The 124,942-nt window shown below is 32.1% G+C and overlaps 15 protein-coding genes, 1 long non-coding RNA gene and 1 pseudogene across 22 annotated transcripts; 12 read left to right on the top strand and 5 right to left on the bottom strand.

Moving 5' to 3' along the window:
• Positions 1-1,938: 1,938 nt before the first annotated feature.
• LOC129872826 (S-adenosylmethionine decarboxylase proenzyme-like) lies at positions 1,939-4,860 on the bottom strand. Of its 2 annotated transcripts, none has more exons than XM_055947730.1 (4): positions 4,721-4,860; positions 4,566-4,622; positions 3,520-3,669; positions 1,939-3,421 (listed from the first exon to the last, which is right to left on the bottom strand). In XM_055947730.1, the coding sequence occupies exon 4, from the start codon at positions 3,243-3,245 to the stop codon at positions 2,157-2,159; it is 1,089 nt and encodes a 362-aa protein (XP_055803705.1). In that variant the 5' UTR covers positions 3,246-3,421; positions 3,520-3,669; positions 4,566-4,622; positions 4,721-4,860; the 3' UTR covers positions 1,939-2,156. The 2 variants fall into 2 exon arrangements, with proteins under 2 accessions (XP_055803705.1, XP_055803706.1); XM_055947731.1 differs by having other exon boundaries at positions 3,520-3,665.
• Positions 4,861-13,417: 8,557 nt separating this feature from the next.
• Positions 13,418-15,833, bottom strand: LOC129873037 (proline dehydrogenase 2, mitochondrial-like). Its single transcript, XM_055948026.1, has 4 exons — positions 15,177-15,833; positions 14,299-14,944; positions 13,979-14,219; positions 13,418-13,904 (listed from the first exon to the last, which is right to left on the bottom strand). The coding sequence occupies exons 1-4, from the start codon at positions 15,747-15,749 to the stop codon at positions 13,865-13,867; spliced, it is 1,500 nt and encodes a 499-aa protein (XP_055804001.1). The 5' UTR covers positions 15,750-15,833; the 3' UTR covers positions 13,418-13,864.
• Positions 15,834-16,932: 1,099 nt separating this feature from the next.
• Positions 16,933-19,778, bottom strand: LOC129874687 (proline dehydrogenase 2, mitochondrial-like). 2 transcript variants are annotated; one of them, XM_055950011.1, is made up of 4 exons: positions 19,154-19,778; positions 17,826-18,474; positions 17,488-17,728; positions 16,933-17,393 (listed from the first exon to the last, which is right to left on the bottom strand). In XM_055950011.1, exons 1-4 carry the CDS (start codon positions 19,709-19,711, stop codon positions 17,354-17,356), a joined length of 1,488 nt encoding a protein of 495 aa, XP_055805986.1. In that variant the 5' UTR covers positions 19,712-19,778; the 3' UTR covers positions 16,933-17,353. The 2 variants fall into 2 exon arrangements, with proteins under 2 accessions (XP_055805986.1, XP_055805987.1); XM_055950012.1 differs by having other exon boundaries at positions 17,826-18,471.
• Positions 19,779-33,375: 13,597 nt separating this feature from the next.
• Positions 33,376-36,641, bottom strand: LOC129873060 (xyloglucan glycosyltransferase 4). The gene is made up of 4 exons (XM_055948058.1): positions 35,646-36,641; positions 34,882-35,190; positions 34,386-34,790; positions 33,376-34,272 (listed from the first exon to the last, which is right to left on the bottom strand). Exons 1-4 carry the CDS (start codon positions 36,267-36,269, stop codon positions 33,631-33,633), a joined length of 1,980 nt encoding a protein of 659 aa, XP_055804033.1. The 5' UTR covers positions 36,270-36,641; the 3' UTR covers positions 33,376-33,630.
• A 13,717-nt stretch (positions 36,642-50,358) lies between these two features.
• Positions 50,359-52,393, top strand: LOC129873315 (uncharacterized). The gene is made up of 2 exons (XM_055948387.1): positions 50,359-50,813; positions 51,276-52,393. Exons 1-2 carry the CDS (start codon positions 50,494-50,496, stop codon positions 52,150-52,152), a joined length of 1,197 nt encoding a protein of 398 aa, XP_055804362.1. The 5' UTR covers positions 50,359-50,493; the 3' UTR covers positions 52,153-52,393.
• Positions 52,394-52,935: 542 nt separating this feature from the next.
• LOC129874990 (protein trichome birefringence-like 19) lies at positions 52,936-66,474 on the top strand. Of its 4 annotated transcripts, XR_008763039.1 has the most exons (6): positions 52,936-53,089; positions 55,512-55,813; positions 56,339-56,516; positions 56,732-56,791; positions 62,230-62,352; positions 65,532-65,613. XR_008763039.1 is itself a non-coding variant. In XM_055950406.1 (2 exons), exons 1-2 carry the CDS (start codon positions 64,157-64,159, stop codon positions 66,294-66,296), a joined length of 1,617 nt encoding a protein of 538 aa, XP_055806381.1. In that variant the 5' UTR covers positions 64,125-64,156; the 3' UTR covers positions 66,297-66,474. The 4 variants fall into 4 exon arrangements, 1 of the variants encoding a protein (XP_055806381.1); XR_008763038.1 differs by having other exon boundaries at positions 56,339-56,791; XR_008763040.1 differs by lacking the exons at positions 62,230-62,352; positions 65,532-65,613 and having other exon boundaries at positions 55,621-55,813; positions 56,339-57,184.
• LOC129874991 (uncharacterized) lies at positions 59,159-60,040 on the bottom strand. The gene is made up of 2 exons (XR_008763041.1): positions 59,564-60,040; positions 59,159-59,465 (listed from the first exon to the last, which is right to left on the bottom strand). It is a non-coding gene; the product is annotated as an uncharacterized LOC129874991 (long non-coding RNA).
• A 1,907-nt stretch (positions 66,475-68,381) lies between the features above and the next one.
• On the top strand, positions 68,382-71,533 carry LOC129872388 (protein trichome birefringence-like 19). Its single transcript, XM_055947379.1, has 2 exons — positions 68,382-68,969; positions 70,336-71,533. The coding sequence occupies exons 1-2, from the start codon at positions 68,481-68,483 to the stop codon at positions 71,128-71,130; spliced, it is 1,284 nt and encodes a 427-aa protein (XP_055803354.1). The 5' UTR covers positions 68,382-68,480; the 3' UTR covers positions 71,131-71,533.
• Positions 71,534-72,240: 707 nt separating this feature from the next.
• On the top strand, positions 72,241-75,377 carry LOC129872389 (protein trichome birefringence-like 19). Its single transcript, XM_055947380.1, has 2 exons — positions 72,241-72,896; positions 74,419-75,377. Exons 1-2 carry the CDS (start codon positions 72,408-72,410, stop codon positions 75,205-75,207), a joined length of 1,278 nt encoding a protein of 425 aa, XP_055803355.1. The 5' UTR covers positions 72,241-72,407; the 3' UTR covers positions 75,208-75,377.
• Positions 75,378-78,632: 3,255 nt separating this feature from the next.
• LOC129872068 (protein trichome birefringence-like 19) lies at positions 78,633-81,063 on the top strand. The gene is made up of 3 exons (XM_055946923.1): positions 78,633-78,769; positions 79,012-79,515; positions 80,069-81,063. Exons 2-3 carry the CDS (start codon positions 79,012-79,014, stop codon positions 80,852-80,854), a joined length of 1,290 nt encoding a protein of 429 aa, XP_055802898.1. The 5' UTR covers positions 78,633-78,769; the 3' UTR covers positions 80,855-81,063.
• Positions 81,064-83,288: 2,225 nt separating this feature from the next.
• LOC129872066 (protein trichome birefringence-like 19) lies at positions 83,289-86,440 on the top strand. The gene is made up of 2 exons (XM_055946920.1): positions 83,289-83,876; positions 85,243-86,440. The coding sequence occupies exons 1-2, from the start codon at positions 83,388-83,390 to the stop codon at positions 86,035-86,037; spliced, it is 1,284 nt and encodes a 427-aa protein (XP_055802895.1). The 5' UTR covers positions 83,289-83,387; the 3' UTR covers positions 86,038-86,440.
• Positions 86,441-87,147: 707 nt separating this feature from the next.
• Positions 87,148-90,284, top strand: LOC129872067 (protein trichome birefringence-like 19). The gene is made up of 2 exons (XM_055946921.1): positions 87,148-87,803; positions 89,326-90,284. The coding sequence occupies exons 1-2, from the start codon at positions 87,315-87,317 to the stop codon at positions 90,112-90,114; spliced, it is 1,278 nt and encodes a 425-aa protein (XP_055802896.1). The 5' UTR covers positions 87,148-87,314; the 3' UTR covers positions 90,115-90,284.
• A 3,253-nt stretch (positions 90,285-93,537) lies between these two features.
• LOC129873381 (protein trichome birefringence-like 19) lies at positions 93,538-95,968 on the top strand. The gene is made up of 3 exons (XM_055948464.1): positions 93,538-93,674; positions 93,917-94,420; positions 94,974-95,968. Exons 2-3 carry the CDS (start codon positions 93,917-93,919, stop codon positions 95,757-95,759), a joined length of 1,290 nt encoding a protein of 429 aa, XP_055804439.1. The 5' UTR covers positions 93,538-93,674; the 3' UTR covers positions 95,760-95,968.
• Positions 95,969-99,816: 3,848 nt separating this feature from the next.
• LOC129873043 (glucan endo-1,3-beta-D-glucosidase 1-like) lies at positions 99,817-102,533 on the top strand (annotated as a pseudogene).
• Positions 102,534-105,469: 2,936 nt separating this feature from the next.
• LOC129874594 (glucan endo-1,3-beta-D-glucosidase 1-like) lies at positions 105,470-107,900 on the top strand. The gene has a single exon (XM_055949898.1). The coding sequence runs from the start codon at positions 105,641-105,643 to the stop codon at positions 107,768-107,770; it is 2,130 nt and encodes a 709-aa protein (XP_055805873.1). The 5' UTR covers positions 105,470-105,640; the 3' UTR covers positions 107,771-107,900.
• Positions 107,901-110,378: 2,478 nt separating this feature from the next.
• On the top strand, positions 110,379-116,609 carry LOC129873285 (proline-rich receptor-like protein kinase PERK8). The gene is made up of 9 exons (XM_055948350.1): positions 110,379-110,810; positions 110,918-112,080; positions 112,656-113,069; positions 113,348-113,434; positions 113,844-113,914; positions 114,091-114,170; positions 114,688-114,835; positions 115,901-116,062; positions 116,162-116,609. The coding sequence occupies exons 2-9, from the start codon at positions 111,132-111,134 to the stop codon at positions 116,348-116,350; spliced, it is 2,100 nt and encodes a 699-aa protein (XP_055804325.1). The 5' UTR covers positions 110,379-110,810; positions 110,918-111,131; the 3' UTR covers positions 116,351-116,609.
• A 1,037-nt stretch (positions 116,610-117,646) lies between these two features.
• Positions 117,647-120,257, top strand: LOC129875065 (cinnamoyl-CoA reductase-like SNL6). Of its 2 annotated transcripts, none has more exons than XM_055950493.1 (5): positions 117,647-118,253; positions 118,378-118,547; positions 119,025-119,207; positions 119,447-119,600; positions 119,773-120,257. In XM_055950493.1, exons 1-5 carry the CDS (start codon positions 118,046-118,048, stop codon positions 120,078-120,080), a joined length of 1,023 nt encoding a protein of 340 aa, XP_055806468.1. In that variant the 5' UTR covers positions 117,647-118,045; the 3' UTR covers positions 120,081-120,257. The 2 variants fall into 2 exon arrangements, with proteins under 2 accessions (XP_055806468.1, XP_055806467.1); XM_055950492.1 differs by having other exon boundaries at positions 117,648-118,253; positions 119,767-120,257.
• Positions 120,258-124,942: the final 4,685 nt, after the last annotated feature.

Genomic DNA, 124,942 nt, shown 5'->3' with positions numbered 1-124,942 from the left:
CAAAAAGTTACTGACAATCACGGACATAGAGCCCGTTTGGAGGGGATTTAAGTTGGTTAAACCAACTTATAAACCCCTTTTTAGCTTTTGAATGTATTTGCCTAATGCTAACTTTAAGTCATAAAGTTCTTAAAGTCAGTCAAAAATGAAAAGTTAGGATTTCTAAATTTTTTTTCTAAGTGCTTAAAGGCATTTTGTTTGACCATGGAAATTACTTTTATATCCCTTATATTTTAACTAAATTCTCAAACTACCCTTTTTATTCTTTTAATCCTAAAATTCAAACACTTATTTTGAACATAAGCACTTTTATCCAAACACTCAACTGCTTATTTATAAAAATATCTTTCAGCACTTCAAAGTTCTAAAAGCACTTCATACATAAAAGTTATTTTTTTAAGTCCATCCAAACGGGCTCATAGTCTTTTAGTTTGCTTAGTTGTTTCTTGTTAATGTATCAGTTGCTTTTTAACCGTTCAAGGGTATTAGTTGTGTTAATTTCCTTTCAATTAGTTGTCGTAAGTTAACTTCAATCCAAGATACCAGCAATGCACGGCGTTTATTTTTCTCGTTGTTGTCCCTTTTGAACAGACTGTAGCTTGTGGGTACAACCATGTTCTATTGGATTTTTCTTGTGAAAATCAAGTGAACAAAAAGGATCAAATAACAGTGATGGTTTTTTTTCGATTTCCTGTCTAGTATTCGATAAATTATAGTGATTGATAACCAACTCAGATTAATACCCTGGCAAGAGAAAATTGCTCTCGAGTTAGAAAACCAATATTATACATGTTGGGAACACTAAGGAAAAAAAGAGAGTAAAGAACCAATAAACAGATGAATATTTTGAATGACAAAGCCTTTGTCAATACGGCAACAAACCTTCTATTTTTTTTAGCAAAAAGTATAGGAATCCAAATGTATTATGCTCTGTACAAAGCCAGAGCCAACAAACTCCACTGTATAAAGCCTTTTCACCTACTCTAGATTTAACTAATTTATCACTATTATCCAAGAGGCCCAGCTGCAAGAAAACTTGATCAGCTCACCATGTTTACAAAAGAATGGCTCAAATGCCATGGACATGTGCTCACAAGATAATACACTTTAACTGAGAAACCCCCACTCGTGAATCCATGCCTGCATATATTTACACAAAAAATTCTATTACAACATAAGTACTGTGTTAGGACAGGAGAATGCAATCGTTAATAGTATGATTTTACTAGTTATAGCAGAGTATATTTGCAAAACAATTCTGAACAAGAGTATCAAAATTAACCACGAATACGACATAAACAAGAGTATCAAAATTAACAACTGAAGCCAGCGCTTTAAGTGCAACTGAAGCTACGACTATAAAAGTGTAAGCTTGTTTACGTCTCATAATTCATGGCGAGGCAAGGTTGCTGCAAAGAAATTACATACCTCAAGAACAGACCAAGTTTTTGAACAATCCAAGCTTTTCGTGAATCTCTTCTTTCCAAGCTTGTCGTGAATCTCATTTCAACCCGGCAAAACTAGCGGCGAGAATTGGGAACAAAGTTGTGTCAATCTAATTTGAAGATTCCATAAGCTAAGGGTTTAGATCAATAGGGTAAAGGCAATGAAAACGACATCCTAGTGGGGATAAATAATATTGTTGGGCTAGATTACGTTTTAATGAGTAACCTATCTTTAACTAACGTTGTTAGTCCGTCACTTGTTAGATTCCGAATTTTTAAAGCAAAATATAATCTAATATTAATTCTGTAAAAAAAATTAAAAGTATATTATTATGGTAAATTGATTTAAATAATAGCCAAAAATTCAATAAAGAGTTGTAGTTCATAAGATCACCGGCATCTGGGACGGAAAGTTTTTTCAAGGTAACCAAACACGCAAGTGAATTTAGAACGAGTATATAACATAACAGAACATAAAGAGTACACACATATATATTCCACAATGACAATTATTTATATCGTCTCCCAGAAGGTTTATTACACACCAGACAACTGAATATTAAAATTCCAAACGGTATAAAGCGATGAGCTGCTGTGCATAGACTCAGCAGTTTATTTCATTCCAAGTGATACCACAGAACTGAATTAAAATACCAAAAACTGATGTTTACTACTATAGTATTGCATACTAATAAAAGGAGAATTTTCTCATTAATATATCTTCTCCGTTTCCTCATCCTCGTTCTCACTCCAGCAGTTATTAAGGATTGACCTGGGGGATCCGCAGCTACCACCGCTACTGAATGTGAGGTAAGTAAGCAATCCTCCCTTACCAAGCACTTCAGTAGTCTTTTCTCCAGAGACGTATCCGATAATGTCCAGGCCAGACTCGGTGTAAAGTTCCTTCCCACGAGTGTCACAGTGTAAAGCCACGGAAAACTCAGTAGGTCCAAAGCAGGACAACACCCTCTCGATCATTGAAGTTAAGTCGACCTCTCTAAAATCATAACCCACTGATTCAAAACTTGCATAGCTGAATCCATCCTCAGGCGTTATGTGAATTGTGGAGATTGCTGAGCCTTCAATAGCATTCATCGAGTAGCCACAAGGGTCAAAGTCAAAATCACATATGTTCGATTCTGGAAGAATCTTACGAATGCCTGAAACTTCAGTCATCTCAGCAGCAGTGCTAGATTGAGTCTTGAAAAATACGGATGCCTTCTTCTTGTCCAAGTTAGTCATGCACATCTCCAGTGTGTAAACTGGATTCACATTATTGGCATCGGCAGATTCAGCTGAAGCAGAATAGACATGCCAGTTCTGTTGTTTATCAGCATTGCCCATCACATATGCATTGCTGCCTGCACCAAGCTTGTCAAAATAGCTGTCAAGTACGGCCACTTCTTCGGAGAAGTGGCGATGTGGGTATGGTTGAGCGCCAGGAAAGATGAAGCAACCACGTGTGTACCTCACAGACTTCACTTTCAGGTTAAGTGCATCTGCCAACTCAAGAATGGGCGGGATCGAGAGCAGCAGTTTTGTGGTGCCACAAGTTTTGATTATGATCTTGTAAGAGTAGACAAAGAGGCTGGACTCTGAAAGGACATAAGAGTCGACTTCATCATTTGCCAATGAAGACACAATGGTGCATGCAGCAGGTGTCAGAATTTCATCCAATTGATCTTTGGAGAGAGATCGTAGGCCACATCCAGGGCCATAAGAGTTGCCTAACTCGAAAAAGCAAATCTCAAGTCGCTTTTCGTAACCTTCAAATCCGATGGCAGAAACCGGCAATTCCATCTTGCTTAAAAGAGAGTGCTCGGGAAGGACTACTTTTTGGAGAGTGTAACGAGGATGAGGGATGAAGAAAAAGAGTTGAGAAGAACAAAATTCTAAATTTAAACTACTTTTTACTGGAACCACCTCTGGTGGTTTATTCTAAATCACGGAAAATCTCAGGAGGGCTTGCGAGTGCACTGCATATGAAAAAAGACATAGTAGATCAAACAGTCAGTATATATACACGAAGATTCAAACAACTTGAATGCATAAGATAAAGGATAAATAAACTCACGTTGGAGTAAGCAGCTGATCTGAATTTCTTGATTCCACCGTTTGGTCGAACGTCTTCAATAGTGTAACCTAGGGGAGCTTCGTAGAATAAGGAACTACTACTAGACTTCTTCTTCCCACCTTCAGTCTCCATTAGTTCATGGATTCCTACCTGGTTAAAACATTCAAAAGAAATAAGAATTTTGGACTTGATAGTTCTGTGGATACCTATGCACAGTACCAAACCAATCATGTGCTTTTGGACCTTTGGTCCAAGCAAGTAGAAATTGTTGCTCTATCCCCTCAAAGGTAGAGGGATAAGGACTGCATACAGTGGGATTACACCCTCCCTGAACCACCACCCAAAAATGGTAACAACATTTGAGATGGTAAATTAAAAACAAACACTGTATCTATGGTATTACTACCCTTCTACATAAAATAAATCTATACCTCACAAAAGAAGTTACTATTTTTTCCAAGAAAAAGGACAATTAAATATGTATAATAGCAATACTAAAGGTTAAACAATTTTATTCTGTCAACTTCAACTACTACTACATACAAGTGTAACAACGCAAGTGGAGCCTGGGGAGGGTGGTATGTAGGCTGTCTTACACCTCCCCTTGAGAAGATGGAGAACTTGTTTACAATAAAAACTCCCGGCTCAAGTAATCCATATCTAAATTCAAGAATGTAAAGTAAATAAAATAGTTTCTGTCAATTTCATCCATACCATTTCACCCATATGAAATTAAACTCGAGTTTAAGAAAGACAAAACAAACACTAATCAAATCTAAAAAGTCATAACTACTTTCCTTAACAAAGATGGAGAAAAGGACTTTAAACAACAATCAAAGGATCACCCAAATTATTTAAGGGGACTTTGATGTGGTAGAACAACCCATAGAAAAATTATGAAAACCCTAAGTTAATAACATAAATTCAATTATATACACGATTATCAGGAAATTAAAACTTTAATCACAACAACGCCAAGCATTATCAAAATCAGAGCAAAACGATTCAAGAAGTGAATAATATAAAGCAACAGAATCTTTACGTACAAAAATTGGTGATATAAGAGACCTCCTTCGATGAATTAATGCTTCTTCAACCGAACCCTAGAAAACACAAATCAAAAATCAAAACCATATCAGAAAAACGCACAAAATTCAAAGAAACAAACAAAAATCAATAAAAATAAAAATAAAATTCTTACTGGTTAATTGGATCGACGATGCAAATAGAAAAAAGAGGATCTCAAAGAGCAAAGCTTTGAATTTGTAAATCAATAAATCGGCAAAAGTTGGAGAAGAGAGAATTTTATTTGTTGAAGGAACGAAGCACATTATATTATGAAGAGGTGTTGAACGTATTTATATACGGCTAGAGCTGTTGAGCCAAGGAAGCGCTTTTAATGAGATATTGACACGTGTGGTTTTTCTGTGACGTATGTGGACCACGAATATTTCTTGTGGTGAGTAAGAAGCGTCGTGACAACGCAGGACTCGGTACATACATAAAATACAGCTGTATGTTTCATTCGGACTCTACCACTCCCTTCAAACAACTTGATAATCGGTAGATATATTTTATATATATTAAATTAGTGAATATACTTATTTCTCATCACACGTGGCCAAAAGTATGAAAGCCCTATTTCTATTGGTAGAGTAAACTTCATTCTAAGTTAAATTATACTGTAGATATCACATTATCATTTAGAATTTTTGGAGGCTTACTTTATTTGGCAGATCATATAAAATTTAATGAAGTCTATATATTTGCCATATAAGCAACTAACAACCCTCAAATAATGGAGAAAAAAATTGTGTGAGAAGAATCTACATGAATTATACCAATTTTGGTTATTAATAAAAATATTCCTTTTTCTTCGTATTTTTGTTATACTTAGTTACAACACTTTATGAATCTCAATTGTCATATTGAACTTTTGATTTTTTTATAAAATTAATGTATTATTAATTCTTAAACAAGTTAATTATTGATGAATTTATGTTAAATTTATATTGTCGCTCCATATTTTGAGAATCATATAATTGAAAATGTGATTTAAATATAATGTAATTCATGTTTAATGGAACTGAATATATATTTTAATTAATTCAAAATTAAATATTCTTAATAAGTAGCACAAGAACTAAAATATATCCTCCTAAGCACCATATAGACGTCACAGAGGATAATAAGAGTGTGATGTGAAGCTTAACAGTCCAAAGACACATATATCAAAAAAATATAATTAGCTGAATATAACTTTTTTTAGAGTATAACGGTAAATATGACCCTTTTCTGTAGAATTTATCAATGACTAATAATTAGGTTTGTTCAAATTTGGATTTCAAGTGTCTTTAGTTTTTTTCTGGTTTCTAGTAGGCGTGTATCGACCTTTTGAAAATTCTTCTCCAATTGCCAATTTTCTGAGTTACGTTTGTCATAAGCATCTTCTACCACTTCCCTTTTTCTTCTGTACCTACCAACAATTCTTTTTACAAAAAAATAAATTGACGATGTTATTTTACTGATTTGCCTCCCCATATGCTTCTTCCAAAGGTACCCATTTTCTTTTCTTTTTGAAAAACTCTAAGAAATCAGAAATTGATATTTTTTATATGTGTATTGAGTAAATTTGTATGTATACAATAGCTTACAAATTAAACTGCACAGAAAATATAAATTGTATTAAGCGAGCTTAATGTAATCAGCTCAATTGAAATAGTGTTGGCATTGACAAGCGGAATCGATCATGAACTCTTTTATTGGATACCACTTATAGATAAAGCTATTAAAATTAGCTTGGCTGGTGAGACTAGCTCAATCCAATCTTTGAATTAAGTGGGTTAGGCTAAATCCATATGCTTCTTCCAAAGGTACCCATTTTCTTTTCTTTTTGGAAAACTCTAGAAATTAGAAATTGATATCTTTCATATATGTATTGAGTAAATTTGTTCCTATACAATAGCTTACAAATTAAACTACAATAAAATACAAATTAAAGCGAGCTCGATGTAATCAGCTCAATTGAAATGGTGTTGGCATTGGCAGGCGGAATCGATCATGAACTCTTTTATTGGATACCACTTATAAGTAAAACTATTAAAATGAACTTGGCTCGTGAGCCTTGCTCAATCCAATCTTTGAATTAAGTGGGGTTAGACTAGTTTTTTTCAGTCCATTTAAAAATGAAGCCTTTTAGCCTAGTTTCATTTAGCCCGCCGACCTCAGAGGGTTAACCCACGAGCCTCAGAGGCCAACCCATGGGTCTTGAATTTAAAAAAAAAAATAAAAAAAAAAAAAAATATATATATATATATATATATATATATATATATATATATATATATATATATATATTAAGTAGTGTTTTATTTTGTCAAATCTTCAATAACTAGGCAATTAAAGTTATTGTAAATATGAATCTTTGACCTATATTACTTTTGTATTTATTCTTAGTTTTTAGTTTCTCCTTTCTTGTCTAGTTTATTAAAAAATAATCATGTAATTATGTTGTTCAATATTGACTATTGTATCTTTGCTTATTCTGTTGTTTGATAAGTATTCCACTAAAGTGTGTGCAATTCATGAACATGTGAATTTTTGACGTATTGGTGTTGTGTTCATCAATGTTTGATAGTATTTCTAAGATGTCAATATTGTCCATCTTTTGATTGAGGGGTCAACCTGTTCTAACCCGTGGTCCGTTTAGTTTGGATTAGGCTGTTATTTTATGAGCCCTTTAGTTAAAAAGGTTATCTCGTCCTAGTCCATTAAACTCGCTAACCCTTTAAAGTTGGATTAGATTGGATTGGGTCGGCTCATTTCGACAACTTTACTTATGGGATACCATTTGATGTACTTATTCAATCACTTTTAGAGGAGGTACTCATTTTCTTTCTAATTAATGTTGACGAATTTCACGGTGGATAAAAAATTGAGACCATGTAATCATATTTCTTTTGAAGGAAAAGGATGATAATATTTTGTTTGCTTGTATTAGACTAGCTAAAGAAGGAAAATATAATGAGCGAGTGGAATAAAATTGAAAAAGAGATGGTGACAACTTTAGCGAGAGTGTATATCAGGTGATAGAGAATTGTACGTTTGAAATTTGTATAAAGATGCATTGTCTCTTTTCTGAAATTTGGCCGCAAATTTGGTGTTTACACATCCAAACGTGTCATACTAATTGATTAGATTACTTACTTGATCATCAAGAAGAAGAAAAAAATGTGAAGATAACAGCCATTATACTATTCGAATAATTTTAGGCTACTTTCTAAACTATATTTGTGATACCATCACTAATCTCTTATCTCTGAAGAATGGGATCTAATTTCTTAAAGCATTTGATTGGGCTTGGCAAGGGACAGCTGCTATTTAAATGTCATTTGGGTACTTGATCGATATTGCTATTACGGATGAGGCAGTGTGGGACGCTGGCTCCGCCCCTCATAGCATTTTATTTTATTTTGGAAAAAAATTACGCTGATAAATAAATATATACTAGTTAATTAGCTAACATAGTCATGATTTGAATTAATTATGGCTCACGGCAAATATCTAGTTGTAATTACAATTTAAGTTTTGTATAATTCGCGCGATTTATACAAATGTTATGCACGAATCGAATTGTACAGCGAAATATACGAAGACTACAAATTGTATAGCGAATTATACAAATGTTGTGCATAAATTGTATAGTGAAAAATACAAACGTTATAAAAAATGTGAATTGTATAGCGAATTATACAAATGTATACAAGTGCTGCGTGAATTATACAAACGCTACTATAACTATAGCTACAAATTGTAATTAGCAAACTATAGCTATGAAGCATAATTAAGATATTTTTGAGTGGCTATATGCGAAAATTCCCCTAAAAAGAAAAATTTTAGAAATGACAAACATATTAAGCTTAATAATTTTCTATGAGTCTAGTTTTCCTAATTACTCTCTATAGCTATATTTATGTTTGTTATGGTCATTAATGTTTGTATATCTCACTACATTATACAAATTGAATTTCCCCGTTTGTATATCTCGTTGCATTATCCAAATTGAGCTTTCAAAGAGATTGTATATATTTGCTTCCAAAATTTTATATTCCCTTCCAGATTTGAATATTCTTTTCCAGTTTTGATTTAGAAATTTGTGTATTCGCTTTCAAAGTTGTATATAAGCCCCCAAATTTATATAATAGCAAATTTTATTAAACTATAGCCAATTCGTATAATTAATTGAAACTATACCCTTATCACATAATTATAATATTAATGTTTGCCAATCTACATAATTTTTCCTAAATAAAATCATAGAAGATTTTACTGGCTAATTAACAAGTACAAATATCATGTTCTATTAAATGAAAAACCGATAAAATATAATTTTAGAAAGTAAAGTCATGAACAGATTTTGACTTTTTTTCTTTTAAGTTTTTACTATTAACAGAGGTTTAATTAATAATTGAAAATAAACTCAAACTAAAAATCTACTTGAATGGACTTATAAAAAATACTAATTTACAAGTCAAAAGTTAAAAGTCATAGGTAGATGATATCATACTTTTAACTTTTGATTTATCTTAAATTTTTTTGGCCTAAAAGTGAGAGCTTAAAATCACTTTTTAACCTTTTTAAATATCCCCGAAACTAAAAAAATGTTTAAAAGCCAAAAACACAAAAATAAAAGTTGGGAAATTTTTAGATATTGAAAACCTTTTAAGCATAATTACTCCATATAGTATAGTTTAAAATAATTATGGCTCACAAAAAATATATTTAAACAATATGACAAATCTTGCTGCGAGATATACAATATATCTGTATATCAGTTATCATTATATAATTTTTCCGATAAATAAAAGACAATATGATTATGAGTCAATCCACTGCCAAACTTTTTCATGCATGCTGGGGAGGGGGTGTAATTGTGTTGATAATATCTGCTGAGTTTGTGACACATCAGAAAGTGCTAGCTGTTCATGACTCATCTGTTTTATCTAACAAGATGTTTCTGGACCTATTGATGCTTCCCCTAAATATTTTGATAAAGAATTAAGCCTTTCTTTTCTTTTTGAAGGAAAACAAGAGGGATTACAAAGATGGGGGAATACCGTTTCCTTATCATTAAAGTAAAAGTTTAGATATTCAACCGATTGAATTATTAAATTTTAGTCCATAGAGTTGCATGGCACACAACTAACTTAGAAATCAAAAAAATCTATCCATTTATAATACTCTACTAATTGGATTAATGGATCTTCCGATTGGAAATGATAACAAAATGCTATGAAACGAGTCCCTCTTTCATTCACTAAAGAAGATACCGGCAAGACCCAGCCAGATGATGTCCGCTGGTTGGTAGTGATTAATTCATAATCTTCGTTTGATCGTTTTCAAGAAGTGGCCCTTCAATAATGCCTTCGCTTCACTTCAAGACGCTATTTACCAATCTTTCTTTTTCGAAATATTTATTCCAAGGCCAGTTCTTCAAGTTCTGAACTAACTACCTTTAAGTTTGCTTGTTCATCCAAATTCAAATCACAAACATAAATATGAATTATTTCCCTTATATGTTTGCTCATCTAATTAAAAATATATGAACTTTTCTCAATGTCCTAGAAATAAGGCCCTTCAACTCTATATTATTATAGCCTTCATGCCTTCGATTCGATGGTCCTCATTCTCTCACTTGGCATTCGCTTCACACCTACCTAGTGTCTCGAGTTATAATTCTTCCTGATGTACTTTATTTCTTGCAAATGAAAGTTTATATAAATTCTGAATATTATACCACCTTGAATATGAAATCGTTGAGCATTACTGTACGTGTACGTGAAAGATTTTATGGCTGAAGCAAATATCAAACTACTTACTAATGAATGAAAAATGTTTGGCAGGTGTTGAGAGAGAGAGAGAGAGATTTGTTTGGACATAATAATTTGCTGATTCTCTCTCTTTTTCTATCTTCTCACCGAGAGGAGTGTGTTAGGTGAGCGTTGGGTGTTGGGACATGGACAATAAATGAGCTGGAAGCTACTTACTCTTATCATCACAATTTTATCCTTGAAATTTTTTTCAAAAAAATGTTGAATGATTTTTTTTATAAATATTTTGATTAAATTATCATATTTCATATAAAAAAATTAAAAAGTTTTCTACTATTTTTAGTGAGTTTATTCTCGATTATATATTTTTTCAATAAACTGATTCGGTGAAAAATGAGGAGGAAGATCATGTTTTACATCACAAAATTCCCACTGATACACGAATAAATTTTTTTTAAAGGAGATTTCACAAATAGCTACTATAAATATTTTAATTTTGCTCTTTCTCTATAGTTTGTCTAATTACGCTCCATAGTTATAGTTTCGTTTAATATGAGTGTTTCCCTTTGTATATTAGATTGTCAATATACAAACATGGTAAGTATATAGAAATTATGTATTTATACGGTTATGAATTTTCAGAACTCCATTTGTATATTTCACTTACCAATATATATATATACAGAGAAAATATATATAAATTCTATATTTATACATTTAAAAGTTTTTTTAGAGCTCTGTTTATATATTTCGCTTGTTAATATACAAACATAATAAGTATATACAAATTCTGTATTCATACATTTAAGAATTTTTCAGAACTTATACAAATTAAATATAGCAACAAATCACATAGAAATAGAATAATTATATACAAATTGTGAATTTATACAATCATGATTTTTTCATAACGTATACAAATCAAAAGTATCAACAAATCGTATACAATTAACTAGAGTAAGCATATACAAGTTCTGAATGTACACAATTAGAAATTGAATTATACAAATTCTGCATTTATACAATTAGAAATTGAATTATACAAATTAAATAGCAAAATTAATTAAATTGTAGCTACGTTTAACAATTAATCGAAACTATAGCTTAAATACGTAATAAGCATTAAATTTCTGTACGTCATTCCGCATAATTTTACCAAAACATTATATTCTCTTAGTCCCATTTAATGTGACACCATTTCCTTTTTAGTCTGTTCAAGAAAAACTGTCACCTTTTTATAATTAGAAGTAATTTAATTTTAAAATTATCATTTTATTCTTAATGAAATGATTTACAACCACACAAATATTTAAATTGTTTAAGATCACAAATTTAAAAAATATTTTTCTTTTTCTTAAATAACTTACCAAGTCAAACAATGTCAAATAAAATGGAACGTAGGGAGCCTCTAATAGTAATATATTTTGTTGTTGTAATTAACTTGCAACTTCAAATTCAACTACCAAAGTTAATTTGTATACCACTTTTAGTGCATTTTTGACACTACTGCTAAAAATTGTTTATTTTTAGAAGCATTCTTTTAAAATAGCTTTTCAAAATCTTTTTTTAAAAAAAAAGTAATTTGTGTTTGGCTAATTCATTTGAAAAATACTTTTGATAAGTAGATTGTGTTTGACTAATCTTTCTTATAAAGTGTTTTTGAAAGTCAAATTACATAAAAGGACAAGTATCAGTACAATTTTAAAGTTAAATTTATTTTATAGAATGAAATTATTTTTAATATTTATAATAAAATTTTAATTAAATTAAAATGTACATATTCAAATCTTTAATCAATATTATACATAGATAATATAATAAATAAATCAAATATTGATATACTATTAATATGATGATTTAAATATGATTAAAAATATCAAGCAAAATAAATTTAAAATTATTCAATAAATTAAACACTAAACAATATCCACAAAAATAAATAAATATAAAAAATATATTGATAAATATGTAATATGGCATGGAAAAAGTACTTCTGCTTCTCTTTAAAAATAGTTTTACTAATTAATCAAATCCCTTAATTTATCAAAATAGATAATTATTTGTCTAAATAAATAAATATTTTTGATCCGACGATAACAATGTCAAAGTCGTTCATGCCACCTTTCAAGAGACTTCTGGATGTAGCCGCAGAGAATCTAGTGCCTCATTATGATATTTATGGCGTGCTAATATATATAAATTTACACAAAAGTAGGGTAGGTGTGAATTATGCAGCTGAGATAGCTTTGTTTAATCCATCTGTTATTATGTTAATAAAATAGAATCATGATATTTATGTGATGGAAACTTTGTTTAATTGATTGCATCTGACAGCTTGACTGTTAATTAGGTAGGGATAATAAAGATTACGACGTGGTTCGTAAAGATCTTGTTCAATCATTAATAATACTTATGGTCAGTGCAAGTTGTCTCCTTTTAGTACTATTCTAAAATTAAAATTTATGGGTCCAATTAATTTAAATTCTTCTCAAGTCCATTTGAGTGCTAGGGTTTTTATTTTTAAAAAAGGGCCTGAAAATGTTGTATTTGGATTAAAAAAAAAAGAATTGGACTGATAAATGTGAAAATGGATTAATATGCGTGGTTATTGGGAATTCATATATGGTACCGCAACTAATTTCTGTTGTTTTTTGTAGTGTTTGTTTTAAGACGGTTATGATATCTTAGTAATTACGGATAAAAGCTTTGAGTTTTTTTATAAATAAAATTTATATATTTAAAAAATATTTATCATGTTATATAATTTGAAATGGAAGAAATCCTTTTTTTTTTAATTATTAAGAGCTCGTACTATGAATCCCAAATTTTATATCAGCATGTCCTTTTCAGTATTGATGTTTCGAACTAACATGTTAAGTATATTTAGTGTGTTTTTACTTGTAGGTCCTCCAATTTCCCACTTTCCTGACCTTTTTCTGTACATAAAATTGCTTTATAATGATGGAAACCGATGCTCTTGTTTTTTCCATACATTTTGCGGCTCTCCTAATTTCACTGCCATTTTACTTGGTACTCTAATTTTTGCAACTTCAATCGTACAAAAATAATAATCAAGGCCAGTAAATCTGATTTATTTTATAATAATGTCTCGATACAGAGAGAGAGAGAAACAGACACAGTCTTTGTAATTTCAACATTTCGGCTCCACTATGGGAGTACCTTCTTCCATTTCTATTTCTAATAATAATAAGATGCCAAATATAACAACTTAAGGTGTTACTACATTATAATAATAGGATAGAACCTAAAATAGCACCACATGGAGAGAGATACAACAAGTGGGCCTAAAATAAATATGTACATTTTTATTTTTCAAAAACACAAGGAGATAAACTGACTTGCTCCTTGTGCATTTTTCCCGTCCATGGTTGCTTGATCTTCTTTATCATCATCATTTTTTGCCTTCACATCATTGAATTATTTACAATAGTTGGGGATGTTTCCTCGCTTATTATTCTTACTTACTAATATAGACTTCCATTCTCAATATGAATTCAAGAACTTGCAAATTCAAGCCTCCTGCTCAATTCCTTCCTGCAAACACATTATCAAAATCAAATTAAGAACACATTCTAGTATAAATAAGTAAATTTTCCGGCGATGTTTACCTCATGAGTTGCCTGTCGAAAGCCGATGTAGATAACATGCCTCTGTTTTCTTCAGCACGCCTCATAAGATAGTGCATAATCTGCTCTACAGGACCAAATGGCAAGTACTTGCTCACTTGAAATCCTGCATTTCTCAGCCCAAAAGAAAGACCATCTGCCATACCATATAGCTGAGCAAACTGGAGATTTTGCCTCTCATTTTTCATTCCCAAATCTATAGCTTTAGTTGCAGCAAGTTTTCCTATTTATTACAAAACACATTAGTAAAATATTTCATCAAACATAAACATACAAGATCAATTTTTTGTTCGGATTGTTACCTGACTCTATATTATGAGTAGCAAGAACAACTGCACCAGAGCCATTAGCAATCTCTTCAATCATAAACTCCGCACACGAATTGAAACAAGCATGTGTTTGCTCAATGCTATCGTGAATGGGAGACTTGAATCCTAAAGTAGAAGCCAATTCTTTTTCACTACACATATAAGCACCCCTCACAAGCTTAAATCCCATGGGAACACCCATTTTCTCTGCAGCCTTTTTCGCGATAACCATTCGTTCCTTAGCGTCTTTCAAATAAGCTTGAATTGTTCCGAATATCAAAGGGTGATCATTTTTGTGGTACTTAATTGCTGCAGAATACGCAAAGTAATCGATTGCGGGTTGAATAGTTGTATCTTCCGCATCAATTAGTAAAGGAACATCATGTTCCAAACATTTCTCGCAAATTTTCTTAAGTCTTTCATGAGCTAATTGGAGATCACGCTCTTCCTCTACCGTTAGAGGCTCTGGTTTTCTCCAAGTGTGATAAACAGGGCTCGATTCGGCGAAAAGTGGAAGCGTCTCTTGCTTCCATGGAAGATTGAATGATGGATCTTTCTGTTCCCATCTCAACAAATCACTCATTCTTTTGAGAAGCCTTGGTGTACAAATTGCTGTTATCTTAGCTACTACAAAGCTAGCCTGTTTCACAAAAATTAAACCTTTTTCAGAGATCCTCCAAATTTCATTGACAAAATATTGAAATTTATAATATAGAGATCCAAGAATTTTGGAAGAATTAGATAATACAAAACAGAATCTTTGAAAAAAAGGATTAAAAAAATATACAGAGCAAGATCATTCCTTTTCAGAAATAGAATATTATTATTAATTAATAAACATTAAATTAAATCATAAGAAGATTGATTCTTACAGAAGATTCCGGAAGTGAACTCGTTGATTCAATCGTTTGAATAAACGCCGTCGTACTCTGTTCACAAGATTCATTATCTGTGGCATGTTCCACCCCATAATCAAGCATGGATTTTAAACCAGAATCAGAGAGATTCGTAACGGTCCGTCGGACTTCCGTTAAGTCTTTACCAGCACAAAAATGTTCATAAAATGTATTTTTAACAAATCCAAGCATAATCTCCCTAAAAATAGGCATTTCCATAAGTTTAGAATTCATTATCCACATACCCAAATCAACCATTGGCTCAATCGCAGCCATTTGTAACGTCATCGATGATCTAATCAGTTTCGTGGTCGGAACGCCGTAGAAAAGCTCCTTAACATCATCGAAATTGATAATGTTGTTGTTATAATGGTGGTGGTGATTTGTGTTAATCTGTGATGCGGGTTCCACCAAATTTGGAACGGCGTTAAAATTGCCAGTGAAATTTAACGGGGGGACGGCGGAAAGGGGAGACGGAGCTGAGTTTAAACGGCGGACATGAAATCCGAGGTTCTTAAGGAGTTTCGGACAAAAAACTTTGTTGGCCATGCAACGGTGGGCGGCGGATGATGAATTTTTTTTTTGTGTTGTAATTTTCTTTTTTAATTCTCTCTCAAATGAATATGTAAAGTTTGTAGGAAATGCATGGTATTTATAGAGGAGGAGGGTTGTTTTATTTTGTTAAACTGATAACTTAAAATACGGCAATTTTAGAAAATATTTAAATCATGCTGAGTAGATGCTGTGTTGTTACTGACGATGTATCACTGTAGATGGTTAGTACCACCATGTGTATTTCACGGTTAACTTTCTGTATCTTAGCTGTCACGGTAATTTGTTGTTCCACTTGTCTTGGATACCGTCTTTTTTTGTACCTCAAATTGTTATAAATTATAATTAAATCCTCCCAATATGTCCTAGTTTCTTGGACACTTCGGTCTACAACTTGTCTTACCCTTTTTGACCCCACCAATTTGAATTAATTTCCAATTCTTTAGCCCACTTGTTTGAAAATATTCTTCTTCTTCTAGTGTGTTAAGTCCTCTTAATGGAATTTAAATACCACTTAATGCAATTTCAATAACCTACTTTTACTAGTCAACAAATATGATTTTAGCGTTTTGTATGCCTAAATTTTCAATTATTTTATTCAACAATTAGAGGTACACTCGGAAAGCATAAAAAAAAATGTGGGGTCAAGGAATCTGAATCTCCGCCTTCATAATCATGAGATTCGGTAGAAAGGACTTTTCGTATGGCGTATTACGGGTTGAGGAATCGTTATGTCATAATCATAATATTGGGCCAAGATTCTTGGCAAGTTGTAAAACAGACTTTTCAAATTCACGTGGCTGCAATTACTGACCCATTTGAAATTTTATTGTATAGGCAAATTTGATTTGTTAACCCTCATGACTAAAGTTGGTAGATTTTTTTATTTTTTATTTTAAAACCATTAAGGAAGACACTAGAAGTGAACTTATTTTGGTAGAGATGCAACAACCTAACTACCTTCTTGAAGTGGAATAATATTACGTAAATATCGGATCTTATTTGTGGATCGTAAAATTATATCAAGTGTATTATTATTGTAATATTAAAAAAATATTATTATTTTTTTCACGTTGTTAATAGTTGAAACTAAATCAACACTAACCGTTATAACTTCGAGTTAAGTTTATTTTTATTGACTAACGGCGACTTTGATTTATATTAAGAAAAACCAACCACAAAAGATGTAATAAACTTCCATACTAGTACTAGAAAAAGATAAAGAAAAATAGTAGTGGACAAGGCACTAGCTATAACAACTGGTAGCTCTTTGTTAACAGGGCTATCTATGCATTCCATTGCTTGCCCCACTTCACTTTTCTTGTTATTCGAAGTCAAAAACGTTGGCAAATATTTAGTGGCACGTCTCTCCTTGATAAGGTCTCGATTTAAAAAATTGATTCCAATTAAATTCATGTCTACCACATCATTGAATTATTTACAGTAATTGCTGACAGATTTTTAATCACGTTAACACAAAAAAATAATCATCAATTAAGGATTTTTGAGCGTCAATTGCTCTGTTACAAACTCATATACGCCTCCTTGCTTTATTCGTAGCACTAGTTATATGCATATACACTTCCATTAATTCTCAAAAATCATGAAGTCGCCACATCAAATCTCCTGATTAACTCCTTCCTGCAAACAATCATATAAACAAAATTAACAAAATATTTGAGTAAAAACATATCTATTATTTTGTTTTCCCGAATTTTTACTAATGTTTAATTACCTCATGAGTTGCCTGTCGAAGGCTGATGAAGACAACAGACCTCTATTTTCTTCGGCTCTTCTTATAAGGTAAGGCATAACTTGCTCTACTGGTCCAAATGGTAAATACTTACTCACTTGAAATCCTGCATTTCTCAGCCCAAATGAAAGCCCTTCTGCCATACCATATAGTTGAGCAAATTGGAGCTTTGGACTATCCTTTCTGATCCCTAAATCTATAGCCTTGGATGCAGCAAGTTTACCTATTTATCAAAAATTCAAAACATCTAATGCGTAAGTTGACATATTGAATACTACTATATAATTAAATAAATAAAAATATATTGTTGCAAAATTTACCTGACTCAATGTTATGAGTTGCTAGAACAACTGCTCCAGAGCCATTAGAAATTTCATCAAGCATAAACTCCGCGCAAGAATTGAAGCAATTATGTGTTTGTTGAATGTTATCGTGAATTGGAGACTTGAAACCTAAACTTGAAGCCAATTCATTTTCACTTGACATATAAGCACCTCTTACAAGTTTAAACCCCATAGGAACTCCCATTTTCCCTGCAGCCTTTTTCGCGATCATCATACGTTCCTTTGAGTCTTTCAGGTAAGCTTGAATTGTTCCAAATATCAAAGGGTGATCGTCTTTGTGGTACTTAATCGCTGCAGAGTATGCAAAGTAATCGATTGCAGGTTGAATTGCTGTATCTTCGGCATCAATTAGTAATTCAACATCAAGATCCAAGCATTTCTTGCAAATTTTCATTAGTCTATCATGAGCTAATTGTAGATCACGCTCTTCATCGACCATTAGAGGCTCTGGTTTATTCAAAGTGTGATAAAAAGGGCTCGATTCCGCGAAAAGTGGAAGTGTCTTTTCCTTCCATGGGAGATTGAATGAAGGATCTTTCTGTTCCCATCTCAGTAAATCACTCATTCTTTTGAGTAGCTTTGGTGTACAAATTGCAGTTACCTTTACTACAACAAAACTGACCTGCTTCATAACAATACACACTAATTAGTATAAAACAAATCTGTCTTTTGTTAAAGAGATACTTAAAAAAATTTAATCGTACATGTTAGAAATCAGGTTGTTCTAACAATATACAAAATTTTATGACAAAATAAAACAAGACACATTTAAAATTGTGATCATCAAGCAATGAACACACAAAAAATAATGTCTATTTTATGATCTTGATTTTTTCTGTCTGTTGTATTTATTTAGTTCCATCTATTTTCACCCTACCATTTTTTTTTTGGGAAATCTACGCACTCTTACTAGGATTTAATCTTCTTCTCTTTTTTTTTTCAAAAACATTTAAGCAATTTTTTTTTGTATAATAGTAAATCTGTATGCCTTTTGTTGAAAAGTCATGGAAAAAAACTTAGGGATATGGTTATTCAAACAGAAATATACGTAACTTGGAGGAAAAAGTTATTTTTTAAAATTTAAATTCCACGCAATAGACACGCTCTGTTGGATCAGACGTCAGCCATGATCTAATAAACTCTGTGGATTTGTCTTTGCAATTTGTTGAATTATCTTTTTCGTAGTGTTCTTCTTTCTAGCTTTTTCCAAAACGTCTATGACTTCAGAATTTTCACATAGAATTAGTCCGAATTAAAACTAGAAAAAATAATAATAACCAATATTAGTAGGAATTTGATCTTACAGATGAGGATGGAAGTGACTTGGTCATTTCGGCTGTCTGAAGAAAAACCTTCATACTTTGATCACAAGACTCATTATCAGTGGCATGTTCCACCCCATAATCAAGCATGCCTTTTAAACCAACTTTTGACAACTTACTAACCGTGCTTCGTACTTCTGTCAAGTCTTTTCCAGCACAAAAATGTTCATAAAATGTTCTTTTAACAAATCCTAGAATTAACTCCCTAAATATTGGAATGTGCATGAACTTAGAATTCATTACCCACACCCCTAGGTCAACCATAGACTCGATCGATGCCATTTGAAGTGTCAGCGATGATTTAATCAATTTTGAGGTGGACACACCCGTAAACAACTCCTTAACATCATCAAAATTGATCACTTTTTTCTCAGGATCGACTAATATTTTGTCTGTGGGTTGTAATGTCGGTGTTGTTAAATTCGTAGAACCATAGTTGCCGGTGAAATTCATCGGTGGGACAGTCGGAGCCGTGTTTAGACACCGAGCAATACAACGGAGGTCACGAAAAACCTTTGAACATACGACTTTGTTTGCCATGAAACTGAAATAAAATTGACAATATTTTTATTTGTTTTGTCTCTAAGAATATGTAACGTTTCAAAAGCTGTATGGATATTTATAGAGTTTCATTTGACGAAGTCAAGTTTGATTTAGGATACTTTTCCTTTTCCTTTTCCTTTTCCGAATGTAAATAGTAATGTAATTTCTTCTTTTACTTTTTTTTGTTCTTCCAACGTTTTATGAATTTTCCTTTTCTTAATAAAATTTTGATATCAAGATCCCTTCAAACACGTGATCCAGATTCTACCGCGATTGGATTTCCATAAGAGTGAATGTAGGGAAATACACTCGCGAATAGTAACTGTAATAAGAACCGTATGTGGGATTTACGCGCGGTTAGTGCAAGTGGAATTTAGTGTGCTGATGAATGGTTGGATACAGCCGTCACTACGTTCGGCGTGGCATTAGCGTCATTCCCCGTGTATCAAGAAAAGGATAAAATTTGTACAATCAGTAGTGTGTCGGATTGGTCCCTACGGCCACGTGGAATGTATTATTTTTTTTAATTATTTATAAGGAAGAGATACTTTTTTCTTTTTTCTTATTTACGTTTTGTTATTTATTTCCTTACGTGGACACACCTATGTGTAGGGCCTATGGGTTGGGTGAAATTTGAATCCCTCTAATTTTGTATATTGGTCTATGAGAAGGCCAATATTTAGCAAGAAATATACACTAATCAAAGAAAAGATTCTTCCTTTAAATAGTGCGATAATGATGTATTAAGTAAATTAATACCTAAGTAATTCCTAACTAGTACAACTTTATTTCAGGAAAAAATTGTTATTTCTTGGGAAATATGTTTTACTCTTTATATTCTTTAATCAATAATTTTTTAATTTATATATTCCAAGATGCAACGTCTTTATAAAGCCCTTTTATGTGTATTAGGGATGATTACTTAAATCCCATAGTGAAAAAAACTTAATTATAATTTATTTTGATTTTTTTGGTAAATACTTGAATTTTTTTTTCTAAATTTCTGATACATACGAATGACGCTGATACATCGCGATTTGATACATAAGTCTTTTTTATGATACATCGCTAGTTGATACAAATCAAACATTGTAATATCAATAAAAATTATGAATCAACTTATAACACCTAATATATGATGAACACAACAAAAATATGTTTTACTGATACAAATTGTGTGTTTGGTTTGTATGAACTAGCGATGTATAATAAAAAAAACTTATGTATCAAATCGCGATGTATCAGCGTCATTCGTATGTATCAGAAGACGGATTTTTGAAATTTTTACAAATTGTAGGGAATAATTGAAAATATAGAAATATAAGGTTTGTAATTCGGTAAGTTTTCCAAAAAATATTAGTTGAATTGTATAAATATGAATGCCTAACAAAATATAACAAATTTGACATCCATCATGCACTCAGTACCGACTTTATAAAACTGAAATAGCTAAGTAGATTTAAGTAACTGAACAATTTTTTACAAGTCCTAAAGTGGAGAGTGTTGCTTGCTAAAAATGTACCTAAACAATATATATCGTTTCATACAAAAAAAATCTTAACAAAGTTGCAGAGCTTTTTAATTGTTTTATCAATTCTTATAGTTAAAATTAATTATATTTACTGCATACATTGCATCGAATATACATTTTCTTTGTACAAACAGATCCTTTACGTCTCAAATGCATTTTTTGCTTTATGGGATCATATTTTCCTTATCTAGGTCAAACCGTAGAAAATGAAGTTGATAGTTTGTTTAACTTTGCATCTTATTATAATTTATACAGATCATTTGCCATTTTTTTGGGGGGAAAAACTGATGAGGGGAAAGACACTATTTTTTACGTATTTCCAGATTTGCTCTTTTTTTTCCCCCTTTCCTGGCCACAACTTTTGGTGAGATATGAATCCCTTAAATTGTACTACTATTGAAATTTGGACCACTAATCATGTGCGTAAAATAACCAAAACCAATCACTAATTAAAGAAATGGACCCTTTCTTAAAATAGTACGACAATGATTACTACGTAGTACATTGTACCTAATTAATAACCTAATTTATAGTATTTTAAAATTTAAATTTAACTATTAGTACTCTAATTAGTTTGAAAAATAATAATTTAGTGAAAATGACAAATTGAAAAAATAATAATTAATTCTCCCTCGATTTGCTAAAGTAAATACTTATAATGAAAAGTTGTACACTTGATAAATAAAAAGGAAACGGAGGGAAATAGGGAATACTAGAAATAGACCTATTACATACTTTCATATTTTTCCTATAACATTTCAAAACTTATGTTTCTTTTAATTTGTATATTAGAAGAATAGTGTTATTGGAAAGCAATAGATTATTGGTTAGAGAACTAATCCTTATGTTTATTAGCCATTCTTGTTGTCATAATATTCTTGTAGTAGAGTATTCACAAGTCCATAATTCTACCCCATCCTCCTTCTAAGCAAACATACACTACACAAAAATGAACTTAGCAATAATTAGTTAATTACAGTAGTTTAATTATCGATAAATATTTTTTCTAGAGATATTTACTGGTGACAATTATATTTTAGCACTCTTTGATTATGCTCTTAAAATCTATAACATATTAAATTCAATGACAATTAATTAATGTTGATAAAGATTTTAACACTCTTTATTAATGTGTATATTTATTACTGCTAAAAGTTATTTTTGTTATAGTGATATCTATTATTTTTTTAATTCTAGTCAATGAAAAGCATCTTGAACATGGAAGGAGAGAGACCATCTCCCAAGTTAAATCTCTTTTGAAAGGAGTATATGAAGCTCAGTTGCGAAGTCATCATTCAAAAGTTAAATATTTTTAGGGAATAATGTAATTATTATAAGTAAACAAGTGTTACGGGTAATTAATATTAAGTTGTATACACCTTTTTTACGAACATTGCGTTTATACAAAAGTAAGTACTTAAATTAGAACGTTAACTAAATTTATAGCAAAATGAATTTCTTTTTCTCTGTCGAGGCATATATATAAAATTGAAATACTTAGTTAATCTTCATCTGTTTCCTTAATCTGATAATTAATGTGATTCAACGTATAAGTTACAAACTTAGACGCTAAAACCAAAACTTCAATCTTACTTAACAACAAGACATGACATAAATTATTGTTGTCGGCGGCAAACAAATACACCGACTTTCTCAAAATTGTCTTCGTTCAATATAATTATCCAAAGATAAGATAACCTTGATTAAAATAATACAACAACTTGCACATTATTCTTACATTAAGAAAAAAAAACGTGGATACACGTCAGTAATTAGCAAAATAAATAAATAAGAAAAATAACATATGATATATATATATTGTTGGCAGAATATCCATATTTGAGGAGAAGCATATACCGATCAAGTTTCCTAGCTAAAGTTGTTTACTTGTCTTGGTTAAATTATTCAAAGTTAAGATTCTTTTTGATCAAAATATATACAACAAACATGCAAATTTAAACATTTATTGAAAAATAAGAAATAATTAATGAAAACGTCAGTAATTTAACAAAAAGAAGATATTTCGACTAGGAAATTAATTAAATGAAGATTTGTTTAAAAGGATTTAACTCTATAAATAGTAACGTATATACAATTCTTCATGTGAATCTCGTTCTCATCCAAATTATAATCGCTGTTTTAATTGAGAAATATAGAGAAAAATTAATCACCACTTTTAATTTCTTTGAAAAGTCGGTGAGAGTAATGCTTTCAACCGTTGAAATTAATTTTAGTCCATGATAAGATCGATCTAACAAAGAAAGTTATCGTGTAGGTGAGTCAAAGACAACGTTTGGTCGTAAGTACACATTGAAACCAAGTGTATAAGAAATTTGGGACAACATGACATGTTAAGTTGACTTGTATGTATTTAATTTATCATTTCCTCGGCTCACTTTTACTTATCACGTTTTTTTTTTATGAAAACTGCTAAATTTTCTCAATTTTTGTTATATTAATATGATAAAAAAAAATACATCACGCAATGTTGATCAAAATTTATATTGTTCAACTTTGTAGAAGCAAAATAACAACTTGAAGGGATATTTCAGGAGAAGATCAGTAATCATGTGATTTGACAAATTCACGAAGACCACTCTGTTAAGCAACAATTAATTGCTGGAGATATTTCTTGAGAACTTCTAATTTTCCTCAAAGGACCAGTGAGTTATGAAACCCAAAAATATTTAATTAATTATATTATATTGCATATAGTTAACTCTTTTAAAAGCTTCCAATTTATGGTGTTGAAAACGTGTACAGATAGAAGTATTGGTAGTTTGCTTTATTTCAACTAATACATAATTTTTTTTTGAATTAACAAAAAAAAAAGTACACATAAATCTCTACACCTACCAAAGGAAAAGAAAAAGGAAAGAAAACTATGGACAATGCTGTAGGATGTAAGATGTGAAATAATTAAGCATAATATATAATCAAAGAAGAGCTTAATTAATTAGCCACTAGCAAAACATAATTAGCAACTAGAAAGAAATGGAAATACATATCTTAATTTTGTCACAGTCTTTATAGGCGTCACATAATAGATTATGGTAGAAGAGCCTAATTAATCACTACTAAATAGCCAGTAGCAAGAAGTGGAATTACATATTTTAATCATGCCACCATTCACCGTCTAATAAAGACAGTGGCATCATAGACCACACCTTAAATTTATTTATTTATTTTGTTGCAAACTCAAATTTCTTGTGTACGAGAAACCTTTAATATTTATTGTTCATAATCCTTTTTCCTTAATATGTTCCAATGCAACCACATCCAAAGGAGTTCTTTTCCAATATATATAACAAAGTAAGTAGCATCATATCCAAAATGTTAGGGCACTTTTTCGGAATAAAAGAGGAGAGTGAAAATATGAATACTTGAGAATCGTTTGGGTAATAAGGAGGAAGGGCGAAAATTAATATTAGTGTTTGGACATTTTTTGGAACTAGTTCAGTGTATTATTAAGCTTATAACTCATATCATTGAGAACATAATTTTTTTTTAAAAAGTAATTTTATTCTTATCCGGTGAAGATAGAGAAGTTGTTTGAGTTAGACTTTCCACTCAAGTAAAGCATATCAAAAATAATAAGAAAATGAAATAAGTAGTAAAGAAATCCATAGAAAATAATACAAAAATAATAAGTAGTGGCACAAAATTTTTGCCCATGAACCGCTTTTGAATTTGGATTCTTCGAGAAAAATAAAAATAAAAATAATAAAAAATATATATATATATATATATATAAAGACAATTATATTTCAAATCACATGTAAAATTAAAATTCGATCTTTATAAGGAATATATATAGATTGTATCCCTTATTAGAATTTATTAAAAATTAGAATATCTCTTAGCGGAGGTGATTGATCATAATTTGAAATTTGGAATGGACAAAAGTGGTTAATTTGAAAGTTATTAGTTATTATCTTGCCAAAAATAGAAATCATTGTAGTGTTATGAATAAGATCGACACCTATATGATAGTGTTAGGACTCTTAATATTGTTTACTTTGTTAAAAATAATGGCATTAAGTGTTAGAATTCTATTGTTGTTTACTTTGTCAAAATAGTTAATTTTAAATTAGTAAGGATAGAATATATTTATTGACACCAAATACTCCCTAATTATCATGATTAGTGTTTAACTAAAATAAAAGTTGGGAATCAATTAAAAAAAGTGCAAATCACGTTATCTGATCTATTCAATACTTAATATTTTTCTCTTACCATATTTTTTTGATTATTGTTATCATATATTTTAGAATTTCTTAATTATTAATTCGTTTAATACTACTTACCATGTATTTTCTTCTTACCACATATATTAGGACTCCATAATTTTAAATATTATAAAGTTAAAATAATAATAATTTGGAAAGATAGGAAAATGCGATATTGTCTAAAGAATAGTCTTTCAATCAACATTTTAATGACATTCATGCTTTTAATATAGTATAGATAAATATGATCAAGACGCGTACCTCATTTGATAACAAACATTATAGAGAAAAATTAAGTTTGATTACGAACTTCATCGACAAATTACTCGTAAATTAAAAAGTTTACATCAAAATATAATAGTTATAATTCTCGTACAATTAAATTTTTCATATTAATTGAGATAAATAACTACTCCAACAGTAAAATAACTAATAATGTTGTAAATAAAGTTGTACTCATATTTGATAAAAAAAATTATTGTTTTAACTAATTATATGACACTCGATAGATTAATGTAAATAATCAATTAGTGATATTACCAATTAAACTTATGAACAAGTAGGTTGTAATATCATTTGAGAATTTACCTTCTATATCAACATAATTTCAGATCTTCATTGTCATATTCCTTCAAATCATCAATTTGTTTATGACAATGTTTTCTTTATGATCGATCACCAGCATGCAGTAGCGTAAATATTAATAGGTGTGCAATCCAACAATAATGGTGTCTCAAGTATAATTAGCTTCATTGACATGTGAGGCAACAACATATTCCTGTCTAATCAAATTAATAGCCATGAGAATACATATCTCTTCTTTCTTATATTGCATGATTTGGTATGCTCTGCACGATCATACTTTAGAGATTGGCAAAAAACAATCCTTGTTAACTCGAACAAGAAAAATACGCTTTTATGAATTTGGCTTGAGAGCATGTATGAAAACGCATGGTCATTCTTCCTTATCAAAAAAAGTAAAATCTAAGGGTTTAAAATGGGTGAGTACGAAAGTTACTTTTCCATCTAGAATTGTACAACTCTTGAACTTTAAATACAGGTAGAATACTGATACCAAAATTACAATAAGTTAATAAAATGATAATTGATTTTAAAGTCTTAAATATTAGGATTTTTAATAATTCGAATAAGAAAAGATTTAAGAAAGAAAAAATCTAGTTAATGTAATTCAAATAAGAAAAGATTAAAAAGAAAAAAATAGTAAATTTTAAAGTACTAAATATTAAAAGTTCTTATCTATTACAAATAGTGAAGGGGTAAAAATATGAAAAGTTTAGTACTAATAAGTTTCCTACTTATTCTCCTATTAAATTTTTTTCTTTATTGTTTTAACCAATATATAGAACTCCCTAAACGTAAAAGAAGTACAAAGCATCCAAAACATTCGTAATGTAAATTCTCAAAAGAATTAATATGTAAAAGTTTTATAAAAAATATAGACTCCTAAATTTAAATAGAATAACTTTAATTTCCTAATGAGAACTTGCAATATTTTGTTTTTAAAGCTTGTGGACTTCAAGTTCCAATTCCTTCTCTTATTAATTTTTTAAAATACACACGAGTCCTACTTATCTTGGAAGTTTTAAATTGTAACAATTTTACTAACAAAAAAATGAAAAAAGAAGAGACTATTAAACCTAACTAAAAGATGTTCGAAACAATAAAAACTTAATTTTTAAAGGCAATAGTGAAAAGAAGATTTTGTCTAAAGCGGAATCTTTTAATGAAGGGCAAAAAGTTCAATCAACATTTTAAGGGTCTTATTCTTTTAATATAGTGTAGATAGATAAAAAGAGATGAGTCGGATCGGATAATGAATCTATTTTTGTAACATCCCACAAAAATGCTCACAAGTGCCTTAAGAATGCCTTGAAATTAGGCCGCTCATGTAACGCATTATCCTTAATCTTTTTGAAAAATCTGAGTTCGGAATATCGATCAGGGGGTCAAAGCCTGCAGGAAAATAATTTCGATGAATTTTTAGAACCCGTAGATCGAAAGATAGATTTCTTAAGAAACTGCACAAAACAGAAAGGTCCGCGACAAGTCCGCGTCGCGGACCTGGTAAGGGCTTTCTGGCCGAGTTGGATTTAAGGGCGTTTTAGACTTTTTCCAAATTGTTAGCTAATGAACCTAGACGTTTTTAGGACCTAATTCAACTCTATAAATTAACTTAAACCTCTAATTTTATTCATTCTTCTACAACTCACCTACTCAAATATTTTTCTCTCTACAAAAGACTCTCAAGGACTCCATTGAAGACTTCAAGTAAATTCACTCAAGCTCTCCATCAAAACTCTCAAGTTCTTTCAAATTATTTGGTGTTCTCACTTAAGATATGTGGGTATTGATTCATGGATTCTTTCATCCATGAAGCCCAATCAATTTCTCAAGTTTTCTATCAAATTAAAGTATGGTATTTTATGGGTTTTATGATCTCTAGTCCAATTGCATTAATTATGATTCAAATTATAATTATGAGTTTATTTTGATATAAATTGATGGTTATTGCATTGAATTGAAGAGTTTTCCAAGAATTCTCCTATATTGATTTTTAGGGTTCATGATGTAAATTATGAGTATTTTCAATTATACTTCCAAATGATATTATCTATATGAATTATGTATGGGTTGATATAAAGTTCATGATCATGCATGTTTTCAAGTCAATTTCATGATTTTCAAGTAAATTGATCATGCATTCATGTCTTACTCTAATTTCAAGTATAAGCTATGATCATGAATTTCTAAGTATGAATTATGATTATGTATTTCAATTATGATCATGGACTATAAGTATGTTTCGAATGATGATTTTCATGCAAGTTATGAAATAAGGTGACTTAGGTCCTATGTGGTTACCTAAGGCCTAACTATATAAATTATGCAAGTATGATTGTAATGATGAAATGACAATTCTCACATTACAAGTATGTTATGAAAATGAGCTACTCCATAATTTCAAACCTATGATCATGACTATGATATATGAAATTATGATTCTATGCTATGTATGTATTCTGTGAGATTTGACTTAGCAGTGAATGTGGACTTGAGGTGGAACTCGAAATATGGGGTCCTTATATAAAGTCTCTTGTCGCATAACTACGTACCACCGTAGGAAAAAAGTGATTAGAGGCGAATACCCAAATCTCTAAGCGGTGAATATCCGAAATATTAAGGCTTAAAGTTGAGTACCCGAGTCTAAGAACTGAGGGTGAGTACCCGATTAACATTATCGCTTAGTGGATCCACTTAGGCATGTAGGATTCTACCTTGGCAAGTAGTCTCCCCCTTTCTCCGATGTAAGGGTAACATTGGTATTTCATAGTATAGCTCGCATAGTCTTATTGTCGGTTACAGTTCGTATCCCACATATGTATGGTCTTTTTATGTTTTAAATGACTAAACATATCTTTTACTTTATATGATACTCTTATGATTTATTATGCATTGATCCTTCTTAGAGACTACTTATGATTTTTACTACTTCTCCTATCATGCTAGTTAAAATGGTCATTTGTACAAACATGATTTTGTATGCGTTGCATTTCCTACATACTTAGTACATTACAGCGTACTAATGCATACTTTTTGCCTACATTGTCTCACAATATAGGGGTTGAGGTTGAAGATCATATTCGTCCACGTGGCTAGTAAAGCTTTTCTATCCGACGGTGTTTGTGGTGAGTCCTCATTTATCGGGGACTAGTCATCAAGTTGTTTATTGTTTAAAAGACTTTTTGTTATGTTTCATATTGAGGGTGAACTAGAGACATGTCTTAGCCCCCACCCATACTCATGTGTAGAGGCATCTAGTTGGACAAATGTTCGAGTCTATGTTATCTTGTGACATTCTTCATTTACTATTCATGGTTTAGACTCTCTTATGATGTTTCCGCTTTTACTTTACCTTATGTATGCTTATGATATGTACAAGAGGCTTGGTTGAAGCCCTTCCAAATTTCGATCGTCATGTTACGACTAGGCCCTAGATCGGGTCATTACAATTTTAGGGTGGATTGGATTTTATTTGTTCCAGGTTTTAAGTTAGTGTATTAAATATTTTCTTAAATTAATTAAACTAGTCACGTTATTAATTTTTTTGGGAAAAGATAACACCATATCATTGAAGTAAGCTAGGTAAAGTAAAATGACTTTCGAAAAAAGAAGAAGAAAGAATGACATGACTTTAATATAGACTTTATAATTGGTAATTAGAAAAATTAAATCTTACCCTTCATAAACCCAGTCTGGCCCATCACACTCACTTAATGGGTTGTGGTTTGTGACAGACCTTTCTACTTTAAAAAAGCCCATCGAATCAAAGTGGGCTCAAATTTATCTGGATTAGAACCAAACGGGCCCTAGGCTTAAGGTGCTGGATTGAGCCCAGCCCGGCACAACTGCCACTCTAGAAAGCATTGTCTAGTGTAGTAGGCTTTAACCCGTATTGAAATCAATTCAATGAGTTGAAAAATGAGCTCCAGATAATATTTAATTTTTATATGACTAAATGTGCTAACTGATTATGATGGACCAATCACAAAATATCAATCGACAAGTGAACCTTTCTTTCAAAATCAATGAAGGTCCTGAATAATTAGCACTATCTAGCCATACTTTTATTTTTATTAATGATCGTGTGAATTTATTAATACAGTCGTTTAATAATATTTGTCCATTTTTGATTTTGCATAATTCTTAAAAAATTATAAATAAACAGATAATTTTACCATATCATCATTTGAATATAATAAATATAATGTCTTGAAAAATATAATAGGAAAATGACTATAATTAATGATAAAGGTAAATAAGAAATTAAGTGTAAAATTATCTCTTAATTTCATAAATTGGACAAGTATTATTGGTCAGAGTATATATACTCGGTGTCAGCGGAGAGTGGCATGGATCATCGAAGTTTCGCCTCTAATTTAATGTCTGCTAAAAGTAATTAACAGTAGTATTAATATCTTAATACATAGCAGTAGTCGACTACTTAATTCTTTCGTTCATTTTTATTTGTTCATGCTGGGTTTTTCATGTATCGTAAGAAACAATAATTATTATAAAGTATTTTATTACAATATCTATATTTATTGAAAATGATTTGAAAAATACGTAATTAGTGCCGAGGATAACAAAAGAAAAAAATTACTATTATTTTTTTTATATTAAAAGTGACAATTAAAAATAAAAAAATTATTTTTAAAATAATGAACAAGAAAAGGAAGCATTTCACCAACCTAATGGTACAAGTGCAAGGAAAGACGAGGATCTTTTCCTGATGAGGGTATTCTGGATTTTCACATGAAGGAGTGCAAATGTGTTCATATTTGTTGATTGCTTACGTAGTAAGACAATCTTGAATAACAACTTGTTTGTTTATTAGAAGATTTTTTCAATTTGGACTCAGTTACACGAATTAATTATTTTTTTTTTGTGCAAGTCCATAGTTCACATATGTCACACCCCACGTTAACCCGTTTCCTTTCACTAGTACCTTCCATTATATTATTAGATGTGGTGACCATGCACCTAATATTTGATCAACCTGTCTAAAAGCTATCAAGTTTAAACCCTAATTATTTTTCTAATGCATCTTGCATCAGAAAACAAATTAAGTTGACTGCTAGACACCTTTAATCACACTTTAATTAATTTCAACACACTGAACTCTTATTATTTTTCATAGATCTATTGCGGATTTCTTAAGCACTTCATTAATTATGTAATTGCATCAGGTCCCAGAATTTGACTTCCTCACTAATTACACATTGATTAGTCATATGAGCAACAAGGCTAATTATAATACCCAAACAAGCTGTGGAATAAAATATTAAAAGCCATTGTAACATTTTGCCCTAGGAAAAATAGGTTAATAATATCACAAACAGAGTAAAGCTTGATGGTGACATCCATCACAGAAATCCTGACATTTATATGGAAGCATTGAGAAAATCATGAGCTGCTGTTTTTATTCAAACAACTGAATATCATAGCCTGACCCATCAATCGTTTGGGTGTATCTAATATTGCGCGCTTGTGCTGTCCTCGCTTTCAGTGCTGGACTCTCGTAGATGATGTTTACGTTCCATATGTCAAGTCCTATATAAGATTGGGTGTTAAACATCCCACATTCATTGAGGGACGATATCTCTTTATATTGTCTTGGGCAATTTACCTCTCGCAACAGCTAATTTTGGGCTAGATTGAGTTCGTCAAACTTATATTATGTCGATTGTGCTTCAGATGTCCAACACTGGGTATGATGGATGTTAAATGTCTCACATATAGTCACATTGGTTAAGCAAATTAATGTGTCTCTTTATACGATCTTAGAAAGTCTTTACCTCGTGAGGTAACTTTTGAAATTGAGATTGATCAAACATCTATTTCTTTTCAGATTATGTTGTCAACGTTTCAGATGTTCAACTCTGAACTCGCATTTATTAAACATATATATTTCTTTATACAATTTTTGCTAATTTTTCCTCGTGAACTAGCCTTTTGAATTGAATTTAACCAAATATCTAACATAATAGAGCCATGATTTTGAATGTTGAATTTATCTGAAAGTGAGTGAACAAAATAGGGGTAGACGGGGTCATGGAGATGCATCCTAGCAACCAAGCAAGTCATAGCCAAAGGATACGGCGCATCATATTCGTAAATCAACAAGTTTTAATATTTTGGCCTTTCGATAGGGCCACATGTGGCCTTTTATATCCCTATGTGAACCCCCCATGTGCCCAGCCACCTTTTGCATCGCTGTACCAAGCTCTTAATTTATTATTTTTATTATTTATTGTGCTTTTAGTATTGTAGACAATGATATTTAAAAATATGAGTTAATAGTACATCTACAATCATGGGAAAAAATAATAACTAAATCTCTGTAACATCTTTTTAACTTCCAAATGAAAAGAACTTATTAATCAATAAATGGATTCAAGTACAAAATGCTAACAGGAATAGGAAGATAAAGACTATAGTAGTATGTATTTATTAACTTTAGGTAAAAAAAATGTTGACAGAAAAAATTGCCAAGGAATTGCTACCATAAGTATGTGATCAACTTCAAGTGACTTCACATAACAAAACTGTACACATGAGAATATTATACTATAGCACTATTGTTAGACCTCTTTATAACAGTCATTTTACATTATAATGGTAAAGTTTTCTTTAGACCTCATTTTTCATATTATATTATATGTTTTCTATAACAATATTTTACTATATATGTCAAAAGTGTCTAGGCAAATGACGCCATTATAAAGATGTTTGATTGTACTAGTTGCTAAAAGTAAAGGAAGCTTCTATGGATATATACACTAAACAAAGAAGGCGGCAAATAGTTTCCTTAATTAACATGAATTGCTATAAAATTAGAGCTTTAATTGTAAACAATCACATGAAGGAAAACGTGAGTATGCTGGGATAAAATAGTAGGTGAAATGTCCTTCTCTTTGCACACATTGTGGCACCCATGACGGCTAACTTACCTGCAAGATTACATCAGATATTGGACCACTCAAATTTGGAATGATAGTGTAGTTAGCTTCCAATTCTTCAAATTTCTCCACTGTGTGACTAAATTTGTAACTTCTTTTTGATCTCTTGGGAGGAGAGGAGACAAGAGGAAAGGCGTTCGTTGTTAGAAATTTTGAACTGTGTTCTTACAGATTGTGGCATTCAAAAGGGCATCAATGATGTATTTCACCAGCTAATAAAACACGTATCACTAATAACCCATGTTTACCAAGCCTAAACACTTGTGTTTCCGAGCTGCTTATGCCACAGTATCATATAACTAAAAGAAGAAAGGCCATTGTATAAAGTGTAAACTCAGAAATCCATATCCAAGTTTACAGTAAGTCGAACAATATTTCCAATTCATTATTTTGCTTGAAATAGTAAAGGCAATTACAAATTTCACAAATGAAAAGAAAATAAAATAAAAGTATATATGAATGAATGTGAGTATGCTATTGTTTAAAATTCACCTGTAACTATTCTTATGGTGAATCCCAGTTAGCAGCCAAGCATTGATTGCTACTCAACTGGAAATTTTGGTCTCTAAACAGATGATCATGTGCCAAATAAAATATTAAAACTCTTTGCTTTTGTTAGCTGACTTGTTCTCCAATTAAATCCAAGCCAACTATAAGAAAAGTTAAACCTTGAAACAGCAAGTAGTAGAAATGTATGCCTTGTGCAGATAACAGGCTTCTTGCAGCTGCAGTCAGCAAAAGAAAAGCAAGTGCTAACTCCTTCCTGTAGATTTTGTTTGCCTTCTTTTTCTTCGGAACCTCTTCTTCGTGCTCTTTTAGTTTGCCGTATAGTTCTAGACCAGATTCAGATAGCCTTCTTGAAATTTTCTCTTCATTCATATTCTTTGATTCCCTCTCAGCAAATGCTAGCAAGTCTGATTCAGAAGATCTGCCTGTTTTCTTGGTGACCACCCATTCATAGGCACTTCCCAACTGAAATAACCCCGAGACCATGGCGTTGAATTTTGTCACGGACATTGTGTTCTCAAATAGGAGGTATGGCATTAGGAAAGGGAAGGACTTTGGTGCTGGAAGGATGTTCAAAATGGACATGACTATAGGGACATAACAGATCACCCAGGCGGGTAACTGGGCTTCTGGTATGAACATTGTTAGTGGAAGTATGATACAGAACAATGTGAATGAGTAAAAGGGTAATATCAGCTTCCTTAGAAGAAAGAAAAGGAATATCATGTTGGCCTTCTTCCAGACAGAGATCTGCAATGACAATGCAAAAAAGGGTTAAAACTTACTACTAGTCTGAAATATGAAGGTTCGGGTTTGGAAAGTAGAATTGAGAGTGCGGAAGATAATAGAATGCAAATACTCACCTTTGAAGTCAGGATTGTAGGAAGACATAGTCTGAAGAGCTGCATAGGACCAGAATGCCAACGGTGCTGCTGTTTTTTGTAAGCCTCATATGATTCTGGTAACTCACAAAGAGCCCTTACATCATTAACATAGATAAATTTCCAGCCATATAAGTGTGCTCTGACCGCGATATCCATGTCCTCAACAGTTGTCCGTTCCAACCATCCACCAGACTCCTCCAAAGCCTTAATTCTCCAAACACCAGCTGTTCCATTGAATCCAAAGAAATTGAGATAGTGACCATTCACTTGCTGTTCCACTTCAAAATGGAAGCACAAGTTAATGTTCTGAAGCCTAGTAAGTAAGTTCTCATCCTGATTAACAAAGGTCCAGCGTGCTTGAACAAGTCCAACATCCGGTTTTCCCTACATAACAGAAATCGAAAAGAACTATATAGCCTCGTAAAAAAGATTAGCAATTGGCTATTCAGATTGAGTAATTGAACTAGTTTGCTACCTTAAAATGAGGTACAGTCAGTTTAAGGAAATCAGGATTTGGTTGGAAATCCGCATCAAAAATTGCAACAAATTCATAGTCCTGAACATAGTCACAAGTCATTGCAGATTTAAGATTGCCAGCTTTGTAACCAGTTCGGATGAACCGATGTCTGTAGATAATGTTGACCCCTTTCTCTTTCCAGGATAAACATTCATTCTTGATCATTTGCTGCAGGACTTCATCATCTGAATCATCCAATACTTGTACCAAGAATCGGTCTTTTGGCCAATCCAGCTGACAAACAGCACCAATTGATTGCGCAAAAACCTATTGAGTTCAAGAAAATTAGACAGTCAGATTACATCATCATATGCACCAAGACCATTATTGGAGAAATGAAAAACAAAACAAGCTTAAACTCGTAGGCGGATGCAGAATGGATGCAAAAATCATATATATATGAAAAATCACTAAAGATTTCGACAAATACTACCCGTAATTGCAAAATTGCAATGGATTCAACTGTGAGAACATAAATATTTTGAACCCATCAAATTTAAATCTGTTCAAACTGATCAATCAACAAGAATGACCACAATATTAATTTGAATTTTTCAAAAAACCCCAAAATTGGTTTGGGCCAGTATTTGGGAAATTGAAAATATTTGAAGATCTGATCAAATTTCATGGCCGGATAGATACTTGAAGATAATTTTTCAAAATTTACTCCCAAAATCTTCTCAATCGCGAGCTAAGATAGGGATTATTTCAAGTTGTGTTACCTCTTTTTCATTGCACATGGGAATCTGTACAAGAACCATGGGGAAATAGGATCCATTTCCATCCTCAAGATCAGATGCATCTTCATTGATAATTGGCTTGATCTTCCTGAATTTCATCCAGAAACATCCAAGACAAAGAACAAGTCGATCTACTGATTGAATAAGGAAAAGCACAATACAAAATGTAGTGAGTTTGGAAAGGGATGGAGCAATGTAATCAGCTCTAAATGAAATCCAAGCCATATAAGTCCATTGCAATATGCTTTGCACCTCCCAAGGATTCACCAGATTTAATTCCCACTTATTGAAATAAGCAAAGATTTCAATAAACAAAGCCACCACTGATATAGCAAGAAAAGCTCTAATAAATCTGTACAACTTCCCCCTGTATTTTGGCTCTTCATCTCTCTCATCTGATAAAGCAATACGTTTCTTGACAGATGCAAAAGTTTTTGGGATGCAACCAAGTGTCCTTTGGGCTTTGAGTAAAAGTACTTTAGTAAATCTTTTGGGATTAGCAGCCTTGTTTTTATCCCTAAAGGCTGGTGAATCCAAATCATTAACTTCAACTAATGAAATGCTTTTTGTATTCTCCATTGTGACAACTACAGAGCTTGGTGCCATTATTAATAGTTTCTGATAAAGGCAACAAAACCCAGATGAGAAAGTTGAAGAGAATGGCAATAAATGAGTGCTGAAAACTCAATTATGTGCTATGTCATTTGGACAGTGACACAGAGATAGCACAATTTTTTATCTGGAAATTGTAGATCTTGAAACAGAAATTAGAAGTAGAAGAAGAAATAAAAAGAGGTGTCAGTGAAGACTGGTGTGGCACATGGAAGCTTTGGTTCTAATAAGTAATTAACAGGAGTAGTGTAGTAGTTGTTGTTCAAACAGGCGGGTCAAAAAGGGAAAGCGTGGAAAGAGATTAGTGAGTTCAAAGAAGGAAGACAATTTTGTGTTTATATAATAATTTCTTTGTCAACAATTTTTAATAGTGAAAAGAAGGAGAGCCTGTGGACAGTCCATCAACAAAAAAACAGAACCAGTTTGCAAACCATTAATGACAGCCAATTACAGACAATCTTAAATATTCAACTCATCAATCTCCCTCTACCCCCGCGGTTTCTCCATGACGTACAAAAATGATCAAGTTCTAAAATGGTCCTTCAAATATTTATTAGAGTAGATTTAGTCCTTAATGTTATCAAAATTGAACACATTTGATCCTAAAGTTGAAACTATTTTTGACAAACTTAGAGCCTGTTTGGATTGATTTATTTCAAGTGTTTTTAAGGTAAAATAACTTTTAAACACTCTTGAAGTGTTTGGATAAGTTAAGAAAAGTGTTTATAACAACTTACTGCCTAGTTTTAAGCTAAAATGCTAAAAATAAGTTAATAAAAAAAAATACAAATAGATTCTTAAATCGTGAGAAGTATATAAACTGTTTAAACTAAAGAAACCATTAGGAAGTTTTTTTTTCTTTTTCGAATTCATTTTTCTTAATTCTTACCTTAAGAAAAATATTTCAACTTTTTGATTTTGATGACAAATAATGTTATATGGGTTCGAAGGTAATATAATCATTGGTTCATTTGTTATTCCATACTTGTAAACGAATCGTGTATTCAACTGGCTTAAATATATTTTTCTTCTAGTATCCTAATGGTTTTTTTGAATTAAGGTGAGTCGCGTGCTTCTCACAAGCCAATTAAGTTAGAATGACTGATCGAATGATTAATGATCAGTTTTAGAAAAACTTAAAGGACTGAAAACTGCTCTACTAAATATTCCAAAGGACTGTTTTAGACGAATCCAAAACTTAAGGGACTATATTGTCGTTTTATACGTCACAGCATTTTTATGGAAAACAATGGTCTGATGATCTGTAAAATAGCGCGTCCTTTTCCGCAGATTAGGATCGTTAAACATAATTTTTTGGTGTTCTAATTCTTTTTTTCTTTTTAGTTGTTATAAAGAGTAAGAAACTGCGCCTCCGCCTCCTGAAGTCAATCTTTCCATGTTGCCATAGTTGTCATGCACTAGTCATTCCGTCTAAAATTATCTGATGTAACTTTTAAAAATAATTATTTTAATTATTTGAAATTTTAAAAAATTAGTAAAAATTAATTTCTTATTTTATTTTATCTTAAATGATAATTATAGTTAAAGACTATAAATATTTTGATAAAGTAAATATTTTATTAAAAAAATTATTTTAAAATATAAATGAGGATAAAAATAATTAAAAAATCATATTAATTGATATTTTTTAAAAAGAACATGTAAAGAAAACACTGACAAAATAATTTAAGACCGAGACAGTAAGCATGAACTAATCATATTCCCTTCTGAAGTCAATTTGTTTGGCGTATTTCACTTGGTCTATCTTTACACGACACTATTTTTCACTTGTAAGTAGTAATTAACATTATTTATTTAATTTGAAATGAATTTTTCTATATAATAGTTAAAGTCCAGGTAGGATTAAATGGTGCTCTATAAATCACAAGATAAAATATTTATCTGCATGGTGTATTTAAACGAAATGATAATTTGAGATGAAAATTACATGTAAAATTTACACTAAATAATTCTAAGAAAACCATGGTAGCCATATAAAATTACACGTAAAGAGATTTGTTTTGTATTCATTGATTTGGTGAAAATAAAAAATATGAATAAAGTCTTTTTTAGTTCAATGATCATCATATTTGATTTTTGCTTTTTGAAATTAGTTTTATAACTCACAAAGTAGATTGTTTTTTAGAATATTTACTATTCGAACAACTACGCCCCTCTTCCGTCTAAAATAGTGAACTTGTTAGAGTAAAAAATAGTTATACACGGTGGTTGACATTTTCTTGTTCTTCTTTTTTTTCAACTTATACACAAATACTACTTTTTATTATTACTAGTGGCTTATTTATTATGCTATTGAAGGGAAGCCTTGGAGTAACTGATAAAATTGCTGTCATGTCATGCTGCCCTTATTATTTATTATGCCATTATTAGTTCTCCATATTCAATAAAGCCATTAAAAAGGCACTTTATTTAATGTAATATAAATTACAAGTGTCAGTCTAGTTTCCCATGTTTTATTTCTGACATGCATGATGAAATTATTTACATTTTTTTTTAATCTTCTGGCCTTTCAAATCCGTACAATTCACAAATGATTGAAGAATAATTTAATGTAAAATTAACATGCGCTCACCAGTCACCATTTACCTGCATTAATAGGTTAAAAGTTAGTTAATCCCAAGTTAGACTTACAAAATAGGAGTACGTTAGAACAATTGCATGTTAGGTGAGTCAACAAAACTAAAATTAACTTAATGATCATTGAGCAATTCACACAAATCAAAAGGAGTCCATCTCTCTCTTGAAAAATTATTTTGGAAAATATCTGATTCGATTTACCCTTTTGTGAATTGTCACATGGTTTTTTGACATTTGGATGTCCTAAAAATGACATGACACCTCCTAGATAATATAATTGTCCCTACTAGGCCAACAATGTCAAATATTGTAGTATAACTCTACACATGTAACTTTCCCTGTACTTTTTCTCAATAAAATTCGAGCAATATTATGAGTTGGTCCACCACCCAAGGGAAAACTAAATACCAAGAGTTTAACTTTTACATATAAATGGTGAAGAAGAAATGCTCGCATTATCAAAAATAGAACCGTTTATATAAAGAATGCAACAGTAACTTGAAAAGTAAGACATATAATCAATGAGGATTCAGAATTTATTATTTATGAGTTCTGAATTCTAATTTAAATTATTAAAATTTTGAATTATACATATTCAATAGTTTTTTGGTTCGATTATTATATTATTTGTTGTTATTGCGGTTCTTTTCTCTTTTATTTTTATCATGACTTCTTCGGTATTGTGTTTTCGTTTCAAATTTGCTTTAATATATTTTATTTGAATTGAAGGTCTTTCGGAACTCTCTACCTTCATAAACTAAGATAAATGTAAGATTTGTATACATATCATATTCCCCAAAATTCACTTGTGGAATTTTACTGAGTTAATTTGTTGTTTTATTGTTATACATATACAATAAATTTGAACCAAAACTAGATTCGCCCCTTGTTATTGCAGGTTAAAGTCACTTATGATGTTAAAAGAATTACACTATCAATATATAAAAATTAAATCCAATAGATAATAGTGAGAGCCTTTTTATTTCATCAACTAACCAAAAAGGTGCAAGTGCAAGGAAAGACAAGCTAAGGATCTTTTCCTGATAAGTGAATTCTGGATTTTTCACATTAAGGAGTACAGATGTGTCTATATTTGCTGATTGCTTACGTAGAGAAGACAATCTTTAATAACGAGTTGTTTATTAGATTTCTTCTATTTGGACTCAATTATACGATTTATGATGTTACACCATATAATATGATTTATTTTTTCTTTTGTGTGTAGGTCCATAGTCCACACACCCCACGTTAATCCGTTTCCTTTGATTTCACTTGTATCCCTTCCATTATTAGATGTCGTAACTATGCACCCAATATTTGATCAACCTGTCCAGAAATAATCCAATTAAAACCCTAGCAAGTTTGTGATAAAATCCTTCTCATGCATCGAAAAACATATTGACTGTTGGACCTTTAATTTAATCACACGCTAATTAATTTCAACACACTGAACTAATCTATTTTTTTTTCTTAAACACTCCATTAATTATGTAATTGCACCAGATCCTAGATTTAGTCCAGGTCTGACTTCCACATTAATTGCACTGCCTTATGTAACATTTTTCCCTAGGACATTGGTTAATAGGTCACAAACACAGTAACAAACAGCTTGATGGTGACATCCATCACAGAAATCCTGGGATTTATATGGAAGCATTGAGAAAATCATGAGCTGTTTTTTTTTTTAATCCAAATAACTGAATATCGCAGCCTGACCCATCAATCGCTCTAATTTGATTTATCTAGTAGCTAGTACTATATATGTGTCATGTTATGGTGTCCATGCTTCTAAATGCTGGACCCTCATGCATGTTATCTACGTTTCCGATGTTCAATTATAGGCATGAAGCGTTGTTAACTAAATGTTAATGTATTACTCTATATTGGACAATCTTTACTTCTCGCATAAATTGTTCTCATATAAATTTTCGTGCTTCAAATGTCCAAGTAAGAGAGTGTCAAATGTCCCACATTAATTTTGGAGTTTGTTCCTTATACAGTCTTAAACAGTTTTCACCTCATAAAATTCAGCCAAATGTTTATTTCTCTACACTTTAGATGTTCAATCTTGAGCATAGGAGAATGTTAAATGGCCCACATTGGTTGAGCAAGTATGTCTCTTTATACGATTTTAGATAATTTTCGTCTTTTGAATTAATTTTTTAAAATGAGTTCGATCAAATTTCTACTATTATGGACCTATGATTCAAAATATTAAAATTATATATCTCAAAGTGAAAGAGCAAAATAGGGGTCGAAGGGGTTATGGGGATGCACCCTAGCAACCAAGCATTGGATTAGAAACCTCATCCAAGAAGCCCAAGTCATAATCGAAGGCTTACGGCAGGGCCACATGTGGCCTTTTTATGTCCCTATGTGAACCCCCCATGTGCCCAGCCATCCTGTGCATTGCTGTATCAATTTTTTTTGTTGTTGGGGCCTTTAATATTGTAGACAAGGATATTTAAAAGAATGAATAAATATTAGTACATTTACAATAAAGGAAAAAAATAAAGAGAAGGAGGACGGCATTAATTATTATATATTTAACCAGCTAATGAAAACATGTACCATTAATAACCCATGTTCCCACTGCATTTTGTCTAAACCTGAACACTTATATTCCAGATCTGCTAATGTTAAAGTAAAACTTTACTAATTTCATGTCTCCACTAATTCAATAAAACTCAAATGACTTTACTAATTAAATCATATGCTACACTACAAATACTGACAGTTACTTCTAACCTACCATCCAGAATATTGTAGCCACAGATTCTCTCAATCAATTTTTTGAACTAAACACTTCAAAATTTATATGTTTTTTAGGCATAAAACTTGAAAGTGAGATCTTATTTATAATTCCTTGAAAAAAATCATAAACATGAGAACGAATTAAATATCTGTTACATTTTTTTAAACTTCCAAATGGAAACAACTATCAATCAATCAATGGATATTCAAGTACAAAATGCTAACAGAAATAGGCAGATATATAGTGACTATAGTAGTATGTATTTATTAACTTTAGGTAAAAAAAATGTTGACAAAAATTCCACTATTAACAGTGAAGTTTTCTATGGACCCATTTTTCATACTATATACTACTACAGTCAGGCCTCTTTGTACGTCCTTTATAACAATATTTCTCTACATCGTTATAGAAAAGTTTGATTTTATCACACGCTAAAAGCAAAAGAAGCTTTTATATATGGATATACACTAAACAGATAAGATGTTTCTATCACGACACAAAAATCCAAACTACAAGTTGAAGAAGTATCAAGGGTAGACAGCAGAAGAAGGCAAATTGTTTCCTTAACATGAATTGCTGTAAAATTAGAGCTTCCATTGTAAACAAACAATCACATGAAAGAAAACGTGAGTATGCTGGGACAAACTAACAAAATTTCAATTCCATGCCTAGTAGATGAGATGTCCTTCTCTGTACTTACATTATGGCACCCATCGATCATGGCCAACTTACTTGCGTCTTGCAAGATTACATCAAATATCAAGATCAGGAGTTTCCCAAAAAAATAAATTGGACCACTAAAATTTGGAATGATAGTTTAGTTAGCTTGATCCAATTCTTCAAAGGTTTCCCATGCCTATGTTACTATGTGACTAAATTGGACCACTCAAATTTCCCATGCCTAGCTTGATCCAATTTTTTTCCTACTAGAATTTGGGCCTATGGAGTCTTATTGAGGATTTTAAGGAAGGACAGTACTGAGGCATTTTTAAAGGCTTCAAATTCCAAGGAACTGAAAGAGCAAAACATGCTGCATTGGACTTTTGTTTATGATGACCAAATGAGATCCAATTAGACAATTGTATGTAGTTTTGGAGCTCTGTTTTACTTTACAGATTGTGAGTTTCAAAAGGGTACCCTCTTAGTCACAATATATATATATATATACAAAAGTTATACTTCTGAAGAAGAGTATTTATTTTCCGAAGTCACTTCCAATAGTAAACCTCATCAATACAATGCAACTTGTGTTTAAAAGTCTCCAGATAGTGATCTTTTACATTGATACAGAAACTAGCTAATCAACAGAGCTAAAGGAGATAATTCTGAAACATGTAAGATACAATATTGGTAAAAGGAAAAAATATAACATATCCACTTTAAAAAAATAAAATATAAAGCATAGTACGTACTACACTAATTTTTCAAGTTGAATCTCCAAATGCTAATCATATATTATTAGTTTTGAGTGCAAATGTTTTCATGTTTTTCACGGAACTTAATTGGTAATCTCTTCAAATGTTGTCAGGAAGCTAGAGCGCACTATATATGATTCTCTACTATATCTAACGTCTCTCCGGTCTTCTTTCTTCTTCTTTTTTTTGGCTCGAAAGTGTGAGGAAAAGGAAACGTTCATTACACATTATATGGGAAACAAAGCAAATATAGTAACTTAATTAGCACTAGAAATAGATCAATAAGAGAATAATGAATTCTGCTTAAACGACTGATATGAAGAGGTTATAGTAAGTTTAAGTTTTGATATGAAACTGAAATTTTGTTTAGACGTTCAATTTGAATTTCTTAAAAAAGAAAATGTTCAAGTCAATGATTTGGGTATAAAAATGGGTGGATTTACTTTTAAAACAAAATAATATATGTGATCAATCACAATAAGCTTCTTGACTTTTTAAAGTTCAAAAAAAGTCTTACGATAGAGGATTGCTCGGATAGTAAGCATCTTCCACATTCAATTATGAGATTGTGGGTTCAAGTTCAGCCGTCACTAATGAAGCAAAATGGTGGAAGTTCTTAGGAAAAGATAAAAAAAAAAGGTTAATTTGAAAGACATTTTTGAACCAAAAAAATAGGTTCGAGATATTTTTCCACCAATAGTGGATGAAGAATACTGGTCAGCCATTTTTATACGATAGGGGAATTTTGGAGTTATTCCGATTTACATAATATAATTGTTTATGCTTGTGTTTTGACATGCAATATGAGTTATAAATTTCAAATCTCATTCCCAAAATCATGATTTCAATTTTTCTAAAATGTAAAATTTGACCCATAAATTTATATTTTGTAAAAAAAAAAAAGATTCATCATTTTAAAATTTATAAAAAAGGCTCGTACTCAGCGTAAAGAGATTGTTCGTACCATGAGAAAAAAATATATTAAAAAACAATTAATTACTACTTACTATTATTGGCTAGTGGATCTTTTATAGAATTATGTGTATTTTAATGTTTGTAAATGTAAATATTTATTTAAAAAAGAAACATAGAGATATATGATTTGTCAATGCGTCGCTTTAGGATAATTCCGATGTCTTGTTTATGAAAGATGATTTACTTATTTAGTAAGATTGTATAAAAACAGAGAAATTTCGATAGTTATCACAACTTTATGGATTTTTATGTTTATACAAAAAAAAATACAACTTGAGAAACCAAATTATATATTCCACAAAACTTCAATGTCATATCAATGTGATTTCATATGGGACATTTACTTAAATAATATAGTATATAACATTAATTAAGAATTTTAATACATATTTTAACTTTATCAAAAATAACAATATTTTTTTTACCCAAAATAAAAAAAAAAAAAATCTCTTTCTTCCCCCTCTCTCCTTTTTCTCTTTCTTCCCCTCTTGTCTCGTTTCTCTTTTTTCCCCCCCCTCCCCCCCTCTCTCCTTTTTTTTTTCTTCCATTTGTCCGTTCTCTCTCTCTTTCCCTTGCCCCCTCCCTCTCACCCAACTCTCCCTTTCTCTTTCTCTTTTTCACTATTTTAAAAATAATTATTATTAATTTTAAATTAAATATTATAAAAATAATAATTTTACTATTTTTAAAATTAGATAATTTTTTAAATATATAATACATTTCTAAACACAATAAAGAAAATAAACATAAACAATAATTATAATGCATTTCGAATTTAATATATTATACATATTATATACATGTTTCAATACACGTAGTGAATATATAACTAAAATATTTTTAATACAATAATATATTCCGTTAATAAGAGAAAAAAATAAAAAATAATGATAATAGATTTTGAATTCAATATATTATATTATACGCATGTTTCAATGCACGTGGTGAATATATAACTAAAATATTTTTAATACAATAATATATTTTAGCACCGTTAATAAGAGAAAAATTAAAAATAATTATAATAATTTTTTAATTTAATATTATATATATATATATATATATTATAGGCATGTTTCAATGCACGTAGTGAATATATAACTAAAATATTTTTAATACAAATGATTTATAAGTATTATGTGTGAATTTCAAACATTTCAATACTATTCAAATTAATTTACACTGTTAAAAATGTATTATTTTTGTTGAAATAACAACAATCGAATTCATAACAATGTATAATATTGAATTCTAATTGTAATACATTTTGAATCCAATATATTATACATATTATAGAGATGTTTTAATGCACGTAGTGAATATATAACTAAAATACTTTTAATACAATAATATATAACGTTAATAAGAGAGAAAAAATAAAAAATAATTATAATCGATTTTGAATTCAATAAATTATAGGCATGTTTCAATGCACATGGTGAATACATAACTAAAATATTTTTAATACAATAATATATTCCGTTAATAAGAGAAAAACTAAAAATATATTTATAATAAATTTTGAATTCAATATATTATAGGCATGTTTCAATGCACATGATGAATATATAACTAAAATATTTATAATACAATAATATATTTTAGCACCATTAATAAGAGAAAAAATAAACAATAATTATAATATATTTTGAAATCAATTTATGATACATATTATGGGCATCTTTTAATAAATGTGGTGAATATATAATTAAAATATTTTTAATATAAATATATTATAAATATTATATGTGAAGTTCAAATATTTTGGTACTATTTAAATTAGTTTTAAATTAAGATAATTAATTATTATTTTATTTTTTAAAAAAAGGAGAAAGAGAAAGAGAAAAAATAGATAGAAAAAAAGAAGTAGAAGCACAGAGGAAGGGGGGGGGGGGGAGAGAGACAGAGAGAGGGAGAGGGCTAATGGAGTGATTTTAGTTATTAATTAAAATAAATAGGCTATAGACCACAATAAAAAAAATGAGAAACTTACAAAAATAGCTGTAGTTGTAGGGTTATTGAATTTGAATAACTATAAGTATCCAATTTACCATAAATGACTATGATTTATATCATATTTTCGCTTGTATTATATTATAATTATTTTTATTTTTTAATTTATACAATAATATAGTCTTACTGCAGTAAATAAATAATGTTAAAATTTAGTACTATAACCGACATCCCTTTATTCACTCTCCAAAAACTCTCAACTTTTCATAATTAAATTGGTAACTATTAATTATCTATTAAATACATAATTCATAGCTAAAAAGATACAGGGATTCATTGTGTACATTATTTATGTAAGTATCTCATTTTTTCAATTGAACTTAAATTCCCTTGGAAAACTTTTACTCATCTTTATACTTGGATACTCATTATAACAAAATAAATCATGAATTTAATACTTAAGTATTCACTTTTTTTTTTGCTTGTATACAATGAGTAATTTTGAATATCAATAAAATATAATATAAAATAAAACATCAATAATTAACCATGCTTCAGATTAAAAAGGTGATGGCAGAATAAAAGTAACATATTCACCACTGAAGTGTACTTTCATAGTTTTAGATCAAAAAAGACTAGATGATTCTGACAACTTCACTGTTCCCTGTTGTTGTACATGGCCTCCTGATTAATTTTTGCGGTGCCTCGCTGTCGCTAACAACCCCGTCTTCAATCTTGTTTGCAGTCTACTCCCATAGTAGGGCACCGTATCTAATACGAAGTAGCTCTGCATCCAAACTTCCTACAGGGATACCTTCGCCCTTAAGAATATATTGTCTTTAAGAATACAACAATTTAGTGATACAGTGTGATTCAAATCCATTATCATTAAGAATACAATAATACAGTGTGCATATAAATGCTCATGTTATTAAAGAAGAAATTGATGCATTGGAAAAACCAGAAAAGGTGAGAAAAAATAGAAAATAACACAAAACAATATCAAAATGTATTCAAATATGTTAGCATAAGAATACTTATATTTCAAATGAATACAAGCATTTATATAGTCAATGTATTGTTATATCAAAGTATACTTGTAGCCCTTAATGTATTATCATATCAAAACAAGATAAAAGTATGGCATATTTCTCTGTAAAAAAAACGAAGAACTAGGGATAGTGAAAGAGAATACCTCGAAGATGGTAAAAAAAATTGGGAATCGTACAGGGGTGTCTTGGGTAATGTTTGATAGTTAATCAGGAGTGTGGTAATTAATTAGTTGTGCATTTATTGTTTTTGGATATTATGCATAACTAACTTTGCTATTTAATATTTAACTGTATCCAAATAATATAATAAATATAAACGGTAGCTATTTATATTAAATAAGCATTGATGTTTGCTATATTTTGTAGATTTTTCAAAAAAAATATCCTAAAAAAAGATAATTATTAATCTAAAAGAGTTCATTTATATAAAAATTTCATTTCATATCCCATGTCCAAATGGGCCTTAATAGAAACGTGATTTTGCCATTTTGGGCCGTACATATCAAGCTTCCCCCGGGCTTCATCAATACTCTCTACAAGCATAGTATTTGATGGGCCCAAAAAGCACCAGCAAATTCAGAAGTAGAAAGAGAGCCGCTCAAACATCATCTTGTTTTTATTTGTCTATTAAATGAGTATCTTCTATTAACTTACATAATAGGTAAAAGGGTCATGTTTTTCTAGCTACTATTAAAAGAATATTTAATATTATTTTTTGATATACTATCGATTCATATATATTCTTGATGCTATAAAAGTGGCTAAATTTTCCCTGACACCTTTTTCATTCTTTCTTCAATATGATACATTAAACGGTATGTAATAATCATCCAAACAAGTTGTTAAGGACCAAAAATAAAGAGCGTGGAAAAACCTAACAAAACAATAACTTCGTAGATGGTTCAACCACGCCCGGTGCCACGAAATGATTGAGAACTACGACCCGTGTAGCTGTTTACGAGGCTTAAGAAATAGGGCTGGCAAATTTAAATCCAAGAATAAATGGTCCAAGTGGGGTGTCATTAGCAATAAAGGTAAACATGATATGAAAGTGTAACATCGATAGTATTTTTTTTTATTTCCCAATTTCAAATGTGGATAAAATAAAGTCGATCAGGATAAATTTGAAGCTTTATTTTTTTTATACTGAGAGAGTGTAATAACTGTAAATAATGTATATGCGTCTTTACTAGTTCCTTTAATTATGAGTGGGGGGGGGGGGGGGGGGCACATATTACACGTAGATACTATGTGAATACGATAACTCATCGCTTACTTTTATATCAGCAATTTTTCTGGATTAAGTTATAACTTTACTGAATGGCTGGATGGAGGTAGTAGCCCGCATGCGGATTTGATTGAGCCTAATAAATTTTGCTTAAATAGTGTATTATTTATATTAATAAACTAATCATATATATATATATATATATATATATATATATATATATATATATATATATATATAATTAATTATTATCACTTAAAATTATCATTATCAAATTCATAGCTTATAAAATTGAAATTTTTGTTCCGCTTTTGTGTTGATGGTTCATAAAGATGGCTAGCTATTATTATTAGTATTCAGTTTGAGCTAAAACTGGTGCCCACTGGCCACCCCACTTCATCGGTTCCAGTGTAATTACTTGCTTTACTTGTCCGCACAAAAACTAAAAATACCAAAGTTTGCTTTATCCATTGTTTGTACAAATTTGAACAAATGGCCACTGCCCACACCCTAAAGAAGCTGCCCGTTATGGCACTAGCTATCTTTATATTTATGCATACATCATCAGCAAATTATAACAATATCATGTAAAAGTAAGTGGAAATTGAGTTGCCAATCATTGTTTTTGTTTGCTTTATTCTTTTTTTTTTGTGCTTGCTTAGGGGATATCCTAGCACCAAATTTGGTGTAAATCAACTCTAATTCACTGGATCAAATTTTATATCAAAAAAAAAACTTTTTCTCTATCTTTATTATTATAATTATTATATTATTTCTTATTTCATTTATTATTTCTTATTTCATAAAACAAAATTATTTCTAAAAAATATTCACTATATATAATTTTCATATTGTTTCAAATTATAGTCGTTTATTATGAAATTATTTTATATCATAATTTTTAAAATAATATAAAGTGCTAGCAAATATTACATATTATACACAATAATGGATAGCACAAATAAAAGTGAAATCATTAACAAAATATAATTAAATAAACATTACACAATTGAAAATTTTATTTTAAATTCTACATAAATATTCAACTTTCAAGATCACTACGGTGCTCCCATAAATGCTATATTAATGCATTACGTAGTTCATAATGAGTTTCTTTGTCCTTAATTTTTTTATGTCTAGCAGGAAATTGTTGAAATCGACAATTCATCTAATTTCAACAAATTGTTAACATAAATTTAATTTCAAAAAAAATCAAGTAAAGGAAAATGATATATAAAAAAATAAAATTTTAATCTAAAATTAATATTATAAAAATATTACGTAAAACTAATAGAATATTTTAATTAAAACATACCAATTTATATAATATTTAATTAAAAATATTGTATAATAAAATAATAGTAAAGGACAATTGGTGTGATGAATAGTGTAGCACTAAATTTCATGCTACACTATTCACACACCAAATTTGGGCAAAATTTTGGTATAGATTGGAGCAACTTTGCATCAAATTTTACACCAAATATAGCATTTGGCGTAAAATTTGACATGGGTTGGAGATAGCCTTAGCTTCACTTACTTTTTTTAAAGCTTAATACAACCATCAAAGTTCCTTAAATTCATCAATAAATTTTATCTAGACACTCAAATTACAATATGCTGTAACTAAATATTCGAACACATGACAAATTAAGTATCTATATTAGACACATCATTAATGAGTGTTTGGAAAATCGTACAAAAACTTTTTCAAAAGTTAAATCGAAAATGTCTGATAAAAATATTTTATTATAATGTATTCAGGTCGAAGATCAAGCTTGGACAAGGTGAGGGAGAAATTGCTGTATGAGGTCCGGTGACATCAAAATTTGGACAGACGGGAGACGATGTCGCTTAATTAAAATAGACCATAATTTCAGTATCTAAATAAAAGTTACTCCCAAGTTAAAGGGATGATCAATTATTAAGTCTTTTTTTAAAGAAAAAACTCTACAAGTGCGTCTTTTTGTTAGTACATGTTGTCACTTTAAATTACATCATTTTCTTTATCCTTCTTTGGCTGAATCTTTATTAACTTGCAGTATTATAATCCCAAACCTTTTCAATAGATTATCGTGACTGAACTTTATATCTCATCAGTATGTAAAAGTCACTAAGAAATAGAAGCATTCTGTATATTCCTTCTCTCATAAGAAAACATTATAAAATATCATAGTATAAATAACGTACTCCCAAGCCTAAATTAAACAAAACATCAAACACACTCACAAAATTAGCAAAGATGTTTGCTACAGCACCACGTTCTCTGTACAGGAACTTCTCAAAAGCACTTACAAAATTTCCTACAAATCCACCAACAATTACAGGGTATTTAGTACTAACTGATGAAGAATCAGAAGAAATGGACACTTTTTGCTGGGGCATTTGTAAGCATAGCAGTATCACTAAGCTCCCATTTCCTCAAGACAGAGTGTTGAAAGTAGTTCATAATCCAGAGTTTGGTGAACCTAGTGTTCATAAAGTTTGGTTCTTACCTGTTCTTGATCAACCAATGGCATCTAGCCGCTATTATGTTATCAAAGCCAAAGGCAGATATAAAGGGTACGTACCTTATTTTTGTGTATCATACACGAAGATCTTCGGATTTAATTAAGTTATATGCACTTATCGTGTAAAAAAATTCTGACTATATAGAAGTTGTTGAATCTCCATGGCATAAGATCTTTTTTTTTTAAATCCCCTTACTTGAATTCCTGCCTATGCTACTAGCTGTTGTTGAGTGAGTGAAGCTGGAAGGTGCAAAGGTCCAGGTGGGCATGCTAAGTCCATACTTAAAATCTAAGTCGTAAGGTTAATTTCATGTAATCGTGAGGTTATGGTTAGGCCGACTTCTAGTAATTCAACATGTAATAACTAATTAGTTACTCCATTTAAATCAGATTATCAACTAGTAATGCTTAGTAGCGTAGAATTTTTTCTGTAATTATCTTATAAATGACTTGATCGTATGAGTATTATATTACTCTTTGTATATTAACTGTTCATTTCGATCAATTCATGTAGGAGGGCCTATACTTCTTGGAAAGAAGCAGATATGGATAGTTGTTGCTTTGACAATTCTATGAACGATTTAAACCCACAGCCTTTTAATCACAAAGATCCATATCAACAATTCGAGATTTGTCCATATGACCTTGGTGGTTTCTATGCTAAATCTGTAGCCTACGATGGCGTTCCTCCGAAATTCCTCAGAAAAAAAGGATGGCACGTTAACAGTGTCCATTCACTTAAAGTCAATTTGAAAGAAGCTCAAGGCCTCCAATTATCCTCTCAACCATCAGATTCAGATACCCCTGAATTAAACATCCAAGCATCTTCTAAACGTTCAGTTCCAGTAATTCTTGGCAAATGGTATATTCCATGTGTGTTAGTAAAAGAGGGGAAAATTAGAACTAAAGAACAGATGAAGAAATCATTGTTCAATGAAGTGACACTTAAGTGTTGGTGGGAGCAAATATTTTCTTGTGAGAATGTAACAAGAAGAAACAGAGCACACGTAGAGGTGGACGCGCGTGTGAGGAAATTGTTAACTTTAATCAGTGGGACGGAAGCTGTAAAAGATGAAGAAGGGAGTGGAGGGTTTGTTTGGTTTAGAGTGAAAGAGGAATATAGAAATAAATGTACAGTGGAGAAAGTTGGTTTGCATAGTGCTGTTATTGAGAAAATGAGATGGATACAAGAAAGAAGGGGATGGTTTGATGGAGAAGAGAGTGATGTAAGAGTGGAAGGTGTAGAAGAAATAGAAAGTGACAATGGGTATTGGAGAAAGTTTAGTTGTTATGTTTTGGTGGAGAGCTTTGTGTTTAGGAGAATGGATGGGAGTTTGTTAATCAACTTCAATTTCAAGAATACTCAGAAAATTGTGTGCCAATGGGAATGAGAATAGCTAAAACACGACAGCCTGATGTACTAAGCTTTCATTACGTGTGGATTCAGAGAAAGATTGCTGGACCACAAGAGGATTATCTGCAGGGAATAAAAATGTTGAATTAGTACATGTTAATGTGTAGCTGGCTTCTACTTTTCTGTGTATAGACTTCTGTTTGTAATCTTCTTCACACTATTGTCTCTGCTTAAGATGAACTAATAACAACTACAAAATCTAATCTCTCCTCTTTTAAGTTATAATTCAGTCTTTTTTGTTTCTTTTAAAATAATAATTGTGTTGTTGCTTGTACACAAAATATACTTGTAATAACAAGTTAACAATTAAGGATTATCCGAGATCATACACATTCATTTTCTTAATGAATGTGGAACACCTTATCTGAATATCTAGACCATCATCAACATAATATGGACGCAAGAGTGGAGTTAGCATTTCGATTACGAGTTCAGCCAGAATTCAGTAGCTTTGGTGCAAATTATGTATTTGTTTTAAAAATCTACCTAATATGTATAAATAATTTATTATAGAATTTCTTCATCTTTCTTTTTCCTAAAATCTAAAACTCATAAACTCAAAATTCTAATTCGACTAAGGTCCAATATTGAATAATTAAAGATCTAACATATAATATATTTTAGTATTAAAATTAAATAGAAAAAAATTATAAATAAATAAATTAAATGAGAAGGTATGCCTAATATTGAAATTTTTGGGAAGTTAGTGTTACGAAATAAAACCTAGTTCGAAATTTCTATACCCTGTAAAACTACAGAAGTGGGATCAGACCCGAAAGTTCTTTCAGGCTACAATAAAAAGGAATAAAAAAACCGCGTGGGAATTCAAAATTTCCCCTTTCCCGGCAAAGGAATTACAGCATTCAGCAGAGCTTCCATGGAAGAAGACGACGCAAATCCACAGCATACCAAAGGTAAGGACCTTTAGGTTTGCCCTAGCTGCTTGTAAGATTGCATCCAATTGCTTTAATATAGACTTTTATTTCAGAATATTCATCGTTTTTTCCCAGTTCTATTAGTGGATATCATGATTCCGAGAGGTTTCATCTCGTTGAATTGTAGCTAAAGCTGGAGAAACATGCCGATTCTATGAAGCATTCCACTCATTTAGTACACTTTTTACTTCCGGGACTCAGTCATTCACCAGAATCCTAGCCATTTTTTTTCCTTACAATTGTTTGCCTGCCTCCTTCTGCGCCAACTTCTAGAATGCGGATAAAGAGGAATATCAAGGTAGGTTGAGGAGCGATTTAAAAGAGTCTAATTATGATAACGGAATTGAATAGAGCGGAATTGGTACAGAGAATTCATGTAGCCGACCTAATTTATTTGGATTGAGGCGTAGTTAATTTACTTAAAGTTTTCTCCTTAGATATTGATCTCTGCTGAACCTCTCGCTAGTCGCTGTGGTGGATCATCTGAAATCCTTTAGCCAGAAAAAACCCTCTTTTCTTTGCTTCAAAGCCCTAATGCCAGTCAGATATGCCATGATTCTGCTGCCCAACTTTCAATATTAATAATTCCACTACTTAGAGAAACTAATCCACTCAATCACCCCAAAGAACCAGCAGTTTATTATAAAGTGGAAGAAAAGGATTATGTCCCTTGGACAGATTCAACTTTATTAAAAGAGATTTACTCATTTTTCTTAAACATCTTTCTTTCTCTTCATAATATTTGTATTATACTTCCTCTGAATGTAAATGAAGCATTGATGCTTGGCCGTTGAAATTTATTTCACTTGATATTTACCTCTCAAAATCCTTGTGATATGCATCAACCAGAAAGGTTCTCATTTCCCTTTTGTGCTAGGCTATTTTCATTTCCATTACAAAGGTGGTCCACCTTATGTGGATGATGATTTCCCTATTTATAAAAAGACATACTCTCAAACTATTCCAAAAAGAATCGTCAAGGAAAGAACATACATGTACTTGCTCGTTGGATAATCATCATAATGTAGTTATGTAAGTTTATTGAGCAGATGTGCTTCATAATGTAACGTAGATACTAATAGAAGTACCTCTGATAGCCAACTTTCTGATGGGAGAATCATCAAGGTTCCCTTCTTATGTAAGTTTACTGATAGCCAATTATATTTTGCATTCTAAGGTTCCTCTGCTCACACTGTTTAACATAGTTAGTAGTAGAAGTACCTCTGATAGCCAACTTTAGGCTACTGATCTTGCATAGGACATTTTACAAGTACCAAAATTGGAGATGGTACAATATTTATCGGCAAAAACTTTTATATCAGCTATTGTACATAAAGAGCAGTCTCATCCCTGTTTCATTTCCCTTTTCCTTCGTGGTAAGGAGGCTGGATGGGATGTGGCATAGGCCGAAGGATCAGGTTAAAACATTTCACTTAATATGTCAATGTTCTCCCTGAATGCCAATGTTCATGTTGGGTTTAAGTGGAGTGTGAATGGGAAAGAATGGAAAAGAAGAATTGAGAAATGTGGGGAACCAAATAAAGGTAAGTTGAAGAGTCATTTCTCCCTAATTGGTAGAAGAAAGGAAAAGTCTTGTCCTTATATTATGAAAGACTTCCTTTTAACTCATAAAGGGTTAAGTAGAGGTTGCCCATCGTCGTCGCCGCTCGGCTTCGGCTTCGACAAATGATGTGATTGATTGTTATTAAATTTGCGAAATTAACTAAAATAACAAAAAACGAGATTTATTTTAAATTTCGCGGAAATGTTTTGGAAGGACATGTTCCTTCCGAAAAGACACTTTCTTCCCAAAAGGCACCGTGCCTATTCTGAACAGATGAAACTGTTCTGAACATGCATATTCTAACCTATTGTTGGCTATAAATAGAGAAACCTCATCTCAGTTTTAGACATCAAAAAATTTCTTCTCTTTTGCATGTATTTTTTTACAAACAAAGTTGTGGCTTTGTGTGATTACGTTGCTGTTTTTTCTGAGTTTGCTGATATTATCGAAGTTTGAGGTACCACTACTTTTTTAATGTTCTATCCGTTTTATCCTGGGAGGAAATAATCCATAACCTTGGGTACAGTGAGGGGATTAAATTCTTTAAGGATACACAGTGAATTCTGTGAATTCGGATACTGTTTTATTTTTCATATTTAGTGTTTCTAATTTATTAACCTTATTGAACTGCCTCACGTAAAAATGAGAACTGGAGAAGTACATCTAATGTGCTTTTTGTGGATTGAGAATGGGTTGTATTTAGCAAAGCGTCTTTTGAATTCACTCCCATATTCAACAACAAACGAGGAAGATCATATATTAATTTGTGCCTCTGCCTCATTTGTTTTCATATGCTGTTCAGAATATTTCTCTCATTTGCTAAAGTTTTCTAAACAGGAGCTTGTGTACTTCCTAAGCATCCCTGATTTAGAAGAAAGAAGGTGCTTCAGTCTGTCTTAGACTTGTGTATTATTGAGCTCTACATTTGATTTTTTGGGTTGTGTAGCCATCAATAGCACCAGTTTGCTGTCAATATTCTTGCCGGGAACAGGGGAATTACTAGTCACATGCAATCTCTGCCAGACTCTTTATGTTCATTCCTATTGTCTAGATCCTCCTTTGCTTCCATGGACGTGCATTCGATGCAGGAGTCTACCATCCTAGCTGTGATTAGCATGCTTGGAGTACTAATTGATCAGGTAATGTGGTTATTACCTTATTGTCATGTCTTTCATCATGCATCTGCACAATAAATGCACACCCTGGGGCATGTAATATAGGACTTATGGGCATGTTATCAAGTAGTCTTTGCTTCTTTGGTACGAAGCTTGCAACAAGGGTAATAATGGCTACAATAGATGCGTCATATTGTTCCGACATGTTCTCACTTTGTTTGATAGTAATATAAAGCTACGCGGAGGGAAGTAAATTGTTTTTCCTCTCCATTTCGCATCTTTGTTAATTTATCTGTTGTAATCTTCATCCCTAGAAAAATGAAAAACTTATGTCTTAATTTTATGTGTTAATGACCAGAATTTTTTCCCCTCAAAAGGCTCTTTAGTGGTTGAGCACTGATAATGAGGAGCAATTGATGTTACAAACAAAATGGTTTCATAATCGACAAGTTTAAGACTTCATGTTGATAATGATAGCTCTACCAGCTAATTCTTTGAAGACTTTATCCTTTTTAAACTTTTCTTCTTTACTTGGCTAATAATTTGCAGTTAGGTTGCTCTAATGTTTCAATATACTGTTTCTATGGAAATCAATAAAAGCCGTTGGAGAGATCCAAAAATCTGAACTTGCTTGCTGTTGATGACGATTCAATGTGAGACATGAATCTGCATTAACAGTGGAAAATGACATGACTTAGTTCATCTAACCAAATTTCAGAACTACACGGTAAGTTAATATATTATTTGTCTATATTAGGCTGTTAGCTGTTTCACTTTCTATGTTATGGTTTTATTCACTGTATTTTTGTCAACTCCGTTGTGAGTGAATAACAAATCAACTTTCAATCAAAGGAACTGATTAAGACTTCAATATTGGTTTTACCGTTTTCTGACAATGGTAGTACTGTTTGGAATTTGAGTGCACTTCAACTATTTCATCAGGTCTTGCTATTTCACTAATACAAATAAGAAGCAACTCTGTTTGCCAAGGCTTTAAGAGAGGTAAGAAATCACCTTTTTTTTGCTCTGTGTACTGAGATATGAACCTTAATTTTTGATAATTTACCCCCATTTTATTTATTGCTAAATCACCCTTAGGTAAGGTACCTCAAACACTTATCTTTTTATTTTAGCCCGTAAATATAATATTGGTCTGCAGAAGTGATCACTCTTCTCTCTGACTCTTACGTGGATAATGATGCAATTAAGGACCAAAGAGATTTAATTTAGCTTTGTCTAGGACAAGAAAAATAAGGCAGAAAAAGACAAGCAGAATATAACCATTTCTGCACGACAGTAGTAACTAGTAAGCATATGTGGGCGGCCTCCTTGAAGGTGCCTTTTTTAGTCAGACACAATTCTACGAATATGCATTGCATCAAACCAAGCTTGGTATTGAAAATGATCGTTTGTAATGCAGTATATGTCCTATAATAGGTCTCATTTTTCTATTCTTTCTCAAAAGTCGATGACTATTCATAGCTATTACATTGAGTTTAATCAAATATTTTATTTTTGTCTTAATTAATTCTGATTCGGCATTAGAAGTATATTTATTTATTTTCAATCACTGAAACTAGTGCATAATTGATTCCATCCATAAATCTATTTTCAACAAGAATGCTAATTCTTACCATTCATATTGAAGGGTCCCATTGACCTTTCTTTTTAATGCTGAAAAGAGAACTTTAAATCATTTCCAATCACAAATAGTTGGCTAACTTAACTATCTTTCTCCAATTCGATGTATTCATAAGCAGCAAGGATAAATTTCAGCTACATAGTAACTAACTGTTGGCTTATACTCTTTATGATTGAGTAAAAAAAATGGGTGCTGTTCGCTGTTTTGTATTTAGTACTCTTTTACATACGCCTGACGAAATGTCATTATGATTTATGGGGAAAAGAATTACTATGATTTTAATTTTTTAATTTGTGGTGGATTACATCTTGAAAAAAGAAACATATCTCATGCCAAGAGGGGAAAAATAAAAATGTAAAAAACAGATCCAGCAGTGTTCACATCTCCATAGAGACATGTAGTATTTTTTGTTTTGTTTTTCTAACACGTAGTGCTTTGATCTCTCACTTTCTTCATTACCGTACTCTGCTTACTATCTTTTTGCCTAAAGAATTAGCTGTGCTGAGTACCGTCAAAAGTAGGTTCAGAGCCAAACTTGCATGGCTTTAATTTATTTGTATCTTTGTTTTTATTGCTTTTTCTGTGAATGACTCATCATTTGTCTTATTGCTTGCTAATCACATCTCAGTCTATGCAATAGTTCACCAATAAAGACACAGCATAAGACACTAATTATTTTCCTCCCATGTTTTGTTTTCTCTTTTCTTGGTTCATTCGCACTAAACAATATTTAGTTATTCTGTAGTGGATCCTACGTAAGAGTGATAGTTGAGTAGATCTGGTAAGAAGCATGACAATAACCAGAGATTCATATACATTTAGAAATTACAAAGGTTGAGAAGGGTTTTTTTCCGCAAGCACAAAGATTGAGGTGGTTAGTAAAAAGCCTGAATGAGACTTCACCTGGGTTCCGCCTTCTCGTTGTCAAATTTTGCTTCTGATCTCTCTCTGAGTCTCTAGTTCGTTACCTTCTACTACCGATCTTCTCCTTTTTTATTTATTGTATAGAAATGGGGAATTCTACAGATTTAGTAAATATAATGGAACTTAACTATTAAGTATCAACATTCAATCATTCAATTAGTCAATTACTTCTATCTCAAATTAGTTGTTGACTAAATAAATCTTCTAAATCTATTCTCAAGTGACAAGCTTTCTAGTCTAAAAAAATCACCAGCAATCTAATTTCCAACAAATTCAAAGAAAAACACAAATGTTCACTTAACTTCTCAATTCTACCGGAGAATATTCCGGCAAGTGAAAGAAGGTGAAAAAATTAGTGTCTACAAATGCAAGATTTCAGGCTAAACAGGCCAGAAAAAACCAAATAACTAAAACGTGCTCTGCTTTTATATATTGAGAGAGGGAGATGCAATGATGTTAGTTAGCTAATCTGTGAATTGTCACTATCTTCTAAACTAACACAACTTGACATAAAACACCCGTAATCAAAGGTTTCAAGTAATCAAAGATTTCAAGTTCTAGCAGAATGAAGAACTTCTTAGTGCTTTTCCTTTTTATTTCGCATGAAATCATATTAAATCAGTGAGTTTCGAATACTAAATGCCTTAAATGGAAAAGCAAACGGATGTAAACAGAGAATCCGTATTGAGTAACTATCGAATCATGTGCCTCCACAATTACTTCTACTTCTTCGTGTGTGTGCGTTTTGCACTTGAAAGATTTGTGTGTGTGTGTACGAAAATTAGAAGAGAAGAGGATAGAGATTCCACTAAACTTCTGCATATAATTTGATTTTCTTATCAAAGTTGGGACGAAACTTGTCATTCATTACAAGGTTCTAAACATATTACTAGAAAGGATAGCTTCTGGATTTGGGGGAATCAGCAATTTTAAGAGTCTGTTCAATAAGCTTACGAGCCTTCTTGCTCCTAATCTCCACTCTCATGCTTTCACTTTTCTCAATCTTGTCGTATGATTCCTTCATTTTCAGGGACCTCCTCAATTTCGTCTTCAAATTCACCATTAATCTCTCAAACCCCATCATTTCCTTCTCGATTAATTAATAGCACCCTGCAAAACAAATACTGTAACCTATAAGTACCACCAATCCCAGAAAGATTATACACAGGAAGTAAAGACAAGAAAAAACAGAGAGAAACAAAGTATACCAAGAAAGTAGAGCAAAAATCATACAAGGGTGACAAAGGCTAAAAAGGAATTTGAGTGATGTTTGTAAGCACTGAATATAAAACAAGAGGCTGCTTTTATAGTAGTGGTACTACCAAAATAATTGCTGTAATCCTTGTATTTTTTACAGATAAAAAGAAAGTAAGGAGATTTATTTTTTATTTTTTTTTGGGAGGGGGGGGGGAGGGGGGTTGTTAATTTGGTTTTAGGTGACGTTTGGAGGAAAGCAAAGTGAGGGAGATAATGTGAATGAATAACGGTTGGATATCATGCAATGAAGGCATTTTAACAGTTTTTAAAGTGGACCACGCATATTTCAGTTATACATGGAGTAAGAAAAAGACGTTGACTCCCCTTTGATGAATTCCATAACCATTTTTATTTCATCAGAAAAACTTACTCCTGTTACATTTGGGCAGGATTACACTAGGGAAGGGTATATGAGAATTGAATTCACACTTTATAACTAGGTGAAGAAGAAGAATGAAAAAAGAGAGGAGAAAACGGTATAGTTGTTGGAATTTAAACTTACAATTGCAATGTACAGTAAAACTTGTTAGAGCTTGTTTGGATGGACTTTAAGTTGGTTAAACTAACTTATAAGCCTCTTTTTAGCTTTTGGACGTGTTTGCCTAATGTTAACTTTAAGCCATAAAGTTCTTAAAGTCAGTCAAAAATGAAAAGTTAGGATTTCTAACTTTTTTTTGCTTAAAGCTATTTTATTTGATCATGAAAATTACTTTTATATCCCTTATATTTTAACTAAATTCCCAAACTATCCTTTTTATTCTTTTAACCCTAAAACAAGCACTTATTTTCAACATAAGCACTTTTATTCAAACACTCAACTGCTTATTTATAAAAATAACTTTCAGCACTTCAAAGTTCTAAAAACACTTCATACATAAAAGTTATTTTTTTTTAAATCCATCCAAACGGGCTCTTAGATAGTTTGTAAGTAATATATTGAGGTCTTAAATGAACGGACACAACTGTTCACTAAAGAATACGACAATTCCAAAGCCATTTCTTAAATTTTCTAAATAAAAAGATTTTTTTGGATTTTGGTTTGTTTGACTCTATTCCTTTTTATTTTTTATAATTTTCTTTTTGAAAGTCTAACGATATGAATTTTGACTAACATTTTAAAATATTTTTTAATCATATTGATATGAAGAAAATTGTAATTTACAGTACTTTTTGGATAATTTTTGAATAATTTAATTTTTAATTTAAAAAATCAAATTAATTAATTTAATTTAGCTAAAAATTAATTAAATTAACTCTTAAAAAAAGGAACCTTACAATTAAAAAGAAACGAAAAGAATTTATCATGATAAATAAAAAAGCAAATGACAAATATTTTTTGAGTCAACGAGTTGAATTATTAATTAGTCATTATTTCGTCAAAATTGACTCATGCATTTATCCAAATAAACACAGGAGAGGTTATACCCCAACTTAATTTATTCTAATTTAATGTATATAATCCAATCTATCCATTTAATACCCTCACGGAGGATAAAAACTATATCCCTGTCGAATATTTACCTCGAATTAATATAACTTACCAAACCTTACATGGGGCTTAGAACTTGGGCATGGTTTACGATTGCCTATACAGTTTCTTTTGAAGTTTCTTTATCTTCTTTTTTTCTTTCTTTTTTGCTGGAAAAGTATTACAGTCTTGACGTTCAATGATATTGTAGAGTAACCGTTTGTTATTTTGTGTATAAAATATGACAACTTCTAGAAATACTACGCACATAATGTTGTTTCCTGAAATATTCTACTGCTATACGTCAGCCTATCACAATCACCTAAAGGCGGATACAGATTGATATTGGTTTCATTTGAATACAATATTTTTGACACGGTATAAATTTATGTAAAAATTCACTAAAATTATAACAAATAGTATATATGTACTTATAATCATAAAGATATATAATAATTCAATGCTAAAATCTTAAATGTTAAACTGGTAAAATATAAATCCTGATTTCGCTTAAGTGGCCTAATCACACTTTTTTTTCTTCTTTTATATTCAGATTTTTTGAGTCTTTACCCTCGTCATTCTTAAATATTTGGTTTCATGTGGTTATAAAAATTGTGTTCTTATTTTGATAGCGAGAGTTGATTAATTTCTCAAAAAAAGGTGTTGTTTTAATATTAGAATATGACACTAGAATTCATGACAAGTACAGATGAGATTCCATATGACATGAAGATAAATACAAATAGGAGAAGAAAAAAAAATGATAAACAAAAGAAGGTGAAGGTACTTATCATTGATGGAGGAGGCAAACAACTTCCTCACCATAACTTTGTGTATATGTGGTGTCCTCTTTTCGATAATTGATTGATTGAGCAGCCTAATTAATACAGAGACATATATTCTGCATTTCTGCTCTGCAAGAAAAGTGGATCAGACTAGGCCACAACCCACTTCAATAAAACAAACTCATATAACATATAGATTCACAAATTTAATAATTCTTACTGAGATTCTATACATGTATTAAATTTTTTTACTGTGGGCTTGTTAGTTATTATTATAAATTAACTTGGGATATTCGTAGAATTCATAAATTTTAAATTTTAGATTGGCCTTGCCGTTCATTTCTTTTCATGATTATTCCTTCAGTTATTCACTTATTATTTAAAGAGCTGTCATGGGATGGAGAGAGTTCAGTATTGTCTCGGCTATGATACACTATTGCTTATGGAGCTATGGAATTGATTGTTTAGACGCAAATGATAGAAAAAGGTACAAATATTAGTTATATATACTGCAATTTTAATACGTAATTTGTATATTATTCTGTAGTTTTAATTGATCGAAACACGTTACTTATTTGACTTCTTTGCTTGGTAATCAACAACTTGTAGACAGTAGTTATCTTTGATAACCAAATTAATAGGACTAAAAAATGACACTGTAAAAAACTTTTACTCGATCAGTATGTTTCAAAACAGGTTATATTTAGTTTAATCAATTTATGCTAATCATATGAAATTCCTTAATTGTAAACTGAGAATAGGGCGAAGGAAGTCTTGATCCTTCATATATTCTTTCTTGATCTTAGAGGGCCAACCTCATAATTTAAGGGAAAAACTATCTAATTACACAAATATTTCTACCATAAATATTAATTTACTCTATAGTTTAAAATAATTATATATTATTGTCGAAATAATTAATAATTTCGTACTAGATTTTAAGTTAGATATACCACTCCTTCAGATATCAAGTTAGATGCATGTTCAAAGTTACTAAATAAATGTATCTTTGATACTAAATACATTCAAAAATACAGATACATACTGAGAGAAGCGAGCAAGAGAGGGAGAGAGGCGAGCTAGAGAGGAGAGTAATGTACTCCAGATACATGCAAATCATGCTTGGATACAGTGTATCTTGATCAAATTACACCTAATTTGACCTGCATGTATTCGAAATATATGTATTTGAATGCGTTTGATACATGTATAACTGGCGAAGTAAATGTGATACGAAATATAATTTCAAAAACTAAAGTGAAAGCACATAATTAGGCACTAAATTGATGGAATTTGTTTGTTCTAATTTAAGGGTACTGTTTACTGTTTAGGATCCTCGGAAGATTCATTTTACAATTGATGGTCTCCTAACAGTAGGTCCAATTCATTCATTCATTCTGAATGTTTCGAGTACGGCCCAATGTTTTCCTCGTATGTTGCTGACCCATCTAATAAAAGTTTACAAAGTTGTATTCATCTATCCCAAAATGCTTCTCTAACTCTTTTTTTTTTTAGATTGTCTGAAAATGTTAAGCAAAGTTCTGTATAAATTGCTTGCAATGAAAAGTTTTACAAGAACCAGTTTTCCTCTTGTATAGCAATTCTGTCCACTAGTTTTCTTTTTTGAAACACAGAAACAGAAACCTTAATTTTTTTCTTACTAATAAACATGAGTAATGCTCATATTCTCAAGTCTTCTCTTATAAAACATGCCAAATTAAAAGCACAAAATAAGTTGGTCAATATAATTATTAGGAATACAAATTACTTGCATATATACCCATATTTCCTTTTTCTTGCCTTCATTCTTTTCTTTCGAATCTGAAATTTATATGTACCTGAGAGATAAGTATTTCACAAACTATGAGACACAAAAGAAAAGCTAGGTATAATAATTTCTCTTTAATTATCTATGCTTTGATAAGCATCGTTATTCATGCCTATACTGATGGGAGATACCTAATAGAATCTAAGGCATATGGAATTAAGCTAGTACAGACACAACGGATATAAAAAAAGAAAAAGAAAAATAAGTATCCCATAAAAAATGTGTACTAGATTCAATGCTATATATCATAATATCAACACTAATTTTTTGTTGGTAAAGAGATGATCATCACTTTGTTAATGAATTTAGCGCAACATGCGTATATTCCATAAGCTCTCTTTCTTTAATACCTTCTTTAATCATTACCTCTCTTTTTTTTCTTTTTTTTCCTTCATCCCTTTTACTTTATAATTTTCTCCTCATAATTTTTTTTTTTGCTTAATGTCCATACAAAGCTTTCTCCATGAAGTTCCAATCCTCTGAATTTCCAATAGGGAAACCTCAAACACGAAGAAAGACCGCACCAAAACTTGCTCCTCTTATTGTCATTACCATCCTATTCACAATTATTCCTATTTACTATCCTTCTATACGTTATTCTTCTCAAAAGAAAATTTCAGAAGTTATTTCTTCTAATTCAGAAGATACAATTCAGGTTGTTGATCATTTGGATAATGATTTGCAAGTTAACCATCCATGTCCCGTGGAGGACGTGCCCACGCAACCTTGTAATGTGCCCATAAAGGAAGAACAAAAACAAGAACATGAACAAGAACAAGAACAAGAAAAACACGAGAAATTACCTGAAAAAGATGAGAAAAGTACGAAATTTGTGACCAAAAGTGATTTAATCGATAAAAAAGTACTACCTAAACCTAGAAAAAAACTCGAGAGACATAATCAACATGCTAGAAAAAAATCCGGACATCATCAACGTAACTTCACGGTCCCTAAAGTCGTGCCAGAAAAAATAGACCAAAAGAAACCACTTAGCAATGACGATGTTAGAAGTTTGTCGTCTGAAGTATCACATAGTGAATCTTGCGACTTATTTTCGGGGGAATGGGTGAAAAATCCCGAAGGGCCTTATTATACAAATGATACATGTTATGCTATTCAGCAACATCAAAATTGCTTAAAGTTTGAAAGGCCTGATACTGACTTCTTGAAGTGGAGATGGAAACCTGATGATTGTGAGTTGCCAATATTTGACCCCATTCAATTCTTGGAATTTGTTAGAGGCAAGTCTCTTGCATTTGTTGGTGATTCTGTTGCTAGAAATCATATGCAGTCATTGATATGTCTCTTGTCCAGGGTAAGTTCTCATCACGTAACGTTCGTTTTCGCTAAATAACCCTTAATTCTAACTCATTCATTTTGTCTGTTTGAATTTCTGTTGACCTTCAACACAAGTACCCTTACGAAGTAGTGATGAACTTCACGCGCTCTAACACCTCTAAGCTCAGCCCACACACAGTTAGGAAGATTAATAGCAATCTGAGTCATACCACCCACCCTACCTTATTCATATAGACGACCCTCCTATAACCTCCCAGACAGGAACTGCAATAATCTTGAATAAGAATTCCATGATAAATAAATAGAATCCTCATAAAAACACTGCCAAAATTTAAGATTTGATCTTTGGGGGTTGGGGATGGGAAAATAGAGAGGGAAATTCTCACCAACAAGGTGAAAGTTCAGGTACCCAACCAACTGAGTTTTAAGATTACCATAATTTCTGTGTAAACTAAGAGAAAATATTCTTTTATTAATCAATGAAGCAGACGTTGGTTCATATGTTGAAACTTCTATATTTTCAAATGATTTTCTTTCAGGTTGTATATCCGGAGGATGTTTCAGAAACACAAGACGAAAACAGACGTTGGATATACAAAGACTACGACTTCAACATTTCCATGTTTTGGGCACCCTATTTAGTAAAAACTGAAAAAACCGACCCGAATGATGTCACACAACCCTTCAATTTGTATCTTGACGAATTCGATGAATTCTGGACGAACCAAATCCAAGGTTTCGATTATGTGATTATTTCAGCTGGCCATTGGTTTTTCCGTCCAACAATGTTTTACTTAAATCGTCGCCTCGTAGGTTGCCTCTACTGTCCGCAATCCAACGTTAGCCATGTAACATCGTATTTCAGTTACCGACGGGCTTTCCGTACGGCAATTCGGGCCATTAATAGCCTCGAAAACTATAAAGGTGTAACGTTTTTGAGAACCTTTGCGCCGTCGCATTTTGAGAACGGGCCTTGGGATAAAGGAGGAGATTGTGCAAGGACTAGACCGTTTAAGAGGAATGAAAAGGTACTTGAAGGTTATAATTTGGAGTTTTATAAGATTCAATTGGATGAACTAAAGATTGCACAAAGAGCAGGAAGAAGAACAGGGTTGAGATTTAGGTTGTTTGATGCAACACAACCTATGTTGTTGAGACCAGATGGTCATCCTAGTAAATATGGTCGATGGGCTAATTCAAATGTTACGGTGCCTAATGATTGTGTTCATTGGTGTTTGCCTGGACCAATTGATGCTTGGAATGATTTCTTATTAGAATTGTTGAAAAGAGAAGTGGGAAATTAATCATTTGTGTGAAAAAAAAAATCTCATCTCTTAGGATTTTCTGAAAAAAAGAGTTCATTTTTTCTTGTGATATGTTACTTATTAGTGTATTCTTGTTTCTTGTTTCTTCTTCTTTTTGGTTAGAAGGGGGAAATTGCTCCACAAAATTAGGAAAAGATAAAGAAAGTACATTTGCAAATGCCACTTTTGTAAATTTTATTTTTTGGAATTATTCCATTTTACTCGAGCAATATATCTATAATAGTACGACTTATAATAGTTTATATATTTTTAATATATCTATAAGAGTTTTAGTGTATTAGTTTTTCCATACTATAATAAAATGTATTAGATGAAGTCTTATCTCGTTATACGGTATTCCTCTCATTTGGAAATTAGTACTTAGTCCGTTTCAATTTGTTGATTTCATTTAAAAAGAATGTTTTTTTAATAGTTTTTTAATATCATAAGATTAAAGAATATTTTAATATATTTATATTTTTAGTTTAATATCACAAAATTCAAAAAAAATTTACCTATTTTTTAAAATTTTATATTAAATTAAAATAAGATAAATAAATTAAAATGAAGAAAGTATTTGTTATTCATTAAGTAATTTTGTTCCTGAAAATTTTACATATTACTTAATCAATCCATAAATAAAAAATTGAAAACGTGTCCTTAGTTACCTCTCTATACTGGAGACAACTAATGATCCATCAGTCCACCACACGTTATGCCAAATAAATAAATTTAGAACACTAGTGATTGATACATATGAGCCACCTAACCAACCGACACTAGTACCAACACCATTGCACATTGTACCACCAATCTTTTTTTCCTCTTAAGTTTCACATAACCGCAAGAAGCTTCGGGACATAGCTAAAAAGTCATTTTTAAAAACCAAATAAGTGTTTAGTTTAGGGACTGAGTATCGGTTTTGTACGATTCAATTTTAAAATTTATCGATTTGACTTATTGATTATCGGTTTATAGACATGTTAAAGTGTTATAAAATTATTAAGATATTGACTTATTGGTTATCGGTTTAATCATTAAAATTTGATTTAGAAACCCATTAAAAATCACTTAGAAATAAGGTGACAAACCAAATGAACAATACACATGAATTGATAAATTGCGTCTTGCTCAAACGCAAATGTAAAACATTGTATAATAATCAAAAGTTTGAGACGGCAAGAAATAAAAGTATGAAAACTAAATTCTAAATGAAAAACTATATATAGCGAACAGTAATAAATATAAATTATTAAGTGACTATCGTGTTATCGATTAACCAATTAAGAAAAAACCTTAAACCATTAAAAATTGACAACCCGATAATAAAATAAATTAAAATCATTATCGAAATCGTTAAGCCTATAACCCATTACAGACAGTGACGGAGCCAAAATTTTAATTAAGGGGTGTCAAAATATAAAGTAAAAAAATATATGTTGTTATCAGGGATAGAACATATATTCTCGAGCAATTTTTGCAGCTTCTTAACCACTAAACTAAAATTTCAACTTGTGTTAAGAGATGTTAACACTTGTATATATATCCATTAAATTAAATTTTAGTCATGTATACAATGTAATTTTTCTGACGAGACACCTGGATGGCTCCGCCCCTGATTACGGTTAAACCTTTGCATTAGTATAGTTGGATATATGACTAATAAAAAAAAACATTCTTTTTCACACAACTAATCAGAGTATGTACCCAAACTGTGCAAATTGCTCTACTAAAGTTCCATAACATGATTCACTATTTACAAATACTAATAATTACATAACGAGTGAATATTTACTCAAATTATTACCAATTATTTTCTCAAGTCTGCTTCTTATTGCTTAACGAATTATTAACCACCTTTCAGGTAGAAGTAAAAGTCTACATGTACGTGTGTATGCTATAATTAGATTGTTCTTACTGGTTTTAAATCATGGATCTGTAGTGATTAGGATCCAAATTATACCTCCTAATTGAAGAGGAATTAGTACTTTTAGTACCAAGAAAAAAACTAAAGCTAAAAATATGTGATTAGCACGTTCATAGAGTCAACATACGTGCAAACTGGCCCCCTTTTCCTTACATCCACTATGTATTTTTAACAGCTTAGCTCTACTTTCTTTTTACTCTTTTCTCCCATCTCTACTTTCCTTTACAACTCTCCATTGAAGAAATTCCCAAAGAAAAATGGAGCTTCCCTTTGGGAAATACTCCACTTCACCGCAAAGAACCCCAAGAATATTCTTACTTTTAGTTTTAGCAGTTGTCGTTTTGGGTATTATCCCTCTTTATCACCCATTTAATTGGTACCCAGCAGATATAGCAACCCAACATCCCTCTGAAATTTCACCCAATTACCATGCTGCTGAGGAGCAAAAGATAAAGATTAAAGAGCCGGAGACCTGCGATATCTTCACCGGCGAATGGGTCTGGAATCCGGATGCTCCATATTACACGAATACGACCTGTTATGCGATCCATGAACACCAAAATTGTATGAAGTATGGAAGACCCGATATGGATTATTTGAAGTGGAGATGGAAGCCTAATGGGTGTGAACTACCCATTTTTAACCCGTTTCAGTTTCTGGATTTGGTTAGGAACAAATCGTTGGCACTTGTCGGTGATTCAGTTGGAAGAAATCAAATGCAGTCGTTGATATGCCTATTGGCTCGGGTACCATTTTCTTCTCTGCAATTACTGTTAATTTTACTTCAATTTGAACAGAGTACTTGCTGATCTATGGCTAATTACTGTTTCTACAATATTATGCTATAGCTTATCTTAGTTTCGTTAAACTCTAGCTTGGATTAGCTGCATAAATTAGGATTAATTGAAGATTTGGTCTACCTAAGGCTAGAACTTTTCAAGATTTAGTTGAAATTTCATGGAAGACGCCATTAATAGGTCAACGCGTAATGTTTTCCGGCATGAAGCTGTGAAAGCTAGTGCAATGTGGAGGAATAATGGGAAAGGTTTGATCCTGAACAGTAAAATGAAGGACTTGAAAGGTAAAGTTTTTAGCTGAGAAGGGACCTGGATGGTCGTGGAATAATCTTAACCTGAAATGCGATAGGGCATGGTACGACGACGTTTAATCTCATCTAACTGTTCAAAGTATTACATGCAAGTCTAATCATAAACTATTATCAAATTAAAATATATTAACTACAAATTTTTGAAACCAATAAGCTTAATTTTCTCTTCCCTTCCTTTTGTTTTGGGGTAAAAATGAAACTTATAATAGTAACATATTCATTCTCATTTTGGATGTCCAACAAAGTTATTTCTCATTTCAATTTGTTTGTCCGTTTGACTTGATAAAGAGTTAAAAGAAAGATTTTTGAATCTTGTAATCTAAAAATTAAAGATATGTGAAATGTATTAAAATGACCTTTTAATCTTGTGATCTTAAACATGTCAATGTGAAAAGTTGAAACTTGAAATTAAAGAGTTGCCAAAAAGAAAAAGAAACATTCTTTTTTAAACGTATTGAAAAGGAAAAAAATAAATTGAAACTAAGGGAGTATTAAGCATCTCTCAAAAGATTAAATAGTACAAGAAAAGATAAGCAGAGACTTACGACAATAGGGGAACATTGGAGGCCAGCGTGAAAATTGTCATATTGCATTTTAATCTTCAGAAAGTCTCCTTTGTTCCCAATATTATAATATGACTATATAGCTAGATCCAAAGAGATTTTCCTGTTCAAATATAGCTTAGAATAATGCATCATTGTATTGTGCCAAATTATTAGAGAACCCAAGCCTGGTAACGCGGGTTCGTAATTTGTAAAAAGTTAATGGTGTCCTTCTGGAGATTTATTTGACTAAATCATTAACAAACATGACCAATGGTTATTATGTTAGTCAATTAATACAACATTTTATATTAAGCCCGAGAATCACTTAGGGGAATAACCCGGATTCTTGCTAAACACTGCATGTACCTGAATTAGTGTTATACTAATCTAAAACAAATTGAAGTGACAATCAAAGAAGAGTAATACAATTTTTTGATCTTCTTTTCTGTTTTTCTTCAGGTGGAATATCCTGTTGATATATCTGATAATCCAGATGAAGCTTTCAAAAAGTACAAATACACAACTTACAACTTTACATTAGCAACATACTGGTCGCCATTTTTGGTGTCAACGAAAGAAGCAGATGCAGATGGTCCAAGCCATACTGGAGTCTACAACCTTCACCTTGACGAAGCAGATGAGAAATGGACCGCCGAAATTGAAGGATACGACTATGTCATCTTAAATGCCGGCCACTGGTTTGCCCGGATCAGTGTCTACTTTGAGAACAGCCAACGAGTTGGCTGTAGGTACTGCGGAATACCAAATGTTTCCGAACTCCCACTTACCTATGCCTACCAAAGGGCATTCAGAACTGCTCTTAAAGCGATCAACAACTTAGAAAATTTTAAGGGGGTGGCGATTCTTCGCACTTTTGCACCTTCTCATTTTGAAGGTGGGGAATGGAATAAGGGAGGTGATTGTGCAAGAACAAGGCCGTATAGAAGTAACGAGACCGCGTTGGAGGGTCAAAGCTTAGAGCAATACAGGATCCAACTTGAAGAGTTCAAGGTTGCGGAGAAAGAAGGGAAGATGAAGGGGAAGAAATTCAGAATGATGGACACAACACAAGCCATGTTGTTGAGACCAGATGGTCACCCAAGTAAATATGGGCATTGGCCAAATGCCAATGTGGTATTGTATAATGACTGTGTTCATTGGTGCTTGCCGGGTCCTATTGATTCTTGGGCTGATATCTTGTTTCATATGTTCAAGATGGAGGGCACCATTTCCCTAGAGGAAAAGCTTCAATGAGAGCCAAATCATACAATGTACTCTGATTTTTTAGTTGCTTCATTTATTTTTAGAATGATTGTGAATTACAGAGGAACTCTGTTACCTGGATCATTATGGTTGGGGCACCGTTAGAAAAGTTGGGGCAAAAAAAGCCTTGTTGAATTTTTATAGAACAGATGTTATTTCTCAATTCTCCCCATACACCAAAGGGAACATATGGTTCAAGTTTACCAAAGCCAGCCCATTACTTGCAGGAATGGAATATTTCTGTTAAGAGAGGACTCATATTGACGGCACTACAAGATATGGTTAAATTATGTTACTGACTTGAGTTGTTTTTTCTATGGTGGAAGAAGGGTGTTTGCATGGTACGTATGGTATTGAAAACTTCAATTTCATAATTAGTTTTTGTTTTTGAAAATTGCTATATTATTATCACTCCAAACTTTTTTTTTCTATAAAAGATTCATAGGCTTGCGCCCCAAGACTTGGGGCTTACGGGACCCTGTCCCGTGCTACCGATCAAAACTGAACATGACATAAATTAGAAAAGGAGTCATTGTAGAAATTGCAATCAAACTAAGCAGCCGAAATTCCTATAGCTTAGCTTTTCTGTTTTAGTGAGGTAAGTAGAAGTAAGGAAAGGGTTTAAAAAAAAAAGAAGAGAAAAGGTTGGAATGGTAAGGTGAAGACAACTAATCTGCCACCACACGTTATGCCTAATAAATTTTCCAAAAACCTAGCGTGGTATAAATGAGCCACCCAACCCAGTGACAAGTTTCATACCCTGTCAATGTTGTAGTACCACCACCATTGCATATTGTACCACCACTTTTTCTCCTTCGACCCATTCGCTGCCTAGATATCACAAATCCGCACAAGCTTCGTGACACAGAGATCAAAGTCATTTATAACAAATGAATATTTTGGATTAAATAAGTTCAGTTATTTTAAGGAGGGTCGAAATGACCAATCTTGTAAAGGGAGAATAGTAAGTAGTACCAAGAAAAATTAGTATTATCATTAGTCCAGTGAATTTTGAACCTCTTAACATCCACTGAGTCAAAATATATAAACTTTAAAAAGGCACCTTATATATACCGTTCAATCCCCCCCCCCCCTCCCCTCCCCCCTCTAAATCCGCCACTGATTATCACAAGTCTCAACATACACGTACAAAGTGGCACCTCTTAATTACATGCACTATGTATCTTTAACAACTTATTTTTCTCCGTAATTTCTCCCATCTCTACTTTCCTTTTCAACCTTCCATTGAAGAAAATTAACTATCAGAAATGGAGCTTTTCTTTGGGAAATACTCCACTTCCGCTCAAAGAACCCCAAGTATATTTATACTTTTAGTTTTAGCAGTTGTGGTTCTGGGTCTTATCCCTCTTTATCACCCATTTTATTGGTACCCAGGAGGTTTAATAATCCGAAATCCATCTGAAATTTCACCCAAAAATCATGCTAATGAGAAGCAGAAGATAGAGATTAAAGAAGCAGAGACGTGTGATATTTTCAGTGGAAAATGGATTTGGAATCCGGATGCTCCATACTATACGAATTCGACCTGTACTGAAATCCATGACCACCAAAACTGTATGAAGCATGGAAGACCCGATAGTGATTACTTAAAGTGGAGGTGGAAGCCTAATGGGTGTGAGCTCCCCATTTTCAACCCGTTTCAATTTCTGGATTTGGTCAGAAACAAGTCATTGGCAGTTGTCGGTGATTCTGTTGGAAGAAACCAAATGCAGTCTCTGATATGTCTCTTGTCCCGGGTACCTTTCTCTTCTCTACTATTGATCTAGGGTGAATTACTCGCCTCCCTCACATATTACTTGTCCATCTTCCTAACATTATTTGTTGTTGATTTACAAAATTAAGATAATTTTTTTTTAAAGTATAAATATTGTAAATTTTCAAAAAAGTTTATCTGTTCATCTTTTTGAAACAACCTCGAAATCGAAATGATAAACTCTGCATATATTTTATCCTTATCGTACCTCACTCACTTGTAGGATTTCAGCATTAAAGAATATTTATAGGGTTATGAATTATAAAACTGAAATGAAGTTATATTATCTTTAAATAAGAAGTGTAAGATTCTTCTTACGATAATTTTTTTACAAAAATATTAAAGGTTAATTTACCTTTCAAGAAATGCAATGTAGATAATTTATCAAAACACTTACACCAATGATTCCTTTCACACGACTTGAAATGATAATTTATAAATTGAGGCAAAAGAAATATCGGATTGAATGGAAAATATGGCCATTAACAGTAAAATGACAGAATGATTTTTCGATGGGAAGGGAGCATTGGGGCCTTTGGAGGAATCAAAGTCTAGTCATAAAACACTATCAAATTAAAATAGGCAGCCCATTAAAATATATTAAGCATTTAACTACAAATTATTGAAAATAATTACAAGCTTTTGGATTTTTCTTCCCTTCTTATTTCTCGGCGAAACTTTTAATTATATAGTCATTGTCATGCTGGAAATGGTGCCCTCTTGGTCCAGAAACGTATTTTCTCATTTCATTAGTACTATTATTCATCCCTAAAAAAAATTAAAATAAACAAAAGTACTTCTACAAGAAAAGAACAACAGAGACATACGACAATAGGAGGAACATTGGGGGCCAGCGTCAAATTTGTCATATTGCTTTTTAATTCTCAGAAAATCTCTTCGGGTCCCCAATATTATAAAGAGCTTTTCTCCTTTAAATATATATATCTTTAAAAGAATCTATCGTGAAAAATTGCTAATGGTGTCACAATTTGCTTCTTAGATCAATAATGGTCGTGGTAGAGTAATAAGTATTTTCTTCTTAATTAGAGGTCTCAGATTTGAGTCGTCTTTATTAGAAAGTGTTTTACTCTTATGTGGAATTTTTTGATACGAATATAATTTTAATCGGGTTCCAATATAAATATCAAACATCGGTGGTGAAAAAAAAATTGCTTCTTAGAAATGCCAAGACGGAAAAAAACCATAATTGGGCCCTTCTAGAGATTTGTTTGACTAAATCATTAATTAATAACCATGAGAATGGTCCTTAATCCTTATATTAAGCAATTATTTCAGGGAATTGCTTGGGACAAGCCGACGCTTTGCTAAACACTTTGGGTAGTAATCACGGACTAATACCTCTAACCAAATCAAATTCAGTATAAAATAATCTTATTTATTTCGAAGTTATTATCATTTATCCCTCCTACCAAACAAATCTAATTTCTAAACAAAAATCAAAGAAGTAAATAAAAAAAATTGATCTTCTTTTTTTGTGTTTTTAGGTTGAATATCCTGTTGATATTTCTGACAATCCAGATCAATCTTTCAAAAAGTACAAATACACAACGTATAACTTCACCCTATCAATGTATTGGTCGCCATTTTTGGTTTCAACGAAAGAAGCTGATGCAGATGGTCCATGCCATACTGGACTCTACAACCTTTACCTAGATGAAGCAGATGAGAAATGGACCACCAAAATTGAGGGATATGACTACATCATCTTAAACGCCGGCCATTGGTTTGCCCGGTGCAGCGTCTACTACGCAAACAACCAACGAGTCGGGTGCAGGTACTGTGGATTGCCAAATGTTACTGAACTCCCATCAACCTATGCCTACCAAAGGGCATTCAGAACTACTCTTAAAGCCATCAACAACTTAGAAAATTTTAAGGGTGTGGCGATTCTTAGGACTTTTGCACCTTCTCATTATGAAGGCGGGAACTGGAATGAGGGAGGTGATTGTGTTAGGACAAGGCCATATGGAGGTAATGAGACCGCGTTGGAGGATCAAAGCATGGAGCAATATAGGATCCAAGTTGAAGAGTTTAAGGTCGCGGAGAAAGAAGGGAAGATGAAGGGGAGGAGATTCAGATTGATGGATACAACGCGAGCCATGTTGTTGAGACCAGATGGTCACCCAAGTAAATATGGGCATTGGCCAAATGAAAATGTGGCAAATGACTGTGTTCATTGGTGCTTGCCTGGTCCTATTGATTCTTGGTCTGATTTCTTGTTTCATATGATCAAGATGGAGGGCATCAGATCCCTTGAGGAAAAGCTTCAATGATAGACCAAAATTAAACAATGTATTCTGATCTTTGATTTGCTTCATTTTATTTTTAGGACTCATGATGTTGTCTTCTAAAGAGAAACTCTGTTCTTGGATAGTTATGTTGCCGTGAATATGTAACCATAGCTCTGTTAAAAAAAGGTTGGAAAAAGATGTCCCTTCTTAAATTTTATAGGACTGCTGATATTTTACCAAAGCCATATATAAGCACATTAGCTTATAGGAAAAGAATTACTGAAAAGAGTGGTTACAAGGGTTGACATTTGACGGCAGTATAATATACAACAACATACCCAGTACTGTACTCACACTTGTAGCGTCTGGGGATGGTAGAATGTATTATAGACCTTATCCCTATCTTGTCGGGTAAAAAGATTGTTTTTGAGAGACCCTTTGTTCAAGAGAAAGCAAATGAAAGCATTTAAGAGGATATGAATAAATTTTGTAATCGGTTTAGGCTGCTTTTGGTATGTTTTTTCTTGATGAAATCAAAGTTCCAATGTTTGGTTCACCTCAACTGTGGAAAATGTTGTTTTCCCACCAAATAAGAAAGATGACTTTCATAAGTTAAAAGCGGAAGTTTCATTACAAACATTTCAAGTAATCTTATTCCATAATACTTGTTTCAATCAACACAAACATTACTGCCAACTTTTGAATGTAAAAGATTTCAAGAAAACATGCATTATACTCATACACGATGTCACTATTTGTTATGAGAGAACGACCAATGAAAGCAATAATAACAAAAAGAAATAACACACAATTTGACGCGGGAAATCCTCGTGGGGAAGAAAACCCACCATCAATCACCAACTCGTATTATTTCTCAACAAAAGATGAAACAAATACACCAATAAAACTATGTTTATATAGGTTATGAAAAATCTTAATCCAAGAATATTTAAACTGTGTTTCAAGCTACTTCCCAAATAGTATTCGGACTAATTTAGAAAATTTCGCGCAACACTAATTGGCGATATTCGCCAGCCTGCAGTCCCCCTTGTTTCGTCCATTGCAGGGGCAGCCAGGTACTCAAACATAACACTACTCACCAATCATCACACGTTTGTTATTCCTTTGGGGCATACTTTAATACTCAAAACACTATACATTTATACTCATACCCGATGTCACTAATCATGACATGATTGCTATTCCTTTGCCCTACTTTAATACTCAATCAGACACTAATAATTCTGCAAACTGTTTTAATATTAAAACAATAGTGATAAGTTTTTCATGAAAAAATGATTTCCTTTCAATCCTCCAAAATGCACCAAGTTTGAAGGTGCGATTACATTTAGTATAAAAATTCTATACGGCATATCATTAGATTGTGTATTAAATTTTGATTTGTAAATCTTAACAAATGATATTTTAAAATTGCTCAAACTATGATACCAAATGAAATTTTAAAAGAGTTGCAAGAAAAATTGACTAATTTCTGTATTTTCCCTTTCTAAGGATCATTATTCATTCGGTTGAGACATGTCTTTCATTTCGTTCAAAATGCACTTAAAATATGATTATTTGAGAAAGAATCTAAAACTCGATAAGTGACAAGTTAGATTGTATAAATGCAACCACCATAAAGTGGCAGTACAGTGCACTAAGGTTCGGCAGTTTGCGAAGTTTGAAAAAAGTCTATCATACACAATTTTATTTTATATTTCTACAAGAGATTATTTTTTTAGCTTGAATTTGTGACCTCCTTATTAGATTTTATTAGATGAAACAGTTTTACGAAAAGATTCCCTACATATGCGACCGCCATGTACTCTTGCGAACTGTAGCCCACAAAGCCACAATATAGGGTCAAATTAGTTAATTGAATTTCATATCTTAATATAGAAAGTTGGAAAACATAATTTATCTAATGATTCATGAAGTATACAATACTTTGATGAAAATTGGCAGAAAGAACAATAATTTGACAGCTAAAACTGACGATTACCAATAATAACTCAATAAGATTTGTCCTCTTTTGAATAAATAAAAGGGAGTGCCAGCTGCTAAATCCACTCTTATTGGGTATGTTTGTCCTGCAAGAGAAAAATCAAGGTTGTTCATACATCAAATCAAAAGTTTTTTTCAATTGAAATAAATTAATATTCCAATTTCCAACTCTTATGATACGTACTCTTCTGAGTTAATTTCTGAAATTATTGGTGTTCTTGTTGCTTTTTTCTCGTTTTATTATCTTTATCAGTTATCACATAAAAGTAGGACAAGTTAGAGACTTACAGATTTTTCAACTATCTTCTTTTCAAGTGGTTGATCAATGTATGGTGTGTGTGGGGTGGGGGATCGGTCACTATTCATTCAAAAATTACACTATATATTTATAAAATCAAAATTATATATATATATATATATATATATATATATATATATTAGATATAAAAATTCCATGATTTCTTAATAGTTTATTCGCTTGGTGAAAAATCTCACTTCACCAGAATAACCTTAAGTTTGAAATTTGGAATCCTAAGCCCTAAGGGAACTATTTTTATCAATGGCGGATAACACGTGAAAACTTTGCATTTTATAAAAAGGCAAAAATAGTGATAAGAAGGAGCTAAAAAGCAATGCTAAGTCCTCACGATATATCATCATTCAGCTAATTGCCACCAAGCTACGCAATGTTTAAGTCTCCAACAACCTATGACCTTTTTCCTTTGCAAGTTATTGAAATTGGAGAATATAATCATTATCCATTTACTTTCTCCGTCTCAAAATATGTGTTGTTTTATCCCATTTCATGCTCATTAAGAAAAACAGTAAATGTAATCTATAATTTACTAATTTACCCTAGATTATTTCATTTGAGAAGTAAATCTTTAATATAGTTGGAAACAATTACTTCCTCCATTCCATATTAAATGAATTTGTGTGACAATGCACACATATTAAGAAAAACATTCAAAAACATAATTTGAACCATACTTTCCACTATTATCCTTTGTAAAATCATAAACATAACTTTGCAAGTAGTGTGATTTATTTCCTAGAAAATAAAACTTCAATAAATGAAAGAGAAAATATGGAAAGAGTTTCAAACATCTATCTTGAACTTTAAACAATTCAATTATTTTGAACAATAAAAAATCTCTCAAAAATTCACTTAATATGGAATGGAAGGAGTACTATTTTTGTCTTGAATTCTTAAAGTAACATTTATTTTGGGGCAATTTTTTTTTTTGTTGCTTAGCCGCACTTATTTTGGAACAGAAGTAATAAGTTAAGGTTTTAAGGTCGATATCAGTAAGTTATATGAATAAGTTCTATTAATGATAGTAAGACATCTCATGTGAACCTAGGTCGATCGATAGCTTAGTCAAATATGGTTTAAAAAAGGAAGGACAATTAAATGTTACTATGTATACCTATTAAACATACAAGTAGGTCGTGTTAAAACATTCAGATTAACTTGTAGCAGAAATATATGTAGCTTGAAGTGTTGGTTCTCAATATATTATATTTTACATGTTTCATTAATTTTGCTCTATAACTCTGAAGAATTTAGTGATTTTCACTATCTATTGAAGTATAACAGGTAATGTTTCACTTTAATGACAAATCATATACAACTCACCATGTACATATAATATGCTACTAATTATTATATTGTAGAGCCAGAGTATTAGTTCAATTTTGAATGAGTCCATCAAGATAATAATCATTTATTCCATAATACCAAACATATATACAGTTAAAGTAGCTTCTTTTTGTTTATCAGTGATTGTCTTACTATATAAATTGCTCACAAAAATTTGATCTTTGAAACATCACTTGCAGATGAAGGGTGGTGTAGCAGAGTTCTTTGATAGCTTTAGAAAAGTTGTTCTACCAATCGCGACGTTACTGCTCTTACTCAAAATTACCTTCTCTTCATTTGATACTACCACTGATTCTTTGTTGCGAAATCTTGAATCAAGTCTGAATGGATCACTCCCTCTTGATCAGCCAGAGCAACTATCTCCAGGAATTACTAACAATTCAGTGAAAACAGGGATAAGGCAGCAAACATGTAACATCTTTGTGGGGAAATGGATACCATATCCAAAGGGACCATACTATACAAATGAGACAAACTGTGTGATCGATGATCGACAGAATTGTATGAAATTTGGAAGACCGGATAGTGATTTCTTACACTGGAGATGGAAGCCAAATGATTGTGAGCTTCCACTTTTTGATGCTACTCAATTTCTGCAACTTGTTCGTGGAAAGACTATGGCTTTTGTTGGAGACTCTCTAGCAAGAAATCAAATGCAGTCACTGGTGTGCGTTCTAGCTAATGTAAGCATTGAATTTTTTGTGCTTCAAGATATCTATGTTCTCTTCTTACTCCTAGATTTCATCATTCTATGCACAGATAGTTATATAAAAATAAGTTTTTTACACAATCAGATCACTTATAAAGTAATAACATGTAAATCTCACGTTCAGACATGATACGGTGAAGGAAGTGTGATCTAGGAATTCTATCCTAATGCAAGCATCAATAACTAATTCCATCACTCCAACCAGTGACTTATAGCTGGTTTTTGGAATGATGTTAGGATGTTTATGCAAGTCACATGGTGTGAGGGAACTTTTGACTAGTGTTTCAGCGAATAACAAGGATGAGGGTGGAAGACACCCTGTAGATTTTTTATCTTATTGGTTTGATTCAGTCAACTATGATTATAGAAGAACTAATCTTTAGTCCAATTTAGAAATGCTAAAGGCTTAAAACATGCTAAATGCCATAATTCAGATAAGAGAATAGGCAAAATCATAGATGTAATATCCAGCTTCTTTTATTTTTTCCTACATTCTTGCTAATCAAAATATCATGTTTATATCTCAGGCATCTATTCCTGTAGACGTATCGGTGACTACGGACACAAGATTCAGGCGATGGTTGTATAAAGATTACGATTTCACAATCATGGCCTTGTGGTCTCCACAGTTGATCAAATCCTATGAAACTGATCCTAATGGAGATCCCTATTACAGTCTCATGAACCTGTATCTGGACAAGGCCGATGATGTCTGGGCAACTCAGGTTGACAAAGCTCATATTGTCATAATCTCTGGAGGCCAATGGTTCTTTAGGCCATTTTTGTACTACGAAAATGATCAGCTCATTGGATGTCACAAGTGCAATGAAAAAAATGTTACTAAACATAGTCATTATTATGGATACAGAATGGCATTTCGTACAGCTTTCAAGACTCTTTTAAGCTTGAAGAAATTAAAGGGTCGATTGGTAATGCTAAGGCCATTTTCCCCTGCACATTTTGAGAATGGGGATTGGAATAATGGAGGAAATTGCAATAGAACAAGACCCTTCAAGAATCAAGAAATGAAGTTGGATGGATATGAATTGAAGATGTATTTGACTCAATTGGAGGAATTTAAGGCAGCAGAAAAGGAAGGTAGAAAAAGGGGTAGTGTAAAGTTCAAATTGCTAGATACAACTGAAGCTATGGTAATGAGACCAGATGGACATCCAAATCATTATGGACATTGGCCACATGAAAAGAAACTGCCTGATTGTGTGCATTGGTGTATGCCAGGCCCTGTTGATACTTGGAATGAGCTTTTGTTAGCCACTTTGAAGATGGAAGGAGATGGATTTATTCAGACATAGAAACAGTATTATGCTTAGAATTTGGTAACAAGTGTATAATAACTTTTCAAATGTTTGTGTAATTTGTTTTAGGAAAGGGTTTCTGTGTAAAGAAGTATAAATAGGTAAATGTGACCTAATAATATCAAACTTCTTTACACAGAAACTTTTGGAAGAAAATAGTGGTTTGGGGACTAACAAAAATTGTGTTTCAGAAACAAAAAAGTAGTTTAAATTATTTTTTTTTGAAAAGCATTTTTGAGAAAATACACTTAAAATTTCTTTTTAAAAGCTTGATTAAATACTAATTATTATTCATAAGTGTTTTTAAAATTAATCAATCAAACAGAAACTACTTTTCACCAAAAATAGTTTTTTGAAAAAATCATTTTTCAAAATAAGTTTATTTAAGAAGTTTCCCCCTTCATTTTTTCTTGTGATATGTTACTTATTAGTGTATTCTTGTTTCTTGTTTCTTCTTCTTTTTGGTTAGAAGGGGGAAATTGCTCCACAAAATTAGGAAAAGATAAAGAAAGTACATTTGCAAATGCCACTTTTGTAAATTTTATTTTTTGGAATTATTCCATTTTACTCGAGCAATATATCTATAATAGTACGACTTATAATAGTTTATATATTTTTAATATATCTATAAGAGTTTTAGTGTATTAGTTTTTCCATACTATAATAAAATGTATTAGATGAAGTCTTATCTCGTTATACGGTATTCCTCTCATTTGGAAATTAGTACTTAGTCCGTTTCAATTTGTTGATTTCATTTAAAAAGAATGTTTTTTTAATAGTTTTTTAATATCATAAGATTAAAGAATATTTTAATATATTTATATTTTTAGTTTAATATCACAAAATTCAAAAAAAATTTACCTATTTTTTAAAATTTTATATTAAATTAAAATAAGATAAATAAATTAAAATGAAGAAAGTATTTGTTATTCATTAAGTAATTTTGTTCCTGAAAATTTTACATATTACTTAATCAATCCATAAATAAAAAATTGAAAACGTGTCCTTAGTTACCTCTCTATACTGGAGACAACTAATGATCCATCAGTCCACCACACGTTATGCCAAATAAATAAATTTAGAACACTAGTGATTGATACATATGAGCCACCTAACCAACCGACACTAGTACCAACACCATTGCACATTGTACCACCAATCTTTTTTTCCTCTTAAGTTTCACATAACCGCAAGAAGCTTCGGGACATAGCTAAAAAGTCATTTTTAAAAACCAAATAAGTGTTTAGTTTAGGGACTGAGTATCGGTTTTGTACGATTCAATTTTAAAATTTATCGATTTGACTTATTGATTATCGGTTTATAGACATGTTAAAGTGTTATAAAATTATTAAGATATTGACTTATTGGTTATCGGTTTAATCATTAAAATTTGATTTAGAAACCCATTAAAAATCACTTAGAAATAAGGTGACAAACCAAATGAACAATACACATGAATTGATAAATTGCGTCTTGCTCAAACGCAAATGTAAAACATTGTATAATAATCAAAAGTTTGAGACGGCAAGAAATAAAAGTATGAAAACTAAATTCTAAATGAAAAACTATATATAGCGAACAGTAATAAATATAAATTATTAAGTGACTATCGTGTTATCGATTAACCAATTAAGAAAAAACCTTAAACCATTAAAAATTGACAACCCGATAATAAAATAAATTAAAATCATTATCGAAATCGTTAAGCCTATAACCCATTACAGACAGTGACGGAGCCAAAATTTTAATTAAGGGGTGTCAAAATATAAAGTAAAAAAATATATGTTGTTATCAGGGATAGAACATATATTCTCGAGCAATTTTTGCAGCTTCTTAACCACTAAACTAAAATTTCAACTTGTGTTAAGAGATGTTAACACTTGTATATATATCCATTAAATTAAATTTTAGTCATGTATACAATGTAATTTTTCTGACGAGACACCTGGATGGCTCCGCCCCTGATTACGGTTAAACCTTTGCATTAGTATAGTTGGATATATGACTAATAAAAAAAAACATTCTTTTTCACACAACTAATCAGAGTATGTACCCAAACTGTGCAAATTGCTCTACTAAAGTTCCATAACATGATTCACTATTTACAAATACTAATAATTACATAACGAGTGAATATTTACTCAAATTATTACCAATTATTTTCTCAAGTCTGCTTCTTATTGCTTAACGAATTATTAACCACCTTTCAGGTAGAAGTAAAAGTCTACATGTACGTGTGTATGCTATAATTAGATTGTTCTTACTGGTTTTAAATCATGGATCTGTAGTGATTAGGATCCAAATTATACCTCCTAATTGAAGAGGAATTAGTACTTTTAGTACCAAGAAAAAAACTAAAGCTAAAAATATGTGATTAGCACGTTCATAGAGTCAACATACGTGCAAACTGGCCCCCTTTTCCTTACATCCACTATGTATTTTTAACAGCTTAGCTCTACTTTCTTTTTACTCTTTTCTCCCATCTCTACTTTCCTTTACAACTCTCCATTGAAGAAATTCCCAAAGAAAAATGGAGCTTCCCTTTGGGAAATACTCCACTTCACCGCAAAGAACCCCAAGAATATTCTTACTTTTAGTTTTAGCAGTTGTCGTTTTGGGTATTATCCCTCTTTATCACCCATTTAATTGGTACCCAGCAGATATAGCAACCCAACATCCCTCTGAAATTTCACCCAATTACCATGCTGCTGAGGAGCAAAAGATAAAGATTAAAGAGCCGGAGACCTGCGATATCTTCACCGGCGAATGGGTCTGGAATCCGGATGCTCCATATTACACGAATACGACCTGTTATGCGATCCATGAACACCAAAATTGTATGAAGTATGGAAGACCCGATATGGATTATTTGAAGTGGAGATGGAAGCCTAATGGGTGTGAACTACCCATTTTTAACCCGTTTCAGTTTCTGGATTTGGTTAGGAACAAATCGTTGGCACTTGTCGGTGATTCAGTTGGAAGAAATCAAATGCAGTCGTTGATATGCCTATTGGCTCGGGTACCATTTTCTTCTCTGCAATTACTGTTAATTTTACTTCAATTTGAACAGAGTACTTGCTGATCTATGGCTAATTACTGTTTCTACAATATTATGCTATAGCTTATCTTAGTTTCGTTAAACTCTAGCTTGGATTAGCTGCATAAATTAGGATTAATTGAAGATTTGGTCTACCTAAGGCTAGAACTTTTCAAGATTTAGTTGAAATTTCATGGAAGACGCCATTAATAGGTCAACGCGTAATGTTTTCCGGCATGAAGCTGTGAAAGCTAGTGCAATGTGGAGGAATAATGGGAAAGGTTTGATCCTGAACAGTAAAATGAAGGACTTGAAAGGTAAAGTTTTTAGCTGAGAAGGGACCTGGATGGTCGTGGAATAATCTTAACCTGAAATGCGATAGGGCATGGTACGACGACGTTTAATCTCATCTAACTGTTCAAAGTATTACATGCAAGTCTAATCATAAACTATTATCAAATTAAAATATATTAACTACAAATTTTTGAAACCAATAAGCTTAATTTTCTCTTCCCTTCCTTTTGTTTTGGGGTAAAAATGAAACTTATAATAGTAACATATTCATTCTCATTTTGGATGTCCAACAAAGTTATTTCTCATTTCAATTTGTTTGTCCGTTTGACTTGATAAAGAGTTAAAAGAAAGATTTTTGAATCTTGTAATCTAAAAATTAAAGATATGTGAAATGTATTAAAATGACCTTTTAATCTTGTGATCTTAAACATGTCAATGTGAAAAGTTGAAACTTGAAATTAAAGAGTTGCCAAAAAGAAAAAGAAACATTCTTTTTTAAACGTATTGAAAAGGAAAAAAATAAATTGAAACTAAGGGAGTATTAAGCATCTCTCAAAAGATTAAATAGTACAAGAAAAGATAAGCAGAGACTTACGACAATAGGGGAACATTGGAGGCCAGCGTGAAAATTGTCATATTGCATTTTAATCTTCAGAAAGTCTCCTTTGTTCCCAATATTATAATATGACTATATAGCTAGATCCAAAGAGATTTTCCTGTTCAAATATAGCTTAGAATAATGCATCATTGTATTGTGCCAAATTATTAGAGAACCCAAGCCTGGTAACGCGGGTTCGTAATTTGTAAAAAGTTAATGGTGTCCTTCTGGAGATTTATTTGACTAAATCATTAACAAACATGACCAATGGTTATTATGTTAGTCAATTAATACAACATTTTATATTAAGCCCGAGAATCACTTAGGGGAATAACCCGGATTCTTGCTAAACACTGCATGTACCTGAATTAGTGTTATACTAATCTAAAACAAATTGAAGTGACAATCAAAGAAGAGTAATACAATTTTTTGATCTTCTTTTCTGTTTTTCTTCAGGTGGAATATCCTGTTGATATATCTGATAATCCAGATGAAGCTTTCAAAAAGTACAAATACACAACTTACAACTTTACATTAGCAACATACTGGTCGCCATTTTTGGTGTCAACGAAAGAAGCAGATGCAGATGGTCCAAGCCATACTGGAGTCTACAACCTTCACCTTGACGAAGCAGATGAGAAATGGACCGCCGAAATTGAAGGATACGACTATGTCATCTTAAATGCCGGCCACTGGTTTGCCCGGATCAGTGTCTACTTTGAGAACAGCCAACGAGTTGGCTGTAGGTACTGCGGAATACCAAATGTTTCCGAACTCCCACTTACCTATGCCTACCAAAGGGCATTCAGAACTGCTCTTAAAGCGATCAACAACTTAGAAAATTTTAAGGGGGTGGCGATTCTTCGCACTTTTGCACCTTCTCATTTTGAAGGTGGGGAATGGAATAAGGGAGGTGATTGTGCAAGAACAAGGCCGTATAGAAGTAACGAGACCGCGTTGGAGGGTCAAAGCTTAGAGCAATACAGGATCCAACTTGAAGAGTTCAAGGTTGCGGAGAAAGAAGGGAAGATGAAGGGGAAGAAATTCAGAATGATGGACACAACACAAGCCATGTTGTTGAGACCAGATGGTCACCCAAGTAAATATGGGCATTGGCCAAATGCCAATGTGGTATTGTATAATGACTGTGTTCATTGGTGCTTGCCGGGTCCTATTGATTCTTGGGCTGATATCTTGTTTCATATGTTCAAGATGGAGGGCACCATTTCCCTAGAGGAAAAGCTTCAATGAGAGCCAAATCATACAATGTACTCTGATTTTTTAGTTGCTTCATTTATTTTTAGAATGATTGTGAATTACAGAGGAACTCTGTTACCTGGATCATTATGGTTGGGGCACCGTTAGAAAAGTTGGGGCAAAAAAAGCCTTGTTGAATTTTTATAGAACAGATGTTATTTCTCAATTCTCCCCATACACCAAAGGGAACATATGGTTCAAGTTTACCAAAGCCAGCCCATTACTTGCAGGAATGGAATATTTCTGTTAAGAGAGGACTCATATTGACGGCACTACAAGATATGGTTAAATTATGTTACTGACTTGAGTTGTTTTTTCTATGGTGGAAGAAGGGTGTTTGCATGGTACGTATGGTATTGAAAACTTCAATTTCATAATTAGTTTTTGTTTTTGAAAATTGCTATATTATTATCACTCCAAACTTTTTTTTTCTATAAAAGATTCATAGGCTTGCGCCCCAAGACTTGGGGCTTACGGGACCCTGTCCCGTGCTACCGATCAAAACTGAACATGACATAAATTAGAAAAGGAGTCATTGTAGAAATTGCAATCAAACTAAGCAGCCGAAATTCCTATAGCTTAGCTTTTCTGTTTTAGTGAGGTAAGTAGAAGTAAGGAAAGGGTTTAAAAAAAAAAGAAGAGAAAAGGTTGGAATGGTAAGGTGAAGACAACTAATCTGCCACCACACGTTATGCCTAATAAATTTTCCAAAAACCTAGCGTGGTATAAATGAGCCACCCAACCCAGTGACAAGTTTCATACCCTGTCAATGTTGTAGTACCACCACCATTGCATATTGTACCACCACTTTTTCTCCTTCGACCCATTCGCTGCCTAGATATCACAAATCCGCACAAGCTTCGTGACACAGAGATCAAAGTCATTTATAACAAATGAATATTTTGGATTAAATAAGTTCAGTTATTTTAAGGAGGGTCGAAATGACCAATCTTGTAAAGGGAGAATAGTAAGTAGTACCAAGAAAAATTAGTATTATCATTAGTCCAGTGAATTTTGAACCTCTTAACATCCACTGAGTCAAAATATATAAACTTTAAAAAGGCACCTTATATATACCGTTCAATCCCCCCCCCCCCTCCCCTCCCCCCTCTAAATCCGCCACTGATTATCACAAGTCTCAACATACACGTACAAAGTGGCACCTCTTAATTACATGCACTATGTATCTTTAACAACTTATTTTTCTCCGTAATTTCTCCCATCTCTACTTTCCTTTTCAACCTTCCATTGAAGAAAATTAACTATCAGAAATGGAGCTTTTCTTTGGGAAATACTCCACTTCCGCTCAAAGAACCCCAAGTATATTTATACTTTTAGTTTTAGCAGTTGTGGTTCTGGGTCTTATCCCTCTTTATCACCCATTTTATTGGTACCCAGGAGGTTTAATAATCCGAAATCCATCTGAAATTTCACCCAAAAATCATGCTAATGAGAAGCAGAAGATAGAGATTAAAGAAGCAGAGACGTGTGATATTTTCAGTGGAAAATGGATTTGGAATCCGGATGCTCCATACTATACGAATTCGACCTGTACTGAAATCCATGACCACCAAAACTGTATGAAGCATGGAAGACCCGATAGTGATTACTTAAAGTGGAGGTGGAAGCCTAATGGGTGTGAGCTCCCCATTTTCAACCCGTTTCAATTTCTGGATTTGGTCAGAAACAAGTCATTGGCAGTTGTCGGTGATTCTGTTGGAAGAAACCAAATGCAGTCTCTGATATGTCTCTTGTCCCGGGTACCTTTCTCTTCTCTACTATTGATCTAGGGTGAATTACTCGCCTCCCTCACATATTACTTGTCCATCTTCCTAACATTATTTGTTGTTGATTTACAAAATTAAGATAATTTTTTTTTAAAGTATAAATATTGTAAATTTTCAAAAAAGTTTATCTGTTCATCTTTTTGAAACAACCTCGAAATCGAAATGATAAACTCTGCATATATTTTATCCTTATCGTACCTCACTCACTTGTAGGATTTCAGCATTAAAGAATATTTATAGGGTTATGAATTATAAAACTGAAATGAAGTTATATTATCTTTAAATAAGAAGTGTAAGATTCTTCTTACGATAATTTTTTTACAAAAATATTAAAGGTTAATTTACCTTTCAAGAAATGCAATGTAGATAATTTATCAAAACACTTACACCAATGATTCCTTTCACACGACTTGAAATGATAATTTATAAATTGAGGCAAAAGAAATATCGGATTGAATGGAAAATATGGCCATTAACAGTAAAATGACAGAATGATTTTTCGATGGGAAGGGAGCATTGGGGCCTTTGGAGGAATCAAAGTCTAGTCATAAAACACTATCAAATTAAAATAGGCAGCCCATTAAAATATATTAAGCATTTAACTACAAATTATTGAAAATAATTACAAGCTTTTGGATTTTTCTTCCCTTCTTATTTCTCGGCGAAACTTTTAATTATATAGTCATTGTCATGCTGGAAATGGTGCCCTCTTGGTCCAGAAACGTATTTTCTCATTTCATTAGTACTATTATTCATCCCTAAAAAAAATTAAAATAAACAAAAGTACTTCTACAAGAAAAGAACAACAGAGACATACGACAATAGGAGGAACATTGGGGGCCAGCGTCAAATTTGTCATATTGCTTTTTAATTCTCAGAAAATCTCTTCGGGTCCCCAATATTATAAAGAGCTTTTCTCCTTTAAATATATATATCTTTAAAAGAATCTATCGTGAAAAATTGCTAATGGTGTCACAATTTGCTTCTTAGATCAATAATGGTCGTGGTAGAGTAATAAGTATTTTCTTCTTAATTAGAGGTCTCAGATTTGAGTCGTCTTTATTAGAAAGTGTTTTACTCTTATGTGGAATTTTTTGATACGAATATAATTTTAATCGGGTTCCAATATAAATATCAAACATCGGTGGTGAAAAAAAAATTGCTTCTTAGAAATGCCAAGACGGAAAAAAACCATAATTGGGCCCTTCTAGAGATTTGTTTGACTAAATCATTAATTAATAACCATGAGAATGGTCCTTAATCCTTATATTAAGCAATTATTTCAGGGAATTGCTTGGGACAAGCCGACGCTTTGCTAAACACTTTGGGTAGTAATCACGGACTAATACCTCTAACCAAATCAAATTCAGTATAAAATAATCTTATTTATTTCGAAGTTATTATCATTTATCCCTCCTACCAAACAAATCTAATTTCTAAACAAAAATCAAAGAAGTAAATAAAAAAAATTGATCTTCTTTTTTTGTGTTTTTAGGTTGAATATCCTGTTGATATTTCTGACAATCCAGATCAATCTTTCAAAAAGTACAAATACACAACGTATAACTTCACCCTATCAATATATTGGTCGCCATTTTTGGTTTCAACGAAAGAAGCTGATGCAGATGGTCCATGCCATACTGGACTCTACAACCTTTACCTAGATGAAGCAGATGAGAAATGGACCACCAAAATTGAGGGATATGACTACATCATCTTAAACGCCGGCCATTGGTTTGCCCGGTGCAGCGTCTACTACGCAAACAACCAACGAGTCGGGTGCAGGTACTGTGGATTGCCAAATGTTACTGAACTCCCATCAACCTATGCCTACCAAAGGGCATTCAGAACTACTCTTAAAGCCATCAACAACTTAGAAAATTTTAAGGGTGTGGCGATTCTTAGGACTTTTGCACCTTCTCATTATGAAGGCGGGAACTGGAATGAGGGAGGTGATTGTGTTAGGACAAGGCCATATGGAGGTAATGAGACCGCGTTGGAGGATCAAAGCATGGAGCAATATAGGATCCAAGTTGAAGAGTTTAAGGTCGCGGAGAAAGAAGGGAAGATGAAGGGGAGGAGATTCAGATTGATGGATACAACGCGAGCCATGTTGTTGAGACCAGATGGTCACCCAAGTAAATATGGGCATTGGCCAAATGAAAATGTGGCAAATGACTGTGTTCATTGGTGCTTGCCTGGTCCTATTGATTCTTGGTCTGATTTCTTGTTTCATATGATCAAGATGGAGGGCATCAGATCCCTTGAGGAAAAGCTTCAATGATAGACCAAAATTAAACAATGTATTCTGATCTTTGATTTGCTTCATTTTATTTTTAGGACTCATGATGTTGTCTTCTAAAGAGAAACTCTGTTCTTGGATAGTTATGTTGCCGTGAATATGTAACCATAGCTCTGTTAAAAAAAGGTTGGAAAAAGATGTCCCTTCTTAAATTTTATAGGACTGCTGATATTTTACCAAAGCCATATATAAGCACATTAGCTTATAGGAAAAGAATTACTGAAAAGAGTGGTTACAAGGGTTGACATTTGACGGCAGTATAATATACAACAACATACCCAGTACTGTACTCACACTTGTAGCGTCTGGGGATGGTAGAATGTATTATAGACCTTATCCCTATCTTGTCGGGTAAAAAGATTGTTTTTGAGAGACCCTTTGTTCAAGAGAAAGCAAATGAAAGCATTTAAGAGGATATGAATAAATTTTGTAATCGGTTTAGGCTGCTTTTGGTATGTTTTTTCTTGATGAAATCAAAGTTCCAATGTTTGGTTCACCTCAACTGTGGAAAATGTTGTTTTCCCACCAAATAAGAAAGATGACTTTCATAAGTTAAAAGCGGAAGTTTCATTACAAACATTTCAAGTAATCTTATTCCATAATACTTGTTTCAATCAACACAAACATTACTGCCAACTTTTGAATGTAAAAGATTTCAAGAAAACATGCATTATACTCATACACGATGTCACTATTTGTTATGAGAGAACGACCAATGAAAGCAATAATAACAAAAAGAAATAACACACAATTTGACGCGGGAAATCCTCGTGGGGAAGAAAACCCACCATCAATCACCAACTCGTATTATTTCTTAACAAAAGATGAAACAAATACACCAATAAAACTATGTTTATATAGGTTATGAAAAATCTTAATCCAAGAATATTTAAACTGTGTTTCAAGCTACTTCCCAAATAGTATTCGGACTAATTTAGAAAATTTCGCGCAACACTAATTGGCGATATTCGCCAGCCTGCAGTCCCCCTTGTTTCGTCCATTGCAGGGGCAGCCAGGTACTCAAACATAACACTACTCACCAATCATCACACGTTTGTTATTCCTTTGGGGCATACTTTAATACTCAAAACACTATACATTTATACTCATACCCGATGTCACTAATCATGACATGATTGCTATTCCTTTGCCCTACTTTAATACTCAATCAGACACTAATAATTCTGCAAACTGTTTTAATATTAAAACAATAGTGATAAGTTTTTCATGAAAAAATGATTTCCTTTCAATCCTCCAAAATGCACCAAGTTTGAAGGTGCGATTACATTTAGTATAAAAATTCTATACGGCATATCATTAGATTGTGTATTAAATTTTGATTTGTAAATCTTAACAAATGATATTTTAAAATTGCTCAAACTATGATACCAAATGAAATTTTAAAAGAGTTGCAAGAAAAATTGACTAATTTCTGTATTTTCCCTTTCTAAGGATCATTATTCATTCGGTTGAGACATGTCTTTCATTTCGTTCAAAATGCACTTAAAATATGATTATTTGAGAAAGAATCTAAAACTCGATAAGTGACAAGTTAGATTGTATAAATGCAACCACCATAAAGTGGCAGTACAGTGCACTAAGGTTCGGCAGTTTGCGAAGTTTGAAAAAAGTCTATCATACACAATTTTATTTTATATTTCTACAAGAGATTATTTTTTTAGCTTGAATTTGTGACCTCCTTATTAGATTTTATTAGATGAAACAGTTTTACGAAAAGATTCCCTACATATGCGACCGCCATGTACTCTTGCGAACTGTAGCCCACAAAGCCACAATATAGGGTCAAATTAGTTAATTGAATTTCATATCTTAATATAGAAAGTTGGAAAACATAATTTATCTAATGATTCATGAAGTATACAATACTTTGATGAAAATTGGCAGAAAGAACAATAATTTGACAGCTAAAACTGACGATTACCAATAATAACTCAATAAGATTTGTCCTCTTTTGAATAAATAAAAGGGAGTGCCAGCTGCTAAATCCACTCTTATTGGGTATGTTTGTCCTGCAAGAGAAAAATCAAGGTTGTTCATACATCAAATCAAAAGTTTTTTTCAATTGAAATAAATTAATATTCCAATTTCCAACTCTTATGATACGTACTCTTCTGAGTTAATTTCTGAAATTATTGGTGTTCTTGTTGCTTTTTTCTCGTTTTATTATCTTTATCAGTTATCACATAAAAGTAGGACAAGTTAGAGACTTACAGATTTTTCAACTATCTTCTTTTCAAGTGGTTGATCAATGTATGGTGTGTGTGGGGTGGGGGATCGGTCACTATTCATTCAAAAATTACACTATATATTTATAAAATCAAAATTATATATATATATATATATATATATATATATATATTAGATATAAAAATTCCATGATTTCTTAATAGTTTATTCGCTTGGTGAAAAATCTCACTTCACCAGAATAACCTTAAGTTTGAAATTTGGAATCCTAAGCCCTAAGGGAACTATTTTTATCAATGGCGGATAACACGTGAAAACTTTGCATTTTATAAAAAGGCAAAAATAGTGATAAGAAGGAGCTAAAAAGCAATGCTAAGTCCTCACGATATATCATCATTCAGCTAATTGCCACCAAGCTACGCAATGTTTAAGTCTCCAACAACCTATGACCTTTTTCCTTTGCAAGTTATTGAAATTGGAGAATATAATCATTATCCATTTACTTTCTCCGTCTCAAAATATGTGTTGTTTTATCCCATTTCATGCTCATTAAGAAAAACAGTAAATGTAATCTATAATTTACTAATTTACCCTAGATTATTTCATTTGAGAAGTAAATCTTTAATATAGTTGGAAACAATTACTTCCTCCATTCCATATTAAATGAATTTGTGTGACAATGCACACATATTAAGAAAAACATTCAAAAACATAATTTGAACCATACTTTCCACTATTATCCTTTGTAAAATCATAAACATAACTTTGCAAGTAGTGTGATTTATTTCCTAGAAAATAAAACTTCAATAAATGAAAGAGAAAATATGGAAAGAGTTTCAAACATCTATCTTGAACTTTAAACAATTCAATTATTTTGAACAATAAAAAATCTCTCAAAAATTCACTTAATATGGAATGGAAGGAGTACTATTTTTGTCTTGAATTCTTAAAGTAACATTTATTTTGGGGCAATTTTTTTTTTTGTTGCTTAGCCGCACTTATTTTGGAACAGAAGTAATAAGTTAAGGTTTTAAGGTCGATATCAGTAAGTTATATGAATAAGTTCTATTAATGATAGTAAGACATCTCATGTGAACCTAGGTCGATCGATAGCTTAGTCAAATATGGTTTAAAAAAGGAAGGACAATTAAATGTTACTATGTATACCTATTAAACATACAAGTAGGTCGTGTTAAAACATTCAGATTAACTTGTAGCAGAAATATATGTAGCTTGAAGTGTTGGTTCTCAATATATTATATTTTACATGTTTCATTAATTTTGCTCTATAACTCTGAAGAATTTAGTGATTTTCACTATCTATTGAAGTATAACAGGTAATGTTTCACTTTAATGACAAATCATATACAACTCACCATGTACATATAATATGCTACTAATTATTATATTGTAGAGCCAGAGTATTAGTTCAATTTTGAATGAGTCCATCAAGATAATAATCATTTATTCCATAATACCAAACATATATACAGTTAAAGTAGCTTCTTTTTGTTTATCAGTGATTGTCTTACTATATAAATTGCTCACAAAAATTTGATCTTTGAAACATCACTTGCAGATGAAGGGTGGTGTAGCAGAGTTCTTTGATAGCTTTAGAAAAGTTGTTCTACCAATCGCGACGTTACTGCTCTTACTCAAAATTACCTTCTCTTCATTTGATACTACCACTGATTCTTTGTTGCGAAATCTTGAATCAAGTCTGAATGGATCACTCCCTCTTGATCAGCCAGAGCAACTATCTCCAGGAATTACTAACAATTCAGTGAAAACAGGGATAAGGCAGCAAACATGTAACATCTTTGTGGGGAAATGGATACCATATCCAAAGGGACCATACTATACAAATGAGACAAACTGTGTGATCGATGATCGACAGAATTGTATGAAATTTGGAAGACCGGATAGTGATTTCTTACACTGGAGATGGAAGCCAAATGATTGTGAGCTTCCACTTTTTGATGCTACTCAATTTCTGCAACTTGTTCGTGGAAAGACTATGGCTTTTGTTGGAGACTCTCTAGCAAGAAATCAAATGCAGTCACTGGTGTGCGTTCTAGCTAATGTAAGCATTGAATTTTTTGTGCTTCAAGATATCTATGTTCTCTTCTTACTCCTAGATTTCATCATTCTATGCACAGATAGTTATATAAAAATAAGTTTTTTACACAATCAGATCACTTATAAAGTAATAACATGTAAATCTCACGTTCAGACATGATACGGTGAAGGAAGTGTGATCTAGGAATTCTATCCTAATGCAAGCATCAATAACTAATTCCATCACTCCAACCAGTGACTTATAGCTGGTTTTTGGAATGATGTTAGGATGTTTATGCAAGTCACATGGTGTGAGGGAACTTTTGACTAGTGTTTCAGCGAATAACAAGGATGAGGGTGGAAGACACCCTGTAGATTTTTTATCTTATTGGTTTGATTCAGTCAACTATGATTATAGAAGAACTAATCTTTAGTCCAATTTAGAAATGCTAAAGGCTTAAAACATGCTAAATGCCATAATTCAGATAAGAGAATAGGCAAAATCATAGATGTAATATCCAGCTTCTTTTATTTTTTCCTACATTCTTGCTAATCAAAATATCATGTTTATATCTCAGGCATCTATTCCTGTAGACGTATCGGTGACTACGGACACAAGATTCAGGCGATGGTTGTATAAAGATTACGATTTCACAATCATGGCCTTGTGGTCTCCACAGTTGATCAAATCCTATGAAACTGATCCTAATGGAGATCCCTATTACAGTCTCATGAACCTGTATCTGGACAAGGCCGATGATGTCTGGGCAACTCAGGTTGACAAAGCTCATATTGTCATAATCTCTGGAGGCCAATGGTTCTTTAGGCCATTTTTGTACTACGAAAATGATCAGCTCATTGGATGTCACAAGTGCAATGAAAAAAATGTTACTAAACATAGTCATTATTATGGATACAGAATGGCATTTCGTACAGCTTTCAAGACTCTTTTAAGCTTGAAGAAATTAAAGGGTCGATTGGTAATGCTAAGGCCATTTTCCCCTGCACATTTTGAGAATGGGGATTGGAATAATGGAGGAAATTGCAATAGAACAAGACCCTTCAAGAATCAAGAAATGAAGTTGGATGGATATGAATTGAAGATGTATTTGACTCAATTGGAGGAATTTAAGGCAGCAGAAAAGGAAGGTAGAAAAAGGGGTAGTGTAAAGTTCAAATTGCTAGATACAACTGAAGCTATGGTAATGAGACCAGATGGACATCCAAATCATTATGGACATTGGCCACATGAAAAGAAACTGCCTGATTGTGTGCATTGGTGTATGCCAGGCCCTGTTGATACTTGGAATGAGCTTTTGTTAGCCACTTTGAAGATGGAAGGAGATGGATTTATTCAGACATAGAAACAGTATTATGCTTAGAATTTGGTAACAAGTGTATAATAACTTTTCAAATGTTTGTGTAATTTGTTTTAGGAAAGGGTTTCTGTGTAAAGAAGTATAAATAGGTAAATGTGACCTAATAATATCAAACTTCTTTACACAGAAACTTTTGGAAGAAAATAGTGGTTTGGGGACTAACAAAAATTGTGTTTCAGAAACAAAAAAGTAGTTTAAATTATTTTTTTTTGAAAAGCATTTTTGAGAAAATACACTTAAAATTTCTTTTTAAAAGCTTGATTAAATACTAATTATTATTCATAAGTGTTTTTAAAATTAATCAATCAAACAGAAACTACTTTTCACCAAAAATAGTTTTTTGAAAAAATCATTTTTCAAAATAAGTTTATTTAAGAAGTTTCGTCAAATTGGCTATTTATAAAGTAATATATCTTATATCAAAATTATAAATTTCAGTGTTCATTGAGGTTTTCTTCTAGATATCTTTTGTTGTGATTATTTACATCAATAATATATATAAGGGATAATGCATAAGTTTCTCTCTGAACTATGATCGAAATTTCAGTGACACACTTTAACTAAATTAGGGTCTTATTACCTTCACGAACTCATTTTTTTCACATTTTCGTGCACCTTTTGTACTGATGTGGCACCTTCAACCAAGTAAGTTGGTTGTGTTTGTACACACACGTCTGTCACATCAGCAAGTATGTATTTTTTATTTTTTTTATTTTTTTTAAAATATTTTTTTATAATAATTTTTTGAAGTTTTAATTTTTCAAAAATCTTCTTATTTTCTTTATCTTGTATTTAAATTTAATTAATACACTTAATTGTTTTTTTTAAAAAAAAATTCCTTTTATTTAAACTTTTTTTATATTCATTCATTGTCTTTTCTCTTTTATTTTTTTATTGACTTTATTTACTCTTTTTATTTTATTTTTCTTTCCTTTGGATTTGATTCCAAATTTAAATTCAAATGCCTTGTATTTAAAATAATTTAATTTCGAATGGATATCAAAATAAGTGAAAAATTAAATAAAACATAAAAAACTAAAATGTTAAAATTAAAGGACACTTTTTAATTATTTTTAAAAAAATCCACATAATTTTTAAAAATAATTAAAATTGAAAAGATTAAGAAATTATGAAAGAAAAAAATAAAATTTTAAGCTGAGGAAGAAATAAAAATAAATAATTTACATAGAAAGAAATAAAAATAATTAAATATATATAAGTTTTAATATTATTAATTATGTGTACTAACTAATTATAAAATTACCAATTAAAAAGAGCATATGTCAAATTTTTACACTCACCACTTTTCTTCAAGAGATTGCACTCTCTCTTTGCCACGTTATTTTTTAGGATGTATTTATTCCATTTCAAAATAGTTTAAAAAGAGATAAGATTCTAATTAAGTTAAAATATGTTGCTGAAATTTTAATTATAGTTTAGAAGATACTAATGCAAAAACTCTTGGGAAATCTACAGAAGTCTTTGTCGTCCAAGCTGATTTTCACCATGCACATTGCTATCAACAATTAATTCTAGGCTCTTAGGCCTTATCCCTTAATAATGAATATTAGTTAAATAATTTGAAAAAATAGTGGATATAAATTAAGTGGCACCGACCAAATAGGTGTTCCATGAAGGTTGTAGCATAAATAGCAAAAATATTTCATAATTTATAATTATTAACTAAATTACATAATCCATAATATATAATTTATATATACGTGGTATAATTTTTCATAAACAAACGGAATTTGATCCATTTGTTGTGGGCTGGATATTTTTGTTTTGGGAGAGGAAAAATAAATATTGCTCTGTTAGATATGAAAAAATAATGGGAAAAGTACATGTATGTCTAATAGGAGTAAACTATTTACAATTAAATGTCTCCTTACATTAAATATCCCTAGTTAATTACAGAAATGTTTCATTTCCTTATAGCTTTAGTTATTTAGCTCATTTTTAATTTTTTGTTTTCATATTTACCTACTTCTTTTTTCTTTCTTTTTTTATGTTTATTTTGTTTATTTAAATTTTTTCAATTTTTTTATTCTTTATTTTTTTTACTCCATAATTTAAGTTACACTCAATATTTATTTTATATACTTTCTTTCTTCTTTTTTTTTTCTCTTTTCTTATTTGTTTCTTTATTCGTTTATTTTTTTTTATTTCTTTTTTTCCTCGTTCCTTTTTGTATTCTTATGCGTTTTTATTCATTTATTTTTTCTGCCTATATTTTTCTCCCTTTCCCCCCTTTTTCTTCTTTATTGGTTCCTTTTATTTTTACATTTTTAATTTTATTTTTTCTTTGTTTTTCAATTCTTTATTTCTAGTTCCTTTCCTTTTCTTTTCCCCCTTTTTCTCGATTGTTTCTTTATTTTTTTATTATTTTTCTTTCTTTTCAGTTTATTTTTTTCTTAAATCATAATATTTTTATTTTTTCACCACAATTTAATTTCATATTTTTTTCATTCTATATTTTGTTTTGTTTTTATTTTTTGTTTCTTATTTTTGTTTTTTTCCATTAACCTCGACCTGCAATGATATTATCATGGTATATGTATATATCTTTTCATGGTATCATTGATATATGCTTCAATATTTTAATGAGACCTCCATAATACCGTAGTAGTATATCACAGTTTTTCTAAGTCATTTAATTATACATGAATGATACTATCAGAGTATATTTATATATTATCATGATATTTAAATGATATAATTGAGGAATAACCACTATTTCACAAAGTGAATCCCTAATCCTTAATGTGGAATTTCTGAATCATCAGTGATACTATAACAATATATGACATAGTATTATGATATCATTAAGGAACAACTGAGCATTTAGAAAAATTTACACAAATAATAAATAAAACCATTATAGTATATATATATATATAAATCATTCAATGGTACATAAATGATACTACCACAATATATTCATATATTATCATGATATTGAATTAATATATTTGAGGAACAACTATTGTTTCACCAAATCAATCTTCAATTCTTAACAAGACACTTTTAAAATCTTCGATGGTACCATAACAGACATTCAAAAAAAATTGTACAAATATTAAATGATATTATCATAATATATATATACACGGTAATAATATCAAATAGACTAAAGGTGAATTGGGCATAGACAAAGAAGAGGGCACGCTGGGTAATTATTTTGGGCCGTTCTCTGAGTTAATTAAGGATGGAATATGGATGGATAATTAATTTGCTTTTTGTCTCCAATAAACGTACTTTTTCCAAAAATAATTCCTTTTATATGCCCAGATTTACGGCTCACATTTTTTTGCTAATCTTGCTACATTTGATAAATTATTGCTATGTTATATATGAAAACATACTATATTTTGTACTCCTCCTCCATTTCGATGTTGTCTTGCTTTTTTCATTGTTTAAAAAATAATTATTTATTTTTTAATTTTAATATTCCACGTAACATATTTATAATCACAAACTTTAAGGTCATTTTAATACTATATTATACATATTTCACAAAATTCAATTTTTTTATTTTCTTAAATTTCCTACTCAAATCAACTAAAACAAATAAATTGAAATAAGATGAGGTATTAAAAATGCTTAAACAGTTATATGGTGTGATTATGTCGTCAATTATTTCTTGCCAAACAAATAGGGTGGATAAAAGACCAATTTGGTCAATTTGTTATGGGCTAAATTTTCAGCCCAACTAAGCCTGTCCTTAATTAACGTCTAACTATAGCCGTCAGCGAGACAGGTGTCTTCATCGGTGGAATTCCAATTCCTCCTCATTTTGCTACCATTGTGACAAACAAATTAACTAGAAAGGTGATATTTTACACTATTGAATGTTTGATTAAATAAGTTAATTACACTGATTTCTTGCTTTCTTTGCATCCTTAATCATCCAATTTAATTTTCATCCCATAAAATCTATTCTTTTTAAATCTCGCTTAGTGGATTTTACTAAATATGTGGTGTTGTTCCAAATGGTTAACTTACACCTAGAGTCTAGAGATATCTATAGCAAGCTCCCATTCATTATTTTCATGGAGTTGAATTCTTGAAATTTCGTTATAACTAAGTCAAATTTCCATTCTTTCCTCTTTGCTGGCGGCTATTCGAACAGCTATGTTTCTCAACTACTATACTCTGACGTATCAAAGTTGGCCAATTAATAATTTTGTATTTTGATATTATCAGATTAGATTAACGCGCTTAAGGTTTCGATGAAGAAAATCAAAAGGAGAGTTAAATCCATCATTGAAATACCTTTCAATAATCCTACCAAACCCTATAATACCCCCTCCACAGCCAACTTCATCTTCCTCACAATCCTTTGCCATGTCATCCTCACAGCCTTTTCTCTTCCCTGGAACACAATCAACTGTTCTCCCTGACCCATCTGCCTTTTTTGCTCCTCATCTCGTCTCAAACCCTTTGCCCACAAATTCTTTCTTTCAGAATTTCGTCCTCAAGAATGGCGACCAACCTGAATTCATACATCCATATCTCATCCAATCCTCACTTCAATGCCTAACGCTTTGTTACCCATCTCAGTTCCACAACCCTGCTTTCATTTACCTGAATTTTATTGCTGATCTGACCATCAGAGCGTTGAATAATCCCAATCCAAATACACCCCATGTAATTTCATCCTTTGATGATCTTAGCGTCACATTAGACCTTCCCTCTAGCAATCTTAGGTTCTTTCTTGTTAAAGGTTCCCCCTTTATTACGTGTAGTGTTATTGAAAATGTAGCGGTTTCGATTTCGACAATTCACGCCATTCTTGAATGTTCTTCAAACAGTAATCGTACTAAATATACTGTCAAGCTCAACAATGGACAAACTTGGCTTTTGTATGCTTCATCCCCAATTGATTTGAGTCATGATGTATCGTCTATCACGTCTGGTGTGTTTTCGGGTATTATTAGGATTGCTTGTTTGCCAAATTCTGATCAAAATAGTGAAGCAGTTCTTGATCGTTTCAGTTCTTGTTATCCTACAAGTGGTAATGCTACTTTCATTCAGCCATTTTGCTTGGAGTACAAGTGGGAAAAGAAGGGATGGGGTGACTTGCTTATGCTGGCTCATCCCCTCCATCTTCGGCTCCTTTCTGCTGCGGATAGCTCGGTAACTGTCTTGGAGGGATTTAAGTACAATAGTATTGATGGTGAGCTTGTTGGTGTTGTTGGAGACTCATGGATATTGAAGAGTGACCCTGTTTCTGTAACATGGCATTCCATTAAAGGTGTTAAGGAGGAGGCATGTTTAGAAATAATTGATGCTTTGAATAAGGATGTTGCTTCCTTGGATTCAAAGGGAGTATCTACAACATCATCTTATTTTTATGGAAAATTGATTGCAAGAGCAGCAAGGCTGGCATTGATAGCTGAAGAGGTTTGTCACCTTGATGTTATCCCGACAATCCACAAATTCTTGAAGGATACAGTTGAACCATGGTTGGAGGGGACTTTTCAAGCAAATGGTTTCTTTTATGAATCGAAATGGGGTGGAATTGTGACTAAACAAGGGGCGTTAGATTCGGGAGCTGACTTTGGTTTTGGGGTCTATAATGATCACCATTTTCATATTGGTCATTTCCTTTATGCAATTGCAGTGCTAGCCAAGATAGATCCCATCTGGGGGAGGAAGTATAGGCCACAAGCTTATGCACTTATGGCAGATTTTGTGAATTTAAGCAGGCGATCAAATTCAAAGTATGCCCGCTTGAGGTGTTTTGACTTGTGGAAGCTGCACTCTTGGGCTGGGGGATTGACAGAGTTTGCAGATGGACGAAACCAGGAGAGCACAAGTGAAGCAGTTAATGCATACTATTCGGCAGCTTTAATGGGTTTGGCCTATGGGGATACCCATCTTGTTGCCATTGGATCGACCCTTTCATCTTTAGAGATTCATTCTGCACAGACTTGGTGGCATGTGAAAGAGGGAAGCACTCTGTATGGGGAAGAATTCACAAAAGACAACAGGGTAGTGGGTGTTTTATGGTCTACCAAAAGGGATAGCAGCCTTTGGTTTGCTCCACCTGAATGGAAAGAGTGTAGACTTGGAATTCAGGTCTTACCAATATTGCCCATTACTGAACTTCTGTTTTCAGACGTTCAGTTTGTGAAGCAGTTGGTTGAATGGACACTGCCAGCTCTGGCAAGGGAAGGGGTTGGAGAAGGGTGGAAAGGGTTTGTGTATACTTTGGAAGCAATATATGATAAAGTGGGTGCTTTGAACAAAACTAGGAGCTTAACCGGGTTTGATGATGGAAATTCTCTTTCAAATCTTCTATGGTGGATTCATTCTAGAGATGATGAAGTGGGGGAATGTGATAGAGGAAGCAAGTTCTGCTGGTTCAGACACTACTCTCATTGATTCTTTTACGGTGTGTTACATTTGAGTATTCTCTATATGATCTGATGGGAACAAAAAAAAGGGTATTTTGTTTGGTGATTTGGTATTTGTCTTTTCTCTGTCTGTATATAAACGGGAGCGCTAGTCTGCAGCGCAATGCTCTGTGATATGATTGCTGTAATTTCCCACCAGATCTTGAGTTGTTATAAATAATAGTCCAACTTTGCCAATTCCTAAATTTTAGAGGGTTCTATAACCAAAATCTTGCTTCCTTAGAATTAAAAACAAAAATGTCGAGTGCAATGTACGAATAATTTGGTACGTTGATCATTGGTGTACCTGTAATTTCCAAATTGAAGAGGTAAGCCGTAATTGTTGTTACTGTATTGATCTTTATGTATCTGAGGTCGATTCCAGACGTTTCCAATATTAGATTTGAAATTATCAAATCACATCAGGTGACGGACACTAATGTTCGTAGACATAAATGCTTGATTTGGATTTCTGGTGAGATATACATTAAATAGGAAGTAGAGATATGCTTGTTATGAATAGAGATGTAATCTAATCAACCAAATCCCTTGTAGCCCTGAAAAATAAAAACACTTGTTTGCAAATGGAAACTGATTGATTTTTTGGTTATCTGAAAATTCCAAGCTGAAATCTTTCTGTGCGCTGCTGTTTGAAAAGCCTTGTCTTCAATCTCTGTTCTTGTTTTTGGACATCTATGCCTCCATGGTTGCTATATTCTTTGACCCCTTTTCAGATTTTCAACTAGCAGGTAGCTGTTACTCCAAATTTTTCTTGAAATCTGGGCATTGTTGGGGTTTTGTCTCCTCCTTTGTGTTTTCTTTTCTCTAGTTAACACAAAGTTTCTGTTGGTGGGAATTTTGAAAGTGAAAAAACACCACTTTCACTATACTGTTCTTTACATTTTAGGCAAGCAAGAGAGTAGAAGCAAAGGAACATTTCAGCATCGCTTAAAATGATGTTGTGAATATGGTGTCCAAAAACTTGAAAAGAAAAGAGTAGGCTGTGTTGAAGCCTTGCTTCCACGAGGATGTTTGTGGGAGCACTGACTGTATCTGGTCTTCGAGTTAGGTCTCGTCTGTTTTTGGAAGAGCAATAAGAGTATAGTAAGATGGGAAAATGCCATAAAATGGAATGAAGTTAACAGTCGTCAGTAAAGAGGGATACAGAGATGTGAAGGAGCTAGTTGAGTATATTCATGCACCAGATATCTGATAACTCGAGTGAAAAACTAGATCAACCATTCAGATTCAGGTACATATTTTGCTAAGGGCCTAAGGCTACATACTTTGTCATTGCTTAGAAATAGCGTTACTGTTGAATGTGTTTGAATTTAAACTGTCTATTATTGGATGCCTGCTAATAGCATCATCTCTTTTAGCACTTTTTACTAGTAGATGACACCTTATCCAGTTCTGAATGTGAGTGAATTATCTATGGTAGCATCTGGCTTTGACATCTTTATTTTAATTAGTAATCTGATTTGCCTCCTCATGGTAGACCTTAAGATTTGGTTTCGACAGCATGAAGTTTCTAACCACGTCGAATGATAATCTAGTACCACTGTGTTGATGGTGCAGCATACATTCAAAGCAAGCCTTCTCATCGGTTTTCTCAACACATTAGTGGGTAATTTCTCCTAATATCAACCATTGGATCTAGTAGAAGTGCTTCTGCCATCTAAAGTGCTGTCAAGTACTTCATTCAGATTGCAATTTTCTTCTTTCTAACCCATGTCATCGTTGTCTCATGATGGTCTTGATAGATATTTGATTGCACTGGGAAGAATGTAGTGGCTGAAGACCACACCTTCTTATTAGCTCCATCATTCCAATATCAATAGGCTTGTCAATATTGTGAATGTTTTTTGATCTTCAGTGTCACATGTAGACGTCTCACTTGAAACCTATATGATGCGATCTCTGATTATCCATGAGGTCTTATAGTTATTATAGCGTGATTACAATTTAAGCTAGCCTGCTTTTACCAGTAAGAAAGGTTATGATTTTGTAGCTTCACAAAAATTTGAAGTTGCAGGACGGTTTGATAATTTTTAGAAGTGCTGTTGGACCATCAACTAGAACCCTGTTAAAGAGAGCCATTTTGGATAAAGATCATTCGTGAATATTTTATGCAACTTAACAATTGAACACTTCCAAAAAATATTCTTCCTTTTTTTTGGTTTTCCTAGTGCCCAGTGTTCGGAGCCCGTAAAGCTCCGACTAAATTCTGATGGTGCATTGCAGTGCCCATTCGAGGATGGCACTCCTTATAATATATTTTTCATTCCCACGGCCAGGGCTCCCAAAAATATTCTTTCACTTTAATGCAATGTAAAATTTCTCCTCTTCCTTTTTTTTTCCCAAAGAAAAAGTTCATTTTGAGACTGGAAACGGTAATAGAAGTAGTAGCAACAGAAGTAATCCACAAAATAATTTTTAATTTTTCGTTATTTAGTCAGCTTATTCTATTAAGTTCTCAATCATTGATACCATTTTCACAAGTGTGAAAACATGTGATGCGATGAATCAAGCACGTTGACCGCAGCCTGCATGATGGTGATAAGACTGAAAGACAATGGATCCTCATATTCTTGTTCTAGAAGTTTACCAAAAAAAAAAAATATCTCGAGACTTAGATTTTATCAAAAACAATTTATCTATTCTCAAGTTAGAAGTTAGCTCTGGGTATATTTTGCTCTTTCCGAACTTCACTTTGTGAATTGCACTGAATATATTGTTATTTTTCTACGATAAAAAATAGGTTGCAAATTAAAGTTATTTGTAGATCCTTTAACCAAGACGCCCATTTTATCTTTTTTGATTTAGAGCAAACATTATATTTATTGACCTAGCGAAAGCACTAGTTTTCTGATTATGATATGCTAATCAAATATGACTCCTTTTGAATTATTGTACCATATGTAAATTACCGTTTCAACCAACTTCACTGTAATTGGAAATTGACTTCATCAGCACCCAACGGTCTACCAAATCTCTGTGCGTAACGTTCACTATAATTTGTTCTATTATATCTGACTCTCAGTTGAATTGGTCCTATTGAGTACTAGTTAATGCCAAGTACCAGAGAGTAGGTTAATATGTTTTGTCCTTCTGTAACGTTAATATTCAGGAATTAACTTTAATTACACAAGAAATTAAGCAATTAACGCGTTCCTTTCCCTTTTTCTCTCCCTCTCTCTCGCATCTTCACTTTTCAGCAACTAGGCCGTGCTAGCCAGCTATTCTTGACAACTTCAAACAAGGATATATATATATTTTTTTAAAGTATGAAACACGAAGATGCCACGTTCTGAATTTCTCATATACAAAGCTTGTTCAAAGTCAACTTAGACATAGAGAATCATTCGGTTTTCCATCCTTTCTTGATTCACCTTCTCTTTAAATTAAACCCAGTAGCCAAATATTAAAAGGGTCTTCCAAAACTTTCTTCTTTAATCATCTCAAATGGGAGCTGGTCCCCAAAATCCTCTGCACAGTAACTATTCTATCCTCAACAGCTTGAAAATGGTGCCACTTTTACTGTTTTATGCATTTTCCGTTTTAGTTCAGGGTTATAGTGCTGAATTAACCTTACACCCAAACATTATAGATGAAAAATCCAACAACAATCATTTTCTCTTCCCCGAAGGAAAATCTTTAGTCTTGCCTGATCCATCAGATTACTTTTCTAGCCAGCTTGTCTCCACCTCTTTGCCCACTAATTCATTTTTCCAAAATTTTGTGCTCAAGAATGGTGACCAGCCTGAGTATATTCAACCTTATCTCATTCGCTCTGCTAACTCCTCCATTTCTATTTCTTATCCATATCAGAACATTACCTCTGATTTCATAGAACAGATTTTTCGCCCCGATTTGACTATATACGCTTCCAAGAATCCTGAGACAAAGCAACGCCACATAATCTCTTCATATAGTGATCTTAGTGTTACTTTGGACTTACCATCAAGTAACCTTAGATTCTTTCTTGTAAGAGGTAGTCCTTACTTGACTTTTGCTGTCAATGGGAACACTTCAATGTCAATCTCAACTGTTGATCCAATTCGCAAGCTCTCGTGTGATAGTTCTTTTACTAAGTACACAATCAGACTCGGGAATCATCAAACGTGGATCCTATATGCATCTTCTCCGATTTATTTGTCTCATAATGTATTCACCATTAAGTCTGGTGGGTTCTCGGGTGTAATTCGTATTGCTCTCTTGGCTGATTCTGATTTCCAATTCGAGAAAATCCTTGATACGCATAGCTCGCGTTATCCTTTGTCGGGAAGTGCCATTCTGAGGTCTTTTGCTCTCAAGTATAATTGGGATGTGAAAGGTGAAGGGAAGTTGCTTATGCTTGCTCACCCTCTCCATCGTCGACTTCTTTCAAAAACAGATGCTTCTGTAACTGTACTGGAGGATGTCAAGTATAGAAGCATGGATGGTGAGCTTGTTGGTGTAATTGGAGATACATGGGATCTTGAAGCAGAGTCAATCCCAGTATCATGGCATTCGGTTAAAGGTTTGAATAAAAAATCAATCCCTGAAATTATTCGTGCGCTTGGTAAAGATGTTAAGACTTTGAATGCATCAAACATATCTACTACATCGTCTTACTTTTATGGGAAATTGATTGCTAGAGCAGCAAGATTGGCATTGATTGCAGAAGAGGTTTCTTATCCTAAGATAACGCCAGTAGTTGTTCAATTCTTGAAGGATATGATAGAGCCTTGGTTAAATGGAACATTTGGTTCCAATGGCTTCTTCTACGACAGGAAATGGGGTGGCCTTGTAACTAAACATGGGATAAATGACACAACAGGTGATTTTGGTTTTGGAATTTACAATGACCATCATTTTCATTTGGGATACTTTGTATATGGCATTTCAGTGCTTACAAGATTTGATCCTGCATGGGGAAAGCAGTACAAGAGTCGAGCCTATTCTTTAGTGGAAGATTACACCAACTTGGGACCGAAGGCGAACCAGCATTACACGCGTCTTAGGTGTTTTGACTTATGGAAGCTACATTCTTGGGCTGCAGGACTGACTGAATTTCCATTTGGGAGAAATCAAGAGAGTACAAGTGAAGCAATCAATGCATATTATTCAGCAGCATTGATGGGATCCGCATATGGAGATGCAGATCTTGTTGCGGTTGGCTCAACTCTTGCAGCCTTCGAAATTCAGTCAGCACAAACTTGGTGGCATGTAAAAGGAGACAACAAAATATATGCACCAAGATTTGTCAAGAATAATAAGGTTGTTGGTATTTTGTGGTCTAGAAAAAGAGACAGCATTCTATGGTTTGCTCCAGCTGAGAGGAAAGACATTAGGCTGGGGATTCAAGTTCTCCCAATATTGCCAATCACTGAGGTAGTGTTTTCTGATGTTGATTATGTGAAGGAGCTTGTGAAATGGGCACTCACTAGTGTACCCAAAAACAGAACTGAGGAAGGATGGAAAGGATTTGTTTATGCCTTGGAAGCAATTTATAAGCAGAAGCAAGCTCTAAACAAAGTTAGGGATCTAAGCAGTCATGATGATGGAAATTCACTCTCAAATCTTTTGTGGTGGATTCATAGCAGAAAATGATCAACACTAAACTTTTGAGAGGTTCATTAATTATGCTAGTCAGATTGTTGTTCTTGATGGGTTGAACATTTCCATTTGTTAACGTTATACCAATATGTTTAATAACAATGTCACAAAGTTCATGTTTTTACACTGGACCATTTCTTGAAGCTTTTTTTTTACATGAAATATGCATCATGATCAATAGAGTTCCCAAGTACAATTTTCATGCTGCTACATTCTGTTTCTGTTACATATCTTGAGCTCGAGATACTATGCAAATTGGCACTTATATCCACTAAGTGAAATGCCACTTGAACGACCACAACCTGAGTTACACCAGTTTGTTCGTGTATACAGTACTGGCATATATACTATTACTACTCAGTTTAGTGAATGTTCTTGGCAAAGTAATGCTGGATGACACCCTTTGTAGAAAGCTGTGTCATTGCGTGCAAATATGTTGCCTCCTATTGAAGAAGACGAGTACAAAACTCTCTTTATAGATTCTAACAATATAAGTTTGATTTTAACCTTTTGATGCAAGAAAAAGTAGGCCTTCAGGGAGCCAACCTTAAACATTAGCTGGAGCCTATGGGTGCCTAGTTGTAACTAGAAATATTATATACTACTACTAACAATATGGGTGAATTCTGGTGAAACTGCCAAGTTTGCTGCATCATTAGTATTTTTTCTATTTTTTTTGGGTGAGATCTTTTGAGATATTCATGTGCTTTGTAATTATATTGTTCTTTCAAGCGTTTGCATTTCAAATTCTTGTTTTATCATGGTTTGGTGGACAGCGCGTGATACCTCCAGCGAAGTGACAACAAATAAAAGGGAGGTGACATCTAAACTCTTTGCATTGACTCAAGCTATTTTTTAAAAAAATGAACCAAAGATTTTACTGATTAAATATTTGTGAATTTGCTTGATTCTTCTCTCTACATATTCTCCACATCATGGGAAAATAATTATCTATTGATTTTACAGTATTTTTTTTTGCCAAATGTTTGTTAGTCTCTCTACGCATTCTCCACGCTCATTACAAAGTTTTTTTTTCCTTATATATTTTCATATTGCATAGGAGATCTTGGAAGGGGGATAGTGAGAATTTTTCAATTATGCACTAACAATTTTTATTTTTTGGGGGGTAACTAGATTGAAATAATTGATGCCATGGATAACTCAACTATAAACAAGAAGACTATCTAGACAATTAATATGTACTTATTTTCATTGGCATAAACATATTTTTGCAACAACTTTTACTTGACGAGGAGTTCAATGATTTTCAGTTGCACAAACTACAAATTGATATTAGCTTTTGGAGAAAAGGATTTGATCAAAAACTTGTTTGAATTGTCCAAACTAGATTTGATATAAGTATTTCCCCAATTTCAATTTATATGTTGTGCTTTTCTTTTTATTTTGTTTAAAAAATAATGTTGTTTTTCATTTTTGACAACTCCTTAATTTTATTCCTCCATATTACATGTTTAAAATCACAAGTTTAAAGGACATTTTGATACATTCTACATATATTAAGCTTAAGATTATAAAATTTAAAATTTTACTTTATTTTTTTAAAATTCTATATCAAGTTAAAACGAGACAAATAAATTTAAACGAAGTGGGTATTTATATTTTCAGGAGAGGAGAAGGAAGAAGAAATATTTCTAAAGTCTAGTATGACAAAAGAGAGGTCACGAAAAAAAGGAAATCAACTTTGCTTTCAACATCGACGTGCAAAATTCACTCTTGCCTTTAATTTGTTCAAGTAAAAGCATCAATCTCTCTCGTTAGTTCAACAAATTTATGGTATTCTAACAAGTTAGTTTAGAATTCAAATTCAATATTCTATGTTGGTATTAATTTTTCATAAAATAATATGATCATATAAATATATATGATTTATTTAAAATTATATAATTATATATAATACTTTTTTTTTAATAATTTAAACTCATAACCTATAAATTAAAAATGGAGAGAGCTTATCGTCTAAGTAATGACTTTCGTTGATTTGGACTAAATATTAAAGCAGAAAAGGAAAAAGAAAGCCGAAAAGACCAAAAAAAAAAAAAAGAAAAAAGTGAAAGAAACTAAGCAGCAAGTGAAAAAGGAAACGTAGCGCAACAGAGCCAAAATTCAGGTAATTAGGGAATTAATATATAGAGCCCGTTTGAATTGGCTTTAAGTTGGTCAAAACCAACTTAAAGCCCCTTTTTAGCTTTTGGACGTGTTTGATTAATGCTGACTTTAAGCCATAAAGTTCTTAACAGAAATGAAAAGTTAGGATTTCTAACTTTTTTTTCCAAAGTGCTTAAAGTCATTTTCTTTGACCATGGAAATTACTTTTATATCATTTATATTTTAACTAAATTCTCAAACTACATTTTTTTATTCTTTTAACCCTAAAATTCACATCAGCACTTTTATCCAAACACTCAACTGCTTATTTATAAAAATAACTTTCAGCACTTCAAAGTTCTAAAAGCACTTTATACATAAAAGTTACTTTTTTTAAGTCTATCCAAACTGGCTCATAGTGAGTCATAAATTACTGTAAATAGCAACGTATATTTGTTGGAGTTTTTCGATAGATTGACAGTTATAAACTGACAAAGGAATGAGATCGGAGAAGACAACTACTACTACCTCTATTTTAATACTTGGGTCTATCACTAATGATTGTCTGTTTGCAATTGTGCGCAGAGACCACAAAGCCATATGCCTATTTTGAACATGGGCTTCATGATGTTTTCTTTGACTTAGCTTCTTGATAGCGTTCTTTTACACACACAAACATTAATTTATTTTGTTTGACGTAAATGCTGAGTTCATTAGTATGTACCTCTGAGGCCTCCCCATGTTGTCTCTCTCTTGTTCAAGATTCTGAATTTTACTCGCTCTCTTTGACAATACCAAATCAAGAAAAGAAAATACTATTACGAAGTGGCAACCACGTTCCCATTTGCCCACATTTCATGGCTTGTATAGTACAGCTTTACCATTCCTCATGTTCCAAGATTCCCACCTGTAACCTACAGTCGAAGAGGTAAGTTCTGTTTTGATCTATTAACATTGTATTCACCTTTCTATTTGAGGGATCTGGGTCTGTTTGCTGACTTTGGAATCTGGTTTGTTAATACTTTTGATTTTAAGGGTTAATTAAGACTAGTTTTGGCTGATTCTAAGCAAATATTGCGACTTTCAATTTGAGGCAGCAGTAGTGAAGGTTTAGTTTTTAGGAAGAAGGTTTTTGCGTTCTTGGATTACTGGCTATTTGTGTGCAAATGAGGTTTTTTTGAGAAATTCCAATGTGGATTTGGGAGGTTTACTGCATAATTCTTTATCAGAATTGAGATCTTTACTGAAAATGGCCTCTCCAGGTTCCCCCCCTTCTTTTTTTCCATTCCCAGTTTTCCCTTCAGCTTCACCTTCAAATGCTACTTCTGGTTCACCTCCTGCTCCTCCTCCTGACTCTTCAGCTCCTCCTCCTCCTCCTCCTCCTCCTCCCGACGCTTCAGCTTCAGCTCCACCTCCTCCTCCTGACGCTTCAGCTCCTCCTCCTCAATCCCCTTCTCCACCAGCTCCGGATTCTCCTCCTCCATCAGAGTCAAAATCACTTCCGCCGGCAGAATCTCCTCCACCCCCACCTCCTACAGAAGCGGCGCCACCGCCTTCAGCATCTCCTCCGCCAAAGCCATCAGTGTCACCGCCGCCACCACCACCTTCTCCTAAAGCTCCTCCACCAGCCAGTTCTCCACCCCCACCATCAAAAGATTCTCCTCCTCCTGCTCCTCCTCCTTCCCCACCTCCTCCGCCTCCAGCAGTTTCACCTTCTCCTCCACCACCAGTGAAACATCATTCACCACCCCCTGATTCTCCACCTCCTGCACCTGTTGCAAACCCACCACAAAACTCCCCTCCACCTCCTGCATTAGCGCCCCCTCCGGCCTCACTGCCATCTACCCCTCCACCTAACCCCTTAACATCTCCACCCCCTTCTATTTCTCCTCCTGCACCCCCAAATAATACTTCTCCAGCTGGAGCTCCCCCTCCATTACTTGTGCCTCGCCTTCCTACAGAGAAGCCCACTGCTAAATCAACTATCCCTAACCCTGCTATCACTGCAGATTCAAGTACCAGAAATGGTGGGGGGAATAAGACGGGAAGTGTGGTGGCAATTGGTGTTGTAGCTGGGTTTTTGGCCTTTAGCCTGGTGATTATTGCTGTCTGGTTTACACGTAGACGAAAGAAAAGAGAGAGATCATTTAATCTCAATTACCTGGGACCCTCTCCATTTGCTTCCTCACCAAATTCAGGTATTGCTTTGAAGGTTCTTGAATTTCCTTATTGATTTTGCTGTATGGAATTTGTTTATTGCTAGAACATTCCAATTTTCGAGAGTGATAAAATGTATTCATCCTTTCCCAAACTCTATCTTGCATGGATTACTGTACTGATGAAAAGGAACTATAGAACGTGAACCATAATGATCCTTTTGTAAAAGGGATTAGTGGTATAATAAGCTCTAATTTTTGAAGTTACAGATGAACAATCTATATTACTGAACATCAGAGGCATACTTTTGTTTCTTTTGCATGAAAATTCACTCCGTTTATTCCCCTTGCTCCAGAGTTGTGTGCACGCAACAAAATCACTTCTGGCCCAGAAAACTAGAATTCTGAACTTTTATGTAACTTAGGTATCCATATTATCTTTTTACCTTTCCACTTGTTGATCGGCTTTGAAATGTGAGGTACAGATGAGAAAAATTAAGTTCCACTTTGTCAATTGTGCAAACTTATCTCGGAGTATTGTTAATGTTTATTATAGAATTATAACAACATACCCCCTTCCAGCTTTTGGAGTCTTAATGAAATGCTTATTTTTCCAGATACATCATTCCTGAGATCAAGGTCTCAACATTCCACTTATCTAGCTCCAACTGGCTCGCAAAGCAATTTTATGTACTCTCCCGACCATGGTGGTATTGGAAATTCAAGATCATGTTTCACTTACGAAGAATTATCTGAGGCAACAAATGGATTTTCTCCTGATAGTGTTTTGGGTGAAGGTGGGTTTGGATGTGTTTACAAAGGTGTTCTTAATGACGGAAGAGAAGTCGCTGTCAAACAGCTGAAAAGTGGAAGTGGACAAGGGGAACGTGAGTTCAGAGCAGAAGTTGAGATTATCAGCCGTGTGCACCATCGCCATTTGGTTTCACTTGTTGGTTACTGTATCTCAGAGCAGCAAAGGTTACTTGTCTACGACTATGTGCCAAACAACACGCTTGACCATCACCTTCATGGTAAGACAGCTTTGAGAGAAATGAATTGAAGTACTTGGATTACTGTACTCCAGATTTTGTTCTTTTAATTTTCCAATTCCACAATTCCAAGATGAGTTACTTATTTTTCTTATCATGACTGGTAATGACCATGACATGAATAGCTGCTAACAATGGCTACGACCAATTGGCCTTATACTGTGCCACATTTCTATGAACATAGATGAAACTGAGAAGGATGTTCTCTAGTCTCAGATATGATGCTAACTTAACTCCTATCACTTGATTAAATGCTGCAGGTAAAGGCATGCCAACTATGGATTGGGCTACCCGAGTAAAAGTAGCTGCTGGTGCAGCACGTGGACTTGCTTATCTTCATGAAGACTGTAAGTTTCTTATTATGTTTATATTTACTCTTGTCCACATTAGTTAAACCTAGGGCTTCTGGAGACTTAATAAAGGGATAAATGGGGACAAAATGGCTTAAGGAGTGATTAGATTTCTCCAAAGAAGCTCAGATGCAATATCCAATGTTCTTCGCTTAGCATGTGTTATCCATCAAAATGCCTAATTTCGATCACCCTTCATTATAGAAGTGTAAAACCTTAACTAGTCAATGTAATTGGTAACTGCATTGTTTATTCATGAGAACTAATGCTAAAATAGACCGATCTTTTCAGTTGTAATGTCGCCAAGTTGAATGGACTTTCTTTGGGAATAGAGCATGTTTTTATGTTTTGAGATTTTCCTTTACTGATTTATCCTCTGAAACTTTGCTGATTATGTTGTCCTCAGGTCATCCCCGCATTATCCATAGGGATATCAAAACATCAAACATTCTCTTGGATATCAATTTTGAGGCACAGGTATGCCAGTTTATCCAACCTAAATTTGTGTTTGTGACTTGGTCTTTGTCATTGTTTGTTTAATTTAGGCATCCGATCAGAAAATCACTGTGTTCCATGCTGTAATGGTGTATAGGAAGTTGTATGCGTTATGGCTTATAGGTTATGCAATTTTACAATGCATTTCCTCCTTTCAGGTTGCAGATTTTGGACTTGCAAGGTTAGCGGGTGATGCCAGTAGTACACACGTGACAACTCGTGTGATGGGAACCTTTGGGTAGGTCATACATGTGTTAAGTATTAAATTTGAAGAAATCTTAGTTGGCCTCTTGCTGTTAGAATATCATATCATCTGACAACATCATCAACACCATTGTCAGTTGCACCATAAGTAATCTCCAAATTTTTTTTTCCTAAAGCTGCTTTTACTTTTAAAACTTTTATTACTTTTTGTCACTTCCATTTCACTTTGAACCTCAGGGGAGAGAGTAAATTGACCTTAATTTAACATATATTGATTCCTCATTTGTAAGAACAACCTACGTTTGGTATTAGCCTCGAGTTGGTAACTTTGTACTCTTGTATGGGGGCAGGATTTTGTCTTCAGTCAAACAGTTGCCTTTATGCAGCATCTCAAAACCATAATGTAAATGTCAACCACCTAGATTTTCCGATAGGCCCTGTCAATCCTACCCACAGAAGTGGGTTAAACTGATATTAATCAAAATGACTAATTTAGTAGTTGTATGGCATGCGTCCAGCTGATTACTTGACATTAACATAAATGATTTCAGATACTTGGCACCAGAGTATGCATCTAGTGGAAAATTAACAGAGAAGTCTGATGTTTATTCATATGGCGTTGTGCTTTTGGAGCTTATTACGGGACGGAAACCGGTTGACCAGTCTCAGCCCTTAGGTGATGAAAGCCTGGTTGAATGGGTAAGTTCAATTTTTTAGTAGTTTTTAATTTCCTGTAATAATTAATGTTGATGCTTAATCAGAGTTTGTGGCCAAGCATCCCTTGTATGCTGAATTAAAGAGAAACAAAATATCAAAACCTAGGCCATGCATGTTTCCTAATCTATAAGGGGGGAAATGGGGTTTCTAGGATGTTTATTTCTTTTGTGGAAGAAGAGAGATTGGTTTCCAAATTTGTCTGTAAAGGCTCTGGGCCTCATGGATCATTGGATGGTGGAAACACAATAAGGATGCTTATTGGCACAATAAATTCAATTGGAATCATGTAGCAACTTTGCATATGCACTTACCGGAGAATATACATATTTACTTGTAATTCATATAATTCTCTTAGCTGCTACATTATTTATAATATCACAATTCAACTAATTGTACCAAAAAATCAACTTTTCATATCAAGAACTTCCATAATTAGATGTTAGTTCTTTAGAATAACCAAAATATGATGATGCTTTTAAGGAAAATTGGCATTGATCTAAGAGTAAATAAATTTTGCATCCGGCTTGACTTAATTTGTTAGATGTGACCAAAATATCTCAAGTCTGCGTACATCTTATCTTCCCCAAACCCCACTTGTGGGAATATATTTTATGTTGTTGTTGGCCCAGACCCCATTTGTGGGAATACATTATATATTGTTGTTGGCCAAAATATCTACCACGGCCGGAGTATGTTAAATATTTGAGGAAGGAAAATGTGCTCACTTTTTGGCAAACTTAAGGTCTAAACTGCTTACAAGTATATTTTAAGGGACTATTTTAAACTTACCCCCAATGTAAAGGACCGTTTTTGTCATTTTCTGCGAAATGTAGTAACCGGAGCATTCTTATTCATGTACCCCTGAATACATTTAACAGAATGTCAGGAAGAGGTGGGAGATACTGCTCTTATCCTTAGTAGCATGGCTATTCACACTAGAGTGATGGAACTGTTTAGAGTTTCCCTGTTTGCTCATATGTAATTCTCAAGTCACCTAACTAGTGCTTCATTAAATGGAAGCTGAGAATGTTACCTTCTATCCTGTAGGCTCGACCTGTGCTTGCTCACGCACTTGAGACTGAAAATTTTGAAGATGTAGTAGATCCTAGGCTTGGAAACAACTTTGTTGCGAGTGAGATGTTCCGGATGATTGAAGCAGCTGCAGCTTGCGTGCGTCATTCAGGCTCTAAGAGGCCTCGGATGAGTCAGGTAATTAGAGTGCTATTGCAGGTGATGCAGTTCATTATTCATTTCGTTGCAATCCTGATTAGTATTTTTTCCGGTTGTCCATCTGTCTTCCCATTTCAGGTGGTTAGAGCTCTTGATTCAATGGATGAGCTGTCGGATCTGTCCAATGGAGTGAAACCTGGGCAAAGTGGAATTTTTGAGTCAAGGGAACAATCTGCACAGATAAGAATGTTTCAAAAGATGGCATTTGGAAGTCAAGAGTACAGTTCAGATTTCTTCAATTACTCCCAAGGCAGCTACAGAAGTTGAGTTCTCAATGACTCATTATCAAAAAATTGCCCTTGACAAGTGGTTTTTCACACAGAGATCTGACTTGTAATTAATTAACCTTGTGTAAATCACTGTGATATTCTTTCTTTTTTGGTTAGTGTTGAAATCTGCATTCTTTTTTATTCCTTTTTGTTGTCTTCACACGGCAAACAATTGGTTTTGTAGCATTCTGAAATTCAACATTCTGTTCATACAATGTAGATAATATTAATCAAGGGTCGTTTGACTGGGTACCAAATGCAGTTTTACTCCCTTATGGAAGCATATAAAATTTCTCAAGGACAAAAATTGTTTCATCTAGCTATTTAACCATCCAAAGTTTGTTCGTAGATCCATAATTATGTTAATTAATCATGTCATTAAATAATTGATAAGAGACAAATAATCACTTAACCTGAAACCTTAGTTCATCAAAGTTAAAAGTCTTTAATGGTTTCGAGTTGCAATCTAATGAAAAGTAGTGCTACGGGACAGTTTCAATAGATTATGATTTATAAGCAGAATTGGGATGTGTATGATTTAGAAGTCAAACAACTTAAAAGGTTTGTTTTATAGGATTTATTAAAGGAAATAATATTTTTAGCCTATCCTCAGGGGTGGCTCTATGCCTTACAAAATAAGGCACTTGTCTTAGGCTTCTAAATTTGAGGGCCTCATTGTTTAGCAATAATAAAATTATTATAGGCATTTTTTAAAAATAAAATATAATTGTATTGTCCGTTTCAATCTTTAGTTTATTATTCAAAAGTCTTTTTTATCTTTTCATTAAACTTCAACATTCATGTGAAGTTAAAATTAGACAAACAAATTGAAACGTGAAATACTATTTATAGAAAAAGTAAGTTTTTCATATAAAAAGAAAGAAACAATTTTACATCTCAAAATAGTTTTTATGAAATATACTAATAACTTTGCATCTTAAAAAAAATATACTTTCAATAAATAAATAAAAAGTAGGAAATATTATTTAAAAGTTTAAGGCCCAATTAATTTTTGTTTGTTTTAGGGAATTGGTTTGGGCGGCCTCTGCCTATCGTATTCAGTATTATAGGGTGTGTATAACTGATAAATAGCAAATCACAGTATTAGCGACACGAGTTATTAGCATTAATAATCAAGAATTGTTAATACACCTTTCATGGTTTTTAGCATTAGAAGAGCGTGGAAGAAGCAGCATCAATTGCATGACTTTTCTTTTGGATGATTTTGCATTCTCCACGTAAGCTGCCTTCATGCCGCATAAATTTGTAAAATTGATAAAAAAAAAAATAAAAAAATGGTTGATTTAACATTTTCCATGAAATAATAAATGATCCAAGAGCCATACTTTTACTTAGTTTCTCCCTTTTACAGATCAACAAGTGAAAGTTTTTCACAGTCACAATGTGAAATAATATAGCCTTGCGTTTGATATAATTACCCAAGATTCCCTACTTTGATGAACGAATAATATGTGAGGTAGGTGTAGATGGGGAACCTGATTGGCTTACAGTTTAGTTAAATATACATCTGTTCTAATCTAAAATTTTGTCCGAGATCTAATGCCTATATAGAGACGTAGCGCTTAAGTGGTAATACCTAAATCGCAAAAATTGAGGTGCAAAGTGTAAGAAGGCAGGTACCTCAAGGCTCTGAACAGAAGACAATTTCATAGTCTGAGCTGCAGAGAGAGAGATGGAAGTCGCGATGTCCTTAGAATTTTTACCACCAATGCAGAGGAATGATCATGGAATGTTCTTTTCTAGTGATTTTAGCTGCAGTTTAAATGCAAGAGACAGGAAAATTGTTTGTGTTACTAGTGGAAACTCCTACTTTGGTTCACACTTGATCAAGAAGCTTTTGGCATGTGGTTACCTTGTTCGAGTTATTATTCAAAATCAAGGTACACTAGTCATCAACCGTTTTTCCTTAAATTAGTTTGTGTCTATGACAAAATTTGAAGTTTTCCCTTCTTTTGTCTTTGCTTGATGTTGCTAAATGTTACAAAGTTACTCCTGTATGAGCAGCTAATCTTGAGGACATGAAGGAGCTGATGAGGGAAGAAATGAAACAACTGGAGAGTGTTGTGGTGGCAAGAATGGATGATTTAGATAGCCTCTGCAATGCTTTTAGAGGTTGTCATGTTGTTTTCCACACATCATCTTTCATTGATCCGCGAGGGATCTCTGGATACACGGTTCGTCATATTCTTTCTCTTGAATTTAAGTTTATAAAGGATTACCTATAACTTTTGTTTGAGTAATATGATTATGTAAATATCTTCATTTTAATCACTACATAGAACTTGTATTCTTTCACTAAATACTACTACTATCACTCTATTTGGTAGTTGACTAACATGGAATGGTACAGTATATTATTCCTTGTCCACAACGACCACAACTTTAGGATTTGATTTTTCTCAACTCTAAGGTAGTTATCTTCTTTAATCTTGAGTCCTGGTTAACATCAGAATCATTAAAGCAGCAATTCTTCTTCAACCTCCTTTATACACATCACGTTACTGAGAAATATATATCAAAAATGAAGAGAAATTTCTTTAAATTCCTCCTAGTGTAGTTCTGTTTTGAGTAATGTTTTTCAAAATCTCTAATATACAAAATTCAACCTGCGTAAATCTCTCAAGATATGCTGACAAGCCGACATGATTCAGGAACGAATGGCATTTGTTGAAGCTGAAGCAGCAAAGAATGTCATAGAAGCTTGTGGCAGCGCAGCATATGTTAAAAGATGCATTTTCACCTCTTCTCTACTAGCATGCATCTGGAAAAATGATCTGCCAAACCTCATAGATGAAAGCTCTTGGAGTGATGAGACATTCTGCAGAGAAAACAAGGTATACTTGTTAACCTTCATTCTTCATTTTCGTCTGAAAGGCAAAGGAAATACTAAAGGGGCAAAAAGGGCAGCCCGGTGCACTAAAGCTCCCGCTATGCGCGGGATCCGGGGAAGGGCCTGACCACAATAGAATTAAAATGTATACATATCATTTACTCGCACTGAGTACTCTAGATTCTTGATTCACCTGTGCTATTAATCTTCTCTATTATTTAAAATCTCTTCACGGGAAAACAGCTTTGGCTAGCATTGGCCAAGACCAGGGCAGAAAAAGCTGCTTGGAGGAAAGCAAAGGAGATGAAGGTGAAACTTGTTACTTTATGTCCTGGACTTCTCATGGCACCATCTTTCCCAAACGCTCAACTTGAAACTTCTCTCCCGTACCTCAAAGGTATTTTTTTACTACATAATCACACAATCAATATGAGTCTATAACTTAACTTAATTGGGGATCGAAAAAGAGCATATATAGCAATTGCAACTCTATCTTGCATCACTTAGGTGTAACAATCCAATTTCACATTTGTTTACTAACTCGAAGAAATGTTAAATTGGAGGTGGAGATTTCATGCTACGACAAGGAATTCTAGCAAGTGAAGATGTTAGTAAAGTGGCAGAAGCACATATTTACGTCTATGAAGATATGGACTATGGAGCCTGTGGAAGATATATCTGCTTTGGAAAAATAGTTGGAACATTGGAAGAGGCCATACAAATTGAAAAGGGGTTGAATATGCCTGGCCACTTATCTGGGGATCAAAGTCCTCCTGCTGCAGCAATGGATGATGATAAAATTCCTCCAAGAATTACCAAGTCAAAGCTCAGTAGATTATTATTCCGTGCGTCACAACGCCTTTCCTGCAAACAGTGATTAGCAATATTACCAATGAAATAATTTTATGTACTAAAATTTGTATGGTACTTGAGAAAAGTGTAGTCAGCAATCTATCTCTCTATATATATATATAATAGGAGAAGCAAAAGCGTCACAATTTTTCTCACAATTTCATATTTTAAATAATAATAAATTAAAATTTTAATTAATAAATTTGAAAAAAAAGGACACATTTCATAATAGGAGAGGCATTAAAATCAATTATTTGTAATTATAATAAATTCAAAAACAAAAATTTCAAGAGTAAATCACGTTTTTTAATTCTTTTTTTAATAGCAACTAGAAGGTTAATTTTTGTCTCATATGGTTATCAAATTAATTAATTTATCTCCGATTATTGCTGCCGTTAATTTTTTAAAATTATTGAGGTTAGTTTTAAATTTGTATGCAGTTGTAGTTTTGTGGTGACTTCCTAAAATTGAGGTAAGTGATTAAGATCTATCTTTTTCAAAAAATATAAATCTATCTTCTATCTATATATAATAGGAGAGGTGAAAATCTTAGAACCACAAAAAATAAAATTTTAAATAATTAAAATTAATTACATATAATAGATTTAAATAATTACTATTTAATTTTTAAAATGATTTTAAAGTAATTTTTACAATTAAATAAAAGATAATGTTAAAACAATTCTAAACAATAGGGTGATTCCTTTTTTTGTGGGAAGTTACATTTTAACTATCTTTTCACAACTCCTCCTTATTTATAGCAAAACAAATGCAGATGAAAGAAAAAAACTGAAACTTCACAATAAAATAAAAATCGAATTTGTCCCACGTTGGCCTCTTTTTTAAAAAAATAATAATTTTCATATAAATAAATTTTTAAGAGCCTTTTAAATTAAAAATCACGAAAAAAACTGTAAATAATTTTTTTAAAAAAACTGTAAACAATTTTTTAAAAAAACTGTCAATAAACTTTAAAAAAACGAAAAGAAAAACTATCATTTCAAAAGTATTAAAACTTCCATCCACGTTTGCAGCCATATAGTATTTTTTATTTTTTTCCACAATTTCTCAAATCTTGATTTTACTGTTTTTGATTCTTTATTTCTGTAACATTTTGTAAAAAACTTATACACTACAATTTACAAAAAGGAGGATTATAGATGAATGAAGACCTTTTTTTTAATAAAAAAAAACAAAGAATAATGAAGATGTTTTACCAAAAAGGAAAAAAGAATGGAAATCATATATTTATTCTCAATTTCATATTTGTGGTATTACAAAATGAATTTGACTGTGTTTTCATCTGATCCATCCCCTTTTTAATCAAGCTATCGGTGTGTTGCAAATTGCAATGGTATGGCAGCATGAAGAAGCCATCAATATTCTTGCGGAGAGTAAGTAGCGTTTATTTGTTGCATCATATTATCTATTTTTGTCTCGAAATTATTCGAATATCTACTTAATTTGCTTATTGTTTATATATTTTGTATATCAGGAAATTAGATTAGAAAAAAATATATACAGAAGATGAGCGAAGATGCTAAATCTTGAAGTTTGTTGCATTTTAGAGTATGAGATGTTACAAAAAAAAAATTGTGACCTCACTTGATGGTCCTAGTGTAACTCAGATCAAGGTGAGTGTGATATTTTTCAATAATATAATCACTCTTAAATCTTTTGAATTAGTATATGAGTCGTCAATTGACGAATATCGAACCTAAACATCAATTCATTAAATAATATCATCCTGAAAATATTTATTTTCAGAAAGAGGGGAGGGATGTTTCTACATATTTTACGACATACAAATTGACATTCTTACTTTTTAAAATTCTTTATTATATTTCTTCTATTGTCATTCATAATACTCAAAATAATTTTTTTTCTTATGAAGCGACAAAGAAAAAAATAAAGCAAATAAGAAGAAGAGTAGAATAATGAATATATCAGTGATAATGGTTTTTAAAGTTCCACCACATCATCTACCTCGCCATTCATTAAGAAGGACCAATAGTGCTAAGAGGTCGAACATTAATTGAACAAATAGCAAGTATTATAATAATTCTTTGAAATATAGTCATTTTGTTAGTTTATTGTTCCATAAAAAAAATTATGAATATATTAATTAAAGAATAAATATTTTTAAGTTAACACTAAATGATGTACGTATTCATTATTAAGAATTTAAAATTTAAGAAAAGAAACCTATTATTTAGATAAAGCAAAATTTAAAAAGGCATTATTTTATACTTAAAATTTTCGCTCTTGAACATTTGAAGTTTTTTTTTGGAACATAAAACCTATTGTTATGTTTTAATTTTTATCTACATGAGAATTTTAAAACAAAAGAAAAAATTAATAAATTTTAAAATTAACTATTTGATTAGAAAATAATTTTAAAATCCCACAACAAAATAAAAAATAAAAAAAACAATTAAACTTAAACATCGTTAAAGTTTTTTTTGGAACATAAAACCTATCGCTATGTTTTAATTTTTATCTACTTGAGAATTTTAAAGCAAAAGAAAAAAATTACTATATTTTAAAATTAACTATTTGATCCGAAAATATTTAAAAAGTGTCATAAAAAAAAACAATTAACGAAAAAAGAAAAAGAAGAAAACCTTAATAAAGAGATAGTTAAAATGTTAAATGGAAGGAAAAATTGAACGGATAATGATATTAGTTGTTGTTGTTTTTTTTTTGAAAAAAAATAATAGATAATTGGATAGATTTAGAGGTTGTGTAGAAGTGGATGTGTATTGGATAGTTTTAAAATCGATAATTTAAATTTAAATTTAAACATTAATTAATAAAAAAAATATAGATCGGAAAGAAGAAAAACAAAACTACCCTAAATCATCCCTAAAATCCCTCACCCACTTACCCAACTACCCTAATCTTTTAAAACTCAAATATATATTTTAGTCTTTTACCTATATAATAGGAAAAACAAAAGTATCACGTATTATCAATAAAAAAAAAATTAAATTTGGAATTTTGAAATTTTTTTAAATATTTGAAATCTGTATTTTGTAAAAAAAAAAAAAAGTCATCAACATAAATGTTTTCGAATCATCATTTTATAAAAAGAAAAAAAATTAAAATATTATAAATCCGTAGTTTGTAAAATAGTGACATTTCATCATCAAAATAATTCTCGAATTTTCAATTTGATTAGTTTAAAAAATAATTATCTCTAATAAAGACATAATTTAATTTGATAAAATAATTATGTTAAAATCTGTTAAATGACAGTGTCAAAAACAAAAAACTGACAGAAGAATGTTTGAAAATTACCGCTACTCCCACTTTTCTCATTTTCTCTCATTATGGATGATTAAATTCTTACTCATAAAATTTTCTATCTCAACAAAAGTCACAATATTTACAAGGTCTCATATTATTAGTGCAATAGATTTAATTTGTTATTTGTTTTATTTTTATTTTTATCATATGCAGATTTTTTTGGTTCATAAAACATGCATTATGTTTATCTTATGTAAGTACTTGAATTTTGGGTATTGAAAGTGACAATAGCAATGAAAAAAAAATCGAATTAAAAAATGCCATGAAAAAACAATTAACAAAAAAAGAAGAAGAAGAAAACATTAATAAATGGATAGTTAAAAATACGTAGGTAAATTTTTTTAAAAAAAATTAACTAACCTAAATTATCTCTAAAATCCCCCACCCACTTACCTGACTATCCTAATCTATCAAAAACTCAATTTTATATTTTAATCTTCTACCTATATAATAGAAATGCAAAAGTGCCACATATCGGTATCACAAAAAAAATTAAATTTTGAGTTGTAAAAAAATAAGAATCATTCCCTATTATATTTTAAAATTTTAATATATATACAAACTTAGCATAAGAAGAATTCCCTATTATAGTTATTAATAATCATATAAATTAAATTGTCATAATATAAAATCATATTATTAGAGCTTTTTACCCCTTATAAATAATAAATAATATTATAGCTAACGATGAATGGTAGATACACCTAAAAGATATTTGAACAATTTCATAAATGTATATGGTTTATCTTATTATACTAGAGATCACATTTGAAGATGGAATAAAATGGATGAGTTTCACGTTGATAAAAGTTAGACTTTAAATTAGTGAGAACACATACAGTCAAACTTAATTTGTCGTGTAGTTTTTTTTTTTAAGCAACCTAACATGCTGAGAAGATTTTCATAAAAGGGATGATGACTTGCAAAGTGCTATTTTCAGATTTTCATTTTTATCAACTTTATTCTTATCATTTTTAGAATGAAATTTCTCTACATGTATTTAAGGCTAAGATAATAATTCATATTATTGCTTTCAAAATTTTAAATCAGAATTGATTTTAAATGACCATATATATTTTTACGTTATACTCATAATAGCATGTTGGTGGTGTTTATAATTTTTTAAAATAATATATTAATTATTTATATAAAATTAGCTTAAATATTTTAAGTCCAAATCCTAATATTACTGCCACTACTAAGTTATACATATTAATTTGATTATAATATTTTTTTTTTTATATTGATCACTGAAATTTATTTTTTTGTATATTTTTATTTTATGAAATTATATTTGATTATATGAAAATTGTCTTATTTTGCAGGATTGAACGAGAGAGGAGTGTGTTAAAGAGGTTGCAACATACTTTGTAAATTATATTTAGATTTTAGCTAAAATATTTTAGACACTAGGTTTTAGATTGATCTATGAATTTATAATTAAATTAATTATCGAAAATATCAATTCAACACACGTCACATATGCGATCAATCTCCTAAAGGAAGGAGAAGTTGTTAGAATAATATTTTGGTGTCTTTGAAGAACATATCCTCATTGCACATAGATTAGGGTAAAGT

Source organism: Solanum dulcamara, chromosome 11 (genome assembly GCF_947179165.1).
Source record: "Solanum dulcamara chromosome 11, daSolDulc1.2, whole genome shotgun sequence".
NCBI classification, from domain to species: domain Eukaryota; kingdom Viridiplantae; phylum Streptophyta; class Magnoliopsida; order Solanales; family Solanaceae; genus Solanum; species Solanum dulcamara.
Note: the sequence above shows the minus strand (reverse complement) of the source record. Positions and strands in the feature narration are given on the sequence as shown.

Bases quoted from the DNA above. Each gene is read 5' to 3' on its own strand.
- LOC129873037 (XM_055948026.1), bottom strand. From the start codon at position 15,749: ATGGCCAACAAAGTTTTTTGTCCGAAACTCCTTAAGAACCTCGGATTT. The intron at 14,945-15,176 runs GTAAGAATCAAT...TTTGTGAAACAG, and splicing joins GTTCACTTCCGGAATCTTCT to GCTAGCTTTGTAGTAGCTAA. The intron at 14,220-14,298 runs GTAACAATCCGA...TGTAATAAATAG, and splicing joins TACTCATAATATAGAGTCAG to GAAAACTTGCTGCAACTAAA.
- LOC129873381 (XM_055948464.1), top strand. From the start codon at position 93,917: ATGAAGGGTGGTGTAGCAGAGTTCTTTGATAGCTTTAGAAAAGTTGTT. The intron at 94,421-94,973 runs GTAAGCATTGAA...TTTATATCTCAG, and splicing joins TGGTGTGCGTTCTAGCTAAT to GCATCTATTCCTGTAGACGT.
- LOC129872388 (XM_055947379.1), top strand. From the start codon at position 68,481: ATGGAGCTTCCCTTTGGGAAATACTCCACTTCACCGCAAAGAACCCCA. The intron at 68,970-70,335 runs GTACCATTTTCT...GTTTTTCTTCAG, and splicing joins TGATATGCCTATTGGCTCGG to GTGGAATATCCTGTTGATAT.
- LOC129874687 (XM_055950011.1), bottom strand. From the start codon at position 19,711: ATGGCAAACAAAGTCGTATGTTCAAAGGTTTTTCGTGACCTCCGTTGT. The intron at 18,475-19,153 runs GTAAGATCAAAT...ATTGTTATGAAG, and splicing joins AGTCACTTCCATCCTCATCT to CAGGTCAGTTTTGTTGTAGT. The intron at 17,729-17,825 runs GTAAATTTTGCA...TTTGATAAATAG, and splicing joins AACTCATAACATTGAGTCAG to GTAAACTTGCTGCATCCAAG.
- LOC129872826 (XM_055947730.1), bottom strand. From the start codon at position 3,245: ATGGAATTGCCGGTTTCTGCCATCGGATTTGAAGGTTACGAAAAGCGA.
- LOC129873315 (XM_055948387.1), top strand. From the start codon at position 50,494: ATGTTTGCTACAGCACCACGTTCTCTGTACAGGAACTTCTCAAAAGCA. The intron at 50,814-51,275 runs GTACGTACCTTA...CAATTCATGTAG, and splicing joins GCCAAAGGCAGATATAAAGG to GAGGGCCTATACTTCTTGGA.
- LOC129872067 (XM_055946921.1), top strand. From the start codon at position 87,315: ATGGAGCTTTTCTTTGGGAAATACTCCACTTCCGCTCAAAGAACCCCA. The intron at 87,804-89,325 runs GTACCTTTCTCT...TTGTGTTTTTAG, and splicing joins TGATATGTCTCTTGTCCCGG to GTTGAATATCCTGTTGATAT.
- LOC129872389 (XM_055947380.1), top strand. From the start codon at position 72,408: ATGGAGCTTTTCTTTGGGAAATACTCCACTTCCGCTCAAAGAACCCCA. The intron at 72,897-74,418 runs GTACCTTTCTCT...TTGTGTTTTTAG, and splicing joins TGATATGTCTCTTGTCCCGG to GTTGAATATCCTGTTGATAT.
- LOC129872066 (XM_055946920.1), top strand. From the start codon at position 83,388: ATGGAGCTTCCCTTTGGGAAATACTCCACTTCACCGCAAAGAACCCCA. The intron at 83,877-85,242 runs GTACCATTTTCT...GTTTTTCTTCAG, and splicing joins TGATATGCCTATTGGCTCGG to GTGGAATATCCTGTTGATAT.
- LOC129873060 (XM_055948058.1), bottom strand. From the start codon at position 36,269: ATGGCACCAAGCTCTGTAGTTGTCACAATGGAGAATACAAAAAGCATT. The intron at 34,791-34,881 runs GTAGCAAACTAG...TCTGTTATGTAG, and splicing joins TGACTGTACCTCATTTTAAG to GGAAAACCGGATGTTGGACT. The intron at 34,273-34,385 runs GTGAGTATTTGC...TTGTCATTGCAG, and splicing joins CTACAATCCTGACTTCAAAG to ATCTCTGTCTGGAAGAAGGC.
- LOC129875065 (XM_055950492.1), top strand. From the start codon at position 118,046: ATGGAAGTCGCGATGTCCTTAGAATTTTTACCACCAATGCAGAGGAAT. The intron at 119,208-119,446 runs GTATACTTGTTA...ACGGGAAAACAG, and splicing joins CATTCTGCAGAGAAAACAAG to CTTTGGCTAGCATTGGCCAA. The intron at 119,601-119,766 runs GTATTTTTTTAC...GTTAAATTGGAG, and splicing joins TTCTCTCCCGTACCTCAAAG to GTGGAGATTTCATGCTACGA.
- LOC129874990 (XM_055950406.1), top strand. From the start codon at position 64,157: ATGAAGTTCCAATCCTCTGAATTTCCAATAGGGAAACCTCAAACACGA. The intron at 65,009-65,531 runs GTAAGTTCTCAT...ATTTTCTTTCAG, and splicing joins TGATATGTCTCTTGTCCAGG to GTTGTATATCCGGAGGATGT.
- LOC129872068 (XM_055946923.1), top strand. From the start codon at position 79,012: ATGAAGGGTGGTGTAGCAGAGTTCTTTGATAGCTTTAGAAAAGTTGTT. The intron at 79,516-80,068 runs GTAAGCATTGAA...TTTATATCTCAG, and splicing joins TGGTGTGCGTTCTAGCTAAT to GCATCTATTCCTGTAGACGT.
- LOC129874594 (XM_055949898.1), top strand. From the start codon at position 105,641: ATGGGAGCTGGTCCCCAAAATCCTCTGCACAGTAACTATTCTATCCTC.
- LOC129873285 (XM_055948350.1), top strand. From the start codon at position 111,132: ATGGCCTCTCCAGGTTCCCCCCCTTCTTTTTTTCCATTCCCAGTTTTC. The intron at 112,081-112,655 runs GTATTGCTTTGA...TTATTTTTCCAG, and splicing joins TGCTTCCTCACCAAATTCAG to ATACATCATTCCTGAGATCA. The intron at 114,171-114,687 runs GTAGGTCATACA...AAATGATTTCAG, and splicing joins CGTGTGATGGGAACCTTTGG to ATACTTGGCACCAGAGTATG.